The 144179-nt window shown below is 49.3% G+C and overlaps 1 protein-coding gene across 2 annotated transcripts; it reads left to right on the top strand.

Moving 5' to 3' along the window:
- Positions 1 to 26222: 26222 nt before the first annotated feature.
- LOC149350518 (T-cell leukemia homeobox protein 3-like) lies at positions 26223 to 105256 on the top strand. Of its 2 annotated transcripts, XM_089579561.1 has the most exons (4): positions 26223 to 26630; positions 63848 to 64100; positions 88223 to 88267; positions 102584 to 105256. In XM_089579561.1, the coding sequence occupies exons 1-4, from the start codon at positions 26264 to 26266 to the stop codon at positions 102852 to 102854; spliced, it is 936 nt and encodes a 311-aa protein (XP_089435687.1). In that variant the 5' UTR covers positions 26223 to 26263; the 3' UTR covers positions 102855 to 105256. The 2 variants fall into 2 exon arrangements, with proteins under 2 accessions (XP_089435687.1, XP_089435689.1); XM_089579563.1 differs by lacking the exon at positions 88223 to 88267.
- Positions 105257 to 144179: the final 38923 nt, after the last annotated feature.

Raw genomic sequence — 144179 nt, 5'->3', positions numbered from 1 at the left:
CATGACCTTATTTATCCAAGACGATAACTGCACTAGCTCTCAGCAGACCGCAAATGGCAGCGTCGCATGAAATTTATGCACGTAATACTGAAGCCGACCATTGTCATTATAGATGACATGATATTAAACACTAAAATGCATCAAGACTTTGAATCGAAGGTGATATACGTTGCTATTTCCAAGCGATTACCAAATATCAACCTTTTCGCCATTCTTGCTTTCCCTGAATGGCACGCTGCATAAGTGGTGACATAATGAAATTGAAGTACTGGTCTAATGATATATTGTCAGGCTTCTAAACTCTCTACGGATATGTTGCTAAGTATATATAGAGATGGCTACTGTGCCCGTGTACAGACTACTGCATTCTGAATAGTTTGAAGCGCCAGATATAAAAATCAATTTCCGTGTCGCGTACAAAGCTGGAGCCTGCACTGCAGACTTGCATCATTCTATTTCGTTGCTGTTCCTAACAGCCTTGCAATCCTTTTTTCACATAGAGGTAGTTACTACCAGTAACTACCTCTATGGTAGTAACTACCTCTAGAGGTAGTTACTACTAGTGGCTTTGACGTTTCAGATTTTCCGCAAAAAGTAACCTACAAAAGCAAGTATTTTCTGTTTTATTTGAGCAAGAAATGCATGTATGCTGCTCGCCGCAGTGCTCTTCTTTGGACAAAGTACGGCTGTACTATATAAACCATAAACTATAATAAACTATAAACCATAAACCAATTAGGAGCTACCACAGTAAACTATGCATTTCTACAGAACAAATCCGAGGTCTTTGTAATTTATAATGAAAGACAAGTTGTCGTAGCACTGCACAAAGGTCGTCAGTGCGTGACACAACGCTAGTAGTCGTTATGTGCGCAGTTTATGAGTGCATGACAATGAGTAATGATGTTATTGCTGATCTTATACTGATTCGATTACTGCAACGACTACCTTAAGTAGCTCGAGCATATGAGCGTTGCTTGTTATCTTGATAACTTCTATCTTAATATTCAATAATACTGTTACGACAGCGACATGCGAGAGATGACGTTGCAACTCCTACCATAACCCTTGCTGACTGTTTGGGGCCATCGCATCATCGTGTTTAATTAAGGGCTGGATGCCGCACGATACTAAACTTTAGAGGTTGTAACTAATAATTTCTCGCAACTGTAGATACGCTGCGCTGCCACTCATCTTCAGTTATGGAGACAGCGTTTGCAGACACGTGGCAACATCATGAGAACTGCATCAACGACCCCCGACAAATGTACTGCGGCGAGCACGCTATACAATCGCCGGGCGTGCCTTCACGGGCTCGTTTCCGGAGCACAGTTTCGGGCGACAAGCGGGAGCCCAATTGGCCCGCGGTCGGGAGAGAAACAGTGCAGCGGCGCCGGTCCCCCCCCCCCGGGCGTTGCGGCGACGGCGCCGACTGACCGCCAGACGAGCCCGCATCAGAGACGAGTGCCGAGAGTGGCGTGCAGCCGGGCAGCCTGGCGGCGGTGAAGGAAGGCGTACGCGAGGGGGAGCAGCCGGCTCTCCGCAGAATGAAACCGATCTCGTCCTCACGAACCGGGCACTACACTGCTGTAAATAAATAAGCACAGTTTCCCCGGCGGGCCTAAGCGGCGTTTTATGGCCGCCCCATTTCACCGTGAAAAAGACCCCAACTGCTTTGTAAAGTGTGGCAATCCGGCACTTTTAAACGACGCCGGGGCGATCGAACCGGGGCTGCCTGTGAGCGGAAGCCGTTTTACGGGCTCCGACGCCACTAACTCCTTGTTCCTGGGCCCGCAGAGGAGAGCTAGCTTCCGCCCTGGCCGGGAAACAAAGAGGACCCAGAGCAACCCCCCCCCCCTCCCCACCCCTCGGGCATGCTGATATGCCAGCGTGGGCTGCGGCTCGCTTCACACGGGCCCGGGCGCAAATCCGCCGCCATAAAAGAAATATCGCAACGCCGACGCGTGCTTTTACGCAAGAGAAACGCGCGTGTTTGATGGATGGAACGTTCACGGGTCTTTTCGGGAACGCATCCGAAGCGCCAGGGAACGAAAGGTGGTATTCAGCGTGACAGGGAGCAGGTCTCGAATTGATTAAGCCATAAGATACACGACAATGCCTTTCAAAAAGCGTCTTGAAAATATTCTGACGGCAAAATACTTAGCCAGAAATATCTAACGTTCGTCGGTATATGTAGTCTTGAGAAAAGGGGTCGTTCTTTATCGAAGAGGTATAACGATGATTGCGAGTAGCAATGTTACATGGTTACAGCGCCTACTGCTGCCATCGGATTTCGTATCTCCATCTCATGACGCTCTTTTGTGGGTAAGCATAACTACTCCCCGACAAAGTTACTAAACGACCTTACTCAATGTAGCATCGACGTTCTCACTTGTTCTGTAATAAGCTGTGTACGGCGTTTTTGTTCTTTTTGTTGTCTTTTGCTTTCTCGTTTTACTGTTTGAATCGTATCTTTTTAAATTTTTTTTTGTTTTTTGCTTCAACTTTTAGTCTATTTCATAATCCTTCTCACCGCCCTGCTGCAGCCATTGTAACGGTACTTGGGGCCAGTCAAGCTGCCCCTGAGCAGCTTTCTCCCCCTGTATATTCCCCACAACCATTGTAGCTCCTTGTTTGTGGAAATAAACTCAAACTCCCCGTCGAGTTAAACTGCATGTCCATTGGCTTAGTGGCGACAGAATTAAGGCAAATACTTTTCGTTGTCAAATGACAAGAGACAACTACAGCGGTGATAGCAACTTGCGAAAACATAACGCCCATTTTCTAGGAAGTAAACCAGCAACATTTTGATTGAGGTGCTCAATCTGATGCGCAAACATTTCAATAAGTGACATGCAAAATCACTGAAGCTCTATAGATATGTATGACAGCAACAAAACATTTATTACAATGCTAAGTATGACATCCCACAAGTAATCCGTGGAAACAGAAGATTTAATGTACTTTTCATGCGAAAGGCTTGTGCCAGATATAGGTTTTGTGATATTTACGGTCAGGAAAAAAGATTCTAATCAGTGTGCCAAGGGAAACATGAGCTCCGCCCGCACTAAACGCTCAGTAAAGACCACCTCTGTGGAGTGAGTTTCAACACAACGGAAGTATAGAAATGAGCGTAGAAGATATCATATATCATATCATATCATATATCGTATCATATATCATATCATATATCACATCATATACCATATCATATATCATATCATATATGTATAAAGATTCTAAACCCTAGTTGAAATTATGATTCCATAGCACCCACCATTCCCTGGAACCTGATCCATTAAGCATTGAGCTATGTTCCTTTCTCAAAGCGATGGGCAAACGACCGGGTGTGTTGCCGTGCGTTTCGGCGAGGGATGAAAAAAGGCAATACTTCATGGCAGAGAGCTCGCCTCAGGCAAGCAATCATTCAGGCGTCGCTGAAGAAGTGCGGCTTTTGTACTTTCGCGGTAAGATCGGAATTAAAAAAGTCACCCCACATATAGTAAATCTTTTCTCTCTTAAGAAGAACGGCATTAAATCCCAGTTCTAGTGATAAAATCAGATACAGAGACCATGGCTGGTCTATTATGCGCGAGGAATGACCATGAGTCGGGAAGTTCTCACCAAAGTCAAAGAAAATGTAAGGTATGCCGGTACTTCCTCAAAAAAAAAGTGCGCATTTAACACTCTTATTTACCCAACAATTCTAGACAAAATCATTTTTGAGTTCGAAACCATTTATGAACGCAATTTTTTTCATATACTGTAAAATTTCACTATAACAATAAACATATCCGCAGATCACCCGACATCAGTCTCGTATTTTTTTTTTTTCTATTAACGTTTTTGCTATCATCAAAAGCGTTCCCCATTGGTTTTCTATGGCACTCTTGGATGCGATTGATGAAAACACTTTAAAAGACTTTGCTACATATCCGAAGAATGGACCATCACCTTCAATATTTTCATAACAGTGTCTTACAGTTTTCCAATGTACAAAATTTTTGTGCGGATATAATGGACATAATACTCAAAAGAGAAGATTTTAAGACACAAAAATGTCACAGGCGCATGCAGCAGAGCATATTATCGCAGCGATAAACTAACTTAAACCATATTGCCAAATAAAAGCTCGTTGAAGTCATAGTGAATATACATAATTTAAAAGCATACACAGCTTGTCAGGAATTAAAAAGAGAAAGTAGTATGCATTTGCCGCACATGATAATGTATTCATCGCCAGGCACTTTTCCTAAATTTTTGTATTTGGTCTCAGCTACAGAACAGAACCCATACACACCCGCCATGGTGGCTTAGTGGTTTTGGCGTTCGGCTACTGATCCCAAGGTCGAGGGATCGAATCATGGCCGCGGTGGTCGCATTTCGATTGACATGAAATACAAAAACGCCCGTGGGCTACAACAGTGTACGACCCCTAAGTTGGCACTTATTTCCTGACGACAGTATTGGAAAAGTTACCTATGTAGTCCACGCTAATTAACTAACTTTGCAGAAAGAAAGAATACTACAGGCTAGACCACTAGACCTCAACAGCATTCATTTGGTTTCACTCGCTTAGGACGTGCACTCCACACCTTTATTAAAAAATTTGCTATATTTAGCTGGGATGTCAGGTATATACTGGGTGTTTGAGCGAACACTTTCAGAATTCCTAAAAATAAAGTGGTCGAAAAACCGAAAACATCTTAATAACAAGCTGTCAGCCGCGGCGGGCGTCAGTAATTTTTAAAACAATGCTAATTCGCTTACCAATCGTCCAGAAGTTACCAAAAGTATTAATTAGCGCGGTCCGGTATTTACGGCCCCTGCCGAATTTGTAGCGAAAAAAAACGATGTCATATGTGTTTTTAAAACGGAAGAAGTCGTTCTGTGAAGCCCTGCAGTCCGAGAAAATATGGCGAATTAATTGATTGATTGATTGATTGAAACACGTCTTTTATAACAATCCCTTCACGCGCTCACTGCTAGAGATATCTGTGAGGGCGTGTGGCCCCTCTGTTGGTACAGCGGCAGAGGCGGGTGCTGATTCGGTCACCGCCGACTGCCGTAAAGCTTGTTGCTCAGGCTTTCTACCCCAAGTTCCTCGAGCTTTGTCGAGACTATGTATTGCTGGAAGAATCCAGTAGATGTACGTGGCAGGGCAGATAGGTAGCAGTATGAAGTTCTGTGAGCTTCCTTCCTGAAATGATGTGGATAGTGGCAGCTGTTAAAGCGAAGCTTCCCTGGGAAGCATGTCAGTGCTCGTGTTCGCAGTCACCTCGTGCCCGCGTATCACGCGACCGCCCTTGGCTCGCCCTAACTTCGTTATCATGTGGGGCGCGGGGCCGAAAAAACACGCCATGTAACGTCTTGAAGCGCGATCACAGGACCACCTCGTGCACATAGCGTCTGCCTCGTGCTAATTACGTTGTCTGATGTGGTCATGGCGAAGTTAAGGCGGGGTGAGCGATGTCCGCATGGCGCGAAGAGCCCGAAGCAACGCAGTGCCCTACCCACCCACCGAAGCGTTCTGAAGCCGGTCTGAGACGCCAGTATCCCGAGGTGCGGGCCCGAGAGGGCCGAAGCCGCTCATGAAAGACACCCAAGGTATTCACATGCAGGTTCGCCAAGCAAATGCCGCCCATTAAAGACGTCATAAGTTTGCGTTTTCCCAGCTAGCGGCGATCTTCCCCATTATCACGAATGCGTAATCACACAAAACCGAAGAAGTGCAGCGCATGAGGGGAGCAGGAAGTTCAATGCAGACGCAACGTCCACTGATGAGGTATTGAAGTGCCTGTGGCGCCCATTTCGAAACGTCTGCGAGATTGGGCCGCGGCATAACCTTTCTTTCGCTTCGTCGCCGGGCGCAAGAACAAGGATATCGCCAACGACGTGGCCGTCTACTTTGATAGCGACGAAGCAAAAAAAAAAAAAGCATGCGGAGTCAAAAAGGACGTCTATTACAGCGACAGATGTATGGGGGTTGTTCTGCGAGTTCCCGCCGTCGCCCGCGCGCGTCGCATCACTACACCTAGAATCCAACAATTAAACTCTCCGACTGGCATCAGCATTTTGCGCCGCCCCAGCTGTCGCTGAAATGAGCGTTACCACAAAATATACAGTACCTTTTTTGTTGCGAAAGCAACACTACGCGAGTCGCCGAGCCATTTCGCGGAGCCGAGGAAAGGCCATACTGCGCGTGCGCGAGGAGCAGTGGCTGGGGCGCCGCCGCCGTCGCTGCGCGCAACGTTGGCTGCGCGGGTGACTCAGAGGTGCCGTCGCCGCGCTCGCCAGTTGCGCATGCGCAGTAGCGGCGCATAGCTAGCGTGCCGGGGCCACCGCCGCTGCCGCGCGCTCTCCATCGCCTCTCTCTCTCTCCTCGTTGCTTTCGCAATCCTCCAGGTTTAACCAGAGCTTAACCACTGCCAAATTTTTTTTTCATGTCATTCCTCATTAATGCCGATTTGGTATATCACGCTTACAGTTAGCGGGGTAGAAAGTATGCGCAGCTTTGCGGCAGAATGCGGAAGTGCAGAGACATCTTCGCGCAGGTCGTTCAGTGAAACTTTAAGCCAGCACGGTTTTGCGTTCTCCCACTAGCGACACATAGCAGAGCACCTTCTGTCATTCCACGTCGATCGCTTTCCGAACACTGCGTATGCGTTTGTGAAGGTTTGTGGGAGTTCACGTTTCCCTCAGGTATCCACGAGACGAGCGTACGTTGACCCCACACACTTGGACCAAAGTTTAACTCTCCGAAGCGACGGGCGTCATGTGCCCAATAATTCCGATCCCGCAATGCGCGCACAAAAGCCTCCTTTCTTGGCCTCACCCGGGCTAACTGTAAGGAGTTCGCGCTAATGCATGCGTAGTGATGGACGCGTTGCGCGGCCTGATGACGCTCGGCGGCCTGCGTTGCTGCCCGCGCATGCATGCATGCATGCACGAGGAAGAGGAAGAAGAGCGGCGAAGCGCGTGTGAAGTGCCGCGTCCAAGATGGAGCGCCAGGCGCGCACCTTAAGGCGGGGCGGGAGCCGCGGGGAGGCTCCCTGCGCCGGGAGTCCATTAACGCGCTCTGGCAGCGCTCCTTCTCCTGTGATCCGTCCAGAACGGCGTAATGGATGTTGATGATCCCAAATCAGATTAAAGCTTTTCGGGTCTTTCCATCATGTTTCAATTACGGAGCAAGTATCGGAACACCGGCGCCCATTTATTCGTTTCACGGGGCCTCGGATTAGACCAAATTGAGGGCCTTTGGAGAACGATCGCCCATCAAATATTTACGCCGGAAATAATGTTTCCGAGAGCTCCTCTCGCTCTTTTCGGGATCTCTTCACCGGCGCCGCGCACTGGGCCGCTCATCCCGCGTGCACTTAATTTGTTTCGCTTTCACGCCGGCAAACGCGCCGATAGATGCGGTGCGGTAGTGAGCCCCGCCGCGGCCGCGATCGAGCGCCGCCGCGTCCCGACGAGACAGGCGGCGGCGGCGCGCACTTAGGCCCAGCCGAGGCACGGCGCGCATACCGACGCGGCTCGGACCCTGGTGCGCTGCCGAGGGCTGGAAAAAAGGCAGGAGGGCTTGGCACGGGCCGTGCTCGGAATCACCGGCCACTAGCACGTTGCACGCTCTCTTCGCGGAGGAGAGCAGAGTGCGAGACGTCGTGGAGTTGGATTCCGTTGGGTGGTTGGCGCCTCATACAATGGTCTCGCTGAGCCATCATACGTTGCATCATTATGTGCTAGAACTTCTTCGAGTTGCCTAGAACGGAGAGATGGGCATACGGACATTCCTTGTCTAGTCACTTTATACTTTGCTGAAATTACTCGCACGTCTGGTTATCGTGAGTAAATGACGCTGGTGGGCAAAGATGAACTTTGATGGGAAAGGGGAAGCAGGCAAGCAGCCATAAATAGTATTTGGAGAGAGCGGCTGATCGCGCCCGCGGTTTCCCTATACGCCCAGCAGCCACACACCGCTTGAGAGTCGGCAGTAAGAAGCCGTGTGCGTGACGGTCGAGTCCGAGTCACGTGCTTGTGCCAGAAACGAAACGCAGCTGTCCCACGCAATTGACGCGCTTCTCCCATAGGCAGCGGCAATAATTCCCCGCGGGGAAAGGATAGAGCGACACCGTTCGCGGCAGTTTTACACAAGGCAGCCCCGGCGGTCACAACAGCTCGATATGTCTTGATGAACGTCAAGCTGCGGCTGCCGCGGCGGGGAAGAGAGCAAGCCCTCCCCGCCGATGCCTCGATAACCGAGCAAGCTCGTCACGGGCGCACGTGGCGCCTTCTCCGGGACCCGCGCAGCCCCGGAGCCGGGGTTGGCGTGTAAACCAATTAGTGTATTTCCAAAATTGTCCCGTCTCGCTCGTGCAGACCGCTCCTAGCGCGGCAGAAGGGTCGCCGCGTGTCTGCGGCCCCACGGCGATTCTTGCGCCCGAGATAGGCGCACAGACCCTGCGCTGGTGCCGCACCATTGTGGACGACTCCCCACCCCCACCTCAACATGGTGTGCGGGTCGGAGCGCGCGTACTTCACCCAGCGGGGTGGGGACGCGGGGTCGGGAGAAGCAGCGATGGGGGTTCCGCTTTTTGATGGGGAGGCGTGTTGTCGTTGTTACAAGACCATTGAAACGAGCGCGCGGGAGTGCTCCTCCTGAATGATCCTTTAATTTGGTTGTCGAGCACCCGAACCACCTGTTTAACGCTGTCCCGACAACGAGCCGCGCTCTCCTCGGGGACGCATTTGGGCGCCGTTCGAAGGCACGCCATGTCTTCATTCCTGCTGACTCACGTAACTCGACGCGCTCTGGTCCCGCGCGCGCGACTGCGGGGCCATAATTTATTAAGACGTGGGAAAAAATAGCAGGCCAAGCTAGAAACGCGGCTCGCCCTGCTCCGCGGAGGTGCGCGCCGCCGGTCCCCAGGAGACGGCTCGTCCGTGCAGCGCGCGTGCCTGACCGCGCGGATGGGCCGCTTTCACGGACGTGGGAAATTTGCTCGGGATGACGACTTTATTACGCCGCGATCCAGGCTGCCGCCGGCGCAGTTTGTGTTACTTGCTCCGCTGGGAGTTGCTCAACATGGCAGCGGCACCGCGCGCCGAACACACCGAGCGCCTGGTGCAGTTTCGCCACGAGGCACATAAGCACCCGAAGGAAACAGGCGCAAAAACGCTTGGGCGTGGCTCGGTAAAGGGGTGCTTGTCAGGAAGAAAGAAAAAAGATCTCTGAGAACCTGGGAAAAGCAACCACGTGAGTGGCACACGACAGTATACACATGCTGTATAAAAGAAGCGTTGAGAGGGATTTACGCGGGGAATACATGTAGCTACATGCGTACGTCTTCATTTGTGTTCTATTTTTCTGTTTTCAATAACCTTGTCCACTCTTAAGCTGGAGGCCTGATAACGCCGAGAGCTATCTTGGCTGTTTCGTGACGTGAGCCTATACATACCGTACGACTTCCTCCGACTCTCAAGGTGCCACATTCACTTTTCATATTTTACTGGCTTGTTTCTAGCACTGACGAGCTCTGCTTAGACAAAAAATTAGAATGGCCTACGGTACGCCGTATACCGTCTGCATTTTCACGATGTACGAACGTGGGGCGCCGATACGAAATTGCGTGTCCGACGGTCCTCTTTAGTGCTGATTACCGAAACTTGTCCAGATCACTTTGTTCAGCAGGGCTTTAATGGGAGCACCAAAGCGCGCCTGTGCACTCTTGGACGCCATTGAGTGTTTCCAAGCAGGGCTCTCCTGGACGAAATGTCAGCCACACAACATTAGCACATTGAAAACTGTGCTCTGATGTGTAATATACTATGAAATACACGACAACAATACGCTATGAGGCGGTGAGTTGACGCAAGGTACTCTGCAACATTTTTATTTTGTTACTCACGCAGAGTGCAGTATTGTACAATAGGCGGATGGTGGGGGGCGGCTAGTGCGCTCTGCCATGTACTGCATGCACAAAGCATAGGCGGAGGCTGATTTTCCTAATAATTGCTTGCATCGACTCACCGCATGACGTGACGCATATACAACATCATCGTTTTAACGAGTAGCAAACAAATTTCGATATCTAAAGGCATATTTTCGCCTGCCTTCCGAAATCACAAGTATAGGTGCACCGGTCGGCACGATGACCACGTACAGAGCTTATAAACTCATTAAAAACAGCCTCCTCCTAACGAAGTACGAACGTTTTGCATGCGCATGCCGTTGCCGTTAAGCACTCGTCCCTAAGGGGCCGGCAGCGGACTTGCACCATACGTATGCGTAGTCAATTTCCCGTGCGGTGAAGGTAAGCTAAAATGATACTCTAAGTGTTCATGCGCGAGAAATATGCGACAAGCTAACGCCCGACAATGTCGGAATAAAAAGGAAAACTGCGCTTGCGCAGTCAGTGGATTATTTTAGGTCATGCGATTGCTGAAAAGTTAGTTTTCTTTTTTTTGTTCTTGACTATGCGCCCTCACACGAGTGACATTATTAGTAAATGAATGAGAGGGGGCTGAGAAAAAAAAGACTGCGCATTTCTCCAGAGCCGGCACAGTGAGAAATTTCATGCCCTTTCGTAGTAAGCAAACTTCGACTTCGTAGTGCGCTACGCACAGCTGCGCTACAGAGGAATGGAAGGATGCGTGAAAAAAAAGTTGGCCCCGCTTTACCTAGTTAAGCTAAATGGGACTTAGATGCGCTAGCATGTCTGCCCTTTTTTAGCTTTGTTTAACTCTGTTTAACTGTTTATAAGCTTGAACTTTCGAGTTTCACAAAAATGTTCTTGCAGTCGTTCCTCGGCTTTGCGCTTGCTATTAGCCACCTGAGCTGCTTGTTGCGATTGGAGTCGTCGTTCCCTCTGTTCTGTGATCTGAAGCCGCTTGTATTCTCCTCAGGGTGCCTTGATGTCTGCGCGCCTCCGCTGGCCATCGAGACACCCTGATTCTCCTCTGTACTGCACGTTCCTCCGGCGACTTCCCCATTCGCCTCTTCTTCCTTGCTCTTCATCTGTTTCCGCATCCCGTTTATCAAGGTTATGCTATCTTCGCCAGTCTGCTTCGGCTTGCCGCCTCGCTATATCCACTGGATCTGTTCACTCTCGTCGGCAATCTCTTGCGTTGCTGTTCAGCTCGCTGTGCACGTCGCCCGGAGTCGGAATCTGTCAAAGGACCTACACCACCCATGATCTGCCGTTCGCTGCACTGCACCTTCCTCCGGCGCCTCCATCCTTCGCCTCTTCTTTATGGCATCTGCATGTGCACGCAACCGCGTTTCTTGCTCTCCACACCCTCTCTCCACTCGGCTGCAGCTGACGCGACGCTCCTCCGAGCTTACCCGAGTTACTCCGAGCTTACCCGAGTTACTCCGAGCTTATCCGAGTTACTCGGAGCTTCACCTGGATATAACTGCTTTTAGCCAGTGACCCACCTGGTGCTAGCGCACTAAAATAAGCGCGTTTTGGCCCCGTCAGGGTTATCGAAAGCGTTGCGCGACTTGAACCAAACTGCTCGTTTCCTTCTATGCGTCCTTCTGTGCGGTCATATTCGTCCGTAGGAATAAGGTACGCTGGCTAGTAACATTAGTGTTATGCTGTAGTCCCGACTAAATGCTTATGTCTTGATGACTGAGCAGGGCTAGCATGCATTGCCGACGTGTACCTACTGGAATACATCACGTTTATCAAAGAGAAGAGAAAAGCAGTAAAATAGTCCCGTTTTTCCTGTTTGCACTATAGCTGTGAGGAGAAACGTGCTCTGCAGGGAGCTGGCAATAATTAAGGAAGCTGAGGAAGGGGCGAAAAAGAAAAAGCGCTGCCTTGGAAGGGCATGCAGGGCAGGTTATTACACGAGCGGCCTCCCATGTATAGCCGCGTCATGTTCTCTCGCGCACGGTGCACGCTGCTGGAAGCCACCCGTCAAGAAAAAAAGGAGGCCCATTCTGATCCGCACTTGTCCCAAAGTGACTTAACATGACAAACGAGATTCCTTTTTTTGCCAACGCATGTTCCGGCACCGCACCATGTTGACTGTGCAAGGCTGAGTGCCTGTGCGCGTGTAATGCGAGTTTGCCTTCTTTCTTTCCCTTTCTTTCTTTTACAAGCAGGCTATTGGCTTCCCCCGTATCGCCGGGGGTCACACTCGTTAACATTCAGGCTGAGCACAGGTGAGTTCCGTCGAGCAGAAAGTTGTGTGCATCGCAAACGACCTGCGCGATCCGGCAGAGGGCGCCTGGTCCTGTCCGCAGGGGCGGAGGGGAAAGGAGCTCGGACGCGTGCTGATGGGCGATAGCCGGAGCCTAAACGAGCCAACAATCGCTCTCTGCGCGCGCGCGCTACACGTAACTGCTCGCGTATTGATAGCGCGCGGCTGGTTTTTAAGCCGCGCGAATTCTGCGGGCTCTCTCCCCGCTGCAGAGGCAGCAGGGGGGTCACGGGCGACCGGTCAACCTTGAAAGAGGCCTCCGCACGGTGCGGCCGGGACAACGGCCGCTCAAGCGTGCAGTCGCTCGTAATGGCTCCATTTCCTCGGCTCCGGAGCTCGGCGGAGACAAGTCGCCGCTCGGCACTGTTGTCGCGCTCGTACAAGCGCGCCTTGCGCATCGCGCGGGGGGTCCCGCCGTTGCGCGGCGGCGGCGGGAGACAGTTTTGGCGCCGCCCTCCCCTCCTCTTCGGCTTGTCTTACAATCGGGGCTCGATAAGGCGCCGCCGTGTAATGGACACCGCGCGCTCGGCTATCCCGCTCGAATCTCGTGCGCGCTGCGCCTTCTGTAAGCGGAGGACGTAACACTCAGCGACATGTCGCGCGCGGCGGGACGCCCGTCTTTGAGAGAGCCAAGACCGACGGCTGCGGCCGGTCCGAAATCGCCCGATGGCGAGGGGAAATGTACTGCCCCTGCTCACCCTAACCCTTTCGGCCTCATGTCGGCAGCTTTGCCGAGCTCCCGTGCGCTCACTGTATCCGAGCGCGCATATTTATAGCCGGCGGTTGCTGCACGGCTTCCTTTTTATCGCTTGCCCTGTAAAAGCAATTTTCTCATCTCGAGGAATGGTTGTTTGGCGGGAAGCGGCAACTGTAAGGTGCGCTGCATGTCCCCAAGTTTCTTCTCGAATGCAATTAGACCGGTTCTTTGTTGCTGTCCTTTGCATTAGAGCCGCCTGTTTGCCAATTCTTCCTTCCGTTATTTGTTTTCGAAAAAATTGTAAAGGTAAAAATAAAACACATGCACGTAATAACTCCTATCTTGAACATGTATTTAAAAGCCCACTAACTGGGCTCTTCTCTGAAAACAGGTCTTTTTATGGCGCTTGGTAGTTATAATGTTCTTTTAGGGCCTTCATAACTTTTGCGCTATGTTTTTCTTTCACCTTTAGCTACAGCCTTCCCTTGTTTTATCTCTCACGTCACAAGGTCTTGCGGCGACATTTTGTTGACGTCCTTTCATTTCTTTAATGTAATACATGTCCTTGTCCCGTGCGATTATTAAATCGCATACATCATCTTCGTTGCGAAGACGCGAGCTACAGCGGTTGTTAACAATCCGCTATTCCAACTTCTTCAAATGAATCCGCAACAGAAATTAAACATAGTGGTACACACAGCGGCTCCATCAAAGCCATTGTTCTGAAGCACAATTCTTACTACTGTAAACCTCGGCACTAGCCCTGCAGTACCCCCAGCACTACCCCTGGTATATTTTCATGTTTTCTTTCGTAGTTCGCTGCACCACTTTTTTCCTCCCACATTTTAATTATATGAGAATATTGTACAGGAAAAATATTCCATAATAAATCATTCCAAACCATCTTCCAATAGCTCCTTTTTCTGAACGCCGAAAGCAATCACGTTCATTCCACACCTTCCTGCATGGATCATAACAAGCAGCAGAAAAAGGGTCTCTGAGGAAGCATTACTCTTTTGGAGACAAGCGAAGCAAATCCGTTTAAATCGAAAAAAAAAAAACGATGTAAGGTACTTCTTCCTGTTAACAAGTTGCCCTGCATAACATGGATAGCATATCCTCGCATACCTACGCTCGGCCATATGTGAAGCGTACTCTACGTGGCCATGTGTGTATTGCGGGCTCTTTATTGTGTTCCAGGTGAGCATCGCTCATGAGTTCTGCAGTGTGGGCACGAAAAGCTTTGCTCGCGAAACTCCGCCATGCAAGCGCTATGCAAATCTGCATTAAAAACTGGAGAATATATATGCTAATATAACGGCAGGATTACCAAGCCCTAAACCTAGTGGTGGACAACAGAGCGCAATAGTTGGTCAGCCAGAGCATTCTGCTCGCCGTGGTCTATTTTCTTAATCGTAAAAAAAGGATGGAAAGCAATCTGAAAAAAAAAAAAAAAAGTCGGAAAGAAGAAAGGCGGCCTACCCGGGGCCACAATCTTCGCACAGGAAAATCATGGAAGTGCGCAGGGTTCAATTAGTACGATTTTCAGTTCCTGTTTATTACTCGCGCAATTAATTAATAGCGTGCGTCTCGGGCGAGGTGATGCCGCGCGGCGAGGCGCCAAAGCAGCGCGCTCCGCGCCGGCCGCTCGAAACGGAAAATAAGATAACAGTGTGCCGATCGGTTTTTCGCCGTTTCAGGCTGTTTCAGCCGCCTTATCGAGTTAGCCGGGAAATACGTTACGCCTCCGGAATTCTTTATTAAATAAGGGACTCGGGCCAGCGCGCCGCCGAACGCGACACGGCGCGGAGAGCCCGCTCGGGGCTGCGAGCCGTGCGGCGAAGCGCGCCGCGCGCGGCACTGAAAAACAAGCAGAGCCGCCCTAATTAACTCATTACTCGCGCGAGAGGATGAAAGAGCTTTGGCCCGGATGAAAAATAAGACGAGTGCAGTTGTTAACACAGACCAAACCGAGGCCATTAATCATTTCCGTAATAGAAGTGTCCCGAAATTTTTTTGCGCGCTAGATCTGCGTGGATACGGCCTTTGTTGCGGCTATTGCCTTTATGGGTTCCGCATGTATAGCAGGGTGTACGTATGTCCTCAAAGGCTACCAACGCCACGTTGCAGCCCCCGGCGAACTTTCCGCCTGCCGCCCTATAGCTTCGTTGTTTTTTTTTTTTTTCGTGCGCGCGTATGAAAGACTGCGTTGACTTCGTATTTACCTTTTTTTTTGTCACTGTTTACGGGCCAGGCGTATACGCGCTCCTTTATACAGAGATAGATTCCGCATGAGTTAGGGTTTGCTTAAACGATTCTGCCAGACGCCTGTTATGGTTCGTTCTTGGATTACCTTTTAACAATGTGTGGCTGTAAGAAAAGTCACCTCGCGTTGCTAAGTGCGCCCCCATAGATTAGTAGTCGCTGCTCAAGTTTTCATAAACCAGATATGCAGCGCGTATAAAAATGCGATAAAAGCGACAAAGAAAGTTGGTTCGCTCTTTGTGTACCGAACGAAAGGAACCAATCTTTCTTGTCGCGGTGTCGACGAAATTTCCCACATGATCCCTTGCGCCACGTCTGTGGACACCACTTTTGAAAATTCTTCTTGGGGCGCCCGTCTAGCGTTGTTTTCAAGCAGTCAGTGATTCCGGCTATATTTGAAATTCCTACTGAACAGCGTGGCAGGGCCATTTAGTGACTGGGAATAAGAAGCGCTTTTCTAAACCAGAAAATTACGAGGAACTTTAGCGGCTAAAGTGGTGAAAGGCGAAAGCCTGAGTGCTGCATTCTGCTACGCGATTGTTCACTTTACATTCTGTTGGTGCATAAATTAACTGCCAATTAATGACGCTTAATCTTTGCCTTTAGGAGTGAAACGCGACAGCGTGCTGTAGCGCTGCCAGGCAGTCCACGGAACGCTACCACCCGTTCGGCGCGATGCGTTGCCCTTTGAATGCAACGCTTTTTGAGGAAAAGTTCTACGCCTTGCTCGTCGGTAAATTGGTTTTTGAGGAAAGGAAATGTATCTGTCTCTCATATCTCGGTGGACACCTAAACCTCGTCGTAACGGGAAGGGAGGAATATGGGAGTGAACGAAGACACCGTATTCATTAGACGCGCCTTTGTTCATTCTAAACCATCGAGCTGGCATGGCGGAGTGGTAGCGTGCTCGTCTCTCACTCCGGAGACCGGGGTTCGATTCCCGAGCTCGGCCAATTTCCTACTCAGTTTTATTTATTTATCTGGTCTTACTAGAAAGGTTAATTAGGCTAATTGGTTAAGTAAGTCCCACTAACTTAAAGCATCACTATACGATCCCTTTAATTGGTTGCTTGGTTAGTAGCCAAAGTACAATTGGCCCCGTTTGAAATTCGCGCACTGTGACGTCATGACCGTTTCGACCAATTGAAAAGCGTGACATTTCTATCGACAACTTCTGCTTACAACGATGAGGCATTAAAGGCTTCCGCCTTAAAATAGAAATGGACGTGGCCAGGTTGCACGGCGCGCCTATAGGACGTGCTTCCAGGCTCTGTCGCTTCTGTCTTCTCTTACGAGGTGGAGTGTTTTAGTAAAAGGCGCTGCAGTTTACTTTTGGTTGCGGAAACAGCTTAGAATGATAAGCAAAATAATTATTTGGGCAAATAATGTGTATGTCTTAAAAATAAGGCTGTAATTTCGTGAGCGTGGAAGTGTGCGCCGGGCATGAATTACTGAAGTTTTTGAGCCACTGATGTTATTTTTATCAATAACGGGTTCTAAGTGTGCACACACATTTCCAGATTTCTCACGATAGTAGAACGTAATGCTTGTCTGAAGGGGAGAAGTGATGGCAGAATGAAACCATGGGGCCAGCTTTACGGCTGCGGCACTCTCTCTCTCTCTCTCTCTCTCTATATATATATATATATATATATATATATATATATACATATATTAGAGAAACCAACAGCCTCAGAAACCAAGGAACGCAGGGGAATTTTTTACATTTATTTATTTTGTGGTGTTGATCAAAGAAGAATATTACTGATTACGTTTTTTGCTTAAAGATAATTGATTAGAATGATATATATTCAAGCACACACACACTCACTGGCACAAGTGTTAGCTGCACATAACGGCACAATTTTTGGCGCTTAGAAACAGTATAGGAAGCGAGAACCACCACTACCATCATCATATATATTGGATCCTTAAAGGGCCACTGACCAGGGTCCGGAAATTTTTGAAAACAAGCACACTGCATAGATGAGGCATCGAAGATAACCTCTGCAAAATACTAGAGCCATGCGCGCCCCGAAAAGCTGCGAAAATTCAAATCAAAGCCCGCTCGTTCTTTCCGTCAACAAAAACGTCCCCACAACACTACTCGAACCCCCTTGACGTCATGGGGGTTACTTTCGCTAAAGGCACTCAATTGGTGCATCGTTCTGACTGACGGGAGAAGGTTGGGCGTAGCCTTGGCGTCGCGTCGTCTGCACAACGCTTTCCGCAGCGCCTTCTGTTCTGGCACATGCCTACAAACCCGCATGAAGGAACAACAACAACAAAAAAATACTGCGGAGGGAGCGTACGGCGACAGCCTTGAACCCTAGCCATAAAAAGTAAAAAACAGTAAAACTGAGTGAGTGATCACGTCACGAGACGCTCTGCGTGCGCGCTCCCTTCTCACTTTTTTTTTCTTTTATGCAAGCCCCCCAAAACAAGGTTTTAATTACTAGTGCAGCAGAGCCTTTCCCTCGCCCGCCCACTTGACCGCTCCGCACACACACCGCTTATCCTTCGTGCATCTTGCGTACGCCTTGACTCCAATGAACGACATGGGCTTCGGAGCGGAGAAAAGACACAAACACACAGAACACAAACACACATGAAGAAAAGCAAACGGGCGGTTGCCGGGTCCGCACTTCGCCGTGTGTTTCGAACACAACCGACTTGCGCCCCTCCGCTTGTGAAGCGGTGGGGAGGCCTAAAAAAATGAAAAGGTGGCTCGCTAACTGGGAAGGACAAACAGATGTATGAAAGGATGCGCTCGCTAACAAGTCTAGGTGGTGGAGCCGATAGCGCCTCTCGATCGTTCAGTGTGCGGAGGAAATACGACGACGCTGTTTCGTCGTTGAATGCGCACGCAGCGACTGGAGTAGCAAAAACCAAGAAAAGAATTCTATTGAAGGCAGGGCCATGACGTAGACATGCGACGGACTCCACAGATACCACGCCTCCGGCTTACATCGGAGACCGAAGGGGTGATTTTGCCTTGCCGAGCCTACTCGACGAGGAGCGGGAGAGAAAAATCTCGAGGAGGGAACGGAAGGAGACGAGGCTCGCTCAAAGAGAGGTAGAGAGTGTTTGCGACCAGAGGGTGGTCACAGGCCCTTTAAAGGCCCCTGGTGGGGCATTACAAAAAGGGAGGGGAGAAACACGAAAAAATAACACAGTTACAGGTGGCCAAACAAGCAATCAATAAAAAACACACAATCAAATAATATTAGTGTGGATAAAATGGGTGCCGTCATGAAACGGAAGGGGTTTCAAAATTTTGCAGCAAGATGAGGTATTATGCGTTCTAAGTTTTGCGAGGCCACGTTCAATAGGAACAGAGTGCTGATTCCACTCTTGTATAGAAAAGATCTGTTAAAGGGGTTAGTCGATACATGTAAACGTTGGATTTTTGTGCTGATTGAATAAACAGGATGACGTGCATACAGTTGAGGCTAGAAGTGACTTGCGTGGATTAGGAAAGTTGTAGTTTAATTTGTAGAATAGACAGAGCAGAGGAAGTTTGTGTCTAAGGGCTGGGCTGATTCCGACATATGACTTAATACTGCTGATGCTGCAGGGAAAATCTCAATATAAAGTAATAAGACGTGCCGCATGATTGTTGATGGATTCAATGGCATTAATTAAGTCAGATAAGGGGACCAAACTGCCGATGCGTACTCGAGATTGGTAAGAATGAAAGTTTCATACGACAGTTTATAAGATGGAAGGCGGAGACGAGCAAAACGACCTTCTGATGAAGCCTGTCGTGCTCCTGAGGTGTCAGCGGAGGCTCCAGTAATAAGATCATCCCACGTCAGTGCGCTGCTGATTAAGACGCTTAGGTCCTTATATGACAACCTGTGATACGATACTTGACTTCAGAGGGCATGGATAAGTACAGTCTTGGCCAAAAGTCTTAAGGCCAAAGACTTTTCGGTTCAGCCGCATAACGGAGCCATTACGACACTATTAAAGACAGAATAACTTTGAAATGCTAGCAGCTTTCTTCTTGCGGTAGAGAAGCTTCCTGCTTGTCTTCTGAATGACATCCGCTACACGGAGCATTCTAGGAACATTCATTTCGCTGCAGCTGAACGTTGCGACCTTATGACTTTTGACCAAGACTGTACGTACCAGGTGTTTCAAGGAACCCGCAACTAATATTTAAAAATAGGCCTTCTGAGTTACGAAGACTGGTTCTGTGGCATAATAATACCAGCTTCGGCGGAGATCAGAAAACAGGTGAATGAAGGTGACTAGTTAGTCGGTTAGCTAATTTCTTATAATTAAAGTTTTAACTGTAATAATTAAACACGCGATTGAAATTAGAGATTAGTAGCCAATCATTAGTAATAGCCATATCAGACATTAGAGTTTCGAAAACGCAATTACCGTCGGCGCTGTGGCCGAACAAATTTTCAGTACATCGCAGCAAAATACAGGCGCTTTAGAGAAGCTTGCAGGCAAAGCAACCTCTCCAGTGCACGCAACTAGCGAAAATAGTCAAAATTTGTGGGGCCATAGCGCCAAGGGCAGTCGCGTTTTCGAAATACTAAAAACTGATATCGACATAAGTAACTACCGGCTACAAATCTCTAAATGAAACTAGGTGTCTACCTGTAATGGTCAAAAAGTTAATTATCGAAAATTAGTTAAGCGGATAACTATAGTTAACATTAATCATCTGTTTTCTGATGCCTGCTAAAGCAGGTATTATTGTGCCGCAGAAGCTGCCTTCATACCTCAGAAAGCCTATTTTTTTTTTTAAATTAGTGCCGGTCTTCCCTGAATCGAAGTCTTGGTGGTACTTGCAGAAACAATCGACGGCGGAGACGAATGGGCGATGATATGTCAGAGGGAGATCATTGATAAATATGAGGAAAAGGACAAAGCCTTGGGGCACGCTCGAGTAGCGCAATGATGCCCTGCGTTGACTTTTCTTTGAAAGCGGTTCGTGAGAAAATAGGTAATGCAGGATAAGGTCAGTGTATCCATACTCAGACATGAAATTTCGGTGCATTTCCTTCCATTTTGTTCTGTGTTTTAGCGCTATGCTTATGTACCGCGTTTTCCAACAGTAACGAGGATGCCCTTGGTGCTTCTCATGCTATCACGAAATTTATTATCATCCTCAGGAGGATGACGATGGCGCAGGTGATTCTCCAAGCCGACGAGGGTTGTCGGCCACAGTGTCACCACTCGCTTTAGCCAAAGGCTGTACCTATATAACGAAAACCGACTAAACTAACTATGTGGGCATTATTCTTGGAATAGGCTGCGAAATAAGTTGCAACGCTCGAAGACAGTTAGGTGAAACCCGAAGTGGTCGCTTCAGGTTCAATCTAACACCACACCAGGAACACTTCAATCATAGCGTATTTATGTTTCATAACTATACCCTACTGCTCCTGCCAATAACTTGACAAAATTGTACTTATTTACTGTGTAACAACAACAGTGTTACAGTTCATGGCGTAACTGCGACATTTTAAACTGAATTGCCCCTGGTGGAGAATAAATTTAACTGGCCTGTGTTACAAAGTGCTCGAAATGATTACATCACGAGAATTATGTGTTCGTGATTCAGGAACAACGGTTATGGAGTACTGGCTGTTTTAGAAAGTGAATACAATAGTGTATTTTTCCGCTGAATCATGTGCAGCACGTACTCTAGTTTGGCGTATGTTTTGACTAAGAAAAGAGCAAAAGCGCCTGCCATAATAAATGGCTCTATAACGTGTATTCCCTGTGAGCTCGAAAGTCTCGATATAGTGGCTCGTTTGTTAGCAAGAGCTGTTTGCATACAAGTAATTTATGCCTAAATTTTGGGTTTAAGTGGTAGCTACAATATGAAATACTATCGGCGTAAAATTAAGTAGCAGGTGAAAGGATCGAGCTGGAAGAAAAACATAAATAGAAGATTATTTCTGAAAACCGGATTGCGCGAGAACAGAAATTTCAACCCAACAGTTAGTATGCAGAGCTGCAGCGCACGGCTGCCGTGCTATGTGAATATGCGATAAAACACAACACGCGAAAGCAACAATGGAGCAACACACATAATGCAGACTCTTCGCAAGCGGAACCAAGCTTTCAGGTCTTGTCACCTTCATTTCGGAATAACTGCATATCATTGTGATAAATCCAAGTGTATTTGTTACTTTCTACACTCTGATCGCACCTTCAGTCACGGAAAAAACTGTGAAGGCAGCAGTCGGCGTTTCACAAGGACAAAGTTTAGGATTGGAAAGAAAGAAAAAAATGGCAGTGGCCGAAATTCGGAGGGATCCAGAAGGCCTCCGATCACGCAGTCCGCATGATGACAGCAGCGATGGAAGCGGTGCTGAACCGTCGCGGAAACCGCGAGAAATTTCGTAATGCTGCGCATGGTTTCGAGTTGACAGTGGCTTGGTACAGTTACTAGCGTTGTCAGCGTCACTGTGTGCCGTGTGAAAATCGTTAAACACGTAACGGCTCTGGTCAGGGGATGACAATCTGCGAGCTGCAGGCGCTACGCTAGTAGATGAAGCTTGAAAAGCTACTGGAGCCTCTGTGTCTGCGCCCGGTGTTCATCTCAAGTCGCGAAGCACTGTTTCAAAACGTACAACTGTAACTGTACACTTAACCCAATGTTCCCGCTCTCTCACCGCGCTGCCAGCTTCTGTTAATTCCCTCTTGTGACCGACTGTAATTCTTTTTCAATAGCCAGGAAGCTATGGCGTAAACCTGAAAGGTAAAAAGACCTTCCTCGGTTAAAACTGAATTTTAAAAGATTGATTTTTTCTAAAGTTCAAGCCGAAAACTCCAACTCTTTAGCTATGTCCCACCTACATAGTCGCTCCTATATCTCTTTTGTTGTAGCGCGGAATATCACTTCAGAAATATCATTTCACCAGTCCAGAGGCAATGCACCCGCGAAGGTTACGCTAAATCCCGTCATTTGCCGGTCATTTTATATATCGCTGAATTGTCTGTTCGGTTTTCCTGATGAAAACTGCACTGTACTACTGCGTTAGCAGTATAGCCTTCTTTTCGCGAAAAGCCGTGGTCTGTGTGTATATGTGCGTATAAAGCCTCCACCCCAGCGCCCCTAGCGGATCGGGGCACATTCCGGGCACTCTTGGGGCACCCACCAAGCCCAGAAAACGCCTCCTCCGAAGCACTTTCAGTGGGTGGACCTCCGAGCACCCACCAGTATAAATTCATTTCCCTCCTACAAGCGTCCACCCAACTCTGCCCTGTGCTTTCACTGACATTGCATGAATACGCGTTTCGTCCTGCTTGATCTCTTCCTGCGTTCCCGATGCATTTCGGCGCTGACCATGCGTAAACCGCCTCTCATTGACTATAGACAAAAAGTAGCATTTTTTTATGGGCAGCGTCCATTATCTGACTACGTCGTTCTTCGCTCTGCGGCCCGGTGCCTTGCGGGCACATGGCGAATTACGCAGCCCGTTTTATGCAGTCCCCAATAATAATTTCAGGAAAATTGCTCTAAAGACAGAAGGGTCTCAGGACAAAGGTCACCTGGTCCAGTTTCTTTTCATAATAGAAAAATCGCTTGTGCTAGCCCATCGTCTAAAATAATGACTGATATATATATATATATATATATATATAGAAAGAGAGTGATTGGCATCGAAATATTGCCACATTTTGTTATGCAATTCACTCTTCATTCTTGTTATTTTCTATCCGTTTCCTGCAGCCATGTCGCTGGCATTTGTAGGTCTGTTTGGTATTACAATCACTGATTACTATATTTATTGTACTGTGTACCTGGAAAAGTGACCCAATGTCGTGTGACGTACAGAAATCATCGTTCATAGTTCACCATTTTAAGTATACCTGTGTTAGCGCTTGACTGCCGTTAGGGCAACGTTTTCGTGAAGTCAATTTTTTGGGAGATATTAAAAAAAAAACTGTGTGGTATAGAGAAGCCTGAGACTATTGGTGATAACATCTTGATTATACATATCCAATGAACTCATTTGTATTCACCCTCTGCTAGAACGCGTCACCAACAAGTCAAATGAGACGAACCCATCTTGCCAAAATTAAGCCTCTGGCGGCCAAAGTATAGGCTGCAGCGCTGGAAGATGATACACGATCAGTTCTTTGAGTTCGTTCTAAAGTTCTCGCTGTATATAGTATCGCTGTGTAACTTTCACTTTTCAGTCCTTTCATTTTCTCCTTTCTCCATTTACTGTGGAGGCTTTCACTTCCTTTCTCTTCGTGTTATTTTGCAGGGCGTAAACCCAGACATCTGGGGAAAAAAATGAATTTTGTTATTAGTTCCTCGTATGCATATTTCGGTGCTTTGAAAGCCTATCAACGGCTTGAAACAGACGGGCAAATAAATAGACGAAGAGGCACCATGTCATCCCATCTTGCGCTTATACACAGCGCCATTTTGTGGACAAAAATGAAAAAAAAACTCATCAGTGAAAAGAGTAGGCAACTCTAGATATTCTTCCCAGAAGAATGCATGTGAGAGGCGCTAGAGAGTTGACCTCTATCGATATCTTCAGTAAAAGCTTTTTTTTTTCAAATCTGCTCACTAGCTGCTACAGCAAGGGCTGCAATTGAGCAGCAATTGAAAGTGAGTTTAAGATGTACAGAGTTGTCGGTATAGTTCATTCCGGTTTTAAAAACTTATATCCGCCGGATGGGTTCAGTAAGGCGGGTTCCCTGGGTACTTCAGCTTTTTCTTAGAGAAGATATTTTACTTTCTCATATTCGATTTTTGTTTCTCCCTCACAGGACAGAGAGAACGTTAAAAAAAAGTGTGTGTGTGTGTGTGTGGGGGGGGGGGGGGGGGGGGGGGAGTCCATTCATTCTAACCGTTCATTGGCTGCGGTTGACGTTCGCCAACATCCGCATTGGGGATACATGGCTCGATTCCACCACTTGCCTTTTATACGATAGCGGAAACTTCCATTGTTCAATTCATCAAAAAATCTAATTTACTATTCCGTCTGATTTCCCCGAGGACTATCGATGCCAGCAGTCCGACAAGCACATCACTAAAGATGCGTCTGCAAAAAGGTAAGTCCGTGTTCCTCTATGTCAGCATTCTTATGACTGAAACGTAACGCGGACCCATTATGGGTCTAAGACTCTTAGGGCTCCTGCCCTTATCACGAGACGCCCCGCAGCGGACTCTCACTACGGATAACGCCGTGAGCGGAACTACGCATGGAAGAGGAGCCGCCGATCTTCGGGCTGCCTAACTCAAAGTATTCCATAACTACAGCACGACGAACAGGACATAGAAGAAAAGAATACGCAGGTACGGAACACAGCCTTTCTTCTATGTCGAGTTCGTCGCGCTGTATACTTATGGGATACCGTCACCAATTCTCCTAACAACTTACGTTGTCTAAATCCAGGGTTCCAAGGTTCGAGCTACACCGACTGGGGAGACGCGTCAGTAATGTCCTCCCACGCTCTGCATGCAGATGTGCCGAAAATTGTTAAGCTTTTATAAATCAGTTTGTTTTAATCGAGCGTCCGGCTCTTCATGCTGTCATCTATAAAGATTATCTGGTGGTGCCAAAATCGCACATGCCAAAAGCGTGGCATAGCGAAGTCTCTACACATTCTATCATATACAATTTATGAGGCAGATATGGGAAGGCATTTCAGAAAACGGTCTGAAATCTCAGCGGAAAAGAAGGAAGGGCTAGCGAGATTATAGCAAAAACCAAACTGTAGCAAATTTAACAATTTGTCATTTCTCGTCGGCTTCTGTCATTGTTTTTGTTGTCTTCTTCAGCATTGCCTGCCCTGCTGTTTCTTCTTGCTCAAACCGCACAGCTAAGCAGAAATGCTATAGAAGAGTGATGTCGACAGCAACAGAGATCCAGGGGGTACTAAGACAGTAAAACTCTGCAGTTTTTCCATTTGTTACTAAGGTGCTAGCGGAACAATTTTGTTGTGGGGCAAAATGACGACAAGAAGAGCCGAAACGGTTAGACTTTCATCAAAGAATGTTAACAGGTATTCAGAATAAGCTCTCTCGGTGCGCTACATTCTCGTCAACTTTGACATCGAGAATAGATAATGAGGTTTCTGCCAGGTTAGTCAAAATATTTTTTTTTTTTGATAGTGTGATGTTTTCATTCCTTGAATGACAAGGTTCTTACTTGAGCCTCGAATTTCGCTGTGTTTCTGTCCACATAACGAGGTCCATATCCGAGAAAGTGTCTTCAGGAGCTCAATTATTCTGACATTTCGCTTACAATGTACATAACAAACTGGTCATGTGAGATAGAATAGCTGCCACATTTCTTGAGCCCCGGCTTCCTTTCGGCTTTTTAAGCAGCTCCAAGATAGGTATCCAACGTCACCAAACCACGGAGTTTAGTATGCATAAAGCTCGGAGTAGGACAACAGAGCGAAAAAAGGGAATATTATGAGCCCAGACATGGCGATAATTGTTAGCAAAGTTGAAAATACAAGATAAACAATCTTCATTGTAGCACATAGGGGCGATTTAGAACCCTGTGTGGAACTGATGCGTTAATTCCCGGGAACCCTTTATCCTTGTTCGCATTTTGTCAGAACAGTATAATAGCAAGGCGGAGGAGGATGGGTGCCGCGAAGGTGTCAAGAGTGGGCCAGCAGCTCGTCGCTCTCGGCCAGGTGCTCGGCGCGGGCAGAATTCCGACGCGAGGGCGAAGGGGCGACGCCTGGCCGAGTAATGAATTGGCCGCTCCCAAGGACTGTCACAAGCGGCCATGCGTGAGCCAGGCCAGAGCATTGGGGCAGCTGAGAGGCGACGCTTCGCGCGCCCATGAGGAGCCGTCCGCGCCGACCGCAGATATTGCGTCCAAAATGATAGACGCCCCAAGGAATAGCTCAAGAAGTCTGACCTCGTTATTAAATCTCCGCCGGGCGAGCGGCGAAGAAAGCGCGGCTCCATTGGAGGCCGCCGACGGGCGCGGGCGGAGCGACCGAGAGGCGGGGCGGCCGGCGGGGCGGCGCGGCCCCCGCGATCCCACCCCGGCATGCTAATGGCGCCCGGGCAGGCGGCTCGCCATTTGGCGCTGTGCTCCGGTCGCCGGCGGATATCATGAGCCGTGCCCGATGAGCGCCAGGATGACGAGCCCCGAGCCGACGGACGGCAGCCGCTCGGGCTCGCCCGCGTCGCCCGTGCCCTCGGCCGAGGGCGCCGACCACAAGCCTCGCCTCTCGTTCAGCATCAGCCGGCTGCTGGGCGACGACAACGAGCGGCGGCCCGACGCGCTGCTCGGCGGGGGCCCCTCGCCGCCGCTCGTGTCCGCGGCCGAGATGCCGGCGCTGGTCGCCGCGGCACAGCTCAGCCCGCTGCACCTGGGCGCCAACGGCACCGTGATCCGCGTGCCCGCGCACCGGCCGGCGCCCCTGGGAGCAGCTTTCCCGTCCTTCCCGTGGATTGGGCCCGCGCACCCAGCCGTCAAAGACCGCCTCCAAGGTACGCCGCTGCCGCCGGCCCGGACGTGAATGCCAGCTGCCGGACGGCTGCCATTCACGGCCCCGCTCGGCACGTGCTCCTCGCTTCCCCGCGGCACACTCGTGCGCTGCGACGAAAGGCGCGCTCGAAACCGCACCTGTGCAGCCCTCCGCGTGTCGCATGCTAGACAGGCATCTGCGGATTGACAAGTGTAAACAACTCATTTTACACTTGTGAGCAGCGTTACAAGGAGAAATGAATTTTGGCCGCGGAGTGCAAGAGCCGTTTCTGTGACAGCACTTGCTATGATTAGAGTTGTCCCTGAAATGTCTCTGATTCAACCTTATTGAACTTGAGTTGTCTCTGAAGGATGTCACGGGTCAAAAAAAGCTAACGCGCCTTCTCGGAACGGAGCACCACGAAAGAAAAAATCAAATCGGGAAGACCAGTAACGCTAAAACTAAGTTAAAGGCTAGCAAATAAATGTGAATGTTCGTATATTACGTGGTTCCCTTACGAAGTTCATTAAAGTGGATTTTACTTGATCGGCTGAAAATAATAAGACGTGCGCAGGTGATCATTGTCACGTTAGCTGACCTCGACTGTGGTATCAAAAAATGCCAGCAATACGTTGTGGCGCGTTTTACTCCGAGAACTAAGCAGAAATACCGCATTCCCCATGTACATAGGTTTGGCATTGTAATTTCAGGATTGTATTGATGCAATCCCAGAAACACACAGTAACTCCTGTAAAGGATGTGCAATTCCCCCCCCCCCCCCCCCCCCCCGCTCACTTCTTGACATCAGACATTGGACATAGGTGATAACCAAAAGTACTGCAAACGAATCAGTAAAAATATCGCATAATAAATTTTTGAACTTGTGAGAGAGGCCTTCAGATAACAAAAAGGAAAAGAATACTTCGCGAGCGGTTGCGGAGACAGTACTAATGAGTAATATGTACTGTCTGTGTATATCCCGTTTACATCGAGTGGAGATCCTCACGTTTATACAAGTGAGCAGTTGTCAGACGAAAATGAGTCAAGAAAATATTTTCCTTTTGTGCACATAGGTTAGCATACTGAACTGGTAACTATATGTCATGTCTGCTGAAAGTTTGGTTTCACCTATTCGTATTGTGTTTCTTGCATAATAGCGTAGCTGTCCCGTTTACCTTCTTCAAGTTTATTGGTGCACGAAATTTATGTTGAGCCAGGTTGTCACTCTATTGTTGCAAAGAGGTGGTTTTCGTTGTTATACTGTTGTCGCACGAGTCATCATGCCTTTCAGAGCAAGGTACCTTTGGAGGTGGCTAAAGCGCGCACGCCAATCAGCATGTGAGGTTTCAGTGCAGTCAACATCCGATGTTACTGAAGTCAAGCTGCATGCAGTACACGTGTTCTTCTGACTGCGTTTGTTAGAGACCAATCGCAGTTAAAAGAAATAAGAAAACTGCAACTTGATTGCAAAATAGTTCTTCAACGAATTCATTGCAGATCCGAAAGATCACATAGAGAGAGAATTGGTAAATGTTTACGCAATCGTTGCAAATGGGCGACTGAAGACAGCTTTCAAGGAATGGCACTTATGTGTAGTCATTGAAAAAAATGACAGCGTCATTTGTGTTTTCCAACACAGAGCAAAAGTTTCCAAGGTCCCCACTCCTTCTTGTGCACTGCAGGTTCGTTAAATTCAGGATAGTTTATGTACTTTGCGTATACACTGTTTCAACGTATGCCCATACCTAACCTGCAGACCCTAAGTAGACTGATACATGTCGCGGCTTTATTAGGTGTTCATACCATCGTGGTGCTCACACTCGCTTGCACTCATATGCTGTCTCGTGCTCTTTCCACATCATCTTCCCTTTTTATTCCTCATTTCCCTTTAACCAACACAGAGTGGGAAGCCAGAATCCTCATCTGGTTAACCTGTTTGCATTTCCTTCCCCTGTCTTGTGCTCATGTTCATGGTGCTCATACTCTCTTGCACTCATTCCCTCTCATATTTTCTTCCCGTCTCATTCCTTCCCTTGCTATCCCCGTGATGGGTAGTGCGCGGAATGCTCATCAGATTATCCTGCCTGCCTTTCCTTTTCCTCCACTTTCTTCCTTCCATATAACGGTGAGGTCACATATCTTGGCTAATTAAGCATTAGCTAAAATAGTTGCGAGGTGAACAATACGAGAGAATGAAGTTTGGCAATCTCCCTATTATGGCATATATGCGTCGTATAGTGTATTATAGGGATACGTCCACACTCTTCTGCATCCATGATTGCATCACACTTCACACGCTCGTGTGCACATATATACGCAGGCAATCATCGTGAAGCGGGCGTGTGTCAAGGTTAAATATCCATAACGCTACTCGTTACAAACTGTACATCACAGTCAGCATAGCATTCTTGCGGCGTCCTTCTCAGCAAAAGACAGTTTGCCACCAATCCACCTATTTTCTTTCTAATGCATCGCATAATATGCTAAAGCCGCTGTAGTCATCAGATAAATGCATTCAGAATTTGTTTTTACTTGTCCGCAACACGTACAGGCTTTGTCAAAAGTTTGGAGCCCAGGCGATTTGCTTCTGAAGCACACTGTCTGGTTCGTGATGCATATCCAGCGCTCCAAATTCGCTGAAGGTGAGCATATTTCTGGTCCTGCCTCCTCCAATGGGTGGGACTACCACGAATGTTACAGGAGTCCCACTGCGAGGCTTAGGAGCAAACCCCCTGGGCTCTAAACTTTTGACAAAGACTGTACGTACACTCCAAAGCGAGACCCAAGAGAAAGATTCGGAAATATGCAGGACCTGCGTGACAATGCACTGCGATGCAATGTAAACTTGTTACCCTACAGCCGGCTGGGAAGGATATGTCGGTTGTGCGAAAAACAGACGCGAGAGGAAAGGCTCCTAATGGAAAATAACTAGCGACACCAGCAGGGAACGACAAGTGAACCCCGCAGCTGCGTGCGTGTCCCTCTCCTTTTTCGCCCTCTGCGTAAGCGCAGGTTGCCGGGCGCTAGTGCACGTCTTCTGCGTTGACACTGTCATTACTGGCCAAAGATGTGATCAGAGGCGCCGTGCAAGATGCACTTAAAGGGGCTGTGTCAGCTGAACGTCGCCAGCTTGCAGCAGTCGCTCGTTGTGAGAATGCCCCTTTATACGACGCCGCTTTGACTGCGCGCGCATGAAGGAGATGCTATGGTATTATCAGCAAAGATGGTGCGTCTGTGTGCGCGGCCAGGCTGTTAGGCTGCAGTATCAACGGGCTGAAGCAAAAGCTAAGAATAATGTATCGCCGTGCGCTGGGCAGACTTTTTCATATGTGAAACGTTTCCTGTTGTAACAATCGCATGATTAAGATTAATTAAACTTTATTTGCCATAGGAGAGTGGCGAGAATGTTATATGGTGTACGTTCTCCGGTGTGGATGGAGAGTCGTAAAATACAGAGAGAGAGAGAGAGAAAGTAACTATTTTTGTGCGATATTAACCGCTGATGATGTCAGTATAGCTTGTATCAGCGCCGGCCCAACGGGTCGAATAAAACACAGTGAAGACGTTTTTACACAAATGTATGCAGGCATGAGGAGTACGGGCAGTCCCTTATCACAGATTGCGATGGTAACATCCCTTTGTAAGACTAACATCACCACCACCTCAGAAAGGATGGACCTTCTCTGTTCTGGAAAGAACGCTACACTAAAACGAGAAAAGCAAATAGATACGGCGTCAAAACTTAGGTACGAAGCAGAAAAACACACAAAAGGGCATATGGTGCAGTTGGTTCGGTTTAAGGGGTTTTAACGTCCCAAAGCGACTCAGGCTATGAGGGACGCTGTAGTGGAGAGCTCCTGGCAATTTCGACCACCTGGGGTTCTTTAACGTGCACTGACATCGCACAGCACACGGGCCTCTAGAATTTCACCTCCATCGAAATGCGACCGCCGCTGGCAGGATCGAACCCGCGTCTTTCGAGTCAGCAGCCGAGCACTACAACAACGGTGCCACCGCGGTGGCTCATATATGGTGCAATTGAAATGGTGCACTACTACTCTCCCGAAAGCAAAATAAAAATAAAGGGGCTAGGAGAGTATTGCTGTTTTTGCTCATGTATCGTGCCCACCTAAAGGCAAAATTGGTTAGGTGGACGAGGGGCAAATTTTAGCAGCCTTGATTCAATTCCTGAAAAGTAAACAATTGCATATTTGCTAAACTAAGTACCCAACGAAAATATCAACTATGGCTTCCTCTGATCCCCCTCTTCCCCCTTGATTGGTACCAGGTATCAAACCACGCCGCCTAACTCTACAAGTGCGTGTCAATATATGCATCTCATTCACTTGTGCTTTTTCTACTTCCCAGAGAAGAAGAAAGCAAAAAGGCAGGACTAATTTCATACACAAAAAAATAATAAGCACCATGATTACATTAAAAACGCGCCATTTCTTAGATACGAATTCTTCTATGTTTAAATACCGTATTTTTATCCCCAATGCTGCTTTTTATCTTCCACTAAAACTGCTACGCTGTGATATGATCCTTGATGTAGCCACATGATAGGCCTTGAAAAATGAAATGAAAAGAGCCAGGTGTTCTCGCCAAACATTGGCGGTAAGTCTTGGCGTTGCTTCCACTCGACGTAAACAAGCGCGGTGGCTTGAATCTCTTAAGTAGCAACTTGCATGTTGCAGAACTTTCGACGTACATGGCTCAACTAAAGCTATTTCGTCCTCTTTTCTTAACGCGCTCACATATGATGCAAGAAGGAGGAGACTAGAAAGGCTTGCCTGTAAACACGCATCTCGCTTACAATGTTCCTTAAAGCGAACTCCTGAGGGACAAGATTTCTTGAGGCAACGAACACCATGACTCGTGATAAAGGCCTGCTTATTACAGCATACAAATAAAAGAGCGCTTATATGACCAAGTGCTCGCAGAGATCAGGAAATGGCCGTATATTAAAAAGATATTAAAAAGTCACATACTCGGGTTCATTTGAAAACGTTTCAGAATGAATGAAAACACTTATTCTGTTCCATTATATTCTATTACTCTTATAAACAATTTCATTGCCTGTTGTTGCGGATCTGTTGAAACGACGCAATGGCAACTATTTTTTTGTTGTTGATGCACCACAGAACGGGTATTGAGGCGCATTAAGGGTGTATTGTGCTTTGTGGAAAATCGGCCGTTGCGTTTTTATGGACAGCCTAATAAATACTCGTTGCATTGCCAATCCGTTGTAAAACGCATTAAAAACAATAATACATCCGATATGCGCTCCACTTTGTGCCGCGCGATTGGATAGAAAAAAAATACCAATGCGGGAAAAACCCGTTTTGCAACATGTCCCTAGGTCATAGGAGTTTTAATCTAAAAGTAGCTCCCATTGCTAGGAATAAACGCCGTGGGTCTTCCATGTCCGAGAAACGAACAACGTATGCGCAAGTTCACTTGAGCGTTCAAACACCTCATTACCGAACCGCCAAGTCAGAAAGAAAACGCCCTCACAATCAGTATACTCTGCAGTCCGAACAGAAAGGAGTAAACAGGGAGTGAAGGTGTCCTCTAACGCACACCCTTTAAGAAATAGTGTACGTTAGCGCCCACCCTTTAAAAAAGTTAAGCTAACGCTAACGTTAAGTTAACCCTTTAAGAAAGTTAACGCACCCCCTTTGATAAAAGAGAGTGCGCTAGAGGACAACTTACTCCATTTTTACACCCATATAGGTGTATTCGTGTTTGGAGTGTGGAAGAAGGAACAAAGTATTGAAGAGGGCATTACAATATAGCATAAACACACGTCGCAGTGACAGGCTTACATAACTCAAACTTCGGCTTTATGTTCATATACTCGTTATTAAGATGGTACCAAGAAGTCTCCGTGATGATCAGCCAATCGGCACGAATATTTCGAAGAATTTTGGCACCATGTACGCAATTTGTGATTCGTACAAATGTAGACGCTTAACTGCAAGTTTCTGTTCGCGGATGTACATTTTTGCTTGCACGAGCAATGGAAAAAAAAATAAATGGAGGCTTTGCAGTCGGCGCTAAAAGTGGACTTCCGCTTGTCGAAATTTTTTTTGCGCCGCAGCAATATTTTAATTCTTTTAGGCAATAACTCCATAAGTTTGCTTAAACATTCGACCTTCGACACTAATAATCAGCTTTGACTTGGTGTCCTAGTGGCAAATACAATGCCATCCACTGAACTGACAATGTATTGAGCATGCAATAATATATATTCTCTTGAATTAGTACTGTATGCTTTCAATATCTTCACGGTTCTATTGAATTTCCATTTATTCAACGAGAAACCAACGTAGCGCTAATGGAAAGACAAAACCGATTTTTACCAGGGAAGTATTTCCTTTAGTCATACAGCTAAGGCCCCGTTTTCGGGAGCCGTAAGCTATATATTTTTCATTGTTTCTGCAAGTAAATATTTTTATGTCAAGCCGATTTCACCTTGTACCGAAAGAAGTACTTGTTAATACAATATGCGCCATGTTTTTAGTTCAGAGTTTGCCACCCCTGATGCATGATTTGGTTATCTAATTAGGTGCGATGTTCGAAGCGGTTAATAGGCTTTCTGATGCATCGACAGCTGCTTCGCCCGATCGACTCGTCGAATCTTGCTGGTAAAAGCAACGACCTCCTTGCACGCATGCGCAGAGGTGTTGCGCCTGATCTGTCTTTCCTTCTGCTCCCTCGCTTAGAGAAAAATAAACTATCAAGGACACGAACGTCATCCACAATTTGTGCATGGGGAAGTTGTGAAGAGTAACGCAAGAAGGGGGACATATGTGGGTATAGAAAGAAGCACTGACCGTCTGTTCGTCTCAGTTTTCCAAGCATCAAGGCCCATGCTAATCGCCCCGAGTCAGATCTCTCGCGTTCCTGAAGCACCCACTGGTAGGTTTTGTTGGGCTAGTATTAGCTTGGGTAGCTCACTTTGCAAAATAATGCTGAGGAAAAATTTCATGCTTCACTATATCTTGAAATGGCACTAAAAAAAAAGCATGCGCGCAAATAAAGCTATGCTTTTTTATGCTAAAGTTCGTTCAGTTGTCCACAAAGCAGAGAGCAGCACATAAGTAAGTGTTTCATGGAGAAATTGCCGCGCTATATTCGCCGTTTTGGGCTACTTACAACACACACACACACACACAGGCACACACACATGAAAATATGAAAAGTGATTTCTTAGCAGCTGATTGAGCAATATAAGATAAAGTCACCAGAAATTTAACAAAAATATATTACAGGATTTAATCCACGGCGTTTCGGTTGGAGCACCAGCGAATTTATATATATATATATATATATATATATATATATATATATATATATATATATGAGCGAAGCTAACAGCCACAGAAACCAAGGAAAACGGGATTTTTTAGCATTTATTTATTTTGTGGCGCTCATCAATGGAGAATATTACTGAATATGTTACCGCTTAAAGATAAATGATTAGAAAAGCAGAACAAAAAACAACCGGATGCCGCCGGTGGGAACCGAACCCACTCTGGATCATGCATCCGGTGCTCTCGGTGTGTATAGATATATATATACACTGATTTGTCAAAGAAAACAGGCACTCGCCAATGATGCAAAGAAAACGAAATCCTTTTATTTTCTTTGCATCATTGGCGAGTGTATGTTTTCTTTGACAAATCAGTTTTATATATATATATATATATATATATATATATATATATATATATATATATATATATATATATATATATCCATTTTATCCCTCTTGGCGTCTCCATAGCCTAAGTCGCTTTGGGACGTTAAACCGCATAAACTAAACTAACTTTTATCCCTTCTATAAATGCGAGGCCGCTATACCATAAATCAGGCAAAACATTTAGGCTATGCGTTGATGGCGGAGCAAGAGGCTTTTCCACACCAGCACATGTAGAAAGTATGGATTGTTGCAGAGGGGTTTTATGAGAATATAAAGGGGCAGAAATGCGGCAAATGTGCTGCTAACAGTGTGCTGAACTATATGGTAAAATCAAATATATATGTTACGAACTTCGCTGATCGATAGTCTTCTGAGACATTGTCCAATTCAGAAACTTGTTAAATACAATACTCGTCTGCACAGTAAGATTACAAAAACAAACTAAATTAGCTGTTTCTGTACTTTCGGCGGCTTGAGCACAATTAGTTTCGAATCGACACGAATTACGAGCATCACGAGAGCCACAGCTCTCGCAGAGCTAAAACCGCCTGAAGTTCTCTATCTGTAGTCTGCGCATTTAGCTCGCTTGAACGTGGTAACTACTGTTGCTAGTATGCGAGCAAAATTGTGCAAATTTGTGCAAGAAAGCTTTTACTGATTTTCCAACTGTTGGGAAAACTGTATGAAATGAAATGTACTTGCCAATCAGAACAAGAAAATAACTTTCACTTGTCTAATACTTTTTGCGAGAAATTAATTAAAGGCAATTTACTAATCTGCGTTAATCCAAATATGGCTGAGACGACAGCCCTGTGATGTAACATGTAAGCTAGCCACTAAGGTCTTCAGCCATTTCGACGTAGTGCTTCACTCACCTTGATAAGTTACGTGGAGCACAATCCAACGACAGTATGCAAAACACTTGTACATTACTCGCGCGGTCGTCAGCGTTCGCATTTTGGATCATGTCAGCGAGGGGATAAGGTTAGACAGCATCACCACGACAGTTTGTCGTCAAACAAGCGCAGTGTCTTTCCTCTTGGGCACTCGGGTGAAATTTTTTAAAAGAACACACACACAGTGTAATTATATCCATTGCGCGCATAGAGTAACTCTCATTCACAAAGCAGGTCAGACGCACCTGGCGCCAGAGTCCTTTTCAGAGAAAAAATGTGCACAGCTGGCACCCCGTACGCTAACTTGCATCAGCCGCTGCTCGCATCGCCCCCTGGCAGCGGTGCGTGGAAGCGCGACCGTGCTCTACTGCACACCTGCTGTTGCCGGGACGAGCGCGTGCTTGTCAGCGACCCAGAGTGCGCGCACCACTCCTCCAGTGACTTGAATGTGTTGCATGCGTAAACCGCCCGTCGTGCCCTGCGTGTCGCGCCTGCACAAGCAGGCGTACATGACAGGCAGCATTCCTGTGCACCAGACAAGCTCCATGGCGGCATGTATGGCTATGCGTGCACTCAGCGGCACATAAAACGCGCGCGGCGGCGCCGATGTATTCTCTTAATACGTGTCGCTGCATGTGTACACCAATGGACCTTTCCAATAAGCGCTCCATGGGCGTCGCCATATTGCTCGGCTGGACTGTTGCGTGCAGCTCGCACCAGCAAGGCGGAAACTTAAGCGACAGGGCTCTGCTGCGTGTACCCGATGGAAAATCCTGTAGACCTTTGCATCAAATACGTCGAAACACCTGCTCTTTCGACTGTAGACCTTTCTATCGGGTACCCGCAGATGTCAAAACACCTGCTGTTTGGAGTGTTGCGAACAGGTGAAAAGGGCTCGCGCTGCCGCTTCCACGTTGCTTGCGCCAGGTGCACATAACAGTCCAGCGCGGAACATGGCGACGCCCGGGGAGCATTTATTGCTATAGCGGCACGGGGCCATTTGACGCTTGAACTTTGTCGTACAGAAAGGGTCAAGGTCTTCTTATTGTTCGTTGACTGGAGCTGCGGCATTAAAGCAGGCTGTCATAGAGGGTTTCGCACATGCGTTCGCGCATGTGTGTGATTAGAGGTGACCACACGAGCAAATTCTCATTTATGACGGGTCTTCTCGCTTTCATTCCATAAGTAGGGTTTATCCACGTGGAGGCAAAAACAAAGAACTCCGTGAAAATGCGGTGGTCTATGTCAATTTTTTCTGCACAATAAACGGTGCCCCCCAAATTTAAATGAGCAAATACCAACGCACCCAGCTATCCAAGCTGTTGAACTTCTCAAATGTAGGGCAAAAGCAGGATTACATCTACTCTTTTACCTTAAAAGACAACTTTTATCCCTTTTACTTACATATCTTTGTTGCTTCAATGACTTAGACAGTTACGTAGCGAGCGAATGACATACCTACATTCACCTTCTCTGAGACAACTGTAGTTCTTTCTGTGAATCATGGCTTTCTTGTCCACAAGACTTGACGCAAGCAGTGATTAATGCAGTGTTTCGGCGGCCTTGTGCCGCGGTGACGCCGCACGATGACATTCTCGTTGCACCCGCTCCTTGAGCGTGACATTAACGCGACCTCCTTTGTGAGGAAACCGCGTGGTAATAGGTGTCGCAAGCAGTCGCGAGGACAAAGCATACAGCGTGTCAGTTTCCATCGCGGGGTCTTGAGTCAACCTGCTCAGCTACGCCGCCTCGTGAACCGCTGAAGCGCATGCGCGCGGGACGTAAAGACATGACAGTAGCAGTGGCTTTCTGAGATATGTTTAAGTCTGAAGCAAAGAAAAGCATCGGTGTCTTGGAGAATTAGGTGACAAAGAAGACTAAACTCTTTCTAAGCTGAACGAAGCCCTAACGATGCGTTGCCCATGTTAGAGTGGCGCAGCTTAGGTCATGATTGGGTTTTATCTTCCGTGTAGCACCTAAACGTCGTTGTGGATACAGTCATCTTGTCTGTGGCGCAATATCACCGTGACTGATATATCGTTACAAGTATTATTAAGGCGGAAGCCTTTAATGCCTCATCGTTGTAAGCAGGAGCTGTCGACAAGAAATGTCGCGCTTTTCAGTTGGTCGAAGCGGTCGGAACGTCACAGTGCGCGAATTTCAAACGGGGCCAATTGTACTTTGGCTACTAACCATGCAACCAATTAAAGGGATCGTATAGTGATGCTCCAAGTAAGTTTGAGTTTAGTTAATTGCTTACTTAACCAATTAGTCCAATTAACCTTTCTAGTCAGACCAGATAAATAAATAAAACCGAGTAAGAAATTGGCCGAGCTTGGGAATCGAACCCCGGTCTCCGGAGTGCGAGTCGAGCACACTACCACTCCGCTATGCCAGCTCGATGGTTTGGAATGAACAAAGGTGCGTCTAGTGAATACGGTGTCTTCGTTCACTCCCATCTTCCTCCCTTCCCGTTACGGCGAGGTTCAGGTGTGCACCGAGATATGCGAGACAGATACATTTCCTTTCCTCAAAAAACAATTTACTGACGAGCAAGGCGTATTTGTCCGCGTTTCAGATTGGTCCAAATTGTCGTGATGTCACCACGCGCGAATTTTGACGGGTGTCCACCGAAATATGTGAGACAGTTACTGCGCAACTTTCTTTCGTCAAATACAATTTTCAACTAGTGTCTACTGAGATATGTGAGACAGTTCATGCGTGATTTCCTTTCCTCAAATACAATTTTCATTTTCTTCATTACGGCCCCTCTTTCTTCTTTCACTCCACTTCCTCCCTTCCTGTACAGTGCGGCTCAGGTGTCCACCGAGACGACAGAGAATTACTTTCCTCAAAAAGCGTTGCGTTCAAAGGGCAAGGCATCGCGCCGAACGGGTGGTGGGGTTCAATGGACTCCGTGGCAGCGCTACAACACGCTGTTGAGTTCCACTCCTAAAGGCGAAGCTTAAGCGTCATTAATTAGCAGTTAATTAATGCACCAACAAAATGTGAAGTGAACAATCGTGTAGCAGAATGCAGCACTCAGGCTTTCGCCTTTCACCACTTTAGCCGCTAAAGTTCCTCGTAATTTTTCGCTCATGGCGCTTCCCAGGTAGCACCAAAACATTACAACAATGTTACTTTTTTGTCTTGGTCAAACATTATTACATTGGTCTTAATGTTTTTTTCTTTCTAGCGTTTGTTATATGTTGCGAGTAAAATTTGGAATGAACTTTTCCGAACCTTAATTAAACATTTAAACAACATATATGCATCTTTCGCTAAAATAGTAAAGTAACCCTGCAAGGCCTTGTGTCCGCCAGTTGTAAGGGCAGACAACTTCAATCAACACTTTTCAAGGAGCAACGAAGGCGGCATTTGAGCTCTACAATACAGCATTACTGATGCATGCTACTCATACGCTCACCTTCTAACAGGTACCGTGGCTTCAAGCTTATATATCCACCCGAGAACGGTGTCCGACAACTGATAGGGACGAATGGATAATGTGCAAAGTTTTCTATGAAAGTTTCGGGCTGTGCACGCACTCCATGGCAGGCATCATCTCATATGTGTGACTGCAAAGTTTCGCTTGTTGAATAACATAATCACTATATGAACAGTAGAAAAGTCAAGAGATGAGAATTACGTTATGTTGTTTGATAGTTTTGATTTCAACATTAAAATAACATTTGGAACGCAGCTTTTTCATAATGTTTAATATGAGTGTTAAACTAACAGTTACTGCATAACATACAACGTTATTTGTTAACTTTTAACAAGTTGTCTTAATGTCCCGTGCTACCTGGGTTATCACGCTCACTGACATAGACAGTCATCATCATGGCCTGCCAGCCGCTCGGTGTTAATAGAGGAGAGCACAGTTGAACGCTGACCCTCTGCAGTATAAGCCCAAGTGTGTACAGCCTATAGATGGCGCACTCCTCCCTCTGCAGGGGTAGACTTGTTCCGCTTGAAGGGGGCGGCGGTCCCACTTGAACGATGCATTTCTTCGATTTTTTTCTTCGAAAGAAGTGGGGTTCAGGATGGTTTTCCTAAGTGAAATTCTCGTTCAAGGGGAAGGGGGGGGGGGGGGATGGTATCCGCTTCTTCCACTCCTCTCTTTAAATCCGCCCCTGTTCTTTTGTCTCAAAAAAAAAGTTTTGAGTTGGCCCAAAATACTTCTCGCGAGAATGTTTGGTTGTAAAAAGCGCGATTACATCGACACATAAACAAATGTCGCCAAAATTAAGAAAAATATGCTTCTGAGACCAAAGTGCCCCGGCTGTGCCACCTTGCAGGATGTAGCGAAGGCATTGTGCCTATTCTTCAGCTTTTCAGTTTTACAAGAAAAACGATGGCCCGATATCCGCTGCTCCTAGGCGGACGATCGCTACCATATGTACGATCTCAGCGATTCCTGGGTGTTGTAATCGACTATAATCTGTCATGGACACCTCAGATAAAAAAACTCCGCGAGAGGATCACTGCAGCATCGCAAGTGTTTAGGTTCATGGCGGGAACAAGGTGGGGTAGCAACTGCCGATCAATGCTTCTGCTTGAAAAAGCCTACGTTGAAGGAACCTTGCGCTACTGTCTACCAGTGCTTCAAAGATTATCTACATCAAGCAATAAGTCTCTCGTTGCCGCACGGAACAACTGCCTGCGAATATGCCTTGGCCTCCCAAAGGGTTCCTCTGCATCAGGAACAGTAGCGGAGGCAGGATGTCTCCCACTAGAGGTGATTGCCGCCCAGGAAACTATGCGTACCCATCCCCGCCATGTTCTTCAAGGGAAGAAGCACTTCCTGCACCGTGTCCACCTAACTCACAGCAACTCTAGCTTTGGCCAGGCAGTGCAGCTCCTGCCCATCCCTACTATTAATCAGCCACAGAAACTACTACCTCTGGCCTTTCCTCCATGGACACTCTCTCCTCTAAAGGTGAAGAAGTTTGTTCCAGGTGTGAATGCAAAGAGCCGCATGCCACAAGCAGCGCTTTTGCAAACTACTCTCGCCTACTTAACGGAGGAATATAGGCAGCACACCCATATCTTCACCGATGGTTCAACTACTAAAGAAACCTCTTCATGTGGCCTTTATGTGCCCTCAACAGACCATGCCCTTTCTTACCGGCTGCAGCGGAGGACATCCTCTACGACAGCTGAGCTTCACGGCATTAAGGAAGCTGTTTCTTACATCCTGCGCCGAACCGCCGACCGTTGGGTTATCTTCACCGATTCGAAAGCATCTCTCCAGATCCTGGCCAACCTGCTGAAGAAAACGAATCACCAGCCAGTTTCCCTGGACATCGGATATCTACATCATTTAGCTATTGCCGCAGGCCACTGCATAACATTTCAGTGGGTACCTGCTCACTGTGGCATTCAGGCTAATGAAAAAGCAGATGAAGCGGCCCGCAAGGGCCACCAACATCGGAGATACATTAGTACTTTTTTTACGAAATCTGATTCGTCCCAGGTGGCCAAAAGTTTTGCTTCCGAAGAAATGTATCGGCTTTGGAGTTTGCCGACATATCAGTACCAATTTCTTCACTCAATCGACCCACATCTTAGATCAAGACTCTCACCCAGAATTCCTCGACATCTGGAAACACTTTATCATCGACTTCGTCTTAATGCTGCATATAAAAACGGCTTACGATACCGTTTTAGACAAATGGACAGTCCGCACTGTGACAACTGTGCCGCGATAGAAACTGTGAAGCATATCTTGCTTGAGTGCCCTGCATATGCTAACGAGCGTGCGTACTATGAAAATTGCATGCAGAAGCTCTGCTCAGTGCCCCTTACAATGGACAAAGTTTTAGGTCCCTTAGCCTGCCTTAGGCAACAGAGACTTGCAATGACTTTTCTATTCACATATTTAAAAGACATTGGACATCTCGATAAGCTTTAAATTCACTTGCACGTCACCTTCATGCATTCTTCATGCAGTGAACTTTGTCAGCCCATTTGACGGACTATGCACTCCATCACTCCATAGGTTACATCAATACTCGCCATTGCATCCTTAGTACCCATTTCATGGCCGCATTTTATCTTCGTTTTTTTTTTTACCTCTTCCACTCTGCTCTCCTTCTGTCTTTATCTCCCAAATTCCCCTCCCTACGCAGAGTAGCATGCCAGCGATTTTTAAACGCCGGCTAAATTCTCTGCTCTTCACTAAAGAGTCTCTCTCTCTCTCTCAGTGTGCAGCTGGGCGCAAACATATGCTAACGTGACAAACCTGGCAGTTATAGGGGACAACGCCGTGTTGTGTTCACCTTTGACCCGAACTGTATTATCCAACTGACTCTGCCCATGTCTCTTAATCTGAGGAAAATTATGCAGCTTCTTGCGCTGTGGCAGTGCACTCTAAATTCCAGTGAATGAGGAGTTTGCAGATTACTTGCAAATGAAAGGCTGCAACCGCCATCCCTCTCCTGTTGCCACGATAAACAAATCTCCACTATTTCAGTCTACCGTACGCAATATATAGGACGCAAATAATCCTTAACATCGTATAAAATTTGATCACTTCCTTTGTGTTTCCTGATATAGATTTTGCTTTCACCACGTTGTGTATTCTGAAACTCGCTGCCCTATAAACTACGACATATATTGTGTTATGACGTTTCTATTATGAATACCTTTATGTATCAGGGGAGGATTTGTGGCGCTGATCTGATCATCACACATCAAAATAACACGTCTCGAGCTAGTTGGTTGTTCATCACGAAGCAAAACAGCGCAAACCTCACAAAGGACCCAGAAAGGGAAGACGAGACACTGTCGCTGTGTCATTTGTGAAGTTTGCGCTGTGTTGCTTCGTGGCTCACCAAAAACCATTAAAGAATGTATCGAGCGGTACCTGCTAAGAAAATAACATTCAACGGCGACAAATTTGAACGCAAAGCTTATTTTTCATATTGACAGGTGCTATTCGTATACGGCTGTAGCATGACCATAGACTGGCACCTGCAAGAAAACAACGTTCAACGGCGACAAATTTGAACGCAAACTTAGTTTCCATGCTGTCAGATGCTATTTGTATATAGCTGTAACGTGGCCATAGACAGGCACCTGCTAAAAAAAGTTCAACGGCGACAAATTTGGCCGCAAAAGTTATTTGCGGTATCAGAAAGTGCCATTTGTATATAGCTGTAACGCGACTATGAAGAGGTTGACAATGTCCTTCAAAAGACAGCTCTACTACATTGACTATTCATGAGCGCGTTATAAGTTTCTTCTGCACTTCGAATATAGTAGTAACATTTATGTGCCATGGAACAAAAGTAAGTGTCAGTCAAGGTGGCATGGAGACAGAATGTTTTCTTTATTCTAGAAGCTGCGAGTTGAAAGCTGTTACGTAGCCTAATCTTATGAAGAAATGGTCAAATTTTGCTGTTTCAGATCACAAGGAATGCATAACTTTTCCTTAATTCTTCACCTGAATGAAGTTTTTTTGCTGTGACTGCATACATGTGTGAATGAAAACGCTCATCATACTTTTACGCTTGAAACTGGCATTCGCCGTTTCACTACGTGGTAAAAATTCGGCCTCAGCTCATTGCAAAAAAATTACAAAACGCTTCACCACAGCATCGGCATTTGGAATAGCTACAAGTAACTATTTGCCCGACATCTCCTATGTGAGCCTGAGAGAACGTGGCAGGACGGCGGTCTCGCGTGCCAAGATTTATATAGTGTCAACAGCAAGCTGCACATGCTTGAAATGCTTGAATGCAAAACGCGTTGTATGACCATGCACAGGTGTGGACAGGAAGCACGCTGTGGTCTTCCAATCGAGTTTATTGCAGTTGCCTCTTTACATTTAGGAGGAATGGGATGCGCATGCTGGTAGTGGTCGCTGGTACATTTTCTCGTGGACTAACAATATCCCTTGATTCCTGTTACAAAACAGAGGTGATTGCACTTAGAACAGAATAGCATGCTCCTTTTACTTGTGTCCTCACCTGTTCCGTGTAATCGACTCCTTTACGGCGCGCTCTATTCTTCGCTGTCACCCTTTCATAAAATTTCGGAATATCGTGACAGTAAACCTCACTATACGCGGCGCCAGCTTCTGCTGAAACCGGCTTACAACATATACATGTATTACAAGACAGCCATGATGAACCGTTTCCTTCGCTGGTGTGCGGCATGTGTGCAAGAAAGCATGGCGAAGCCACACAACGTGGTCGGTGTCGAAGTGGACTTAAAGAGGCATTAGGGTCAAGCCCATGCACGCATAAATTTCTTTGTGATGTTTCTGAGCAGGCTATTCGCTTTGACGGGCTTCGTATGGATATGTCAACTTAGCCCTTAATAGGTTAGCAGGTCATAGTTTAAGAACTATTTTAGGCATGCTAATGACTACAGATTGCGCTGCCATAAAGTGAGGACTTCAAGGTGCGTCGTCTTTCGGGAAATTTAGGCTTAAGTTAAGGAAGCTGGGACTGTAGCACTTCAGCCTTCAGATATCTATGGTGTAACAAACAATGCCACTTGTTGGCGAAACCAGACTCTTGTGAATAGAATAAAAGACAGTTCGCAGAGGTCACGCAATATGAAGTGTGTTTACAATAATGCAACGTCTCGCTGCGAAACGTTTGCAAAGACATATTTGCAATCTGCGAAAACCTAGCCTACCGTGATTAAAGTTTAATAACGCATGGCCATGCCTCACAAATTAACGTCTTAAGTGCGTACATGTTGCAACTCTGCATGTTTCAGTGCACCAATGACTGTTTGAAAGCTGCAACAGATTCCACCATGCAATCAGGCAAGATGTCGTCACGATTATGCGAACAAGATACTGTTAATCACCTCAAACATCATGCAGTTTGTTCATTTATTTCTCTCAATGTGTCAAACTGCACCCAGATTTTCTAGTAACTTTCTATTGACAGGAGTGCATACAAAGAAGTAACTTCTACTAACGTTGTATGAACAATTGTTGATAGAATGTAAAATTTACTACAAGGTTACTAGAGTAAATAGAATGTTAATACAAATTCTAAAAAAAGTTGATAACCATTTTTGTAAGGGCAGGGCTTTCCATAGAGTCCAGCTTTGGACACGGTTTTGGCACAGATGCTGCTTGAGGCAGCTCACGTGCATGAATCTACAATTTCGAAAGTCTGGAAGAAGTGTTCCTTCAAGTTGGACTTTTTTGAATTTTTTTGGTGTAAAGTCTTCGCATTCTCATTTTAAAAAAATGAAAAATGCACTCGCATCTCCTGTCCCCAATTCCTCCTTAAACGTTCAAACGCGTTTAGACGGCATTCGGAAGTATTTCTTGAGGTGCGTCTGCAGCATGCACAATATACAGACGTCAGTAAGTACAAATAGAGAAAAAGGCCGCGGGTTCTATCCCGGACGCGGCGGCTGTATTTCGATGGAGGCCAAACCAAAAACGCCCGTGTGCTGTGCAATGTCAGCACACGTTTAAGGCCTGCAGGTGGTTTAAAATTCTAAATTATTCCGCAGCGCTCCACTACGCCGTCCCTCATAAACCTTGTGTCGCTTCGGGAAAGTCGGATAAAGGAAGATTCCTGTAAATATTTACGAGCTTACCTATATCCGTTTTCTGCATAGAATCGCTGTTCTTGATCATTTTTATTATCTTTATAGCGTTGTTTTGTCATTCGCTTATCTCTTCCCCTGCTTTTTGTTATGTTTAATAATTTAATATCTAACTATGTTTTCCCTGGCTGAAACGGTACTCACTCTCTTCAACGCCGATTTTTGCCCTTTCACTCGCGCAGCTTGCGTGCTGTTTACGTTCAAAACAATGTCTTGTTTTTTGAACCAGTGCTTGCAGCCTTTCATGCGGCCAGCCTGAACTGTTTCCTTGTTCCGTAACGACCCATCTCAGCAAAATAACGTCTTAGCCGCTTGACTTATGATTGAGACGCGACCGTATATGATGGTGAAAAGCACCTCACAGCGCGTGGTGGTGCTGATGTGATGATGCAAGTGAGGTCAGCCTCACGTAGGAGGCGATTGCTCCACCTGTGCCTCATATCATAATAGGTTGTAGGCCTTACCACTGCACGGTAAGAGCCAGCGTCCTCAAAAAGCGTCACCATCAGCTGAGCTAGTGCACACTTGAGATTTCGTAAGCCGTCGGGGGGACACAGCCAAGCAATGTTTCATACTGTACTGAAGAAGGCGTTGCATTTGGGGTTTAACGTCCCTATGTGACACATGGGACTATGGGGACCCCGTATGTGGGGAGCTGCGGATTAATTTATACCACCTGGGGTCATTTAACATGTGCTGACATTGGGCAGCATGCCCGCGTTTTCGCATCCAGCTTCCATCGAAATGAGGCCGCCGCGGTCGGGTTTCAGTCACGTGACCTGGGGATAGGCAACCGAACGCCAAAACCATGAGCCACCGCGGCGGAAGCAGCAGGAAGTGATCGTGCTCGGACAAAATACGAAAGTCTGAAAGAACTGCACCATTCAGAAGATACTTGCAAGAAGAAGAAGCAGAAAAATATCGAGGACGCTGACGTGGTAAATTTTGGTTAGTTGCACCAGGTAACCGGCTCGACCTGGCCATGCACCATATTAGGAGGGGCATGTACTGGGAGCTGCAACGGCCGGGCGGGTTTTGATTCGATGGGCACTTCAGCAGAGAATTCGACGCAGGTTTCACGGAAAATCGCAACTGAGCTTATTCCAGTTTGGACTAGAGAAACATGCTTTTACGCGAAGTTCCCGCCTCCTCCCCAAGCAATCCTCTCTTCTCCTCATGACAAGAACAAAAAGAATAGTCACATGACATAAAAAGAAAAAAAAAACCACAGCTAATGGTTGCGAATGGGCTCGCATGTTCAAGAAAAAGTATTACTTCTTAGGCTGATGCTTTAAACTTTGCATTTGGAAACTTGCCCGGACAGATATATAAAATCAGGTTGGATATCTCGATTGCGCAACCAAGCAAGCGAAACGATGTATACTCTGAAAGAGTCAAAAGAAACTGTTCGTTAATATATTTATATATTTACATACTTCAACAACAGAGTTGAAGTATTCGGCGGAGGAGGGGGAGGGGGGATGACAGAGTTATCAGCAGAAGCGCTTATGCAAACTGAAAAACAGATGACGGCAATTAATACTAGTAATGATTATAGCATCAAAAAAGAGCAGCTGAATTGCTGCCAATGTGCCATTTACATAATCTGAGACAGCAGTATTGTAACGTAGTGAATGGTAAGAAAGAGCAGTAACAGGCAGTAGCGACCAGGACACGTAAATACAAACGAGATCATTCATTTCTAAGCTTGGCAAGGTCAGCAACGCTTGCCACATCCGGAAGATCAATCCCTAGCTATTTGGCAGGTGACAGGGCTAATGAACTGAAAGCCCAAGGAGACGCTTTCAAGGGCGTAGATGCGCTTAAAAAACACCATGATATTCTGGACGTGAAAGATGGAGAGCATAATTGGAGGGAGAGAGAGTGGCTTTGGTATACAAGAAATAAGCAGCAGCAGAAGACAATTCGGCGCGATTCTTAGTAAGGCACTACAGTAAAACACGCCTACACCGTATTCCTCGGTTGTACAGCATGGTTTTTCTTTGTAACCAGTGTATGAATATGTAGTTCATTGGAGTCTTCACGTAGCAACATTAATCGCGCTATACTACAGCTGTACGAAGAAGGCGAAATATTGAGTTTGCTCACAGTCACCTTTCGCGTTTCAGTCTGTCCTGATAATGCACGACTGTTGCGATTCTGAAGCGCGTGAAAGTAAAATAAATTCGTAAAGTAAAAGTAAGCGAAAAATAAAAGAAAAATTAAGCAAACGCGCATGAAAGCAGCGCGTGAAAGTACCCTTGCAGGTTAGGTCAGAGAACTCAGCGAGGGGCAACATGAGAGGCAATACTGAGAGCATCGGTGTGATTAAAGTGCTGCGCTCATCAGTTATTGTTCGTACGTCTGGGTAATTTAGCCGTCGTTGAAAGGATCGCTCTGTGATCGGTGAAGTGGTTGCTAGTGTGCGCAGCGCCGTTGGAGAGTTGTTCTCTCTAGAAGTGACGAGGTCGATGCAGGTGCTGTGCTTAGTGGCCGATGCGCTCTTTTTGGCTGCGCGACACAATCCAAACCACCACGCTCCCGCTACAGACGTGCGCTAATGCACAAAGCCTCCTCGGCATTCATATGTGGAGCGCAGAAATAATGAGCTTTGTCACAGAGTTGCTTACGTCACCGCGCAAAGACAACTGGCTGTGTACCAGTTTAACAAGGCAACCTGGCGGCTAAGCATTGCATATAAAGCGTCCTCTCGTGTGAACAATGTGTGCTTACATTTAATATACTGACTGCGCACTCACCCTCCACTATTTTGCTGACCGTTTTGGCATATTATGGTAACACCTTCTGGTAGCCAACCGCTACTGTCGAATCAAATATAGGGCGTACTAATCTGTCAACAGCCATCTGTTCCTCCGAACATGTGATTTTAACCGGTACCATGGTGGTCGCTATAAAACAGCTTTTCTCTAAGATGAGAGCGCTGTGAAGTACGAAAATATTCTCTTTAAACAGGTAAGACAGAGGTGTTGATTTTGTATCTTCAAGCATTCTTGGCTGTACCATGATGGCGTCGCGTGAGGTTGGCACAACCTCCTCACCGTGGTTTCGCCCTCACACAGAAAGTGGCAGCATCATCTGTGGTCAAGCTAAAGGCAAGCAGACTTGCAGCGCCATCTCGAGCACAGCGGCCTAAACCGGATGGAGCGACGCTGCCCTTGTGCTGAAATGTCCATATACAAGGTGTTCTGCAATTTCTAGAAATAGGCTTCTTGAGTTTCTAGAAGAGCTCTTTTTTCGGCATAGCATTGACAGTGGTGTAGCCTATCAGAATACAGCTAAGACGGCAGAGCATGTAATGCGAAGGCAAGATAGCGGATCATCCCTAAGGGTAGCAGACTAGATTCCAAGGGAAGGGAACCGTAGCTGGGGGCGGCAGAAAGTTAGGTGGGCGGATGAGATTAAGAAGTTTTCGGGGATACTGTGGCCACAGCTGGCGCTGGACAGGGTTAATTGTAGAGATATGAGAGGCCTTTCTCCTGCAGTGGGCGTACTCAGGCTAATGATGATGATGATGATGACGTGCTAACTAGCAGGCTGGTTAACTAATATTGAATAGTTAACTTTTTAACCATTACTGCTAGTCTCCTTATTTACTGAAAGGCGTGTAGCCCGCTGTCAGTAATATATCAGTTTTTAGATCTTCGAAAACGCACTTACCCTTGGCACTGGGGCCCAGCAAATAAATCTTGACTGTTTCGATGAGTTGCGTCCAGTGGAGAGGTTGATGTGCCTGAAAGCTTCCCGAAAGCGCATGCATTTTGGCGTGATGTAGGCAAAATTTGTTGGGCCACAGAGAAGTGCGTTTTCGAAATTCTAAAAACATGTTAGGTACGGTGAGCTACACGCTTCTCAGTAAACAAGGAGACTAACACTACTAGGTAAAAAGTTAACTATTCAATATCAGTTAACCATCCTACTAGTGAGCACGTCTTAGCTTTATTCTGATGCGCTACACCGCTGACATCGCTATGCCGAGAAGAGCGCTCTTCTAACTAAGAACGCTTATTTTTAAAAATTGTAGAACATCTTAGGGGAAACACCCGGTATTCGTTGCGCACGCAGGCTTCGCATGAGCGCTAAAACAACTATATCGAGGTAATTGTTCGTAAATATTTGCACGTATGACCACACAGTGTGTTTGTCTTGGGGACTATCACGTACACGTTGAATGTCTTTTTTCCATGAACGCTAACACTATAATTATCAGATAATTTTAGGCTTTGTGTACTATAAGCGCTTCAGCGAATTGGTGCATCCTGGGTTAGCTACACTGCACTTTCTTATAGCGAATAACTGCGTTATTCATCCGAAGCGAACTTCACGGGACAGTGAGCAAAATCAAAAAGATGGCCCTGAATATATATACATGTATATATATATATATGTGATGCAATCTCCATTTCTTCGGCGATGGTTTCGGTTACACTTGTCAGACTGTCATCCAAAATGCCTAGATTATAACCTGAGCAGTGCTAGCTTTATATCTTTCTCTTCTTTTTTCAATATTCAAGTTTACATGGAGTTCAAAACGATCTTGAAGAAAGTCATTCGTGATTTCTCTTGTAAGCAGTCGAGGCTAACATGAACGAAAGCCGCCGTGGCGGATGGGTTGTTACGGTGCTCGGCTGCTGACCCGAAGGACGCGGGTTCGATCCCGACCGCGGCGGTCGCATTTCAGTAGGGGCGAAACTGTAGAGCTCCGTTTATTGTGCGATGTCAGTGCACGTTGAAGAACCGTGGGTGGTCGAAATTTCCGGAGGCCTCCACTCCCGCGTCCCTCATAGCCTGAGTCGCTTTACGACGTTAAGTCCCGTAAACCAAACCAAACATGAACGAGCCAGCATACGTCTATAAGACGCGTGCAGTCTTCGCTCCGTTTCCCTAAGTATTCTTCTAAAGATGAACGATGAGCGGCCCTAATGCAGTGTTGAGGAGAAATGCAGCGCATTATGCGATGGAAAAGTTTCGTAAACAAACCTCAGGCGACGGAGTGCCAGCCCTGTCAGCGTGAGGCAGCACATAAAAAGGCGCCGGCAGGGCAAGAAATTCTGGATTGCTCAGGTTTTGTTCTTGTAGCCATGAAATGACTCCTTTCAGCTTCTTTTTGAACTGTGTAAGCTAGAGCGCTGAACAAAACCTAGGAGAATGACAGAAAAATTACGTTACAGAGGTTCCAACATATTTCTGCTGAGTGACAGCCGGTGATTAAAACGCGATGCGAAAAAAACACGCGCTTCCCGAACGAATGTAACGACCCCAGCTAAGTAATCGCACTACTGCAAAAATATATATATATATATATATATATTTGGAGGCTAATTTACTTGCATTCTGCTTGAACATCGCGATTTATAGGCCTTGCTGTCGCTCGAAGTTTTCGTTGAAACAACTTTTTGCTAAAGAAGCACTTTGCTTGTGGCAGCGGAAACGGAGGGGGGTCTCGGACATACCTGTGTGAGACAAGGCAGTACACGCGTGGGCGCCGTGAGGGGCTACTTTAGCAGCGGCGTAACCATTTCGGCGCACCGGAAAAAAGCTTAAATCCTCAGCCGCTTACTGAAAACTGCTGCGCCACAAACCATCTCTCTGCGGGCTCGTTCATTCACTGCAAAGGCAGCTATCGTACACTGAAATATGCCCTGCGAACTTAATGAAAGGTTCATGACAAATGCGGACGTGCAGATTTTCCGGCCCACCCGATTGTACATAACACGAACTGCAGCTGATGGTACAAGTTAATGCTCTTGTTGGCGTATGGACATGCGCAAACAGAAGTGTGAATATGAAGAGGGAGAAAAGAAATACGCAAGGCGGAAACAGTGTAAAGAGATATCTGAAAGCGGAAAGGATGGAACCTGTGCCCAATGTGACACTAAACGGCATATCGAAGCTTAGATGGGCCCAGAATTGCTCAGTCTAGGTCATTTCCCACTTAGGTGCGTGCGCACGTAGTTGTTGAAACGCCGTTTCGGTCAACGATAAGAGCCATTCCGTGTCACAAGCGTATATAGGAACCTTTTAATGTCCACGGCGATGACGTTGCGGGGGGATCTATCCGGGATGCCGTCGCATCGAGACTGCTAGAAGCGTCCATTACAGGGCCTCGTGCTGCGGGTAAGCGAAAACGTGAGGTGGAAAGGAAAACAAGTGTACAACGAGAGGCAGTTAGGCTGCCGTCTGGTAAACAATAAAAAAATATATAAAAGGGGGGGGGGGGGGGTTGTCTCTAAATGACTCGGCGGCGCAAAAGGGCGACGTGTAGCGATCGCTCGGCGTTTCGTGTTGGCAGACAATTAGCGACCATTTGAACCCCCTCTTGTTGCCGCGAGCGCGCCCTTGTCAAGGAAAGTGGTCATGCGGAGGAAGATTAAATAAACAGGCAAATGTTGCTAGTCGGGAAAACGAGAAAGCCTTTAGGAGGAGAACGCCAAGGACGGCGTTGGCGGCGCATGCAGTGCGAGCGCGCGCGCGGCGTATCGATATCTGCGGCGGGGAGTTAAAGCCTCGTTTTCTTTCCGCGCTCAAACGTGGAGAGCACGAAACAAGAGACAAAGATCGGAGGCAGCGCTTGCGCGGCGGCGACTAATGTTTCGTCGAGGACGTGAATGCCTTTTTACGACCTGACAATAATCGATGCCGAGTGTTTCTCGGCGCATGCGCAGAGGCTGTCGGCCGGCTACTTCGCGAACCGCGCGCGGGCCGCCTATGGCGTATGCACGAGCGTGCGGCCCCTTTCGGGCATTGAGCGTCAACGCTCGTGTCTTGATCGCGTACATGCGCGCGCCCGCGCGCGAGAAAGCCTTCGCGGCCGGGCCGGTCATCACGGGACGCAATTTCGCGGGCTGCCCGGGAGGCGTGAGCGGGAATGAACGCGCCGCGCAAAAACACAAAGCGGATACATTTGTCCACCCTTCTTTCCTGGTGTTCCGCGATTTTATTGTTATTATTATTTACGCATGACGCTACTATACTTGCGTGCTCTCACGCCTTCTGTTGTGTAGAACCTACTGGGGCCGTCGTACGCGACGCGTTCCAACAAACTTTTCTACGCTCCGTGGATTGTTTAAGCAGTGAGGATTAAACCGCTGTTGTATATGGGCAGCTCGGGCCAACGCCGTAGCTGTGGATCAGACAGCCGCGCCGATTTTATCATAGCTTTAGTTCCTCCATTGGCATGTTCGCCGAATGAGCGGCGGAGTAATCGCGGAACGGTGGCTGGCTTTAACAGGTACAGCAAACGGTGACAGCGAGGACTACGTCTCTAGAATCTCAATAAGTGCAGAATTTAGCACCTTGCATGCTCTTGCTTTTTCCTTATTCAAGTGAGGCATACGAAATGCGCATGAAATGCTGCGTTTTAAGCGTTGATTCTCCCTCTGGACGTAACTTGAAAGTTTGCTAGTGAAATTGCCTGCAAACTTGGAACAGTCCAGTGGAAAAACTGCAAGATGTGATCTGCAGCGACAGAGAGTATACCGCGCGCCCGCACAAGTTGCTGCTTCGTCTCCTGAAGCTTATCTAGCTACCTATAACGACGCCTTTCTATAGGGTGCCTTTGCGCTTTACCGTAAGTTTTGCATCACCGGCTCAGATACGACACGTGTGCGGTTGTTCTTAATGCCGATACATGGTTCAGGTAAAATTGCGCCTGATGACATGTCTCCTGCTGCCCAGAGGGAAACAGTGGCATTGCCGAAGAGAAGGCATGCAATAAATAGATGCGACCGTATATACGTGCAGGAAAGGCGGCGTCGTATTTCTCAACAGCGCCATCGCGGTCCACGCAACACGCACATTCGGCACGCAACGCACAGGTGTCGATGGGATCTCAAAGAAGGGGGGATGGAGGAAGTCATAGCCGTCAGTCATTTGGGCGGCGTGCTTCAGTGGCAGGGTGCTCATTGCTGACGTATGCAGATGGTGTGTCTGAAAGCGAGGCATTCTCTCCCGCTTTCTCAGCACTGCAGGCCATCCTCCCATGCATTTGCGCACTTAATTCAAACCTACTAGCCAGAACGTGTCGCGGTACTCAAGGTAGGACGAGCAACTCTGGGAGTTAAAAATGAAACGCAAACACGTCGCGTGCCAACTAGACTCCTCCGCATGCATTATGCAAAGCGTTAATAACGAAAAGAGGAAACACACTGAACACGTCTTTTGAATTTATTGTGTTGCGTTCCATGAGGGATTATTTGAATGAACATCACATGTTGGCAAATGCCTGAAAACGATATGTACGAGTGTGCAGGGAAACACGTAATAAATTCAGTAAGTCCCGTTATTTCTGCCGCCTTCCATTCGCCCTTTAGCGTTTGTTTCGTGCGAGGTATAAGTCGTTAACCGTCCTTATCACGAGTTTTTATCACGGATGAATAAATGCCCTCTGTAGAGTCGAAACCAGTCCATGCAATTTATATACACCTCCAGATAACAAATTGTGGGCTATGTAACGCTCGGTCTGCGTGTTCAAACACATAACGTCGACGCTAGTGCGTTTTGTAATCGAGTAACGACGTAAGGACAGCGATTTTTTCTCGTGATTTTTTGATACGCTTTAAAATTATAGGCGCCGTCGGGTAACCTGGAGAAAACATGCACCTCAACGGATAAAGCAACTAACAGAGCAATCTTGAACTTCAAAAATCGCTCGCTATTTTTTATGACCCCAGCGCTTGCCTTATCAAAAGCGTTCACGCAAACTGAGCATAGAAGTATTCCAGGCGCCTATCGTCGCCCTTGCTTTAGAATGAGCGTCACGTTCGGCTGTCTGTGTGCTTTCCGACGACGCAGTGACAAGCGCTGCTTCCGATAACGAGAGCCGCCCAAGATGCCAATCCCAGCCAACGAGACGGCGGCGGCCGTCAGAAGCCGCGCGAGGTGTCGTCCGGCGCGGTCGTTTGTGCGCGGGAGGGGACGCGGCCGACCGTGACCGGCGCTGCGGCCGGGGCCGCCAGGGGCGGGGGTCAGGCCCGGCGTCAGCGGCCGCGCAGAAGCCCGCTGGCGGCGTCGGCGTCGGCAGCAAGAGATAGGCCGCGCGCACAAATTGGCCCATTCGTGCTCGCCGAGGCGGAGTAAACGCGCCTGTCACTTGAGCAGCTCGGAGGCGACAAGAGAGCGCGCGCGCCCCCGCCGGGGTCTCGCAGATAAATCGTCACTGCGTGGCATGAATAAGCAACGAAGACCTCAGTTTCCGATCTCGCCCCTCGAGAGAGAACGCCCTTCTGCCTCTCTTTCTCCCGGCGCTTCTTTCTCGCCTCGGCGTTTCCTTCTGTCCAAATAAACAGGCGCGCGCATTCGTCTACGCACGTATTACGCTCGGCGCGCACGCGGCGCCGTTTGCCCGTTCGGGGAAGCGCCGCCCCGGACGTCGGAATCCATCTGCCGCCGGCGGAGAGCCCCGCGCGCTCCTCGAGAGGAGATGCCACCTCGGCTACGTCGGCGGCGGCGGCGCCGACGGCGGAGAGCGCGCCAGCACACGTGTGTCGCGCAGTTTGGGGCGGATATTACATCTCCGCCGATTGATTCCTCACGCGTATACTAATGAGCCCCGAATGCCCATTTGCATAGATATACGCCGGCGCTCCTCGCCATATTGCGCCTTCTCGGTAGGTGCTCCTCGGGCGCCCCCTTTTTACAGGTCTTCATTTATGCTTCTTCTTCGTACTTTTTTTTTTTTTTTTACGGAGCTGCGCTTCTGCCCATTTTTGCTTTTCAGCCTCTTGAGGCGGCGGGGAGAAGCCGCGAATGTCACCAGCCCAGAGCGCGCTCTCAGCGGCGACCCCTCATAAATGAGCAATGATGCGCACCACCGCGGAGATGTCTGGGTGCGTTCGCGAGCGCAAAATGCGGCGCCGCCATGTGTGTGCGAGCACATCACCAGAGCTGAGTAACAGGGCGTGGCGGGCGTCACTCATTCCGCGCTCGAAGGTGTTGTGTCGATCGGGGACAAAATAAAACGGCTGATACACCAACAAATTGCGGGGTGCAACGAGCGTGGAACACAACTGTGGCAACGACTGCGACCAATGTTGTTCGAACGTGTGAGGTGCAGACTCCTGCGACGTCGAGAAAAAAAAAATTAAATCGAAGAGACGTGTCTCATGCAGGCGGGCACTACATTCCGTTGGGAATTTGAAAGAGCGGCGTCGATACTGCGTTACTTTTTGGGAAAGTTCAAATGTAGCAGCAGTGGCGGAATACGATTTTCACGAATTTCGCGATAAGGGTGTGTACGTCCGTTTAAGTGTTCAGCCGACGTCGGTACGCCGGGTCTCATTGCCGTAAGAAAAGATAACGTTGATATTTAATCGCCTTTCTAAACGTTACAATTGTTCATATTCCTGTGTAGGTATAATCACGAAAAGCCGCCGCGGTGGCTCAGCGGTTATGGTGCTCGGCTGCTGACCCGAAAGACGCGGGTTCGATCCCGGCCGGGGCGGCTGGAATTTCTTTGGAGGAGAAATTCTAGAGGCTCGTGTACTGTGCGATGTCAGTGCACGTTAAAGAACCCCAGGTGGTCGAAATTTCCGGAGCCCTCCACTACGGCGTCTCTCATAGCCTCAGTCGCTTTGGGACGTGAAACCCCATAAACCAAACCAAACCAAACCATAATCACGAAAACTTCGGACTTTTTTTTTTCACTTTGCTCATGACTCTGCCAACGGAATGATCCACGGATACAAAACTGTCTCTGACGGAAACTCAGCGTACCTGGAGTGAGAAACTAAGAAAATGCGCCACGTCACAGTACTTTGCTTAATGCATCAAAATAAGCGAGAAAGTAGAAACGAAAATAGGATATAGGAAGCTGCTGAAAATGTGTGTGTGCGGCAGGGGGGGGGGGGGGGGGGGGGGGCAGGTTCATTGAGACCTACTTCTATGGCTATAGGCACGTTTGAAGCCATGCTCAGGCCTATCAGTAATCTACAGATTAAATTGCTCAGTTTACGCACCACGCACACACAAAGTAAGCATAGCGTGGAGCTTGGAGTGTGAGAAAGCAATCAACCCTGGCAAGGTGAACAATGGAAAGAAAAATGCGTTCGTAAAACTATACATGCTTATCATCAGAAAGTTCAGCCACCTGAACGCCACTCAAGAAATTTGAGCACTTCATCCCAGTAAACCTATATATAGTTGAAGCGATATTCAACTAAGACATTTTTTTGTTTGTTACCAAGCCTGTTCGTATGTTGTCCTAACCGGTTTCGTCGTATTTAAAAGTACGGAAGAATAAGTCCTGTATATGTGAACGCTCCCTGCCAAGTCCAGGACTGCTCCCTGTAGGCTTGCCTTGTCCGAGCATTTCAAAGAATTCACACAGAAAAGAGAAAAATTGAGGAGGCTTTCAGGGCTGAACAAAAAAGAGAGAAAAGACTCGGCGCCGTGGTGTTTTACAAAAATGTCGTTTGAGGCTTCGCTTCCAGGTAACAAGTGCATATCATGCGAATAACCTCTTAGCAGAGCCTCCCGGAGGCTTTAATAATAGAGCCCATTGTACAGCTGCGGTTGCAGAAAAAGAACGCCAAGTGCTCCCCAACAAACGCTGGGCATGCAGATATACGCCTCCAGGGGCACGACACATGTACCGCGTCCCAGCTAATGATCACATACGGTTCCCTACGTTTGCTTGCTCTTTCAGCGTGCGTAGGGAAGAAAAAGTCAAGCCAGAAAGAAGGAAGGCAAGAAAAAAAAAAGGGGAGTACTTTTCTCCAAGCGCGCCGCGCTGAGGAACACGAACGACGCCAATTCAAAACGACTTAAGCAACCTTCGACAAAGAATCGGCCACATCCGTTCAGCAACCGTCTCATTTCCGCGCCGAAACCAGCCATTGAGGCACGGGCAAGGCAAACGTTTGCGGGGCAAACTTTCTAACAAGGCGGGCTCACGCACGCTTTGCCATCCCGCCAGTGGCTTCGGACGGCCGCGCACCTCTTTTTTTTTTCGTTTCTTCTTTTGTGTGTGCGTGAGGGGCCGAGACCGCCTCGCATAAAAACAATGACTCCGCGACGTCGCTGCCGAGACGCGCGCCACCGCAGGGGCGCCTCCGAGTTTCGGCCAAAGAAAGAAGCAAGAAAAGGATGCCGAAACAAAGAACAAGCGGCCGGCCGCTCGCTGCTGCGGCTTTTATTGCGTTACTCGACTCGGGTCGGCTCAGCGCGGACATTAGAACACGAAAAGTTGATGGCCAGTGAAGAAACGCTCTAATCTCAAGCGGCTGTCCAACGTTTTGTTTGCTCTGTTTTCTCTTTTTTTTTCTTTCTCTCCTGAAGCTCCTCCCGCTTTGATTTTGGACGAATGTTCGTTCCCATTTCGCTGGCTTGGAAAAAGCCACCTTTGACGCAGTCTTTTTTTCTTTTCCTTGAGCGAAGCAAGCGAATGCGCTGCAGACGTTTATAAATACACTCGGGACAAGATTTCCCAGTACAAGGCTCACGCATATATGTTGAAATAATTAAGGCCAGTTAAATAGTCAAGCCCTTCATGACCTGCAGCGAGGTTTTTTCAGGTCTTACTCCGCCTTGAATGAGAAGGAAGGGCGATTTTCCTTTGCGTCAGCTTTTGCTTTGAGCTCGCCTCACACCTGGGCGCGCTAACATATATAATTATACATCGAATTTTTCTTCAAAGAAAATTATTCGGGTCATAATCGCTCGACAGGGTATTCAGAACTGAACTTCGCATTCTCTGCGATGAATGCTTTCCAGTTATGTGCGGTTGGCAGCCTTTTTTAACCTTTTCTTCACCAGATTTCCTTGTATGTCAAAAAGCACAGAAAAACTACCTGAATAATGTTCACTGCATATAAATGTTTTTATTATTTTCTTCTTTTTTGCCCCGTCTCTTGAAGTGCTGCACGTGCTTAGAAGAGCACGAGCGCGATCGTCCTCTTTTTATATTCTTAAAGAACCAGAAGCAGAGAGAGTATGTGCTGCACGTTCTGCGAGTGGCGTGAAGGCGATTATTTCGAAATGCACCAAGCTCGCTACCTGGAGACCGCTTAATCCAGCTATCGTTCGTACAGCACGTTGGGGGCCTGTGTCGTCGTAGAGCCAGGATCCTCGCGCAGAACCTGTATAGACGCCAACAGCATCGTTTCATTTCTGATGATATCTATGCTACGCAAAATGCCTGCACGCATAAACGGCGTGCCATGCCGTGCCAGCGCTAATGTTGTTCAGAAAGGATACAGGCAGAGCAGGTAAAGATTGGTATGACACCGCGTCTCGAAACGGGTGCCCCTGGCAATGAAATGTATATTCCGTTTCATGGGCCGTCACCTTTGCATATCTTTATTGCTGGTTTGTCCTATTGTTTTGTTTTCATTTCGATAGAATGAACTAATTATCCTATCGACAAGCGCGACGATAATCTCTTTAAGCAATAAGGCCAAATCCTTGCATTACACTTGGCTACAACAAGTAGTTTTAGTACATACTTGTTTTGCGTGGGCGAAAATTCGCAAGTCTCCCGTTAGCAACGAGGACAGTCGTATTGCGAGGTACTAAAGGGGAAATAAAACCTCAGAATTTGGCGCTTTCGAAACATGCTCGCACTGGACATATTTCTACTACGTGTAGGCAGATAAACCTTGAGTATAAAACCTTAAAATCGTGCATAAAAACAGTGCGCTAGACAATATTTTGACGTCGTAAGTCATTAGCTATTCCCCATGAAAAAAAAAAAAGAAATAAGAAGACAGGTACACTAAAATCTAGAAGCGTCCTTCTTTTTAAAAAAAAATAAATTGAACAAGACGATGGAATCAAGGGACGCCGTCCTCTAATGTGTTTTTCCAAATAGGAGTGCTTGGGAAATGGTCTTCGCGCCGCGGCCTATAGCTGTCTCATTTCCGCGCCATTCTTTTCTTGCACTGGTTTAAGATCTATCAGCGCAGCCGACCAGATGCACAAGCAGAAAATGCTCACGTGCTCCCGCAGGTATGGCAGAGGCCGGTGGTTACGCCCGAAAGAACGCTCATTCGCATATTACAAGGGCTCCTCGGTTCTTGCCGCGTGCCCAATGTTTAAAGGAATCGCCGAGAAGGCAGACAAGAAAGAGCTCGCTCCTTTCGGTGATCATTCCGTTAAGCGTCGAGAATAAAGGAGGAATCGCACGCGGCAAAGGGGCCTCTTTACTTGAGCGCAATCAGCCACGTGCAAGCTCTGGCGCCTGCCAGAGACAGGAGCCGTTACACTGGCTGGCCGCACGAAGCGGCGATCCTTTCTGCCGCGCTTTGCGGTTCACTGCCTAAGTGTTTTTCTCCGCCATTTTCGTCTATCTCGGGGGCAGAACAGAAACGGAAGCGTATGCAGAGTGTATATAGCGCTCTTTTATTGGTCAAAGCGGACAACCGCGCACTATAGTATAGTCCACCAAGGGCGCGCGAGCGCTTGCCTTCACAGCTATCCGACGGGGGAAAAAATATATATCTCTATATATAAAAGCAAAAGAGAGAAAGAGAGACAACCCCTGCGATATGCAAATTGCGCGGCTGCGTAACGTACCTCCTCTTTTTTTCTCTTTGTTTGCCCGCGTCCTCCACCCCCACTGCCTTTTAGATCTCCCGCCACTCTTAGCGCACGCGGGGCTGTGGCACTCGTAGCGGCACGCAAGGCTTCCTGCCTCGCTTTGCCGATTTACTGCCGCTTTCCGAAATCGTGCGCGAGCCAGGTCGAGAAAAATATCGAGAGGAACGCTATTTAATTTCAAGAGCTGTCCGTATCCATTACCATTGTGGATCCATTTAGGGAGGGCGCCTGTTTTGCGCAGGCAGAGAGCCTGGCAGCGCGCGCTGCCCGTGTGCGTGGCACAGCGCGCGCCCGAGGTGGGAGGGGGAAACTCGGAGCCGAGAAAGAAGAAACAGAAAGGAAGGAAGAAAATGGGGAGGCGTGCGCGGCGAGGGTTGCGAAATCGCGCCACGCAGGGAGCAAGGCTTCCCTATTTGCATGCCCAGGCGTAGTTTGTATGCGGTCTGGGGCCGCCTTGTAAATGCAGCCGCGCCACCACGCGAATTGGAGGCGGAGGGGGAGAAAGAAAGGGGCGATGGAGGGGTGAGGGGAAAAGGTGGCGGCGAGGAAACAAAGGCAAGCGCAGCCACTCCTCCCCCAGCTGTGTGCGCGCGCTTTGTTTCTCTCATCACCGGCCTTTTATTCGTCTTCCTTTTCCGTGCCGTCCCCTCGTTTATTTCCTTTGCCTCTTCTCCCTCGCCCGCCGTCCTCGGCTGAATGTGGATGCCCACTTCGCGAGCTCTTCTTTTGGGGCCGAAAGAGCGGTAAGCACTCCAAGTAATCAGAGTTTTTACTCGCCGGTGCACTCTGGCGGCAAGCGGCTAGCGCACGTCCAAAGTGCGCGCACTGAGTGCCGTGTTCAGTGTGACGCGCCCATACACATACGCGTGTGGCGGCGTCTCCTCGCGCTCGCCGCCGCTCGAATCGCTGAGCCGTGCATGCTAAGCGGCCCGGCGAGCGGGGCCTGGGTGCGGCCCGCGGTCAGGTCCGAGAGCGCCCTATTCTGCGCGTACACCTTTGCGCCTTGCCGCAAGTGGCCGCTACTCGCGCCGATTCCCTTGCCGCGCACGTACGACGAGCGTGGACTTTTTCAAAACGCGAATAGCTCCGTTAACTTCGAGCCTGCGCCAATGATGTTTCCCGTTAAGTGGTGTGCCAGCGCCGCACCTTTTTGTGTGTGCGTGCGTGCGTGAGTGAGTGCATGCGTGAGTGTGAGTATGCGCGTGCGTGCGTGCGTGCGCGCATTAGTCCTAGCTCACGTTTATCTGTCTTCGGTGTTTTTGTTTTTATTTTCTTCTTCTGCCTAACTCATATAAACAGGAATAAGGAAATCAACCAAAATAAATGTCAGCAGTGCCTACTATACTACACTACTATACTACTACTATATACTACTATATATATACTACTATACTCTTGATGCTATGTAGCTCTGACTACAACTACACTACAATTATCCGTGATAAATGAATATTTCACGAATATTATTTAATGCCCAAGGCAACAGGAGGGATGACAAAATACGAGCGATTCCAATAGTTCAGTCTTCGTGCGCATTTTTTCAATCGAACGTCAGCGGAGTTCCGTCATATACATATACCTTTACGGCCGCTGCTGCACGGAGCTTGAAACACTAGCTTCAGTGATCAAACTCTTTTCATGTGTTACCAACAGAGCGTTAGAAAGTACTTCGTACATATGATAGCAAATTCAGTCGGTGCTCTCGCATAACCACCAAAGAAACCTTCGTATTTTCGCTACAGAGCATGTAAAGGAATTTCAAATGCTGAAGCGTGCGCCGTGCTCTATACATGTGCGGCGACTTCAGGGTAAGGGCACATGTATAGCTCAGTAAGAACGTCTGATTGTAGCGTTCGCCGTTATGTTTAAAATACACACTGCCAGCCGGACCTCGATGAGTATGCACACAGATCAGGCGCCGTAAATGCTGCGTGTAAAGAGCATGTGCCAGCAGCGGTGGTCAGTAAGCCAGCTTGCCGCATCGTGCATTGGAGATGCCAAGCAGTGACCTTCGGACACGCAACTACTGACGTGCTCGAAAGCTAGCACGAAACGATGCGGGCAGCGTCTTGAGAGGGGCAGGTGCTTTTGAAGAGAACATCCATTCTTTTTGAAGCGAGCGGAGCACTTTTCGAATTGCCTTCCTTTGCATATGGACTGTCATTTCTTTTTTTTTTCAGTCAGTAGGATCCTGATTTTCCCCAAGCATGCTGCGTTTGTAGATACATGAGAAGCGTCAGCACGCAACTTATGAATAAAAAGAAATATATAATCAGGAAAACTGCCACTGCTGCTCAGGCATATTCAAGAAATGGTTGACGGTCTTTAAACTCCGAAGTCCTGCGAACGCACTTGGCACAGGCCATCATTAACCGCCGAGTGGCCGTGTACAAGTGCTTGAAACCAGCAACCGGTTCTTCTCTGGATCAATCGCGACGGCAGTGTCACTTTCTGAAGATAAGCTGGGGAAGCAGACGCCCTGAAGGCGAGCATTGCGTGCTCAGTAACGTAGTACCTCAGAATAGAAACGTCTGGGCTGTCCTACAGCCGCTGGCGACCGTATTTGGTTGGGCTGTGCTCCCTACGTTTCACGCTAATAGCTTTCCGACGCCACAGAGCGAGCAGCTAACTAAGCCGTGCACGTATACCTGTCGCACCCTCTTGCGTTCCTTCTTGCATTTACACGGACTTCTCCTCTCGCAGCCAAAGTGTTGCTGGGACTCTGCCTTTGTACGTAGACTGTGACGTGGTGTCTCGGTGGTCGCTCAGATCGACAGCAGGGCATAGAGGCACCCTCATGCGCCTGGCGTGTAGTCCAGCAAGTTGTGTTCCTTACTGTTTTGTGTTCCATTTTTTTTTTTTTTACCACGGTCGTTTCATAGATTTTATTCATATATTTCTTCCTATTTCCAAGGAGAGGCGCTCGAGCTCCTGACCCGCACAAGCATTACGAAGCGTCTTCTCTCGGCGATGAAGTTAATCCTTATCGTGCAGTAGAGTTTTCGCGCAACATATTGGTCCTTTATTCACTGTAGGCAATGATATGCGCACGGTGACCTTATAGTGAGGCAGCCCAATGGTAACTAACATATCGCTTCGTGCGATACAGCCAGATCATTTTCAGCAGCTCAGGCTCTCTATAGAAAAGGCGCACACTCTAGCTCAGGCGGATGTGAGGACGCTGGTGAAAGTTTGGAAACGAGTGACAGCATTTCAGAAAAGCCATCGATAATGCCCGCAGAGTCGTCGCCAGTACTTTCGACGGGGAGAGGTATACTTCATTGCAAAGATTGAAGAGAACAACGCGAAAACACGTAAAGATGACTTTTACCTCTTTCTTCTTCGTTCCGCAGTTTTTGTGCTATTTACTTATATTCTTGTTACGGTAATGAAAAATGTTCAAAAATGGCAATATTTAAAGAAAATATTCGAAGAAAAATACATAAAGGCAAAAATAAAATTGATGGCACTCGCCACCGCCTCGGTCAAGAGGGGTGTTCCTACCATCCATATATCCATGTATAGGAAGGACCACATTTTTTTACATGCAGTCTTCACGAAGAATTAAGGGCAACTCCGGCGTTTTTTTTTTTCTCTTGCCTCGTCTGATTACTTAAACGTTCAGGGCACATTCCCCGAAGTTGTTTGGTCCTTTGGGCCAAGTTTTTGCAGTGGGGTGACGTTTTATTGCATCGTAAATAAATTAAAAAATTTCCCATTCCGTGAACTCAATGGAGTAAATTTCTTGGGCAACATTGCGTGCGTGACATCGCTAGACGCACGGCCGTCGATATTCACTCTGTATTTGCTCGATCAGAAAATTTTAAGCCGGCTTTCGGTCACTTGCTGCAAATAATGACCCAAGCTCTCACTTGCAGTCGCCAGTTCACCCACTCGACGCGCACACGATACGTTTTGTTACAATATTCGTGACGTCATCGTTTGGTCGAAGCTCAACCTAGGTTTCCTGGTTTTTGATATTTTTAAATCCTTCTACTCAGCCGCCGCGGTGGCTCAGTGGCTATGGTGCTCGGCTGCTGGCCCGAAAGACGCGGGTTCGATCCCGGCCGCGGCGGCTGAATTTCTTTGGAGGAGAAATTCGAGGCCCGTGTACTGTGCGATGTCAGTGCACGTTAAAGAACCCCAGGTGGTCGAAATTTCCAGAGCCCTCCACTACGGCGTCTCTCATAGCCTTAGTCGCTTTGGGACGTTAAACCCCATAAACCAAACCAAACCAAACCTTCTACTCAGCATTTTGAAAAACGGTTTTTTGTACCGAAGTGAGGGGACTCTAAGGAACGTGCTCTCATTATCAACTCAAAATGTTCAAAAAGCACGCCTTTAAGATTAGGCGACGCGGAAGCTTGGGCGCAAAATGTCCAACTTATTTCGATTCCCGGGACCCGCGCTTTGTGCGTCCTCGCATAACATGCCGTGTTACACGGCATCCTGCGTACTCGCCTTTCAAAGTTTTCTCTCCGCTTCTGCCCGCAGTGCCATTCGGGCTGCCGAGCGCCATGCCTCCCGTGCCGCCCCGGAGGATCGGCCATCCGTACCAGAACCGGACGCCACCCAAGCGGAAAAAGCCGCGCACATCGTTCACGCGCATGCAAATATGCGAGCTCGAGAAGCGCTTCCACAAGCAGAAGTACCTCGCAAGCGCCGAAAGGGCGGCTCTCGCCAAACAGCTCAAGATGACCGACGCCCAAGTCAAAACGTGGTTCCAGAACCGAAGGACCAAGTGGAGGTGAGCAACATTTTGTCTGCCATGCCGCTACCTTTGTACGGAGTGCGTATACAAAAACGACTGAAATCAAAAGGAGGAAAAAAAAAATGATAAACTGCATTTTTAATATTTTTCGGGAGTTGATCGCTGCCTTTGACATTCTGATCTTTAGGGTTATTCTCGTTCTCACATTATCTTCTTTTTTTTTATCCGCAGTTAGACATTCAGTTTCAGGCGGTGCAGCATATCTCTTCTCGTTAAACACGTTTGGATTCGACAAGCAACCAGGGCGCAGCTAATAAGGTTGATATCAGACACACACGCACACATACAAAAACTCAGAAATATTGTCTACAATGAGCTGTAATATGAAAAGAATTCCTTACACTGATGGCGCCTTATACAACTACGCAGCAGTTCCTTGCTTTGCAGATGTTTCAACAGGCCACAGCATACTTGTCATTTTTTATTTGCTCCGTTATTTTATTCATCGACTCGCGGCTACGTTTGCATAAGAATAGCTTTCGGGGCGTGAATGCAAATTAAATCCCTTCTTTCAGTGGTGGGGCCCTGTCACAACTGAGCAGCGCATTCGTTATTGCGCTGTCAAGGAAATTATAAGACGCTGCACGATCGCGCATAACTGGTTAACTGTCACAAGAGTTGTACGTTTTGCACCCAGCCTTCCGCTGTAAACCTTTCAGCATGCTAGCAGTGCCAAAATACGCCGCAGAGGCTCATAAAGAAAAAGACATCAAGAAACGTTGACGAAGCGTGGATTAGGACTTCTTTTATACTGATAACGGGGCAGTGACTGGTGTGGATCTGTCCAGTTTTTGCACGTTAGCTACACTGGAACGAAAGAAAGGCCGACCAGGTTTGGCACTAGCAAGGGAACCATACGAGAACTATCTTTACGGCATTCTGTCGCTTCGACAACATCGGCCGCATATACATTACGCATGCGTTCAGGCCGACGACGTACTTAGTTTCTCCGGTGGCGGCTGGGCTCTGCCTGAGGCCCGAGCGCCCGACGCAGCGGCCGATGCTGCGGGCGATTGCGAGCGTGGTAGGCTGCATGCTTTGAAGCGGAGACGAACATCACGGTCCCTCAAAGAACACCGCCAGGTAGAACCGCAGTCTGGGAGGATACTGTTTGAAACTTTTTAGTTCAAGACAGCTGGGTCGGTCCCAAGAAAGCCTTTATCGGGCGTACCCATTGACTTCCCGGCTGTACATGTGTGCGACACACGCGCAGGCGGCGACCGCGGGAACCTCCTCATGAGATGAAACGAAAATACGGAGCGCCAAGCGGCAACAGTATTGAGTATTGAAAGGAGCTCCGCGCAGATACAAGGCGAAAGTAACGAGCGAAGCTAGCGGTCCTTCTTCTGACTCAGCCGGCTTTTTTGCCTCTCTTTTCTCTCGAGTTTATTTTCCCTTTTTCATTCCTTGACGCTTCTCCCTGCTGCGAAAGTGTCTCTCAGCGGCTGTGTCCAGAAAACCTGTTCTGTAACACGACTTTGGTGGAAACCAGAGAGACGAGCGAAAAAACGGGGGGGAAGAAAGAAAAGAGGAATTGTGGGTGAGGGGGCCAGCGCCAGGGAACAGCTTCTTATCTTAATTATCTGCCGCTTTTGTCCGGACCGTTGAGCATACAAACGACCGCATTTCTGGGACCGCGGCAGGTCCTTAAGCGATTAGAGAGCCCTAAACTATACCCGCTTGCTGCGATGCGCCGACTGATTTCTCATGCCTTCGCTTTCCGCGCTCGGCTTCGCCGAATGCACGAACGGGCTACCGTGTCGGCTTCTTCTGTGCCATCAATAATGCTCTAGGAAGCCGGCGCTGAATAGTGGGAATGAGTGCGCGGACGAAGTACATGGCGGTCCGGGAAAGCCTGTATGGCCTGTCGCCCGGGAACGGTGTGCGTCCCGGGACGACTTCAGGAGCAAGACAGGTATTGGAAAGTTGCAATTTGCATGACGCGCACGTGGTCTAGAAAACATGTTCGTCGCTGAGCGCTGGTACCGTTCCTCGGTTACAAGTCAGTTAATCTATTCGATAAAGAAGTGATTGCCTTTAAACCAGCCCGGTACCCCGTTTCTGTATGCCGGTCGAGAACGATGATTATCCTTGATGGACAGCGACGCGACTCATCTAGATTTGTGTGTGTGGGACCTGCGTAAAAAAAAAGAAGAAAAAAACAACAACATCATCGGCGTGTCTTCGTCTTGTCAGCCTCGTAAACAGGCATGAGTGATTTATTTGCTCGAGCTTCTCGTATTTTAGAAGTTTACCTCCCACGAAGGCAAATTAGCGGCAGCACGTAGGGAATGGCTGTTCGTTTCGCTCGCTTGTAGTTACACTTTGTTCGAGGCCATAAGAAGCATTAGGAAACATGTGCTCTCAAAAGGCGAAGTGCGCTTCATTCCTCCTACGAGCTCGTTAAAATATTTTTGCTGCTTAAATATTTGTGTTGAAAGCTCGGAACTAGACAGGCCCAGTGACATGGAATTACAAAGCAGTTGTGCACAAAAATTAAGCGGGTTGGCAGTGCCACATGTATAATATTGCTGCACTGCTTTTATCAGTCATTAGGGCGCACAAAAGACACTCTACACTATTCAGACATCACTTGGATAGATCTATTAGCAGTTATCGCTATTCTAACAGTCTCCTACTCTACGAAAGACGTCTGCGTTTGCTCGGTACGCCTAGTGCAAACACGTTTGCTCATTAATGCTGCCGTGAATTCGAGGACACAGCCAAACTCCTTGCCCTCTGCGGAGGCAATAAGAACAACCGCTTGTCTGAAACCGTTCTGTGAGAACACACTGACGTTCATCAGATAGCCATGTGCCGAGAGCGGCCAATTATACACGGCGCAGGGCGCGATCATATCTCGTCCAGTATACGAAGAGGGCAATTTTGGCGCCACACTCTGGCAGCACTTATCGACAAAAAATCGTTTCTTTCGACTCGCCGGTGGCCGCGATAAAGACGACACAGCTGAGACTTCAAGCCGTCAATACTTGCGTCTTGCAGCCGAAGTTAGTGATGCTTTGCAATGTACCGGACGCTTGAGAAGTCTATGGCAGCGCCTGGAATGCGTGCGCCACTCTCAGGGCGCGGATCGCTGACGCAGGCAGAGTAAGGGGGTGAAAGAGGGGCGCATGGTCTTAGCAGCTGGAAAAAAGAAGACAGGCGGCAATTAGAGGAAATACGAAACAAGTCACTGCGTTCAACATACTCTTCGACATTTTTGATGCCCTCCCTACCCGAATCGCCCGACAAGCAACCGTATCGCTAGCTTCAATATGCTGCTGTCACAAAATAAAACAGGCTAAGCAGCTTGCGGGGAGGCCTCATCCGCAAGATGCTTCGCCGACGCGCTAAGCCCAGCATTCCATGCAGGATACCTGATTTTGCGCAAACTAATGTCGTCGCAACCTATCGTCATACCCTCAGCGACCGATGGTCGCACAGTAAGAAACAGCACTTGTTTTCATTCTACTGCTCGTCGCATCCGCATGCCGGAAATTTGGAATAGCTCTTCTGTGCTCCCAACTTTCACAGAACGTCATTTAAGAAGGCTTTTAAAGAAGTTGAGTCTGAATTCAGGCTGCAGCGCCGCGTCGATAAGCAAAACTTGAACGCAATGGAAACAAGAGCACCATTTAGTCAGCTTCGATACAGGCGACAATGCAGGAAGGCTAGCTGCCAGCGTGGTATGAAGCATTTTACAACCATCAAGAGGGGCCTTATTCTGAGCTGTGGGCTCGGCGGCCGACCGGATGCACGTCCGTATATGCACCGAGCACCGTCGCCACGGAGGCGCCCGCGCGGCGCGCGACGACCCGTCCCGGCGAAAGGCCGGGCATTAGCGCCTTCGACTGGCTGCAGCCAATGGCCGGCAGCCGGAGGACCGCGAATTACGCGGTCGGCCGGCCATTATCGGCGCGGCTTCCGAATTGCGAGCTGTCGTGCGCTGGCGCGGAGACGCCCCGGGCCCATCCGTGGCCCGGCTCCAATGGAGCCGAAAAGGGGGCCGCCGCGCCCGAGGCGCCACGGCCGGGCAGCCGGCCGCGACGGCCAATGCAGCGCCGACCGGGGCGCCTCTAATTGCGGCAATTTGCTCTGATGACAAATGGCCGATGCGCGTCCCCTGCGTCGCCGTCCACCGCGGAGGACCTGCGCAGATCCGAGCCCCGCAGGAGACCGCGCACGCTAGGCCACGCTGCTGCTGCTGTTTCAGGTCGGCGTCGTGCGAGCTCGTGTGCATGCGTGCACGTTGCGCGTTACTCGCCGGCGTATGCTGCTTTTTTTTTTTTTTTGTTTAGTCCTAACGCACTTGTATGGTAACGAGGTGAAAGAGGCGGCTGAAGTGAATTACAGCCCTTAATGAATCACGTAGCTTCCCGCGAACCTCGCCGGTTTCTTTTTCCCTGCGTGCGCGTCCTGCTCTTTAAACAATTATCCTTGTTCAAGGCCAACAGCCATTGTTTGCCCCTCGAACGATTTTGTTGTATTTCATTCGAATGATAAAAAGAGGGGGTTGCGGCACAGAAGACGAGTCATTGAGCGCAAACGCGGCGCACCGTTTTAAGCCCTCTTAACGCAATGAGAGACATGCCTCATTTAGACCTCTTACACGCTACGTAATAGGGAACGTACGCTTTGGATGGTAGCTCGGGGTGAAGGAGCCGCGCACTCCAAACGTTGAAGCGGACTTAAGTGACCCCCCCCCCCCCCTGCTCCCCCGAAAGTCATCCAGTATTCTTGGCGGCTTAAGGACAAGTTTGTTTTGCGTGCCTGGGTATATACACAGCCGCTGTTATTTTTGTGCTATTACCCAGAACACAATATTTCAGTCGTCGATGCCCAGAGTACTCCTAGTTGCAAGTGCTTCCAAGATTCACATAAGTCAGCAAGGAAGCACAGCTTTTATCCCTGGTATTATGGCGCTTCCTGAATGAATCGTTTTCTTCAAATGTTTGCAGTCACGAAGCAGATCTTAGTAATCATAACGATGAAAGAATTTTTACATCGCTGATTAGAAGCGATGTAGTGGAAAGTTTCGGTTTTATTCATACCACTGGGACTTTTTAACAGCACCGAAATCTCCGTACGCGAGTGTTTTGGTACATAGCTTCTGTGGAATCAACGCTACCGTGGTCTGGTTCCAATTAATACGCGACATCCCTCTCTGTGGTGGATTGCAATATGGCCACTGAGCCACCGCGGCGGGTAAGCAACAGTTATGATGTCATGAGCTAGATGGTGCGGTTGACGTGTTCTTGTATCAACCTCAACCTCTAATCTGCCACAAAAGCCAGAATTCTATGCTTATTTAGAACATGTGTTCCTAATGTAACACCTGATGATGTTGCTTGAGACTTGGATATCAGCTCTATTCAGTTTAAATGTAGATCCGTCTTATTTAGCTTTCTCTTTTCCCTATGAAAAACAGTGTCAAGTATAGTGAGCCGGGTGGTACAGGCTTGAAAAAGTGGTATGGCGCCCATCTGACAGCGATCGAGCCTAGGTTTGTTCGTCATGAAGTGACAGGTTGCATTTAAGGAGGAGTGCAACCGTCTTAGGGCTATATAAATGAATAAAAAGGGGGGGTTCTAACAGAGACGGAAGAGTGCTCTAGCAGAAATTGTTTGCAAAAGCAATAAATCACCTGTGTGAACGCGACGTGGTGCATGGCGCAATGCTCGAATGTTCCGTTACTTATTGAGCGACATTTTAAATGTGCAAATTATTTCAGGTTTCAAACGACCATCGCAAATAATAGGTCTGTCGGCATTCTTGAACTGAAAGCGCGAGAGAAGAGAGCGCTTTTCCGTAGTAGTCTTCTATTGCTACAAGTATTGCATGTAGTAAGTCTCCTGATTAGCAAATGCTGACAACAAATTTCTCTAAAAACTGCACGCTTCTATCATTCCATGAAAAGTGTCGAGTACCGACAGCACGAAACAGCTTCGGCCGACCATTTTGTATTGGGATATATCTGGCATCTCCTCCGATTACGATTATGCTGTATCAGGCTTCATGGTCGGGGTCAAGTCCTCCTCTAGATTCCAACGCTACATTAGTAAAGTCGGATGTTTATTCCTTTCCTTGCACTTATAACTAAAATGTTTTGTACTAACAACCTAAACATTTGTTCGTTAGTATTCAAGGATGCGTAAAGTTGTGTTGTGTTCTGTTATGTTTTATGGTGCGTAAGCAACTAACATGTTGAAGAATAAATCCCTGGTAGCAGGAAAAAAGCTTTATTTAACGATATTTTGTGAGAACGAGAAAGCACTGAGCAAGAGAGAGGAGAACTAGGACCACGGACTACTTCAACGGCCGGACGAATGAGTGAAATTTCTGAGCACCTGGTTTTGCGTATGCTGTGCCTTTTTCTAACGTGACAAAATAGAAAGAAAAGGAGGAAAAAGAACAGTATCGTTCGGGGAAAACGCGCAGATGCACCCTCTCTCTGTCTTTCACGCGGGCTTCTCTTTTCAATGATCCAGCCGTATACGCAGACTGTTCACGGCGTGCATCGCACAGATCTACACCCTTCGCCTAAAGAGCGCGATAAGGCGCGAAGAAGAAAAGCAACCGTGGCAGAACTTGCCTGGCCGGCACGGCGTTCCGCTGGCAGCAGCGTAGCAGCCATCAGCAATCGTTCTATACCGCTTATTAAAAACGTCGTTAGGGATAACAAATACCTGTCGGAACCACAAGTGCGTACGAGCGCTCGAGAACGCACAGGATTCGATAGCAGCCGTGGCTTTCTCGAGCTGCACCCACATGTTGCCGCGGACGAAGCGCCGATTACGCGGATTGCACGCAAGGCGCACGCATAGTGGCACTATACTATAGGGCCAGGAGCGTACAGGACCGTCGGTGGCAATGGCGAGCATCGGGCCGGGCCGAGTCGGCGCGCATATGCGAATGCGCGGTAGACCGGCGCCCACTTTGTTAAAAGTTGACAGGCCAGCGACGGAGTTGGCGGAGCACATAAATCACGCACGCACACACACACACGCACGCACTCGCCAGCGGCGCCGATCTGGGCTCCTCTTCTTCTTCGCAATGCCGGTGCGCATAGCGAGCCGCCGTCGAGCACAGGTGTTATTAAGTGCGCCGGTCCCGCAGCGCGCATGCAGCAGTTACGTGCGGGGCGCGTTCGCAGAGACAACTGCTTACCACCACATCACGGGGCTTGATAAAATGGGCACTGTGTAACTGCAGGCACCATTTTGCGCGCGGCCATGCATCCGCCGAGTGTCGTCGTGGCGCGCCTCGGGGCGCGCAGACGGGGGCCCATTTAGGCCCCCCTTCCCGCCGGGGCCCCGCCAGGGACGTGACGCGAGCTGTTTTATGCCCGCGCGCGCCCGCGCACTCGCCTCTTTGTTCTGGAGCACCGAAGCGCCCGGCTACCGAGTTCATTCGGGAGGTTGGGCTCGGTAATGGCCGCTTATCAACGCTCATTTAAAATGCTTGTTCCAGCGAGCGGCGCGCGGCTTATTCCGCTGAGCGCTGCTGCTTGCGCTTCTTCTTCATGCCTGTTATACGCGAAATGTGAACGCCCCTGAGAAAAATGCTAGGAGGTGTTCAACGACACGCTTCGCAGCGTTATACAATGTCCGCGCGCGCGCTCGCCGGCAGCAGGACGAAGAACAGGCCCGCCTTGATGGCGCCCAATTTGCTAGCATGCGATGATCCCATTGGAGCACGCTTGGGAGCGGGCATAACCGACGCTTGTTTGCGCCTGAGCGTCTCGGACGCGCTCCTTCAGCCTCCTTTGTCAACGTGCCGTGTGTGAAAAGTTAACAGCCCTGGTTACAAGTGTTAATAAAGTTATCAAGGCAATAAGCGTGTGACCAATGCGTCCGCGTCCATAAACGGTCTACGTACAGCCCTTAACTAGCACATATGCATAACCTAGCACACTTTGTGACCATGCAAAGTCTTTTTGTTGACCAATTGGACCGCACCTACTCGTACCCTAATATGTTCGTAGCACGATCACTGACATTTCCTCTTCCGCGTGACTAAATAAGGTAGCCTTGTTTAGAACCGGGGTAGCCATCCGGCATATCTTCTGATTAACCTCCCGGCCCTCCCTCTTCCGCCCCGCTCTTCTCTTCTCCTCTCTAACTGTTTGTCGTGCCAGCTTTCACCATGCAGTCTCAGTTGCTTACTCTTCGTGATCGCATGCAAAACAGCTGACTGATTATTATTCGGTTTTGCTTTGTTGGGAATGATGAATTGCTTATGGTTCATGGTTTATTGGGATCTAACGTCCCAAAGCGACTGAGGCTATGAGGGACGCCGTAGTGAAGGGCTGCGGAAATTTCCACCACCTGTGGTTCTTTAACGTGCGCTGACATCGCACAGTACACGGGCCTCTAGAATGTCGCCTCCATCGAAATTCGACTACCGCGGCCGGGATCGAACCCGCGAGTTTTGGGTCAGCAGCCCAGCTCCATAACCACTCAGTCACCGCGGCGGATAATGATGAATTGCGACCACTCGTTTCTGGAAGCTCTAGATACACATGGAAAAGAGCCATTACTTAATTCCTTATAATTTATACACGATCTATTTAACAGTGTGGAGGTCTGTGAGGATTACTTGCAATGTGCTTCCAATCTTCGATTGATGAGACCTAAGAAGAGGGAGGAAACAAACCCATTAATGTCCTTCTTTTGCCGCCACTACGCTACCAGAATTACCTTCTAAATATTTAGCAGGTGCACCTGCTGAGCGCACCTCCGTGAGCTTCGAATGTGATGACAGGGAGGCATCAAGAGGCATTATTGAGAGAAGTATTTAACTGTGGTGAGCTGCACTGCGGAAGAGCTTACTTTTATTAGCCGAAGTAATAAGGGTAAGATGGGTTTGGTTATTGGTCACAAGTGAAGACGTTGTTAATGAAAACTGCGTCATACACGAGAGGATAATGTCAGTGTCTGGACAGGCTACGTATACTCGCCATTTTATGGGGTATGGAGGCCCTTCATAATATGCGCACCAGCTCAGTTCTCGCTGGCGGAAGTAATGAATGTGGAGCGAAAAAAATTAGTGAATGTTTTCGCAAAGCTCTTGCGCGAGTTTTGTTCCTGATCAGCGGTGTCCCTGCGCTGCGAATTATGACAGAGAAGGGGACGATGACGAAGCCTTCAGCCAGCCACGAGCCCGTGTTTCGCGCGCGAAAATCTTTGTGAATGTGGCCTCCGAGTGTTAATCCGATGCTCGCCAACCTAAGCTTTGTGGCTCCAGCAGAGCATCGATCGAGGCCAGGGCTTGAACTGAAGACAAACGGAATTTATAAAGAAAGCAAGATCCCACAAAGAGTCGAGTCAAACACACTTGACAAGGTCTGACGCTTACACAGCCTCCCACACTTGTAGTTTACTGCTTTCCTCCCTTCGTCACTGATTGCGAAAACTATTAAGCTGCGAGCGAAGTTTTGTGTCACGCCTCTGCACGGGATCGAAGATAATTTTCATGATCGGTACTGAGACGGTCCCAAGAGACCTTCTCAATAATACGTATACGGAGTGAGTCGCGTGAGAATCTTGAACGGTTTCCATTCAGTTTGGAAACTATATATGGCATACGGGTTTCGTGGAACCTTTACAAGAGTTCTGACACTGGCCGCTTCCTTCGAATCGCATCCCCGCTGGATCATCTCTATTGGATGATGTCTGGCGAACGTGGCAGAGCGGAGGCGATGACGCAATGCGAGGCTGGCTTGGCATGCCGGCACAGCTACAGCACTGGATCTCGACGGTGCGCTTGTTGGTGGAGCGCGAATGAACTGCGACTGCGAACCAAGTGACTTTCGGCGGCGGCCAGGGGCGTTAGGCGAACGAGGGAAGGGGGGGGGGGGGGGGGGGGGGGGGGGGGCACGTCCTGACCCGCGACATATCTCTGCAGTTGACTCACGTTCGCGGCCGGCGCCGAGCCGGCGCGCAGGTCGATCGGGCGTGTGCTGCAGTGTGCCGAAACCAGCGCAGCAGCCGACGGCAGCCTGCAGCATACGCTCCAGGCGCAATCAATAATTAATTCGTTCCGCGCGGGGGTCTCGGCGCGCCGATTCAAAGCTAATATTAATGCCCGATTAAAGAGCACGCAGACAGAGAACGTTTTCGCCAGTCAGACCGACGACGAGAAGTGGCCCCGCGTACGAAAGTGATTAGCCACTCCCGGGGGTGTCCGCGCGCGCGGCGTCCGAGGGAGGGGCCACTTGTGGGCCTCGTTCTCGCTCACGGGACGTGACCATCGGCCGAAATTAAAGCGCGCTTGACTCTAATAAATCTGGATTAAAGGCGCGTCGCTCGCCGCATGCGCCGCCGGCAGCGCGTCGCGGGTCGCGGAAAACGAAGCAGGTGACCAGTCCCGGGACGCGTTATTATACAATGTGCGCGGGAATATGGCGCTGATGATTCTGCATGCGTGCTGGCACGTAAGGCGCTTTCTGAAATGAACGTCCGCTCGGTGACTCTGATGAGTTCTCGGCGTAAAAGATCGTCCGTTGTACAGGTGCATATATTTTCGTCCAACGTGCGTTAGGTGCACGTCGGCTTATTCGAACAGAAACTGCCGTTACCTTCGTCGGAGGGCTCCTCATTTAAGTAATATGATGTCGATAAATTATTAGAGGAACAGCATCAAACATCCTATTCTCGACAAAACAGTGGCACGCTGTGCAGTGGCTTATTTCGTTTAGTGCAAAAAATCATACGGTTATACTGCAGTCACATGCTCCCTGCTTGCCGTGAGCCGAAAGCCTCGAATGAGATGATGTTTAGGGCTAAACTTGGTCACTGCTTCGCGCGAAAGCACGCGCTATTTCTCTTTACAGCTCTAGAGAGTAGAGAACAAGGGGGCGCAATCACGTAACACCTTACCGCACATTTCCAAGCCGCTGAGCGCGCGATAAAGCCGCCACTTGGGCACTATAAAGATTACGGACTTTGTCCCCCTCTCTGTTTTCTCGGTCTTATAACCACCATTATCAGCCATAACAGTGACGACAAGCTGTGCGCGCTCTCCGGCCACTGGAGAGGCGCAGGAAGTACGAGATTAAATTCGCGTCGCGACGAAATGCGCGCACTCAATAACGACGCGCCCACTGCAGCGCAAAACAGGCTCCGGCGGAAACTTTACGAGGCGGACGTTATAAAGCGGCGAGCGCGCCGAGTGGCCGCGCGCGGTCACCCCTGGGGAGGACGGACTCCCCTCGACGGCGGCGGGGCGGAGATGCCGGCGCCATGAATGATACATTCGAGAAAACTCGCGTTTACACGGCGAGGGTCACCTGAGCGGAATTTTAAGCGCAGCGTCGGGGGAGGGGGCACCAATCATTGCAATGGCCGCGGCCGATTCGGGATAATCGGGCCCCTTTATTTTCCCCGGGTCGCGCCGTCCCCTCCCCTCAGCGCCTCTTTCGCGCGCCAATTAAAAGAAGCTCCAAAGGAGGGCTGGCGGTCTGCCCCTTGCGAGACGCTCATCGTTCATCGGGGCCGTCCCAGGAGCAACCAAGAACCGGGCCTCGGCCGCCGTGGTTGGGGAGGGGGTGCACGGGCTCCCCCAGCGCCTGCTATATACTTCGGCGCTGTCGCAGGGAGAGAGCCGGGGCCTAATGAGTGCGCCCAGAACTCCACCCCATCGGCGCGCTTATCGCGGCGTGCGCGCACTCACGAAGGCGCCAGATTTCGCGCCCCCCCTCCTCGAAACGCTTGGCCGCGCGCGCACGGCTCTGCTTCTGCTGCTGCCGCCAGAGCGCAATACAACAACGCGCGCCAGGTGCGCGGCGCGAACAATGGCCGCGCGTGTCCCGGGCCGTGCGCTCGGTGCCCGTGGGGCGAGGACGAACGCCGGACCCCGCCACACGATTCTGCGCAACAAACGGGCTCCTATCAGCGCGCGGATCGTTGTAACTGCAGTGGTGAACAGGTGTGCGCGAGCGACTTGCATATACATGGGCTATGCGCGGCGCTGTCCTCGAGGCGGCGACGGCTGTGGGTGCTCCTCTTACCTGCTCCGCGTACGTTTTCCACCAAGATTTCAGGCTGCGATCCTTCCTTCTCGTCACTATACAACCCCCCCCCCCCCCCCCCCACCCCCCTTTACCTCTCTTGATTTTCTTTTTCTACTATTGCGACGACAAAGAAACTGCGTTTCTGCGAGGAAAAGGTTCCCCCCCGTGCCTTTCTCTTTTTCTCGTGAAGTACCTCGTCACGAACTCGTTGCGCATACATATGCGCGCCAGCAGCCTGCTGTGTTCCCCGGGAAGCCGCAAAGGTGGGGTGTGCGAGATGCGTGCTGCTCCTTCGGGGTTCCTTATCTGATTATCCTGTCCAGGAAAATTGTGGAAAGTAGTCCCTGAGTGTTCTTCAGCTGCTGAGGAAGGAAAATGCGCTGCGCGTATCGTCCACCAGGCGCAAGAAACCACGCAGAGACATCGAGACGTGTATCAAAAGGGGCGTAGGCCGATATCCAGCATGGTGCTGACCGGGTTCAGGATGTGCAGAAGGGTTTAACATCTCGGAGATCTGTACTTAAGACCAAAACTTCAAGTATGTGCTAATGGGCTTCTGGAAGATCCCCAACAGCAGGGCATATTTCGTGGAAATGAAGCCAGTGGTTAGGGGCTGGTGCGTACCGGGTTTGAGTGCCGGACAGGGCGAATATTACATAGATAGTAAGAATATATACGACCAAGATTAGCACTTCCAACGCAATAGTGTCAGGCGTCCCGCGTCTCAGAAAAGCCGCTGTCATTGTCGGCGTCACTGACCGTGTGCGAAAAATAGCGATGGAAGCGATGGGTTAATAAAATTGAGCTGGAAAGTAAATTGTCTTAACTTTGGTTTCGCTGTAAATCGAACCCATGACCTTCGGATAGCCTATGGGTAGCTCATAGGCCACGAAGGCTCGTTGGTTTAGGTTGAATAATGGGGGACCTAGTGAATGTCTTGGGTCTTTGAGTTGGTAAAATGCCTTGGGCATGTAATGATGCGTACATGAGTAATTATGAGTATGCTAATTAGGAATGAGGTAACTGAGTAGGTTATACAAGCGGCACCCGGTAACGCCATCGCGTTCTACTCTTAAATGCAAAACTTTTGTGATGTCCATTGCAGTCTTGATAAAATACAATCTGATAAAATACAATCTAAAAGAAAGATGAATAAGATGGCCTCGGTCGAATATGAGATCTTTTGTGGGAACTTTTTCTCGGTATTCTTGCATGCTCAGCGTACACTTTTCTTTTGCAATTTGATGCGCATCCTACGGTTTCCTTTATACATAGGCGAGCTACCGGATGTCCTGTAAATACTTATCATCGCGTTTAAAACATGCTGCTATTTCTCTTTCTTTCTTTCTTTCTTTCTTTCTTTCTTTCTTTCTTTCTTCCTTTCTTTCTTTCTTTCTTTCTTTCTTTCTTTCTTTCTTTCTTTCTTTCTTTCTTTCTTTCTTTCTTTCTTTCTTTCTTTCTTTCTTTCTTTCTTTCTTTCTTTCTTTCTTCCTTCCTTTCTTTCTTTCTTTCTCTTGCTTTCCTTCTTTCTCTTTCTTTCTCTATTTCCTTCTTTCTTTTTTCTTTCTTTTTTCTTCCTTCCTTCCTTCCTTCCTTTCGTTCTTTTTTCTTTCTTTCCCTCTTTCTTTCTTACTTTCTTTCTTTTCGTCCCTGTGTCTTTAACAGTGCACGGTAGCTAACAAAATTTATCTAGTTAACCTAACTTCCTGCCTTTATAAAATTACCTTTGAAAATATAACTAATTCGTTCCTAATTACTCTCCTGAAATTGAGGAAATTAAATTACATTATCAACTACTGGTCAAGAAAATTACCGACACTGCATGATGATTACTTCCGAAAAGTATATGAGATTACTTTTAAATTACTATCTAGTTTTCATGCGCACATAGAAGCAGCACAGGTCTTGCAAGCATTTCAGATCTCTTAGTCTATTTCAGCGCAGGAGCACCTGAGCTTCGAAGTAGCCGCCGAAAATGTTGTCGCGCTTTAAAGAAGGTGCCCTCGGCCATGCTGGATAGCCGCTGGGCTGAAGCAGACGCCCTCGTCTTGCCTTGCAAGCCTAGGGCACCATTAAAGAATCGTAAAATCGCTGACTCGACTCTCGTCGTTTGTCGTTCGCGCCACTTGTGATTGCTGGAGCGATTTCTCATTCACAGTGACGTCTCTAGAGCCAGCGGCACCCAATACTGTTGCCTCGCACGTAACTATTCAGTAGCAGCAAAATCCAAAAATTGTTGCTGCGCCGAACTGCGCGCCACGCCATGTAACTAAAGCAGTCTCAACAACTCTCTCCCCTGAAAATGTAATGAAAGAAATATCAATGTCTTTCTGAATACACGATGCGCACATTCTTAGGTTTTCCTGCCAAACTCCGTCCCAGTTAACTATTCCTCCCCCCCCACCCCCCCCACCCCCCCTTTTTTCCCCTCTCGGTCCGTTACAAAGCTATACCAAAGCGAACAGAGCAAAGAAAGCATAACCACGTCCACACAGCCATCGCTTTCACTGCACTCAAGACCGAAGCGAGTGGCGAACCTAACGCCTTGCTGCCCAGAGCTGTCTGCAATGCCTTCGGCCGACTTAACCACCAGAGCCGAACTGCGCCGCACGGTCACGGAAGCTCAGCATTACACATCGCTGCTTGGAGTATGTTCCTGCCCCTTGCACTCCTGCCTACACCTCGTACACCCGAAATAAGCGACCGGAGAAGGCACTGGCGGTCTGAGACTAGCGATCTTACCCTATTCTGCCTTTCCCTTAGATTGCTTGTCGAGCGTCGTTGCTGCTTTCGCGGGACCTACACCCGGCATACGAGAGCGCAAAGTGTTGCTGACACAAAGGGCAGTTTTCGAAAATAATCCATTTAATTTTGCTGCCAAATTGCTGCCCCGAAGGAATTATTCCAGTAATAAACGACTAGATCAGAAAAGGAATTCATTACTTTACAAATTACCGAAAAGTAATTAAATTACTCAAATTTCAGTAAGAGTTTCAATACTGCCATGTTTGCTTTCAAACACCAGTCTTTTCTTCCTCTTTTCAACTATGAAGGCGAGAAAAAGGCAGCTGCTTAACTTTCTTTTGTCCCCGCACTTCACCTCTCAATATGGATATTTAGTTACTTCCTATAATTTAATGCAAACAGTCATCTAAAATAAGCCCTCATTTTAATATGAATTTGTTTGATTTAGTTCCATGGGGTGTAACGTCCCAAAGCGACTCAGGCGATGAGAAACGCCGCAATGGAGGGATGCGGATATTTTCGATCACCTGGGGTGTTCAACGTGCACTGACTTCGCGCAGTACACCACCTTCTAGCATTTCACTTTCATCGAAATGCGACCGCCGGTGCCGGGATCGAACTCGCGTGTTTCGGGTCAGCAGCCGAGCACGTGCTCGGCTGTTTGTGGTACTATAACCACTACGCCACGGCGGTGGCTGATATGAATTTGTATCACGCACCATAGCGAATATCTTCTCGCCGTAACCAAACAATAACGTTGCCCGCTGCCACAGCACTTCTCTGCTCCGTGTATGCTTGGTCCTATCACGGCTATAAGGAATTTGTCGAGAACGCCGTGCCACCCACACGTTATTTATTACAGACCTGAGATTCCACCTCCTCCCTCTTTTTTTTTATGTGGCTGAGCCAAAAATAATGCGTAGCTCCACGTGGTACATCATGTCTGTTCACATCAGATCTCAATACCACGTATGGTGACTGATGGTATTTACTGGCGAATTTAAGGCCGATGAGCTCCAGAAAGTGACAGTTGTGCGCCTTTGCTGAACTAAATAAACCTGGTGTCGGACTGGATGTGCGTCGCATGCAAAAGGCAGAACATATGCATACTTTCAACAAAACTGTCGAAATACCGAAATCTTCTCACGTCGTAATTAGAAGAGACAGCAACACCGATGCGAGTCCGTGCAGTACGCACCCGTGAGCGGCAACGCATCTCAGGCAGCGCCCCGCATCTCCGCTGACCCGGTGCACCTGTTATAACCCAGCGTTTAAACGTTCGCGCTCAGGCATCCACACCCCCTCCCTTCTTCATCTCTCCATCCGCGCCCCACGCAGTGCGGCCGCTGCTGCCAGCTTCAGGGGGTGTGTATGTATGTACCATCGGTATGAGCGTCTCGGCAGAGGCGCCCCAAAAGCGAGAGCGGAAGCGCGCGGGCCGCCGCCGAGCAGCGGAGTCGCCGGCGGCCATTTGCATAAAGGGAGCGGCCCCGCGAGGGACCGGGCCTCTGGCCCGCTGATTGTAGTGGCCGGCGGCCTCTCTAATCTGGCGCAGCCCCCGGCGCCTGGACCGCAGACGCGGGGGCGCCCGTGGCGGCGCCGGGGCCCATATCCCTCCTCTGCCGGCGTGTGTCATTGCGGCAGCCGCACTGTCAGTGCGCCGCCGGCCAGCCGCGCGCTAATGGCCGCGGGGGGCAGCCGATGGCCGGCAGCGTGTTCACGGAATTGCCGCTGGTGATGATACCCATTTCAGCCGCAAAAGGTGCGCTCCGTTTCTTGTCCGATTTGAATACAACCTGCCCGGGCCGCCGTTCAAGGGGCTTTTCCCCGACCCCGGTCGAAAGCGTTTCATTACGGCAGCCTTGAGAAGCGCGCGTAGCGCCTATGAATGGGCGTGTTCAGCCTGCAGGCCTCCCCCTCGACTTCTGCGGTTTCCCTTTGAGGTGGCCCGGGGGCAGCGGGGGCGCGTCGTCGAGCCTGTCGGCAAGCCAGGATTTCTCTCGGAGCTCGCCGACGCTCTCCCGGAGAATTACAGAGTTTACCGTTTCCCCGTCGCTTTCGCGGTCCGCGAAGCAGGCAAGAGGCCGGCGAGCGCGAGGCGCCCCGCTTGGACGAGGCTACCGACTGGTAAACCGCGGACAGATGGGGCTTGTTTAGCAGAAAGACTGGGATGCGGGGCGCATGTCACTGCCCTCCCACCGGCGCCTGCTCGGTAATCTGAGTGGACGTCCCTTTTATCGGTCGTCAGTCAGTGTAAAGACCGGTTTTGAATGCCTGTCCTGGCCCGGACAAAGTGGCGACTTTGCCATAACATGCGCTCATACCGACTCGTGTTCACATGGGCAAAGATAAACCCTGTAATATGCCGGAGGTGGAAGCAAGCGGGGAATGTGTAGTACTGCTTTTTTCTATGCACCAAATGCAAACCTCTGTTTATCTGGATTGGCACCTTGACTGCAGCTCTTTTCTGGCACGAACGCACGGCTGGATTATTCGGATGGCCGCGTCTCTCCAAGTAAGGGGAGCAAGTGAGGGGAGGGGTGGCGTGCAAAGGTATACTTTCTTTAGTGAACAGCATTTTCCAATCAAGCAATATGGCTTTTTCATGAAAAAGCCCCCTCCTCTGGCACTGAAAGTAGGAATATAACAAAAATAACGAGCCCCAAGAAGCGCTCATTTGTTTCCTTACCGCATTTCCTTCGAGAAAGCGAAGAATGGAGTGGCTTGCAGCCGGAACAGCTATGAAAAACTAAGTAACGGAACACCGCATATACACTTAACCGCCAAAGGCCTTTTTTCAAGGGGAGATGTTTATCTGCACCGAGCGTTTATTTATTTTGCTCGCATAGGAATGTAGCAGTAAAGGCCAAAAGCCGAAGCGTTCATGGTGTAAGGACATATGTACACATTTATGCACATCCTCTTTGCGAATCCTATTACAGGCGATTGCAGCAGTCCTCTCCTGAAGCATCAAGAGAAGATGCCATCATTTTGCATGCGTAAGGCGATTCGCTTTGATACGAGACAAGTATTATTGAGGATTATAGCCAACTTTTGTCACCTACGGCTTTTGCATCAAACGCTATTTGTAATTTTCCCGGTTTCACACGCGCCTTCGTTCTTCAAGGAAGTATACCCTTATCGAAGGAGGAAACGCCCGCCCGCAAACCCTTCCGTAGGTCTTGTGGAAGGCGCGAAGAATACTGGCATACCAAGAACACAGAAAAATGTGTGATCTTTAAAAACAAATAATTTGTACGCGGAGAACAGTTATGCACGAAAGTCCGTCTGGCTAAGTGAACTCGCAAGGACGAGAGCTAAGTTCTTCAAAAAAATAAAAGGGGGGGGGGGGGGGGGGGGTAAAGAACGAGGACAGCTTGCGTGCGAAGCAAACCGCAGGATTTTTTTACAGGATCGCATACCGCAATGTGAGGGCCGTTTCACATGCTGCGACTAGGACGAAAATAGTCGGCCTAGTCGGTGACGCCGCAGTGCGATTTTCGCTCACTGCCTTCACATGCAACGCGTACCCAGCGAATTCGGTCGGAGGGACACGCGAGGTTGCTCGATGTTCTCATCGGCAACCCACGATTAAACGCGACAGAAACGCTGCACGAAATGTATTGATGATGTTATGACCAGCGTGTTTTTAGATGCAAGGCAATATTTCGAATGTTTTGATGAGAATAAACAGTTTTTTTATGCCGCGGCAACAGCTCCCACGTGACGTCACGTCACACGCCGTCTCGGCGCTCCCCATTGGTCAGTCGCAGAGCGAACACACCGACGCTGCGACTGAATTCCTACCGGACGGAACTCGGTCGCAGGCTGTCTGCGGCTAGACCGACGGCCCTCCCCAGTCGCAGACCGACAGAATTCGCAGCGTCGCAGGAGAAAATCTCATGCATGTGAAACGGCCCTGAGTCACGGGGGCAGGCACGCATCCAAGTGGGGCGAGGGGCTGCCTTTGTTCTCTTGACAGTGCTCAGCCAGCGGCCAGCATACCCCCCCTCCTTTCCCCCTTTCCTACCGATGCGCGTCCAAAGCTACTTAAGTCTTGTGTCTTTCACAGCAGCGTTGGTCTATAGTGGATTGAGCATCCGCCTCTCATGCGGGAGGTGCGCGGTTCGATCCCCAGTGCCATCAGGTGATACAAATGGGTACAAGCTTTCCCCTGGCCTGGTGCTCGCCTTCTTCGGGGTGAAATGCTTGGGAAATGGGTTTTTGACCTCGTTTTGAGTAGACTAAAGGCACCATGTGTCATAACGCTCTTTGGCCGCTGATGTCCTTGCGCCATAAAATTCATAATCATAATCAAATCTTGTAAATTTCAAGCACGGGTCCAGACGTCGCTTCCATATGTTATCCCGTTCTTCCAGAACTTGCGATGTGGTCACGTATACTTCTTTCCCCCAGAGGTGTATCGACATATTTGACTCACTGGTCGAGACTTGTTTGCTCCGCCCGGATATATCCATGAATCCATAAATACTGGTTGTCGTCGCTTGCGAAAATTACAGTTCAATCCTGAGCGAAAACCATAACTCTGCAAAGATTTACAGTTCACATCAGTATATTCGGGGACACTGAGAGCCGGAAAACCATCAAAAATGGTGGTTACATAGCTACACTCATGCACTCGCAGTTTCCCCTGAAAACTGTGTCGCCAAACGTCGCGGCGTGTGGGTTGTTAACGCCTCGGGCTGGTATTTAGGTCCCAGCAGCCGCTCCAAGAAGTGCCTTACACACGCGGAATATCATCTTCGATGCTAGTGGTGTTTACAAAAAAGGGATTTCTGGGTTTGACTGTTTCTGATATTTAATTTTTCTGCAGTAGAAATGATATGAATATTTGGGAGAGGTGCTGCAAACCCCTATATGTAACCTGATTTATTTCTCTGTGCGGAGTTATGACAGGAATATACGAGTATACCGTGTTGTAATGAAAACTAGTTGAGAATGAAAGCAAAAAATCAAAGCTCCATGCAGGAGCAGATTTACGGGCTGTGTTTGGAGAGGGTATAGTTTCGAGCGGAGGGGAGATGGGGGGACAATTCTCATTTACATAGTGCATTTCTCGAACTTCTCTGGTGGAAAAAAAAAAGGGGGGGGGGGGGGGGGATGAGGTTTTCCAGTAGAAAATGTCTTGCTACGTGGGAGGAAAAGGAGGTATTGCATAGGCCCCTTCCCTAACTTCTCCCGAGCCTCTATGCAAACGCGCGTACATGCACGCTAACAACACACACATTTCACATCAACGCAGGCGCAAATAAAGAACGAACAGCTCGACACTTCAAAGATTCCACTCACAATCTTATGCGGAGCTGTCATTCTATATTCGCCTGTAGCAGCTACAACACCCTGGCCACCTCAGTTCAGTATTAATATTCCCGTCTGACAACGCAGCACTCAGTCCTCGAATAGTCGGGAATGCGCTCGAGATACGGTCGAGAATACTGAGAAGTAGACTCTCGACAGCTTGGGTCACCCAAATTTTCTTCAGTCTGTCTAGTTTCCCGGTCTTTGACCGGCTACTGGGTTGTGTCAGTTGTAGGTCATTCTCCAGGGCTGTTTTGAAACATACAGCAAATAATTTTGCATAGTATTGACGCCACGGAGGCGAACTGTCAGCGGGCTAACACAGACATTACAAGGAAATCTACCGACAGCCTGAGTGTTATAGTTTTTCAGTCGTGGTAACTTACAAGGCAGCGTAGCTAAAAAGAGGGCTCTTAACGTGGCCATGCATATTTGCGTCACTACTTCATTTCGGCTTCTACATGGGTTAACTAATTTTCGTTGCCGGGCGTCACACCAGACATATCGAAGCTATACGACGGCGCAGCACGAACTGTCCAGAAGATGACGCCTGGAAAGATGCTATCGGCTTCACTTCTATCGAGGAAAACCGCAATCGTCAAAATCAGCGCCCAAAACGCGCACACCCTACGGTGGAAAAATTGCCGACGACGTTCGTCGATGACGACGGCGACGACCGAAGCACGCAAGCGGTGGCATTCGCACCAGGCAGCGTCAGATCGCCGCCCTGACGCACGCACTCGCCGACGGGCCCCGTGCGCTCGTCGGTCATCGAGCCGAGTCTGCAGACACGCAGCATCTAATCAGGCCGAGGAGCGCACCGGTCGTCTCGCCGGGTTGCGCTCGGCGGCGCGGGGAGCCCGTGGGAGGGGAAGGCTTCCCCTGCGAGGAACCAGCCCCGCATCGCGCCACAGGCCAGAGACGGCTTCATTGAGTTAGAGCCTGCAGGTGCGGCTGCGAACAGCGTAACGCTCGCAGCTGTAAACGCATCCAGCGCGGCCCAGATCAGAGAAGCAAGTTAAGCGGACACTTACGGCGTTAATTAAGGCTGGCGGGGCGCGCGAGAGGCGCATGCGTGCCATCGATTGGCGCCATCGACCCGAGGCATCCGCGCGCCGGTGTCTGCGGTGGGCCGCAGCTTCGTCGCGCTGCCGCCTCATTTCCTCCTTCTCCTCTTCGTGTTCTTCCTCGTCGTCCTGGTGTGCGCGCACTTTCGGCTCTTTCCTTCTTTTCTTCCTAGTGTTTGCTCTCTCTCTGTTTCGCTCGCGATGGAGCGCATTAATTATCGTTTTCGGAGGTTCTCAGAATGCAAATTAATTACGCGAGTCGAGCGTGCGTTGAAACGTAATCAGGAGTTGGCGAAGCCCGTGCAATAAGCGAGGATGCTCGAAGCTGCGCGCGGTGCGGGCTGCGCGTTCGCTTCTATGCGTGTACCGTGCGCACGCACGCACACACCATCGGAGCCGAGGTGCGCGGCGAAAGAAAGGCCCCATGCTGCGCGGAAGCGCGAGGCAACGCCGCCTCTGTTTGTTCCTCGTCGGCTCTGCTGCAGGCTGCGCCGCCGAGCGACGCTGCGAGCGTTCTCGCGGGAGCCCGCCATTAATCACGATCCCGTTTCAGCGCGCTGCGACCACGACGCACCTGTCATCTGCGTTTTCCTGCGAGCGGGCCCTCTTCATTTCGCGAGCGGGAAGTACGGAGAGCGCGGCGTTCGGGTATATAAAGAGCTGCGCGACGTGCTCGCAGCCCGCAGCACGCTCACACAAGCTGCGACAAAGCACGCTCCCGTCCCATCGCCCCGGTCTGCGCGTGGTGCCATTAAGCTGCTCTCAATTTGCCCGCAACGCCCGAACATATATAACAAGATACCACATGATCTCTAAAAGCGTGTAGAGAGGGCAGTCACATCGGCGTTTAGGCGACCGAGACAAGGAAAAGATACGAAGAAAACAGGTTTAAAATAAGCAACTCATGGCTGTCTTCACTATGCGCCTGCAAAACCACCAGCGAACCAGGGATGCAAACACGCTCGTCTAAATACATGTGCAAGAGAAACAATGCTTTTTTTCGTCGGTGGTCGTAACTTACACGATAATTTCCTTCGATTGATTTCTTCGCTCGCAATAACGCTTTGAGGCACTCGCCCGTAAAGACTATGTATGTGCAGCTTCAGTGAAAAGTCTCCGGGTCATTGGTTTGGCTTTTGAGTCGAGCACTCACGGCAGCCCTGAAGGTCGAAATCACCAGAAGAGTGCATTCAAAAGCCTTCTTTCCTCTGCAGAGATTTGTGCACTTGTATCTTCTGCAGTGTCCTAACTTTCCAACTACACGGCTCACAAGGAAACCTTCCGGGGCGAAGACTATTGATCAGATATGCATATATAACCTCAGCGTCTTCATACGTAATATTGTAATGTTCAATGCAATTCTAACTTTAGTCCAATGTTCAGGGGAATCCCTGAAGGTACTCCCAAGCGCAGCCATACGGCTAAAAAAAAAAAAAAAGCTATCCAGCTTTCACAGAAAATTCGTAGTTGAAGAAAAATTCGTTCCGTCCTCAACTCTTTCTAACTTCTAAAAATGCTAAACTTATAACTTTATGTCGCCTAAGCAACTGAAATTGTCATATCACTATACATTCTCCATTGAGTCTATACGAGGCGCGGTAAATGACGCAATGCTGTAAGGCCATTCCTACCCAAAACTTTAACATGCGCTTGTTTGGCCTTTTTACGTGTTTGTATACTGCCATCGTTTGAACCATTACTGTCGAATTAAATTAAGGTATTCTCATCATATCGAAACTTGCAGGTATTGGACGTGAAAGCACTATAACCACAAACTTGATAGTATCTCTGAGGAGTCTGAGGTGTTCAGCGAAAATTATCACAGCGAGCAGGCACAAATATGCGCGATCATAACTAGTTAGTCTTCTCCTTGTCTGTAGAGACGGAAACTTTCCTTCCGGTAGCTGTTATGCGTCAAAACTAGCAGGCAGAATGAACAGCCTGAAAATATCTAATGATGACGTCAGGAACATATAGCTATGAAAGAGAAAACATCTGGCAAGACAACTGCAACGAATGAAAGCCAGTTCGTGTTCCTTACTGTTCATTAAGTATCCAGTCTGCAGGTGCTTCGCGGCGGAGGCTCAGGGGTTAGGACGTTAGGCTGCTGAGTCCGTGGAGGTGGGTTAAAATCGAGGCCGCGGCGGACGAGGTTCGATGGAAGCGATATACAAAAGACTCGCGTGGGCTGTGCGATGTCACTGCTCGTTAAAGAACATCAGGCGGTAGGAATTATTCCAGAGCCCTCCACTACGGCGCCTCTTTCTCTCTTCCTTCTTTCACTCTCTCCTTCATCTCTCCCTTCACGGCGCAGTTGAGGTGTCTACCAAGAAGTTAGACAGTTACTTCGCCTTGCCTTTCTTCGTAACCAAGTATTATTATTACTGTTCTTTAAAAATATAGAATACCTTGTTTGTTTGTTTGTTTGTTTGTTTGTTTTTTTTTTGCTAAGCAAAAAAACTCTCTAGTGACATTCATTGCTTCCAGATGGCAGCGTGCATAATCGAGGTGCTGCCGCCATTAGTTATTCGCGGATCTATGGTGACAACTTCGATAAATCTCGGATTGGCTGTTCTTTTGATTTGTTCAGCGTAGGAAAATACATTAGTGCGCCGTCTTAATAGTAAGACACAATGAGCGCTCAAACAACCTAATGCGAATTGTAGGAAATCCTCTGCGTGTGTCACTTTTATATACGCTTATGTATAGGCACATGTCTCGTGTGATTTGAGAGCGCTTCTTCTCAGAGCTTATAGAACATTATTTATGGTTAAGCGATATAGCTTTATCTTTAGTAATCTCAATAACATATTTATCCTCGCACGAGCCTCTAAAGTAATAAAATATCACTTTCGGACTGTAACATTTTTGTCGCGCTTGCAATGTGAGCGAACGTTGAACTCGCAATTACTGGGACACAGCAAGCGTTCTGAGACGTGTGCCTTTTATTTCAGAAAGATCAGCCCTCTTTCATCCTACGCGGCATTCCCTGATGATATGTAAGTGAACAGTTATCCAACCCGACGTAGCGGGATTCTCTTAGCGCAAATTTTGCCCTAATCGCTCAAAGCAGATATAAATTTTCTTTTGTGTGTGACATATAGGCAGCTGTCTCCGCATATGTATGCAGCCTTAACCATAGCAGCAGTCACAGATGTACCATCGTATATGTTTTTCTATTGGCGGGCGATCTTGCGAAAGGGCAGTTTTGTCGAAAGGCCCAGTTCTTGTTTTTCAGCGATCAGTGATCGAAATGCAACCATTTTCCACGTACGGAAGCTAGAGCATATAGCCAGCTATAGTGAGCGAGTAGAAAATAAAATTAATTTCTATGAGACAAACATTTTTTATTTGTTTTGCCGCTTTCGAGGATCAGTTTTAAATGAATCGGAAACATTATGGGCCAGTTCAGTCTATGTAACCCTACGAACAAATAATTCGTCGCGCAAAGAAGCAACGTATACATATTTGATAGAAAGGCAACTTTAAAGTGATCACGCACAGCCCGTAGTGGCGTCTTTTTTCTTAGCAAAAACTGGCTTTTGGAGAAAATTCATTAAGTTAGAAACTCATTCTACCGATCGACCATCTATAGCTCGACCGATCAATCAATCAATCAATCAATCAATCAATCAATCAATCAATCAATCAATCAATCAATCAATCAATCAATCAATCAATCAATGACCTTCGTGCAATTCCTAGTTTAATTTCTCCATATGATCGAACTATTTGACCAGGAAAGAGCAGTGCCGCTACCGCGAAATTTCTCAGTCTATACCAGAGCGTTGCAACTTACTGCCGTGACTGAAGTTGTGCAGTACAAATCGTATCGCGCTCGTGTTAGGACACCAACTCTTGCGCTTTTCATGCGCTTTCTCGTCGTTAAGTGGCAGTCGGATTCAAAACGCGGCTCGTTGGGACTCCCACATCGTGGCACTTGGGGACACGCTCAGCCCTGTACATAAGCGAACCCGGCGGCGCAGGCGGTGCCGCCGTGTGGCGCCCACGTTCAGTCAGTGGGGCGTTGGCGCGCGATCGAAGCGGCGTGCCTGACGGGTCTGCCGGAGGTGCCGCTGCACCTTCGCGGGCGACACGTCACGTCCGCAGCCCTCGGCCGCCCTTTTAAAAAACGCAGTCAATCTATCAATCAGTCGGCCACCGAGGCGACCAGTTCCGAGGAACACATGGCGCCGCGTAGCCGAGCTCGCCGTCTCGCCGGCCGCTCTAAAAGACTGCCACGTTAAGTGACCATTACAGCTGTCGTTTACCCGAAATTATTTCGACAATGCGACCGAGCCCCTTGTTTTTTTGTCTGCGGGTCGCTCAGGGCAGCGGCGGCGGCAGACAATCACACGAGTTTCCCCGACTGAGGACTGACATGCGATCATTATCTCTTTCCCCCCTGCCACCCCGCGCCTTCTCGTAAACAGCCCCTCGTCAGGATACGCAATCAAAGAGTATATGGCGTGTAAAACCTAGGAGCCAAATTACGGCTCTGTCTTCGAGCAGTCTCTCCGTCCCCCTCTCTTCGGGGCCCTCCTGCTCCCAGGCCCCCCTCGCCGCTGGCCGCAATCGAGCTTGTATGCAAGCTGGGCGACTGTTGCATAAATTCATGGCCGCGCTTGCCGCTCGGGGCGAAACATGGCGCCACAGCGGCTCCAGATCGCCGTGGCGATGGCGCCCCCCTTCCGCCGGCAGCCAACCGGCGGCCTTGGAGGTGTCTCGCGCCCTCTTCTGCGCGGCTCATCTGCCTCAAAAGGAGAAGGAGCTCCCATGGACGGCACGCACCGGTGCGCGCCGCCATCTCGCTGCTTGGCGCCGCTTCGCGCTCTCGTCAATGCGCCCCTTGTTCCCCCGGCCCGGACCCGACGCCGGGCGCCGGTGGTTCCCCACCTTGGACGCCCGCGGTTCGCACGGTCCGGTCAGCGCCACGCCGCGACGGTCTCCGGTGCCGTGGCGCCGCGACGTCCGCCCTGTGTCGGTCTCCGCTCTTCCGCGAAGCGAGGGACCGCGTACTGCGCCCAAGATCGAACAGTCGCGTCGTGCCAGGTAACCGAGTGCAGTGGCTGTGCTTAAACATTTGAGGCCTGTGGGATTTGGGGCGTTTCGCTTTTCTCGGTTTACACACCGCACGCGATGATAAAAAAAATCTATACCTAAAGCAAGCCGTGTTTCTGATCCCAGTGTGAAGCGTCATAGTACAGAAAAAAACAGTAGCATTGCCCATTCCTGGGCTGCTAAAATGCATTCCGCCTAAATCAGCTTGCCGCATGGGCACTGTCAAGTTTTCATGTGCTCCAACAGAAAGTATAGCAAAAATTCTAAATGCCTCTAAATAAAAACTTTAAGCACCTTCTTTATGCAGCATGTTCCCGCTAGGTAACCGTGCAACTCTTAGTGTAAGCATCATGGATGGTAGAATACTGCGATTTTGTCCTTCTATTCAATTTCATTCCCTTACAAAAATGCTTCTTGAGACAGTGTTGAAGTTCTCATGAGCAGACTCAACATGCTATGTTGAATTTTTGTTGTGACCAGGATTGGCTAGTGTTGGTGAATTGTTGAGGCAGAGTTGAAACTCATTGGAAAAGTGGCCACTGTGCTAGAGTTGAGCATTCTCAATGAAATTTCTGCTTTGCGTTCATGTTGAATTCATGTTGGAATTACGGGAGTGAATCAACACGCCATTCTGAATCTTGGCTGGGGTAAAACAGCAAAAAATCCTGGGAATGCATTCGTATTGCGCCAGGTGGACCGACTACCAATGCAATTTTCGGCGGTATATTCATATTGCTGCGATTTCTCGTTAACGTGAAGCCATCACCCCCTGTGACGTAGCGCTCCACACATACGCACAAACACTTATGTATATAAATATATATATACATACCACCGTGATACATACACATCCATACATATACATACACATCCATCAGATAAAGAGCATGAGACAGTACTGCACACGAGGCTATAGGAAGAACTGACAGCTGGAGTTCATCTTGATCTTTAGTGCAACCTCGGCTTCGCCCTTATATAGTCCTACTCAGGGGTGTCCGGACCTGCGCAGGTTATGGCCTGCCGATCAGCAAAGTTATGTCAGTTATTACTCTTAATATTTATTTATTTTATGTGTAGTAGAAGTAATGAAGTTCATATGCAACGGTCTATTATTTGACGACCTTGATTTATTCGTAAATAACTTAATTAAAGCATTAATTAAGCGCCCTTTTTATGAGAGCACATACGAATCCTCCAAAGTAGGTATGCCTGAATGAGCATAGTGCACTTTTTTCTATGCAAGAAAATGACTTTGAGCGGTTTATGAGAGTTTTAACGGGTGCTGCATGCGTTCTTAATGTGTGTAATGTGATCAGGTTCTGTTTACACGATGGATGTCGAAATGATTTCATTTAGTTAGGCTTAGAAACGGCTGCCTTGAGATGATTCAACTTAAATCCAACAGAAATTGCTCAACAGTAAATCTCTTGACTGCGCTCAACAAAAATTCCGTGTAGCAGGTGTTGAGTAGGCTCAACATACATTGAGTTCATGTTGGTTTCCAGTTGATTCAACAGGAGCTCAACAAGGCGTCAACTGAAGCTCAAAAGTCATTTTTGTAAGGGTTGCCGGCCGCCTCACCCATTGGGAAGCCAATGGCGACAATGGGCAGCACGGAGGCGGTGCAGCAGATCAGAAAAGGTGAAGCGAATCAGGCTGAAGCATAGCTGTAATAAAGCTGTGTTACTCTTCCAGTTTTGTTAAGTTTGTTAAGACATACATTTTTGCTGAGGGCGGACACTCTGCAGGTTGTTACGACTCATCTTGAGACCCGAGATGAAACGGAGGGAGATTCTACGTAGCGGCAATTTTGACGGGTCGTTTAACTTCAACTTGACCCCTCGATGACCTCGCAGAAAAGGGCGACTTTCTGGGAAGTGGCCGACGAGGCTCTTCCCACACTCGGCTCGGCGAAAACGACCTCCCCTTCGAGAAGCAACCGACGACAGGAGAAGAAAGGGTGTCCCTCGTCTTGAAAAGAAAACCCGGAACGAATCCGAGGAAGCCTGCGCAGCTGCGGCTGTGACGTCAACACGACACGATGCTATAGGAATGCGGACTGCGGACTTAGGAATGCGGACTTGCCAGTTCCCACGTGCGGGCTCTAAACAGGTGTCTTGGCCAGCTGCGTCTGTGACGTGTGGTGGCGATCTTTTGGTGCCCCATGAGTTACCTCCTAGTGAGGGGACTCAACAGGTCTTCGATGGCGGTGCTGGTGCCGATCTTTTGTGTCGCGATGGAATGTCGCCTGGTGCAGGGGCGGAGTCTTGGGCTATATAACCTGCGACCAAAGTGGGCACGAACGCTCTGGACCTTCGGTAATAGGTTCATCCAGTGGCTCTGAGCCTTGAGTATCAGGCTCATCCAGACGCTCGACGCTTTGAACTCTTAACGTTTGATTCCTTGCTCTTCTTTTTGTAAATTTTTGTAAATAAGTGTCTCAGTTTCTTGTCAGTAAATCTGCTTGTTTTTGTAATCTAACCAACTCGGAAGTTCAGACCATTCCCTCATCCCGGACGAGCCCCCTTGGTGACGCAACAACTGGCCACGCTACCTTGCGTCCCAACAACTGGTGGCAGCGGTGGGATCTGCTACCTTGCGTCCTAACAACTGGGGGCAGCGGTGGGATCCGAAGCCGTGGGATCCGAAGCCGTGGGATCCGAAGCCATGGGATACGAAGACCCAACTGGGATCCGAAGCCTTGGGATTCGAGGCCTGGAAGTCCCGACATCTGTGGAACAAAGACTGGTGAGATGCGAAGACCCAACAACTGTGGATCAGCGATGAGAATCTGAAGCCACAAGCGACAACAACGGTCGGCCAGCGAGAGTGCAGCTGTCTTGGACATGATCACGTGTGTGGGTGAGTGCTTGGCTTTTCCTTTGATGTGGACCAGGTTCTAAAAGAGGGTTAAAATTTAGAACTGGTAGACACCTGTGCTTAAATCTTACAGGTTTGGTATTTTTGCATAGTTGTTTTGGAAATAGCTCAGACTCAGAACTATCATGGACCTACAGAAACTGCAGAAGTCAGACCTGTTGCTGTTGTGTGAGGAATTGGGGATTGAGACAAGGGGTTTGGCACGAAAACCCGCGATCATTCAGGCCATTACTGATTTGGGGGCAGATGATGAGGAGCTCATTGAAGAGTTGAGTCTCATCGAACAAAAAAAGAAAGAGCAGGAAAAAGAGCAGCTCAGACAGCAGGAAGAGCGAGAAAGAGAGGAAAAATGGCGTCAGCGCGAACGTGAGAGGGAAGCAAAATTACTGAAGAAAAGGGCTGAGCTCAGTAAATTAGAAGAAGAGTTGAGCGAGAGGTTGGGCTGTTGTCCCCAACAATTGGAACCTCTTCTCAACAAGATGGCAGATGAGAGGGCTGAAACGATTCTGCAGCGGGCGATTGAGCTCCGTAACTTAAAAGAGTTGAGCGAGAGGTCGGGCAGTTGTCCCCAGCAGGTGGCACCTCTTCTCAACAAGGAGGCAGGCGAGAAGTGTAAAACTATTCCGCAGAAAAGCCTCCGCGTGGAGAAAGAACAGGAAGAGCGAAACCTTTGCGAGGAAAAAGAAAGGTGTGACGCGCGTACTGTTAGCCCTGAGACAGATAGCGCGTTGGCAGATAAGACAGATGTCCCGCGCCAGAAAGAATGCAGCGAGGTTCGGTGTGAAGGAAATGACAGAGCCAGAGAGGGGACACCGCTGGTGCAGCTGGCGAGCACTAGCAGTCAGGAAGTTGAGGCGCCGGTACTAAGCAACACAAAGAGTGAACGGGAATCGCCCGACGGCAGCCGCGAAGCGCCAGGGAAGAGCGCAACGTTCGCCGTAAAGTGCCGTACAGACGAGGTTGTTTCTTTTGCCCAGAATGAGGAGGAAGCTGCTCCGATAGTAAAACAGCAGGAAAGTGAGCTTTGCAGCTCAGACGAAACCACCGGAGCAGACGATTCGTCAGTTAATCCGCCGCCTAGCACTCAGAGTAAAGCACGAGTAGAGTCGCTGCCCAAGAAACATCGCGAGCAATTGAGAAAGGCTAGGGCAGAGATTAATGCTGATGCGAGGGCCGGCAAATTAACGCGGGACAGCACCGCGAGAACTGTTGAGGGAAAGGGAAAACCCACAGTGTCATTTTCCCGAAGGCGGATGGGCACGATGAAAGCCCAGGTGACTGCCCTTGCGGGCCGAAAGAGCGACAGACGGCGTGGTCGTTGGACACGAGACGCATGCTTTGCGTTAGGAAGAATAGGGCTCGACAGCCACACAAAAGGGCGCCACAGAGAGCGCGTGAGTCAGAGGGGGTCGCTGCAGGCAGGGACAAAGAAATGGTGGAGGCACCCTTTCCTCGGTAGGTCGAGCGGAGGCGGAACCAATCAAGCACGCAGTTTTCTTGAAGCACCTGCTTGTGGACCGGCCATCCGACCACGACCGCGCAGGGCGCGGCTAAAGAAGGTCCAATTCGGGGAATAAGTGTTTGCCTTTTTTTTTTTGTGCATTGACTCACTGTAAAAAAACGAGACAGGGATGAAGGCAAACACAGTTTCAGTTTTAGTGGTAGTGGTTTTTGTAAACTTGATGATTTTCGATCAGTTTGCTGCTTTTAAAGATGTTTGATTTTAAAGAGTACATTGCATGAAAATGCGGACGCGCTTAGCTGATCTTTTTAAGCAGTCTGGAATGCTCTCCATGAACCAAAATTGCTACTAATAGTTTTATTCGTGCGTTTTTAAAAGTGAGGGTGTACAGTAGCAGGTTCGGGTTTTCTCAGCTTGCGTGGGTCCAGGGAGTTTTCAGTGTGAGCTATTCACAATGGCTATACTGACCGGATTATAGCACCCCCTCTTTTGGAACTGGTTTGCTCGGAGGGAAGTTGAGTGCTTGCTTGCGCATGTGGTTGAAGTTTCAGAGGCGCCTCAAAGAATTTGGCCGGCGTAATGGAAGACCACGTTGCGAGCGGCAGAAGGCTTCTGGCATACTTCTGGCATGCTTCTGCAAGTCGTCTCTTCGTGCAGCAGCGATGACTGCTACTCGCCGAGACTCGTCTGGCGGGGGAGGTAGCTGTTACGACTCATCTTGAGACCCGAGATGAAACGGAGGGAGATTCTACGTAGCGGCAATTTTGACGGGTCGTTTAACTTCAACTTGACCCCTCGATGACCTCGCAGAAAAGGGCGACTTTCTGGGAAGTGGCCGACGAGGCTCTTCCCACACTCGGCTCGGCGAAAACGACCTCCCCTTCGAGAAGCAACCGACGACAGGAGAAGAAAGGGTGTCCCTCGTCTTGAAAAGAAAACCCGGAACGAATCCGAGGAAGCCTGCGCAGCTGCGGCTGTGACGTCAACACGACACGATGCTATAGGAATGCGGACTGCGGACTTAGGAATGCGGACTTGCCAGTTCCCACGTGCGGGCTCTAAACAGGTGTCTTGGCCAGCTGCGTCTGTGACGTGTGGTGGCGATCTTTTGGTGCCCCATGAGTTACCTCCTAGTGAGGGGACTCAACAGGTCTTCGATGGCGGTGCTGGTGCCGATCTTTTGTGTCGCGATGGAATGTCGCCTGGTGCAGGGGCGGAGTCTTGGGCTATATAACCTGCGACCAAAGTGGGCACGAACGCTCTGGACCTTCGGTAATAGGTTCATCCAGTGGCTCTGAGCCTTGAGTATCAGGCTCATCCAGACGCTCGACGCTTTGAACTCTTAACGTTTGATTCCTTGCTCTTCTTTTTGTAAATTTTTGTAAATAAGTGTCTCAGTTTCTTGTCAGTAAATCTGCTTGTTTTTGTAATCTAACCAACTCGGAAGTTCAGACCATTCCCTCATCCCGGACGAGCCCCCTTGGTGACGCAACAACTGGCCACGCTACCTCGAGCCGCAACAACTGGTGGCAGCGGTGGGGTCTGCTACCTTGCGTCTCAACAAGGTCTTTTTCTGGGTCGGGTGCGATGAGCTGCGATTTCGTACATGCGAAAGTTCATATTCCAACTGAGGATATTGATACACAATAGCGACGACCTCTACTGATTCTGAGTAAGTTGCATGAAAATCGAGCACTGCGAAGTGTTAGGCCCTCGTATCAGCCGTATACCTTAAATGGCATGCCTTGTTAGCCGTCGCCATTAGACAGCTTTCAACAGCTTTAGTAAACACCTGTTCTTGCTAAAGATTCGTTTCAAGCCTCCTTGTAATCAATACGTTATCTGGTTCTTTCAATTAAATAGTGTACGTTAAGCGCAAAAAAGGAAATGAGCTATTAGTGACAATAAACCCGCATTATTCAATAAAAAATTCATGATCGTGTCTAAAGCGGAGCAACAGCAAAAACTTTTCGCCGACATTCATGCAGAACAAAGCAGCCCATCTAAAACACTTCGTGCCTGCCGCATTGTTCTTTCTCTTCTGAAATGCGAGAAGCGATAAAATTTCTCCTTCTAGGTCCATTGTCGGTGAGATACCGTAAGCTGAAGAAAAGAGTAAAGGAAAATACGTACTCATGGCGCGCAGTGTATTGGGTTCCACTTACCCATCTGTTTCACGGCGTTAAGTGACGCCTATGGGAAAGAAAGTCTGCTGTGCAAAAGTAAATATAAATAATAATAGCTTGGTCGTCAATATAGCGAGGATATACGCACTAATGAAACCACAGACAATGAAACCAAGGTGCTCAGTAAAGACGAAGAAAAGTGGGGTAGGGATTAAAGAATAAAGGAGGCGGCAAAACTTGGCGGTATGGGCCTTCCACTAGTGCGCGTATATAAGGAAGGTATCGTTTTGCCGTTTCCTTCGGTCCGTAAAGCGGCGCGCACACCGGGAGGGGGGAATCGGTATACTTCGCGCGATGCTCGGGGGCCGCGTTTCGTCGGGCACCACTTCCGACAGCGGCGCACTCTGCTGACGATGGAGGGAGGACGTCCCCTCGTCGACATCGCTCGCCGTGATCAGCGCCGGACGCGGCAGCGTTTCCGCTCGCCTTCAATGAAGCGTTCTCGGAACGCTCTTACACCGGGAGCCCCACGCGTCCATCGGCGGCCAGAAGGCTGCGCTGAAAGCGAATCGCCGCGATGGCCGCCGATAAACGGGCGCGCGTGGTGCCTTATCGACGGCCACGGACCGCGGCGCCAACTCCCCGCCGCCGATGCTGCGCGCTGACACCCTCGTAAAGAACCGAGGAAAAAGTACCCGGATTTCGACTCCGCGCCGCGGCGGGGCCCACGCCGCCGCCGCCGTAGCGGCCCCTGGGAGCGAATGGCCAACTTGATGGAATCTCGCGATTTAAGAGTCGACCGCTTGACTCTGGACGACGACGCCGACTCATTTCTATATGCGAACGCTCCGGCCACCATCTCGTTCGGGGTCCCTTTTGTGCGGCCGCGTTTCTTTGCTGCTTTTCGGGCCGACACTCCGGCGCGCTCGTTTCTTCTCCCTCCGTGGGCGTTATCGTCGGGTGTGTGCTGCGCGCGCACGCGCACGCGCGCCGCCTGCCCCGGGGAATGGGTACTTTATGTGGGCGACACCGCTCCGTTGTATTTTTCACTTCCTCTCTCTCGGCGTTGTTTAGTATACACCGTTGGCTTTTGAAAGTGCAGTATGTCTGTCAAGGCTCTGGATTGCCAAAGCTGAGGCCTTTCTCTTCGCGGTGCCAGGGGAACTAAGCCGGCGTTGTCTGCCGCCGTTGGCCCGGCCTTATGACACACAAGTAGCCAAGCACCGCAGCGCGTCCGGGAACTCACTGCTCACAGGCGTGCTTGGGCTTGCCTCCCAAACGCTGTAAATGCATCGTTGTTAAGTAACAAGATGACTGGTCAATGTGGGGCTGCAAGAAGTCCCTAAGGTGACGCAAGCACCATCGCCTCGCCACATTTTCGGCGCACACGCACGAACAGAAAGGCAGGTTGGGGGCAGGGGGTGCAGGACATTTTCAAATGCATTAAGACCGAGAGCGCAATCCCAGTTCTTTAATCGCGTTGACTCTTTATATTGGATCTCAGTGTTCCAAGTGCCTACAGGCGAAAACTAGGACACTGCATTCCGTCATATAAAAGAGTGGAGTTTCTCAACGCTCGCACATCGCAAGGGGTACATTAAAGCTTTTTTGTTGTCGTTGTTGCATAGATACAAGGAAACGAGGACAATATGGGCCAATATCACGAAAACTAACACTAACACCTCATTCTTTACTCCCTGCGAGGCAAGGAATTCATGCTTCTAATCCGACGGAATCAAAACTAGCGGGTTGTCGTAAATGCTGCTCTCTTACAATATACTCTGCTTTCATTTCTGTAGTTCTTTGCGCACTTATTTATTGCTTTAAATTTCAAATCTACGCGCGGCGCACGCTTTACTGTGGCAGTCAGACGTAAACAAAGGATTGTAAGAGACGCAAGGAAAAAACCAGACGCTGACGCCTGCGCCGAGTTGTGATTGAAGTGAACATTCCCTGCAGTGAAAAAAGGGAGACAGAAAATGAACAGTGTTCTCTTCTCATCATTGTTCGCCACTGGAAGACAGGTGCGCCAGCAGTGCGAGAGTTCCTCCGTGCTCATGTGCACACGCTCTCCACGGAATCGGACAGCACCGCGGGCGTTTACTAAACTCGCTCGACCTTCACACTTCCTCGGCGCGCCCACCTTCCACTCTGATGGCGGCACTTAGCGATAACGAGACACGAACGACGCTTGCTTTTGAGTCCAAACGCGCTCGGTCTTCTCGTTTCCCTCCCTCCGGCTCATTTCTTTCATATTTTCATGAGCCGCGCTTGTCGAAGGCAGCTTCCAGCCGGTCGCGCATGTTTCATCTCTTTTTATTTCTCTTGCCTTCCCCCTTTCCCTCGGCGTGGCACTCACAAAGACACGTTACATATCTGAGACCCGAAGAACGCCCCGAGAAGGTCTCTCTTCCATCTGGCCTCGTAATGAGCACTCTGATGCGCATTCTGCCCCCTCTTTGTTTATTTTCGGCGCTCGCGACGGGCTAATGCACACGTGGAGGAGCGCCCGCGCTGCTCCCAGCCTGACAGGCGAGCCGGTGCCGCTACCGAGCCGAAAAAGAAAACCGGTCCGACGCCTGCGCCGTCCTAACCTGCGCGGGCGCGAGAGCTGCGTTTGCACCACCGGCGGCCGTTAGACGCACGTGGTCCGTGCTTGGTGCGTTCGCAGCCGCGTCCGAGGCGCCGACTGCCGCCGAGACGGTGGCGTTACAATATAGCGTTCGAGGAATGCACCGGCGGCCCGCGAGGTGACCGTCGGACGGCGCCAGTGCGACGACCGGCACGTGACCGGGGCTGGCCTCCCATGCAGAGGAACGGACGGGCGCCGCCAGTAATGACAGCGCCGGCTAAGAGAGATTGAAGGCTCGTGCTCGTCTGGTGATCACCCGCCGGTGACGCCGCCCGCGACCTTTCCGCCACTTTCCAGGGGGCGAGCACTCGTTGTTCCGTCAACGCCGGCTCTATATAGAGAAATGCTCGGAGAGACAAAGTGAACCGGTGGTTAACAATAGGCGCGCATCACCCGCGTGTGTGGTCGAAAGTCGCCTCAAGTTGGCGTGCAAAGCGTTTCGTATTCAAGAACACAGAGAAAACATCTAGAAAGGTCGTTGTTCTGAAATTGTGAATGGTTATAAGGTAAAAACTGGCGAAAGTTGGCACTTTTAACTGTATACTAATGAATGTATACTAAATCTGCTTCAGGATTTGATCGCACCAGCATCCACGGCTGGACGGAAGATCGGACAAAATGCTAGGAAAAATGGTTGCTTTTAGACGAGCGAACTGACTGCATTATATAATTTCCTTTTGAATGACCGAAAAGAAGCGGGGATGTACATTATGGACTTAGTGGTTTACTATGCACCTGTAACCGTGTCCTACGTACCTCACTGGGTGATTAACAGATGTAGGGGGACAAACTCGTTTGTGATGACAGACTTAACTTTGTACACTGTGCTATACTGTTGCCGCAGAAATGCTTCTCGAGCACTACGCTTCCTGCCTTTCGAGCACTAGTTGCCCGTTTAAACATTCGGTTTATGAGAGACGCAATGTATTTGGGACGTCGTTAAGTGATAAAGAAATGATGCGCGCTTAAAAAGTGTTCTCATTTATGAACTCTATTCAAAAAATGATCCCTATGAATGGGGTTAACGTTCCCTTCTAAAAGCTATTAAATTCTTCTGCCAAACCTCGAAATTTTTGCGCAGGGCAGCTAGAGAGAGAGAGAGAATAAACTTTATTTGAGTCTTTGAAGAGGAAGGCTCCCTTCTGGCGCTGGCGGGCTACTGTCACTTGGTGGCCTTGATCTCTTGGATCTCGGCGACCTGGTGAGCTCTCTCTGTGAGCAACTTTTGTAGCCACAGGTCCGAGCTGCGCAGCGCGGTCTCCCACTGCTCCTCTGTGGTTAATCCGCTGAAAGGGTTCTTACTGCAGGCTCACATGATGTGGTTGAGGTTAGCACACTCTCCGCAACTTTTGAATTCTGCAGAGTATATATCTGGATGAATTTTGGCTAGTATTACGGGGCATGGGAATGTGTGTGTTTGGAGCTGCCTGAAAGTGGTTGCTTGCTCTTGCGTGAGCGTGGGGTTGGGAGGGGGATATTCCAATCTGCTCCTTTGATTAAAGTCGTGATAGAAAGCCAAAAGACGCGGATGACAGAGACGGAACTCTGTCAATCTATTCCGCACACTTATCTTAGCGCTGCCATAAACCGCAAGAAATATTTACATTTCAAACCGCTAGGCGCATACGTTCTGTGAAAGGGTTCAAGGCAATTTTTTCTTGTACATTTTCAAGAGCCACCTCGGTGCATGCACACATGCTAATTGGGATGAGGTGAACGTCCTCTGAACCGAAAAAAGGGAAAAGAGTTACCGAGAAAGACTGAAGACAACACGTGTTCAGGAAACGTGCCGCGTTCATGACCAAGGTCACAGTACGTGTATTACTGGCACTAATATTTATAAAGTGGATGTTTGCTACTCCACATAGACACTTCTACGAGCTCTGAATTGATTTAGGACGTCTGTGGCGCTTTCCTCTTCCTTGGACTGTTAAAATTATAGAAAGAGACAAGAAATGTGGCAGGATTAAGCTTTCATTTAATTGACTTTATTTCGCTCAGAAAATGAGCGTTTTAAAGGTTTAGGAAGGCCATCTAAAGGAGAGCAGTTTTATAACGACAGAAGTGATGGGCAGGAAGGATAATCCTCCCATGTCGTGGTAAACAACAACGCACAGCGCTAAGGGAGTGAAGCCATGGTTAGGGGAACACACACTGGCAAAAGTGGCAAATTTTCACCATTACTGCACTCCTTGCACATTTATTTAGCTCCAGAAGCCAGCGGGATGCATATGCTTCAGCAGGGGTCTCAAACCTGGCCGTATTGACAAGCATTTGTATCACCCGTGCCAGTAGCCGTGACAATTTATAAGTAACACTTTTTTTACTAGTTAGGTGGTTCATGATCTTTGAAAAACAACTCTGCGCTTAACAGACTAATACAGAGGGAGAACATACACGCCTGGTGTGTCGTGTATGTTCTCCCTCTGTCTTCGCCTGTTAAGCGCACAGTTGGTTTTCGAAAAATTTATGGAAGTAGAGCGGAGGGGAGAGAGGATGCCGCATTATGAACACTTGAATTATTCTGCCGCGATGGACGCATGGTAAGCGGTGTCTCATAGATGTAGGTGGTGCGATGGTAGGGGATCACTTCCCCTCCACACAGTATATATGTTTAGCTGCTGATTCGCTTATTACATGTGGGACGCAGTGACTAACCTGCCGGTGCAAAACCCTGAACAGGTATCAAGAAATACAATGAGGATGAAAAGGGAACGAAGGTGTTACTGGCACGCCGCTTTTAGAGCATAGGCTGATAGTATTTGGGCACTTATAGAGGGTATGCACTCGAGCCCCAGTGGCCGCCATTTTCGCATCCATGCAGCACAGCGAAATCCGGCGCATGTCTAGTCGGTTTATCGCCCTCCTCTGGCCTACACCGCTGAAGCTGCGCGTTGGACACCAAAATGGGTCCTATGACGTCAAGTGAATACCCCCGTACTATTAACTGACCGCAGTAATCGCCCTATGGCTTTCGATTCTCCGTTTGCCTGGGATGCATAGGACGGAATAGAGTACAACGGTATAGATGCTGGGGGGACTGCGGACCACCAGGTGTTGACGGGGCAGTGCGCAGTCCCCTTTTGTTGCTGTGCTCGCGCTGTCTCTTTGAACCCGCAAGGCTGACACAGAGGTTGTCCCTTCTTATTCGCAGGCGCCAGACGGCCGAGGAGCGCGAGGCGGAGCGGCACGCGGCCAACCGGCTCATGATGTCGCTGCAGGCCGAGGTGGTGAGCAAGTCCATCTACGAGGGCGCCCGGGACTCGCTGTGCATGAGCAACGCGTCGCTGCACGCCCTCCAGTCGCTGCAGCCTTGGGCCTCGGAGGCGGCCAACGCTCTGCACGCGGGCGCCGCCGGCGACCGGGGCCCGGCCGCTGCCGCCTACCTGGCGCCGCCGCCGTCGCTCACCTCGCCGCTCTGCTGATGGGCCGCCGGCGGACAGGCTCTGATCTCGGACTACGGGCATTACGCGCCGACGCCACCACGACCACGCGCCTCTGAGACGAGCGTGGGGCCCGCTACAAGCTCCGCCGCCGGTGGCTCGGCGTACGCATTTGCAGTGGACTCTGAAGTGAACTGCCCCGAGGCTTCGACGTGACTGTGACTTTGCGTGTGCGTAGGCGGGGAGAGGTCGCTGCTGTGCCGGCCGCGGGCCCGCAACCCGCGATGTGGAGCCACAACGGTTCTCCGCAGGTGGCTGTGCTTCAGTGCGCCTGCTATACTTGCTCGCCGCCGCTTCACGCGAGTGTACAGGTGGCATGCAGTGAGCATGCGCGCGCTGTGCATCACGCCTCGGAAAGGCGCGCCTTCGAAATAGCGGGGAGCAGAGCTAGGTCTCCTGGTCTGCACAAAATACATTTTGTAACGACTTCACTGCTTGACAACTATCTACGCGGGAGGGACAGGACAGGTGCGCTATACCTCTCGCTTTCTCCGAACTGTGAGTTAATGGCATGTAAACAGTGCCATACGAAAACCATCACAACCTACATTTTCGCATGAATCGGCTTAGTTAAAACTCGGGGAGCGCTTTTAGTTAGTTTGCTTAAACTCGATGCCTTTAGATGCGATTTCATTATTCGTTGTGGTAGATGTGCCTTCCCTTTAGAATATGGGCATTCTGAGGCACCAGTATTTCGAAGCGCATAGTTTAAAGAACTCAACAACTAACTTCTTATTAAACAATGCAGTGACTACAGCTAAATTTCTTGCTTTCGATTACTCGCGTCTCCGAGAAGTTCCGGTCTTCAAAAACCCGGTTGTGGACCGCGGCATTTCCGTTAAAAGCGAACACGGTGCACCGAAGCGGCGAGGCTCGCCAGGTGTCGACATATAGGAGCCGGAATGTCGTGCACGCGTAATAAGCACGACAACTTAGCGAAATTGCGTGGGGTAGGAACAGCAAGGTGCTGTAAAATTCGGCAACGCCCATGGACTACAGCGCGCAATGTGTTCACGGAAGCTGGCGGTACCTCCGCCCCGGCGGCGCACAGCGCGACCTCTCCCCAGCAGCATCCGGCGTGCCTGTCGCCATAGCAGCCGTGCAGAGCGACAGCGTGAGCGCTGTACTCTTTGAAAAGTGCCATGACAGCGACGCGAGGTGTGCAAGAACTGTGTACTAGTCCTCCACGAACACTCTTTCCGGGCCTGAAATCATACAGCATCCGACGTCGCGAACCCCTTGCAACTGAAACCAGTGTCTTCCGCGTCATGGGACTCTCCGTGGTGACGACGACCGTGTTGCCACGCACTCAACTCGTGTAAAGCGTTTTCTTGTTTCTTTTATCTGCATTATCATTGTTCCTGTATCTCCGCGCGGCTTTCAGTTCCCTTTCGTGGACTGCGGACGTGACCCTCGTGGCTCTCTCCTTCAAAGAAACACACCGACTCCCCTTCCCATCGTTTTCTGCTGAGCCTTGTTTGTTTGCTGCCCCCCCCCCCCCCCCCCCCCCCTTTCTTTTTTGACCGGCAGCCAGCCGCAGGCCGCCACCGCTGCCGTGCGCGTCGGAGCCAAAGAAATGCCATAGATGACGCTGGAGCGGCGCAAGGCGATATAGACCCTGGAGTACGTCCCGCTAAAAGCCGTGTTTTTGTTATCAGCTCCCGCTGCTGTCTAAAGAGAAACCCATATTGACTTGGACGGCGAGCGCTGGCCGCGTCGAAGAAAATTGCAGGCAGCGCAGCAAGCGTTCGCCCAATGGCTCCGGCGATGCGGGGGCATGTGCGTCATTCCTTGTTGGTACACTATTTTGCTCGCTTGGGTCTGCCTCGAGTGCCGCTCTCCCAGACGATTTTGTAGGCGGGAAAAGCCGTCGGTACGAAGCCAATGAGTCTTGTAGAATGCACTGTTGACAGATTCGCTGCAAGCGGTCGTAGCTTGTTATGTACATTAAGGGCCTCAGTGGGCCGTGCTTTAGCTGTAAAAGTGGGACGAACACGCCAGTAAATGAGTGAGCCAGTTATGTTTATTTTTTTTCTTGTATTTAATTTTTTTTTTTTTGCACGGAGTACCTAAAAATCAAAAACATACTCAGAGGATAAGCTATAAAAACATGCCGAAGCTCTTTAAGTTGCACTAGGGATATACCCGTGCAGGGCAAGTCTCGAATCAAAGAAGTATGCTGATAACGGATAAATAAGTTCAATGTGGCTAAATAATAACGCGTGCAAAGAATTAATTAGGATTCGAGCAACGAATTCTTCCCAGGGCATTTATTTGCTCTCAGTAGAATATTCACACTTAAAGGAAGCTATAATGCACGGCTCTCAGAAGGTTTAGAATGTTGTCATGTATTATATTTGTAATATTTGCATCATAATAAACTCATTCCGTACACATTAAAAAGAACATTTGCTTCTTTCGTCTCATCACTTTGTAGTAGCAGCAGGGGCACGGCTGCTGCAGGAAAATGAAGAGCACAACCGTGTTGACTGGCACGGTTCCTTTGTGGATGAGGCGTGGTGCTCACAATCTATTCTGCCGGCCGTGTGTGTGTGTGTGTGTGTGTGTGTGTGCGTGTGTGCGTGTGTGCGTGTGTGTGTGTGTGTGTGTGTGTGTGTGTGTGTGTGTGTGTGTGTGTGTGTGTGTGTGTGTGTGTGTGTGTGTGTGTGTGTGTGTGTGTGTGTGTGTGTGTGTGTGTGTGTGTGTGTGGGTGGGTGGGTGTGTGTGTGGGTGGGTGGGTGGAGTTAAACGCTACTGGAGGAGCAGGTAGCGAAGTTTAAAAGCGCTACATGCGCAGCCCATTTGTCGTTTAATCAGAAGGGCGCGTTGACGGACCTACAGCCAAGAACTTGTCTACCTGAAATTGCTGCGGTGGAAAGTGCCTCCTTACAAGGTCGGTATTGTAAAGGCAGAGACAGCACATGCCTTGAGCTGATGTAACGGTGGCTGTGTAGGCCATCGTTTATCCAAGTGCATTGCCAAATAATGAAGAAAGAAGACACTGTCATCTGCTTTGCCTTGAAGACGATAATGCAGCACAGAACGGCCATGAATCGAGCGAGATTCGCAGCGCCCCTTTATATTCTCCCCATCCAAACAAGCTTCGCTGTTGTGACTGGGTCTATTTTTTTGATGTTGCGTATAGTCACCGTCCCATCGTTTGTCTCTGTACAGTGAACTGTGCACATTGTCCAATGATGACCAGGCCTAAAACTCGAATTTAACACATTACAATGCCGCCGTAGCCAAAAAGAAGAAAAATTATCCGCCAACACTGCCTCACTGTTCGACCTAAGAGTGTTAGCTACGGGAGCTTCAAGTGTTTACATCGGTGTGCTCAGCAAACGTGGAGAAGACCAAATCCAAACATCCGGGTATGTTTCCTTTCCGAAAACATCCCGCATAACAGTAATAGTTAGGTAGTTAATTGTCAGAAATTAATTAACCAGCTTACTAGTTGACAGCATTCACCAGTTTTCTGATGTCCGCAAACACTGGTATTAGTGCCGCTGAAGCCTCCTTCATAACTAAAAAACCCTACTTTTAAAAATTAGTGGCGGACTTCCCTGAAACACCTGGCATAAGCGACAAAAGGCTTCATTGGGCTTGCTTGCCGACATAAACGAAATAAAATCAGACGAGTCAGTGAACGATGTAATTTCATGTTGAGCGCGGTATAAGTGCCTTCGTCAGAAAACCTGACGATGCGTCGCCCAGCGACCGAAACGCGAATGCCTCGTTCTTTCCGCCACTGAACATAATTTGACTGCTGCCGTTCGGTTTGACCCTTCTTTCTATTTTTTTTTTTTGCGAAGAACATAAAATACTTTTTTCCCCTAGTCATAGAGATTTCTAGGGCAGAAAAAAAATGAAAACAGTTTTTATATCTGAAAGGTGCTGGAAGTAGTAAGAGAATATGTCTACTTAGGGCAGGTAGTGACCGCAGAACCGGATCATGAGAGGGAAATAACTAGAAGAATAAGAATGGGGTTGAGCGCATATGGCAGGTTCTCTCAGATCATGAATGGTAGTTTACCAATATCCCTCAAGATAAAAGTATACAACAGCTGTATCTTACCGGTACTCACCTATGCGGCAGAAACATGGAGGCTAACAAAGAGGGTTCAGCTTAAGTTAAGAACAACGCAGCGAGCTATGGAAAGAAAAATGATAGGTGTAACGTTAAGAGATCGGAAGAGGGCGGAGTGGGTGAGGGAACAAACGCGGGTTAATGATATCCTAGTTGAAATCAAGAGGAAGAAATGGGCTTGGGCAGGGCATGTAATGCGAAGGCAAGATAACCGCTGGTCCTTAAGGGTAACGGAGTGGATTCCAAGAGAAGGCAAACGTAGCAGGGGGCGGCAGAAAATTAGGTGGGCGGATGAGATTAAGAAATTTGCGGGAATATGGTGGCCGCAACTGGCAAAGGACAGGGTTAATTGGAGAGACATGGGAGAGGCCTTTGCCCTGCAGTGGGCGTAGTCAGGCTGATGATGATGATGATGATGATGATATCTGAGCAAGTTCTTACCAGCTTAGCGTGGGCCCCGAATAGAGGTCGCAAAAGAAGCTCGTGCAAATCCAGTGTATGAACTCGATAAAATAACAAGCTTTGTGTAAACTATGGTGCCAGGAGCTACCACCAGAGCGCTGGTGAATGGCCCACCATCTCATGTTAAAAATGCTACCTAGGCCTGGGTTCTTTAGAAGTATTAAGGCTGCAGGAACAGCACTTTGTTAAAACCCAAATAGTTCAGGTTTATTGGGGTTTGATGTCCCAAAGCGACTCAGGCTATGAGGGACTAAAAAAAAACTCAAATAGAATGCGAGATGAGTAGCTTTGCTCGTGAATAGAATACGAATGGAATAGCAAAACAGCCAAATTGAGTACATGCATGTCGAATAGTGAAAATAATAAACGAATTAGACGCGAAAAGAATATTTCGCAACTGGGATAATGCTTGCTTCCAACCTGTGAACGTTTCTATAATGAACAGCGAAACATATGAACGGGACTTTCTTTCAGAGGATTTATTTATGAGCGCCCTACAAGTTGGTTCTGTTGCCTGCCACTTGATTAGATATGAGACCGGTCGAAAAGAAAAAAAAAATATTAGCAAGATAATTTATAACTCTGGCTTCACAAGACGCCAATGCAAAGTGAAGTTTGAGTAGAATTTACAAGGGCTATCAATATTAGTCGTTGAAGAGGAGCCCGTTTTGTAACGATTACTATTCAAAACTTCCTCTTTAGCTCTGTCGTAACGCTAGCAGCAAAGCAAGCTGGCGACGTTCCCTGCTTGCTAGCTAACAGCGATGCCGTCACAGCGGCTGCGGCGGAGCAGCAAAATAATGAGTCTGAAAAAGAATCGTTGGGAGATATGACCGCATGCGTGTCCGTAGATTAGCAGTTTGGAGCTACTCATATAGTGAAGGAAAAAATATAAAGACCTGCTTAGCTAAGCTCATGACTTAGCGTAGTTTAAGTTCACCGATAGCAGACACTCCCAACCGGGAAGTCACCTGTGAGATGCTCAAATGGGCCTGTGAGACGGCACTGCCGTCCCGACAAGCGATGCGCTAGTTCTGCACAGCAGCTGAGGAGCCGCTTTATCCCCACGCCATTCAACATAACTGTATACTCACAAGTTTTACGCGCAAATCGCATTTAACTACTGAGCCCATTTCGATTAGAAGAGCGGCAAAACAGGTTCTAGTAAGATAACTTCACAAGTAGTCGGAAGTCCTTTATTCGCATTTTTAGGCGTTAGCAACGTGAAGAGAAAACCACCGCCTGCGCGCTGCGGCCGCCGGAGCTGGCTCTCAAGCTGAGCGTTACGTTCCGGTGAAGCCTCAGGCAAAGCTTCAAATCAAATCAGATTTATTTTGCAGCAACTGGATGGTCACCTTGGCTAAAAGCTGTACAAATAGCTTGACATAGGCCCAGAAGACCATTACATAGCATGGCAGAAGCAAACAGTCTATGACCCTGGCTACACTCTAATGTCAAGCCCATAGCCGAACCCTCAGTTTCTCATTAGAGCGTAACTCTTGCTGTGAAATTAAACACGGTAATGTCTGGGCCATCCGACGGCCTGTTATTACTTAAAGTTATGTCCGACCCTAAAAGGCGATCCACACGACGGACGAAATCACTGATACCGACTGCGGACAGAGCACACGTCAACCGACGTCACTGACTCCGCCTCGTCCGCTGGCGGCAGCGGCTCACGTGCGCATGGTGGACGGCGAGAGCGGACGATGGCGCGGACGAACGGGAAAACCAGTTGTGGTAAGCCTCTCCCTCTCGCGCCGTCGCCCTCTCGTTGCTTTCTGCTGTCCTCCTTGCCCTCCTCATACTTCCCTTTCAAGAGCGAGGCAAGTAGTGCACCCCACAAATAGTTCACTTTACCACAACTGCGCCAGCATGGATGGATGGATGGATGGATGGATGGATGGATGGATGGATGGATGGATGGACGGACGGACGGACGGACGGACGGACGGACGGACGGACGGACGGACGGACGGATGGATGGATGGATGGATGGATGGATGGATGGATGGATGGATGGATGGATGGATGGATGGATGGATGGGATGTGATGGATGGAATGGATGGATGGATGGATGGATGGATGGATGGATGGATGGATGCATGCATGGATGGATGGATGGATGGATGGATGGATGGATGGATGGATGGATGGATGGATGGATGGATGGATGGATGGATGGATGGATAAGGCCCTTCATGGATGGCCCATGCATGGATGGATGGAACCCTTTAAATCGGTCGCCGGATCATGCCGCCTAACTGTGACAGAGAAAATTTCGGTCTTGTCTTGATTTTAGCCCCCGATCATAGCCTTCGCTTGGTTATTTCTACCCGTTTAAAATATATTTTTCGACCACTTTCCTTAAACCCCAATGCTTTGACTAAATCAGTCCCATTGATTTTCATTGTAGGGTCAAGCTGTTTACCGAAAACTATCAAGCCATTCCCTCCTCCTCACCGCACGCACCGCTATCTCGTGATACTTGACTCGGTATGCCCGCAATACTCTCATTCTGGCCTCGGTTTATTCGCACAAAAGCTCCCCCATTTCAGTAAAAGGGAAAATAAGCGAAAATGCCAGTAACTGAGGTTGTTCACGGAGCTCGCTCGGAGGGGCGAATTATCAGGAGTTGTACTTCTGAAAGTGAAGCAGACTGCCGCTCGGGCGGCAGTGTGCAACCCGCGTGCCTGTTTTTAGATTGCGAAGCCTGCGCCGTCCGCGGACGAGGCGGAGCGAGTGAGGTCGGGTCACGTGGTGCTGTCTCCGCGCCCGAACGAAAAAGACTGTCCGTCGTGTGGATGGGCCTTTACCAGCAGTAGTTCTGTGTCTGTTCATCTGATCGTATGCACCATTCCACCAGGATATTTTTTCGCTGTCACGCCACGCTATTGATATGAAAACAAAGAAAATCTGCATTCCCTTATAAAAATGGTCAATAGACAGTCTATAGACTTCTTATTGACTCTATTGGCTTCCTATAGATATTGCTTTTTGTCTATTCATAGTCTATAGACTGTCTATAGACAAAAGTCTACTAAAAGTGTATGGCCATAAATCTATAGATTTGTAATAAGGGAGTAATTACTCTGTAGCGAACCACGACGGCCGCGCCTGATACCGCCTAGGCCGATCGCTGCCAGAGCGCCGACGACGACGAAGCGTCGCTAAAAGACGAAGTGCCGCCGCGCTGCACGAGCTCGCTTGGGTTGGACTGGCCGTCTTCTGCGCTGCCCCGCCGTTCTGCTCGCCGCTTTGTGTCGCCTGCCGTGAACACCACGCCCTGTACCATTTGTGCAGAAACCCCCTTTCACTTGGTGGAGGTGCGGATTTACTGCCTTCTTGGCACTTCAAGGCCGTCCGCTTCCGAATTTCACCATGCCTCAAGATTCCGAACAGCCGCCGATCCTTCTGCCACACACTCCTGCCCCACAGCCGCCGACAGTCGTCTGCGCTGGAGCTTTGCGCCAGCGCGACCCCGCTGTCTTCAGCGGTACCGGAGACAACGACGTCGAGGACTGGCTAGCCTCGTACGAGCGGGTCAGTACCCACAACAAATGGGACGATACCCTAAAACTGAACAATGTGATTTTCTACCTGACGGATGTTGCCAATCTGTGGTACCGCAACCATGAGCCTGACATCACATCGTGGTCCGCCTTTAAGCACAATTTCGCTGGCGTCTTCGGCCGGCCTGCGGTGCGCAAGCTGCGTGCTGAGCAACGCCTGCGTGCTCGGGCGCAGCTGCCTGGTGAAAATTTCACCAGTTATATAGAGGACGTGGTGGATCTGTGCAAACGTGTGGATGCTTCGATGCCCGAGCGCGCCAAGATCGACCACATTCTGAAGGGCATTGACGATGACGCATTCCAGATGCTTCTCGCCAAAAATCCAGCCACCGTCGTCGACGTCATCGCACAATGCCAGAGCTACGACGAACTCCGTAAGCGCCGTCTTCTCACTCGCTCTCCACTCTCTCCACCGGAGCCTCTGGGCGCTTTGACATCTGGCTCCGACCAGTCGCTACTGCTGCCCCAGATTCAGCAGTACATTCGCGAAGAAGTCGCTCGACAGCTGTCTCTCGTCCACCCGAGTACTGCCGCTTCCTCTTCTCTTGTGCCTTCGCTGCAGCGCGTCATCCGCGAACAAGTGGCCGAGGCTCTTCCTCCTCCCCCTGAAGTTCCTTCCGTCCCTCCTTTGACGTACGCCGGCGCCGCAGCACATTATAGCCAATCCACCCCTGTGACAGCGCCCTTGACGTACGCCGCCGTGGCTGCACGGCCTGCGGTGTTGCCACCTCGTCAGCCTGTTCTGCGCCCGGCACCAGCCCCACCAGCGGCTCCGCTTCATCCTTCCCCTTCGCCATATTACAACCCTTGGCGCACACCTGACAATCGTCCGATATGCTTTTCATGTGGCTTCCCCGGACATGTGGCCCGCCACTGTCGTCGCCGAATGGCCGCCCCTAGAGCGGTTGCGCCTCCTGCCTGCTCGCCTCAGCAGCTCCGTTCTGTTCCACCTCCGGAGCCCTACGCCACTGACGATCGTCCGTATACGACCCGTCGATCCCCGTCCCCACGTCGCCGTTCACTTTCACCTATGCGCCGTCGCCCTACATCTGCTGACGAGGGAAACTAAATTCCGCAGTTCCCGAGGCAAGAACTGCGTGCTCTTCAAACAGCTCAAGGCCTCAAATTTCTCCCGCGAACATTCTATTGGTTTCCGTCGATGGTTTTTCTGTGTACGCGCTTGTGGATACGGGTGCTGCTGTGTCTGTCATTCATGAGAGACTGTGCCGTCGGTTACGAAAAGTGACGACATCATTTTCTGGTTTGTCGCTTCGGACTGCTACCGAAGAGAGGATCGCACCTTTGGCCGCATGCACAGCGCGGGTTGTCATTGCCGACATTTTGTACAGTGTTGAGTTCGTGGTCCTGCCGTCTTGTTCCCACGACGTAATTCTCGGCTGGGACTTCCTATCAAAAAATAACGCCGTGATCGATTGCGCCCGCGCAGAGGTCGAATTTTCTGTATTGTCTGACGAACCGGCCGACGACCCCCATTCCCTGTGTCCGCAGAAGATCACAGTAACTGAAGACGTCTACATCGCTTCGGAGGCTTCAGCGCTTGTATCCCTCTCGTGCCCTGCCACACCCGCCGTCGCAGTTTTCTTTACGCCCTCGTCTTCCTTCGTACATCGCAAAAACCTGCCGCTGCCGTACGCTGTTCTCGATGTTCACGGAGGTCTCGCGAGGATGCTAGTTTATAATCCGTCTCCATGCCCGCTTACCCTGCTACGTGGTGAGACTCTTGGCTCAGTTCAACCTGCGCACCTTCTCTATGACCTGGATGCCCCTGTGACCTCCCGGCGTTCCTCCATCAATGCTCTTCATCCTGATTCGGCACCCGATCCGTTGCCCGACGCCTTCTTCCAAGCCGCCATCGACGCCGCTCTTCCTTCCGCCTACCAGAAGCAGCTCTCAGCTCTACTAAACACGTTTCGCTCCGCTTTCGACGCCGCCCACACTCCTCTAGGCCGGACTTCCACCGTCGCTCATCGCATTGAGACCGGCTCTCACCCGTCTTTTCGCCAGCGGCCATATCGTGTGTCGGCGGCAGAACGCCGCGTGATTAGCGAACAAGTTGAGGACATGCTGCATCGTGGTGTCATCCGTCCGTCTCACAGTCCTTGGTCGTCGCCGGTGGTACTTGTCAAGAAGAAAGATGGTTCAATCCGATTTTGTGTCGATTACCGCCGCCTCAACAAAATTACCCACAAGGACAATTACCCTCTTCCCCGCATCGACGACGCTCTTGACAGCCTCCAAGGCGCTGAGTACTTTTCGTCCCTTGACCTACGTTCCGGCTACTGGCAAGTACCGATGGCTGCACCTGACAGAGAAAAGACAGCATTTGTTACACCCGACGGCCTCTACGAGTTCATTGTGATGCCGTTCGGTCTGTGCAACGCTCCCGCCACATTCGAAAGGATGATGGATAACATCTTGCGGAAGTTGAAATGGCAGACCTGTCTCTGCTACCTGGATGACATTGTTGTCTTTTCCGCCGATTTCACCACACACCTTGCACGCTTAAAGCAGGTTTTGACTTGCCTGACAGACGCCGGACTGCAGCTGAATCTCAAGAAGTGCCACTTTGGAGCTCGGCAGTTGCCAATATTGGGGCACATCGTCTCCAAGGAAGGCATTCTCCCTGACCCGGCCAAGCTCCGTGCTGTGGCGCAATTTCCTAAGCCGGTTTCGCTCAAGCAACTTCGAAGCTTCATAGGTTTGTGTTCTTATTTCCGGCGCTTCGTACGCAATTTTGCGTCCATCATTGCGCCGCTGACGAAGCTACTTGGCGGGACCAATGACATATCTGGCTGGTCGGCCGAGTGCGACGAAGCGTTCGCTACCCTGCGCCATCTTTTGACTTCGCCGCCAATACTCAGACACTATGACCCCACAGCACCTACCGAGGTCCATACGGATGCGAGTGGCGTTGGCCTCGGAGCTGTCTTGGCCCAGCGACAAGATGGTTTTGAAGAATACGTAGTTGCGTATGCGAGTCGCGTGCTTACCAAAGCTGAATCCAACTATTCCGTTACGGAGAAGGAATGCTTAGCTATTGTATGGGCGCTAACGAAATTCCGGCCCTATCTATACGGCCGCCGGTTCGACGTCGTCACGGGCCACCATGCGCTCTGCTGGTTATCGTCGCTTAAAGATCCATCCGGTCGCCTCGCTCGGTGAGCTCTTCGCCTTCAAGAGTTTGACATCCGCGTCGTCTACCGTTCGGGCCGTAAGCACATGGACGCCGATGCTTTGTCGCGGTCTCCCCTTCCCGCTGCCTGCTCCTCGGCGCCCGATCCCGTGCTTTCGTCTCTTACCATCGCTGATATGCCGGCGGAGCAGCGAAAAGACCCGTGGCTTGCGTCCCTCATAGACGCCGTGTCTTCATCACAAAACGTTGCGCCTTCTAGAACTTTACGGCGTCAAGCTCCGCACTTTGCCCTCCGGGACGGCCTTCTATACCGCCGCAACTACATGCCTGATGGTCGGCGGTGGCTTCTCGCGATCCCCTGCCATTTACGATCTGAAATTTGCGCATCTTACCACGCTGACCCTCAGTGTGCGCACGCTGGTGTGCTGAAAACAAACGAATTTCTCAGCGCTACTATTGGCGCGGCATGTACGCCTATATTCGAAAATACGTCCGATCCTGCATCGCCTGTCAGCGGCGGAAGACTTCCACTCCCCGAGTGCCCGGCCCCTTACAACCACTCCCATGCCCAGCACGTCCTTTCGATCGCGTTGGCGTTGACCTTTACGGACCGCTTCCCTGTACGGTCTCTGGGAACCGTTGGATTATCGTCGGCGTCGACCACCTCACCCGGTATGCCGAGACAGCCGCCCTTCCTGCTGCAACTAGCCGCGAAGTTGCTCCGTTCCTGCTGCACCATTTTGTTCTTCGTCACGGCGCGCCGCGCGAGCTGCTCAGTGACAGAGGCCGCGCCTTCCTTTCCCAAGTCGTTGAAGCACTGCTTGCAGAATGTCGCATCGTCCATCGCACCACCACTGCCTACCATCCTCAAACTAACGGCCTGACCGAGCGCTTCAACCGTACTCTCGGAGACATGCTCACGATGTACGTCGCAACAGATCAGACCAACTGGGATGCCGTCCTCCCTTTCGTGACATACGCGTACAACACCGCCACGCAGTCCACCACCGGCTTTAACCCTTTCTTCCTTCTGTATGGGCGTGAGCCGTCGTCCACGATGGACACCATATTACCTTATAATCCTGACGCCTGCGAGTGGACGCCTCTCTCCGAAGTCGCCAAGCATGCAGAAGACTGCCGCCAGTTGGCGCGCTCTTTTACCTCCGAATCGCAAGGCCGCCAAAAGCATCGCCACGATAACGTTAGCAGGCAACACGTTTTTCCGGTTGGATCCCTAGTTTGGCTATGGGTTCCCGGCACACCACCCGGATTGTCATCTAAATTTCGCACAGAATACCACAGGCTTTATCGCGTCGTCCAGCAAACGTCGCCAGTCAACTACATCGTGGAGCCGCTCAACCCCTCTTCGGACCTGCGCCATCGCGGTCGGGAAACCGTCCACGTCAGCCGCCTGAAGACTTACTACGACCCGCTCCTTTTGCCCTCGCCATAAGTCGCCAGGGTGGCTCCTCTTCGTTCCCGGGGCAATTGTAGCGAACCACGACGGCCGCGCCTGATACCGCCTAGGCCGATCGCTGCCAGAGCGCCGACGACGACGAAGCGTCGCTAAAAGACGAAGTGCCGCCGCGCTGCACGAACTCGCTTGGGTTGGACTGGCCGTCTTCTGCGCTGCCCCGCCGTTCTGCTCGCCGCTTTGTGTCGCCTGCCGTGAACACCACGCCCTGTACCATTTGTGCAGAAACCCCCTTTCAACTCATTGGTATCCACCCAAGCGCAGCTTGGGTGGATGCCAATGAGTAATTGGGGGATTCCCCTAAACATTTTACCAAATCTATAGATAGCCTATGGACTGTCTATTGCATTGCCTATAGACTTTAGTCTATAAACTGTCTATAGACTTTATAGACAGAAGTCTATAGACACTCTATAGACTGTCTAAAACTTTTTTTTTGTAAGGGTTGATTACCCTGTCACAGTCCAGAGCTTGTATTCATTTCTTACGCTCCTGCAAAGGCCGTGGTAAATATAGCTCAACGGGAGTCTACAAGGGAAGTGAGTTGAGGCTCTCAGCGGCTAATAACCCTCTGAAAGAGATACGCCGCTGTAATGATACAAGATCTTGGATGTATTACGTCGTTATGCGTAAGCAATACATTATCCCGCCTCGTACAAACATTTTCGATTTCTATACGCTGAGTATCCACTGTCCCGACAGTCGAAAAAAGGGTGACTGAGCGGCTAATGTTTATAATTTTTTTCATTGAAATAAGCGTAAAAGGGGTTGTCGGTACCTGACAGCAGCGTATGCTGCTTCTTTTTGCACAAGCAAAGGAACTACATTTGAAACTAGCGACATAAAGCTCAGCAAAGCGCAGCTAGAACACACAATTCCATGTATAATGTCGAGCGATAGACGCAAAGCACCCACATTATGAGAAATGCGAAAAGGTTGAAATCACACATCTCAAAGGACAGTCCCTGCTCACGGTCGTTATTTTCTCACTTTGAAGTTGCGTTGCACCGCGTTTGCTTAGTTTGCGGAAATCTTATTGACACAGATCTACAAATCCCAATTGTTCTTTGTTATCCTTGATTACAATAAATACAATATTACATTTTGTAAAAGCACATCGAAGAATTTGAATATCATAACTGGTCATGAAAATGTGAAGTAGAATACAGAAGGTGGCAGATGGACTTCAAACTCTTGACGAAGTCACCCGAGAAGCCATAAAGTCCAGTGGGCTATGGAAGCGGCATTTGATCAGTGGCATCTTCTATATTTCTCCTAAACTTGCTGCGGTGGCTCAGTGACTTCGGCGTTTGGCTACTGATCCCAAGGACGCGGGATCGGATCCCGGTCGCGGCCGCTGCATTTCGATGGAGGTGAAATGCAGAAACGCCCGTGTGCTGTGCGATGACAGCACAAGTTAAAGAATGGGGAGTCAAACAACGCTCATTTTGGAAATAATTTAAACTCACTAATGTCGACGATGAAGACAGTTGGACATCGGGTGAGTGAACACCTGGAAGCACAGTTTTGTGCGTTTAGTCCAGGTAGGCAAGACCCACCGACTGTCATGCCGCTTGCGCAGGAAACATCCAAACTAAAGAAATTGGTTAGTCACTGTTACTTGATCATTAACCTGTAAAGCTATGTCCTTGGGTGTTAACTTGTTTTCTGCATTTGTTTTTTTTTTGTTTTGAGAACATTTTATTTTAAGTTTCTTTTTTCTCTGCGAAACACTGACAACCGCGTACGAATGTGCCCGTGAACCACTCATGCTGCGGAGCAAATGACGCGGTTTCGATCGCGTCCATCCTCCGTGGAAGCTCGCGGCGCATGCAGTGCGGCGTCGATTTCGTGAAAATAGCCGGTAGAGGGGGTTTTTAAAACATTACATGCTTTTAGCTCCCGTTCTCGCTTCACTCAGGCGAAAATCGTCCGGGTACCGAGGCGAACATAACGCTGAACCAGACGGCGAACCCGAAGCTACCATTCCGAAACTTTACGTCTCAATGGTACGCAGCTTGGCACACGCTAAAAGAACCGCGGTGCGCTGCGAGCGGAAGTGTACCGTGCGGGCTTTCGAAGGCGCTGAGTGATATCCATGATCGGCTTACCGGTGGCACCATGTAGTATCTGCGTGTGCTATACCGATTCCATTTCTAAATCGTTCGGAAGCCGCGGTGAGAGCCGGTGTGGGAGTGACTAAAATATCAAGTTTGTACGCCCTGCACCTTTGGTCTAAAAACGAACAGACACGGCTAGTGTGTAAAAAAGAGTGCTTAGCGTCACTAAAAGCGAGACGGGGAATTGAGGGATATCTGCTTCTGACACAGCCATTGTCGTTGCTTCGGCGGGCATCCTATGCGCGTCTTTCTTTTCCATCATTCCTTTCGCATCTTTTTATTTCAACAACATTCTGTACACGCGTCAGTGATAGTGGCCCTTCTGGTGCCAGTCGATAGTCCCGTGCATTTTCCCATAATTTCTTGCGGTCAGAGAAGCAGACGCGTAGATCCATCGCTGTGTGCACTATGCATTCGTACGAAGGATATATGCCCTGACTCCCGGGACAACGCCACCACTGCCGCTCAGTGAATATAACCCCCCTCCTCCCAACCTCCTCCAGTGCGAATGAACGCGTGCCACCCCGGAAGTCGAAGTTTTTGGGGAACAGCCGTCCTAGAATGCGCTATGCCTTCCCCGAAATGCATTTCATGTTACGCCTACTCTCGACGACTGGATAGGTTATATAAATATATACTTTTTTTTTAAGGAAAGAAGAGTACTAGCCGAAAAGCTTACAGATGCGATACGAAGGCATTTAGAGTGTTAAAATGACATCAAGGCCGTTTCTTTCGTGCCACATCAATTTCTCAGCCTCCTTTATAGTGACAAAGGCTATCCGACTACCCGAAAACAACCAGCGGTATTTTGTCTGGTTCTGCCAGAGCCCACAAGAATTCAGGCTTGCTATAATCTGTTGGTGATCATTCGCCGTGGTGGTCCACCGGCGATGAAATCAGGCGTCCATCACGTCAGGCAAAGAACCAGAGGACGAAGCCTCCTTTGAGACAACAGACTTCCAGCGTGGTGTCGAGCCCTCGACATGTCTGGGAACGATGGTCACCGACAGAAGACGAGCTAGCATACGCGCACAGTTTCACGCTGCACCCGATCGTTCGCCCGCGCACCCACAACCAGCGCGAGCATGCTATAGTGCACAGCGCGGGCGGCGGCAGGAGTTCATTGTTCGTCGCGGGTCTTTCGCTCGATCGCTCTTGATCCAAAACCAAACCGAAATAAAGCGTTCCGCACGGTTCGCTGCCTCCAGCCCTGAGGTCGCAATTGACTCTATAGAAGAGGACGCCATCAGCCTGCCACGCGTCGCTCGCCTCCGACGCCAGTACGTGACAAAGTGGCGGACAGCGGCGACCCATCGCGCACGTGCAAGCGAAGAGCGCTTGCGCGTGCGCACTAGCCGGTCCGCGCCGCGCCATCTGGCGCGCCACGTGCCTGGACTGCGGGCCCACGCCCCGACCTCGCCGGCGGCACAATCCGCGCAGCAGACGCCTCCTCCCCCTGCGCCCCGCCCGAGTCACCTGGCACCTGCCGATCGAGTCAGCCATCGAGCGGACGGCGCAGTGACCGCTGGTCGCGCATCGCGAGCACACACGAGCGCGCGCAGCTCCCGAATTACAAGGATTTTTGCACGCGCCACTGGCGCGTTTAATTGTCGCCAGCAGGAGGGCGCGCGGCACTGACGCGACGGCGCGCGACGCATGTCAGCTTTGCAGTGTGTGGTGCCAGACTCCAGCGGTTCGATTCATTGTGCTTAAACTGGCGAGCACGCTTGCAACCGGTGTGCGACACAGTTAGTCATGCCGCGCCTTTTAATCGCTTCTCCTCGGCCGAGGTGCCCTTTGTGTCCTCACCTCTCAGCATCCCCCCCTCCCCCTCCATCACCCCCTTACCACCTTTCTTTTCTCTTGTTCTGCTTTCCCGCCCATTCGATGGCGCGCGCCGCAGTGATGCGAAACCAAATTTTGTTGCGCAGCTGGGCGTAAAGCTCCGAAGCGTTTCATGGTCATTTGGCCCGAAGTGGAAAAGCTTTTCAGTCCATCATGAACAATGCTCTTTCAGTATCTATTTTTTGCTCAATGTTTGTGCGATTAGATTGTAGTTATTAAAAATAAAGCGGAGGCATTCCATAATCAGTCGAACCCGGAAATATCGAGCTCGAAGGGGGTCTCGATATAGCTCGATATATCTATAATTCGATGCGTAAGAAATGACAATAGATAAGCGTATCTGTAACTTGGAAGCAAGAATACTTTGCGCCCACGCTAGTGATCTGCATTTTTCAGTGACGCATACCATACGCCTGCAAGCGTGCTAGCAACACACCGCTCCCCAGGCATTGCTATAGGCAACCGGCTTTGCACCGAAGCCGCAAAGGACGATGCTTTGGGTCTAGCCGCTGCCTATAAACGGATGTCTAATCCTATCCTGTCACCAGTGCGGTATAAACATAATAACCGCCTTAAAATTAAGGAACATTCGATTTCCGCAACAGTCCAGGCGAGGGCAGCTGCTGGGCTTTAGTTAGGGTAGCTTGACTAAACGTTAGTTTAGTCACCGTAGTCACCGTAGTCGTGCCACGTAAACCCACAACGTCACAATAAGCCTACAACGTCCAAGATTACTGCATATGAGGCAAAAAGCATTGAATGTCATTCGGATGATTAGGAAGCCGCGCTCATCCAAACGCCGCAGGCAAAAAAGAAAGAAAAAAAAAGTCACCTTCGACAAACAGAGGACGCGTCGCCACGGCAGAATAAAACAATGCATCGAAAAGCAGCGAGACAGGAAGGAAACAGATCATCGCGAGGCATGCGCGGAAAAGTAATAACGCCTGGTGCCCCCGACGCTGGTCCAATTATAAAGCAGCCGTTCCTTCATATTGAATGTTCACTTTCTCTAGGAAAAACAGCGATTGAATTATGCGAGACAGAGCCACCGCGACCTGTTCGCGACGGGAGAAGACGGGCCTGCTTAAACCCTGCTCTGCCGGGGCTTTGTTTCGAGCGCGCGTGCATGCACGCGCCCAGCGACGCAGTAGGAGGAATAAAAAACGGAAGAGGCTGCGTGGGGGGGAGGCGGCAGCGTCGTCCCTTATCGCCGAGCAGCCAAGGGCAACTTGGCGTCCCAATATCGTTTTGAGCGGGGCGCAATGAAGTGATCGGCGCGGCCGCCCGGGAGCGCGAGCGGCGTCGGCGCGGGGCACAGACGCCTAGGGGAGGTCCTTAAGGGAATAATGGCCCTTCCCGGTTGTGCGTAATCGCGTGCCGGATTTTCTACGGGGCTGATTAAAATCAGGAGGAAGCCGCGTTTCGCGCCGAACGCGGCGCTGCGCGCGCTCCCCGCCCGCGACGTTTCCTCCCCGGGGATATTAGGGGCCGGAAGTTGGTTGGATGACAAATTCACGCCTAATGCGGGTGGACAGTTTGGATCCAGCCGTGAGAATCGATAATCAAGCAGTGAGCCCGGGTCCCCTTCCCGGACGAACTCTTCGCCCCGTTTCGGAACTCCCCAAATCCAGCGTTGTCAATTTCAGCGTGCGCGATCTTCGAGCGCCGTCCTTCTCCTGCGTGGCGCTCGTGATCCGACCCGCCGCCGTCGCTGCGGCGAACTGCACGCCCTGCCAGACTCAAAGGATTGCCTGCCGCGCCCGGTGCCCGATACAGCTCGGGCACTCAGGTAATGCCGAGTCATTAGAGAGTGATGCCTCGCGAAACGAGTGCCCTATCCTGCGACGACCCTCACCAAGGGGCGCCGGTGTCTCCGCCGTGAGAGTTTCGCGAGTTGGGTCGTTCCGGGGTGGCATCTAAATCATTGCTTACCGACTAGTTCTCGAAACTCCGTGTTTGTGACAAAGTGACCTGCCGCGGAGTTGCACATCGTTCCCTGTGGGAGTGAGCATCGCCGTTAGCAACCCCGTGCGACCATTTAGCCCAAGGAAATGACTAAGCCAAATCGAAATGGAGAGTATACAAGTCTTCGTGGGTTGCGCTATCATGGTGTAAACTTAAATCGCACAGGTCATCCCGTTGCATACGTAGCTGATAGCTAAACAGAGGCGACAGCTTTATCTAAGCAATCCTCAAAGTGCTGCGTGAAACTTGAAGCTTGCAACAGCAGTGCATAGAAATAAGTTATCTTAAAAAGAAAGAATGATGACACCGGAGCCCATTCACACATATATTACGTAAATGCGTGCGCAGTGAACAGTACGTGCAGCCTCTGACCTTAGGAAAGCGAGAATTCATTGCTTCGTCGTCAGCAAATTCTAACCATTTTGCATTTGCTCCCGCTGCATTTTCTCGTGATGACCACTAGGGAAAAAAGAAATTGCTGGGGTTTAGCTTTGGTTAAACCTGGTAGATTGCGTAGGCATCCATAGCGTTCCATTCGGGGTCATCACCGGTTGTAGACGATTCGGTTTCGATAGAGCCGCGGTGCGCCCGTCTAGCACCGTCTAGAGCGCGCCGCTTAAAGGGCCACGGACCAGGGTCCGGACATTTTTGAAAAACAAGCCCACTGCATAGATGAGGCATCGAAGATAACCTCTGCAAAATATTAGAGCCATGCGCGCCCCGAAAAGCTGCGAAAATTCAAATCAAAGCCCGTTCGTTCTTTCCTTCCTTCAAAAACGGGCCCGGCCCACTACTCTGCACCCCGCTGACGTCAAGGGGGGCTACTTTCGCTAAAGGCACTCCATTGGTGCATCGTTCTGACTGACGGGAGAAGGTTGGGCGTAGCCTTGGCGTCGCGTCGTCTGCACAAGGCTTTCCGCAGCGCCTTCTGTTCTGGCTCATGCCTACAAACCCGCATGAAGGAACAAAAAAAAAAAAAAAACTGCGGAGGGAGCGTGCGGCGACAGCCTTGAACCCTAGCCATAAAAAGTAAAAAAATAGTAAAACTGAGGGAGTTGGTTCGCACCCCCCCCCCCCCCCGCCGTGATCACGTCACGAGACGCTCTGCGTGCGCGCTCCCTTCTCAGTTTCTTTTCTTCTGTGCGAGCCCCCCAAAACAAGGTTTTAATTAGTAGTGCAGCAGAGCCTTTCCCTCGCTCGCCCACATGACCGCTCCGCACACACACCCCTTATCTTTCGTGCATCTTGCGTACGCCTTGACTCCAATGAATGACATATGCTTTGGAGCGGAGAAAAGACACAAACACACAGAACACAAACACGCATGGAGAAAAGCAAACAGGCGGTTGCCGGGTCCGCGCTTCGCCGTGTGTTTCGAACACAACCGACTTCCGCCCCTCCGCTCGTGAAACGGTGGGGAGGCCTAAAAGAAAATGAAAGGGTGGCTCGTTAACTGGGAATGACAAACAGATGTATGAAAGGATGCGCTCGCTAACAAGTCTAGGTGGTCGAGCCGATCGCGCCTCTCGATCGTTCAGTGTGCGGAGAAAATGCAAAAACCAAGAAAAGAATTCTATTGAAGGCGGGGCCATGACGTCGCCCTGTGACGCACTCCACAGACACCACGCCTCCGGCTTACACCGGAGAAGGAAGGGGTGATTTTGCCTTGCCGAGCCTACTCGACGAGGAGCGGGAGAGAAGAATTTCGAGGAGGGAATGGAAGGAGAGGAGGCTCGCTCAAAGAGAGGTAGAGAGTGTCTGCTGCGCTCGGGTGGGCACGGGCCCTTTAAGGTGGGTTCAGACGAGCGGACCGGATCGCGGATGGTCCGGGCGCGTCAGCGCTCTCCGCGCGCCACGTGACGGCAACGTCACGGCTCTGAGTGACCTTGAGCAGGCGGCGCAGACTTTTCCGGGCCCGGATCGCGGACCGAGTGAAAAAGGCGAGCGCCTATTTCAGTCCGCGCAGACCGAGCCTCCGCCGCGGACCGGGATTGTTTTTGCTCTTTTTTGCTTCTAGGCGCGCTCGTCTGGCTAGCTATCCTGAATGAAGTCGGCTTTGCTCCGTGCTGGCGCCTTTCGTTTTGGCGCTCTTTTCGCCGAATTTGCAGCTCGAGTGCGGCATTGTGTGTCCTGCTTTTCGTGTTTCGCTCACTGCGCTGTTCACTCCGCGTATGCTGCACTGCGACGTACTGTGTATTTGAGCGTGTGCGTAAGTGCCCCGCTTTGCTTTCTTGTTTCTTCTAATTGGAGTGAATTTGGAAAGAAGGCGCTCAGTGAGCCAGTATCTGGTAAAACTGCTCTGGACTCAGCCGAAGCAAGCGTTTGTACTCTCCGGGTCGCATTCAAGTAGGTCCTCGTACAGCAGGTCCTGCATGCCCAAGCACTTTTTTTCCAACCATGACTTTGCCCAACATAACAGTTTTTAGCCACGAAAGCTTCCTCCTCGTCCTCAGACGCTTCAATGGCTACAGCCAGTGCGGCGAGACGACGTTTTCTCTCGGCGGTCATGTTGAAACTCTCGGCAGCTGAGTTTTCGAAGCCACGCAAACAGCGCAAGCACGCCGTGGGCGAGAGGACGCGCGGATTGTCAGCTGCGTTCGTGTGAATGCTCGACGTCCGGACCGTCTCCCGGAGCTTGGTCACGCGTCACGATAACCGCGCTGACGCGCGCGGACCATCCGCGATGCGGTCCGCTCGTCTGAACGTTCGCGTTCTTCATCTGTCACCGTTGTCGTTTCCTGGCTTCGTCAAGCCGACGTAGACTCCCTTTCTGTTTATCAAGCGGCATAACGACGGAGCCGGCAAGCGAGCGAACGCATTTTATACCCACCCCCCTCCCCGTTCTCCAGCCTCCTCTCCACACTCCGCAGCTGGCGAAAGCGCGGCGAGGACAGCGCCTCCACTCGGCAGCGGCGCGGCTACAGCTGTAGTGCGCCGCGCCTCGCGCTGCCCTTCAAGGTCAAACGTGCCTCGCGGCCGCCCCGACGCGAAGGGCTGAAACCTGTCATAATATTGAATAAAAAATAATAATAACAATAGGGACGCTTCAATCATCTTAACAGCAGAATGTCATGGCATTCGATTTAACATTTGTCGCAGCTTCCTTTGTAGTTTCTGTGTGCTCGGACTACTAGTTGCAGTAGTAGGCATCCGCTATGCTGTGACGGTGCCGACGTTTGCATATATATTACATTTTTCCTGGTGTTTTCATTGAAGATTGCTCACAAGCCGGCTGGCACTTTGTGATGGCGCCACAAGGTCACGTGGTCTCTCTCGACCAATCAGCGAATTTCGTGACACCGGACATTGCCGGGTTTTGGGTGTGACGACAACTCTTGAGCTCTCGCATTGAAACATTTATGGGACGCTTAATTACGTTACGTGTTGAAAATGCCTTAGCATTAAACTCTCCTCTGTCATTTCTGCTCGCCGCATACGTCAAGCCTGCGCCGCCACCGATACTCCATCTAAGGCGACATATTTCCTTGGTCGCCCTCTCCGCTTGCGGGGATTTTCGCCTACTGTGGACATTCTTTCAAGGCGAAAGCATTTAGCCTCATACTGTCGTGACCAAGACTTGTTAGCAAATGTGTCCGCGTTTCGGATGCATGCCTTATATGGGTATATGCCAATCGATAGCAAATCGATACTTAATCGGGAGCAATCGAAAGACATCGGAACATGATATAAAGGGATTTCATGATTATATAATTGTAGGTAATGACTAAATGACTAATTGGTAATTAGTAGTAGTTAAGAAGTAGCATGTTTGGACTGTGCACTGCGCCTGTACCTTAACTAACATTAATTAGTCACTGTACTAGTTAAGGTCACGTTAACTATCACTAACCATACATTAACTAGTATCACGAAGTGTGCAAGTCATGCTTAACTATCATTAACCATCATTAATAGTTAGACATTTCTAGACGTTTCATAGACATTGTTTCGAACATTCTAGAGTTCCATCACTTGACAGGTGAGTGACAGGACATGATGCATGGCATTAGAACAATAGTAAAGACCAATTAGCCTAACTAACCTTTCTAATCAGACCACATAAATAACACCGAGTAGGCAATTGGTCGAGTTGGGGAATCGAACCAGGATCGAGCACGCTAACCACTCCGTCATGCCAGCTCGATGGCGTCTCTCATAGCCTTAGTCGCTTTGGGACGTTAAACCCCATAAACCAAACCAAACCATGCCAGCTCGATGGTTTGGAATGAACAAAGGCGCGTCTAGCTAATACGACATCTTCGTTCACTCCCATTTTCCTCCCTTCCCTTACGGCGAAGTTCAGCTGTCCACCGAGACATGCTAGAGAGATACATTTCCTTTCCTTAAATACCAATTTACCATCGAGCAAGGCGTAGAGCCGAATGGGCGATGACGTTCTGTGGACTCCCTGGCAGCGTTGCAAGACGCTGTTGCGTTCCACACTTAGAGGCGAAGCTTAACGTCTTAACCACACATCAGTGACGCAAGCAGCAACACTGTGCTTAAGGCTTTCGCCTCACCGCACTTTAGGCCAGCAAAGTGCCACCCTGAATTTTTTTTATGTGGGCAATGCATTTCTTCCACTTTTCTCATTGAAAAAAGTTTTTTTTTTCATAACTTTTCAATAGAAATCTTTTGCGCTCAGGGAGAGGAGAGTCCTCGCCCGCTCTGCCCTTAAACCCTCCGTTCCTGACCTCTCGTTGGGTACACCCAGGGGCCCTTCGTTTTCCAGTTTTTTGTTTTTGAAAATTCACGGTGACAAATCCGCCTCTGTTCTTTTACTTCAAATTCGAGTGTAACTCACGTTTTTCAGGAAAAAAAAAATGCTATAATTGGCATTATTTCGGGTGACCCTTTCCACACATATAATTGATTCTGTGTTCTTGTTTTCCTAGTTTCGTTTTCCTTTTTTTTTGCAGGATATAATATAGTCGATTTTTTTTCTCGATTATATTAATGGCAAGTTGCACCGTAAAAGTATGTTCCGAATCAGGCTCTTTGTTTTCTCTTGGACTTGGTGCTCTTATTCAGCCGCGTACACTACCATTATCATATATGATACATTTATACGCTTGTTGGTGATAGGCAGCAGTGCCTTTGTACACTGCGAGAAAATTACTCAGCAACACAGCGGATTTTCTAAATATGGAAAATGTGGAGTAGGATCTAAAGCAATAGCGTAGGTAGCACTGGACGCAAAGATGCCACTATGACTTTCGGTCGGCACCTGTGGTCAGGTCTCTATACCTTGCAAGGCGTAATTTTCGAACTTCTTAGGTTATACGCGTTAAAAGAGGTCGAGAATAATCAGTGATGAACTAAAATACTGCTTTAGAATAAGTACATACAAGGCATCGGCTAGTTTCCTTATGGTGCCATCAGCTTCGTGCGCTGGTAAACTAAATTCACTTCAAGCTGAATTTTCGGGTAGAAATCAGGTTTAACCCGATTTTTTAGTAGTAGTAGAAGACCTTTATTCGGCCAAAATTTACAGGCCGAGCATGTCGACCGCCTTGGCGACCAGAAGTCGCTGTTCTTCCTCCCCTTCAGCGCCAAGGCAATGGGCCAGGTCCGCATAGATACAGGGGCAGCTGGGACAGGAAGGGTCCGATCGATAGTGGTAGAGAAAGAGGCGAGACGGGGGGATGACTGCATTCATTTCAATGTGCCGAAGGAGGCGAGACTCCGGCACCGTGAGTGATGGATGAGGGGGAGGGTAAAGGCGTTTGTCGGAGCTCCCTCGCCTCACCTGAGTACACCGGGTAGGAGGGTGCCAGAGGGGGTGGGAGATAGAGAGAGGCGAGCTGATCAAAAACATCGGAGGGAGTCCCTTGAGTGAGGGCTTTAGCTAGAGTGGGAGCAAGGGCAGGCTTAGTGCCAAGGAGGGATTTGAAGAGAGACCATGTGGATCGCGAGTGCAATGCAGAGTCAAGACCGTCACAAAGAGCACTCCAACGAGAGTGCTCGAGTGAGGCGCAGTGGGCGACGATCTCGGCCAGAAGAGCAGTGGTCCGGGAGGAAAGTTGGGCATTGTGGGGTTGGGAGCGGAAGGAGCGTTGAAGACGTTTACGGCGACGCCATAAACGGAGAAGGTGAGGATCTGGGTCTGGGACTGGGTGACAAGAGCGAACACGACGGCTACTGGACGAGAGCGCTGCAGTGATGCGCGACCTCCAGTCGTCGTAGGATTGAAAGGCGTCGGAGGCGAGATTAGCGCGGAAGTCGTGCCAGTCAGTATGAGTGACCGGATGACATCGAGGGATGTGGGAAAGAGAGGTGGAAATATGGACAAGAAAGTGGTCACTGAGAAGAGTTTCGGCTGGCACTTGCCAGTGAAAGGAAAGTGAACCCCGAGAGAAAGTGAGATCGGGTGTCGTGGGGCGTGTGAGGCAGTAGCCGCTCGAGTAGGGGAGCCAGGAGTATTGAGAAGGGTGAGGTGGCGTTCCTGGACTAGACAGTGGAGGAGGCGGCCGGGTTTGAGGGTAGCCCCAGAGTGTGTGAGGGGCATTAAAGTCACCACCAAAGAGGAGATGGGAGTTAGAAGGAAGAGAGTGAAGGAACTTGCCCAGGGCGGAAAATAAAGAGCAGGTGACAGGGGGTTGTAGAAAGACAAAAGGGCCAGTGAGACGCTGGAAGAAGGGTGGTAATAGACCACACCAACTAAATATTTAAGGAGGACGGAGGGGATATCAAGTGACTCCACGAGCACGTCGCTACGTACATAAATAGACGCAAGTGGTGTGGCCGTAGAGGCATGGTAGGCGCGGTAGCCTGGGACAGTGCGGGCCGTCTGAATCTCCTGGAGAAGGAGAAAATGGGGCAAGGAGGGGCGGGCGAGTAGATACTGGTGGAGGGGGGTCTTATTATGGCACAGATTTTGGCAGTTCCACTGCACAATCTCGAGGTCCTCGCCAAACGCCATTATGATAGTGCAGAGGTAGAAGGTCGTGAGGGTACGCGTTCCTTCTTTTTAGCCGGGGGCAGTGACTCATGCAAGGATTGGAGCGTAGAATTGAAGGATTCCAATTGTTTGGATTGTGCTTGGAGGGTGGTAAGAATCTGCAGAACCGATGTCTCTAGCTGAACCAAGCGAGTGTGGTGTGCCTGTGTGGGGGTTTCAGGAAGATCAGCCAAAGGGGCGACCTGGGCGGTGGAGGAGGGAGTAGTGAGTGTGGCAAGCTTAGTGCTCATTTAGCTTGGTAAGCTGGGAGGTAAGAGAGGAAGAAAAATTCTAGGCGTGCAAAAATCAAGTAAAACTGAGTTTCACCCGCAAACTGAGAGATTTATGTACATAGTGAGTGCGCAGGCTACTAAGAATTACAGCACTTCTGTTTTTCCGCTTTGGGAGTTCCTTGCCTAACAACATTTTCATTTCTTTTCTTAGCTATTTTCATGTGCGTGTGTGTGGCTACTGACACCCTCTTCCTTTCTTTTCGTGTATATCTTCTCTTCCTCTCGCTGCAAATGCTAGGCAGCAAAGCGGATGCTACTTTCGATTTCTTACTTCCTCTCTATACTTCACACTTCTGGATTAAAGACGATCGATGTCGACGTTTTTCATCGCCATTGAATTTTCATACCACCCATTCAACGTCGTGCTCAGAAGAGTGTCACCGGGTTTACTTAAAATGAGAAGGTGATAATCACAAGTGCCAGAATAAGACATCAAACGTCGCCAAAAGTGCTGTGTAAGACATTTAACGGTTCCATCGCGGACTAAAGGTTCGTCGTTGCGTGCACCTAAGTAGGGCTCAGTGTGAGAAAGGAGGGTGTGGAGGGGTTTCCAGCTCTTGCCGGGCATTCAGCCCTAGCAATCTTGGACTGCAAGTGCACACTAGAAATGGTGTAGCGTATTGTTCCAATATTCTGCCTAGTTTAGGCCTCAAAAACAGGGGTCACTAAGGACATGCATCTAAGAACTTTAAACTTGCTACATTTGTACAATCTAAGAATTGAAGAAGTGCTGGTATGCCTTTCGATGGAATATACGCTTGTCCCATATCCCTATCCTTTTCGAGAATCGCCGCACCCCTTCAAAGCACATACCCTCTGCAGGAGTGGATATACCCTCTGTTACAAAACTACTGAAAAAAAAAAAAAACGCGCTGGAACGAGAAATCGAACTGCGCAACTCTACGTCAGTGCTTTTCAACACACACATATATATGCTTTCATTTTGAATTGCGAGGCGGCTTCCTGCGGACGTTTCGTAAACTTCCATTGTTCAACTTCACATATCGCTGCCGCGTTATACAGTTGGAACAGCTCAGTAAACTATGAAACTATGGCACAGCTCAGTAGACAACAGCTGCACGCCACGCATAATCTTCTCTCGCAAGCAATTTCAAGGCAAGAGCCCTTGCCCTCACCTTTCGAGAATTCTTGGTCTTTAGGGGTGCCGTAAGGGCTCCAATATACGGCTGAGAAGGAAACCCAGTTGCCTGGTTACTTTAGGCAAAGTTGCCGACAGCTCTGTATACTTTGCACCCTTTAAAAGCCTGATGGAATGGTATAATGGTATTAATTTAACTTATTGCTCTGGTATCTCCAGCGAATATTTCAAAGTGCCACATGCTTAAAGAAACTTAGCGTCGGTGTATACTTCGTGTGAGGGTCTGTTCACATTTTTGCGACATTGCAGTTGATTTTGTGAGGTTGCGGGCGTTGGCATTAACAGATATGTTGGTTCAGCTCCCGCGAGCCTTGACGGCTCTGGCGCGAGCAAGCGCTAGGGCGCATCGCCTCCAATTTCGTTAAACGCCAACACTTGACCCGCTCAGTAACCTCGAGCGTGAATCGTAGCACTCATCATCATGGACAGCGTATGTGCTCGCTGGAACGCGCGTTTACCTAGCACGCGCTACACGTGGCTATCTTGCTCCCGTCGAACGCCCCCGCTTCTTCTCTGCCCTGGGTTACCGGTCGCATCTGGCGTCGCTGAGCTACCTGGACCGTAGTGGCACCGAAGCCGGCAACTGCAGACAACGCGGACTGCGCCGTCGTCGATCGAGCCCTGAGCCTCACGGGACAACTGTGCCACCTCCAATTTGGAACGCGCCCGCTCAAGGTTCGAAGAGAGTCCAGTGTCGCCCATTCGTTGAAACTTCTGCGCCACCTTTTGCCCCTGCTGCTGCCTGACACGTCAGGGTTTCCAGGCAAGTTCAGTTTTCATGGAGCCTCATGACTTTGGTGGCCCTCGTCCGGGGGACCGTCGGCAGCGTTTTGAACCCCTAGAACGCTTGCTGAGTGGCTTGTTCATAGTTCTGTACAGGGCTTTGTCTGAACACATAAGCAATGTTTTCGGTCCATCAGCAGTTGAAGAACTCACGGCCTCCCTGATTAGACAACCCCTGTCAACGGCACCGAACCGCTTCCCTCGGGTGCGGCGCGCGCTCCGCTTCGAAAGCAATTCTGACCGCTCTGCTCAAGTGCTGTCCTCGGCCACGTCTCAAGAGGTCAGCCAGCAAGACCTGCTCGCGCTCGTCAACGCTGAAGTTCAATCCCGCCTGCAGGCTGTACTTCGGAACCAAGGCGACAACCGCCGTCTTCAAGTTCAAGTCTCTCCACAGGACTCCTCTGCCCCGCCTCCTCGAGAGCCACAGCATGATAATTCGACACAGGAGCTGGCTTCATCGGCAAACAACAATGTACCCCGGGTTCTTCGTGCGGAGTCTTCATGGTATCGCTTTCCCCCAATTCCGCGTCGTTTCTTGCGCTTGTGGCTGCGCGGACGCGCAGTGATGGTCATCTACGTTTTCATTCACATTCGGCGCCAGTAACGGAACTACTCCTGGAGATAGACCAGTCCTCATGACAGAAAATTAGGTCGTCTGATGGTATCAACAGCAAGGAACCGTACCTCTGGAGCCTTCACGTCACACCGACTTCTTTTTTTTTTCCACCAGAAAATAAAAGTCACATGCTTCTTTTGGTCACAGCTTAAACGCGCAGTCCTTTGTGCCAAACGGCGCGAATAATCGCCTCTGCGTGAGCACGCATACAAACATTTTCAGACACAACTGTAGTCGCAGTACAAAATTTTTTGGGGTGCATGAGTAAGTCGCTTATGCGCCATTAAAAGAAACGCAACAGAAGTTCATAATTGCGGAGATAAATCCGACACCTTCCTAAAAGTTCATTGCTTTCGAATTACCCATTACGCAGTTTGCGGCGAATTTTAACTAGTAATTTTACAGATTTTATGCTCGCCCAAATGAACTTAATGGTTCAAATTCGTTGTTGAACGCAACATTATTTCCCCCTCGCGTGGGTATATGCCATTTTCATATGAACAAACACCACATGAACGTTCCGACGTAGAGTGGGACCGTGCGGTGGTCCAGGGACCCAAGGGGGGTCTAAACACACTTGCCATAATAAAGTTTTTCTCTCTCTCATATGGTGAAGAAGAAGAAGAAGGAGAAGCCAAGGAGGAGTAGAGGAGGAGGAAGAAGAGAACTTTTATTATAATGTTATACTGCGCTTGTCTTCTTTAGTGGAGCCCTCAGTCCAGGGTTCCATGTGCCGCCGCGATCCTGGAGGCCCATCAGAGCAGCTGTCGGTGGTCTTGCGGGTTCCTGCTGGTCAGAGCGGTCTCAAGAAGGGCTCTCAGCCCATGACCCCGATGCCACCGCTATTTTCTCTGCGCGCTTGGTGAGCCGGCGCTGCTCGGTCGGCTCCGTGCTTGACAGGGCATCGTCCCAAGAGGAAGGGGTGGGGTGGGTTATGGGTGGGACGCCGCCGGGTGGTGTTGTGCAGGCACAAACGGAATGATACAGTGTAGGTCAGTATTCTTGGCAGCTCGGGCATTTGTCCGGTAGAGGGCGGGGAAAAACAAGGTTTTGGGATATAGATTAGGATACGTGGTAGTCTGAAGTTGACGCCGTGCCACAGCAATTCGGCCTTGGTCAGTATTGGGTGCGGAGGTGGCAGTAATATTCTTTGAAGAAGATAGAAAACAAGAAGAGAGAAAAGAAGAAGCCATGAAAGTGTAGAGGAAGAGAAAAAAGAAGAGAGGAAATAAGAGAAAAGAAGAAGCCAAGAGTAGGGTAGGAGATGGCTTACCCATCTACGCACCTCCTACCCAGGTGTACCCATACTAGTTGGAAGAGATTTTAATGGGCCACATACAGCCTGGGGATACACTCATAACTCTAAACGTGGAGATCAGATTTATGACACGTTTTTAGACCAGTCCTTTAGACTTCTGAACAACTCCTCTAATTATACCCGACCGCGTGCTCCTCCATCAACTCCGGACCGTGGCTGGGTCCCGGCAATCCTCACTGGTCTTGCGAAGCAGACACCTGGGGCAGTGATCACTCCCCCATTTTAATTGACTTTGTCTCGAGTACATTACGTAAAATTCGCCGCAAGGTCCATATCACTTCTTGGGACACTCTTCGTATGGATGGTCGCCTCCTCTCAATAACTCCTGCCTCGGCCCTTTCTACATTCAAGCTTGTCTTAACTCAGAACACAATTTCTTCTACTATCAACGAAGACCAACCAAATCCTGACTTCCACCTGCTTAATCTGTGGGCAAGGCGCAAGCAGCTGGACGTATACGTCACTCACCATCCGTCAGATCAACACGCACGAACGGAACTTCATAGAGTCACAGCTAAAGCCCGTCGGTATTCTAAACGCCTTCTGCACAAGCGCTGGACAGAGTGGTGTTCTCAACTCAACACCCCTGTCGGCAACCGCCACTTGTGGCGTGTATTTCATTCTATGGAACGCAAACCGTCCGTCAAAGACTATGCCGAAAGTATTCGCCTTGCCCTTCGTCTTTCTCCAGATGAATTCGCTTCGCAAGCTGTACTTCAGTTCTTTCCAAATTATGATTGCTCACTTGCGCCTGTTCCAGTCAGTCCTAAACATGAGGCAGAGGATAAGATCACCTGCCCATTCACCATGGCTGAGCTTATAGCTGCCATTGAAGACATCCGCCCTAACTCTGCACCTGGTCATGACGGTGTACCTTATGCCTTATACCGGAATCTGGAAGGTGAAGCATTGACTTCACTTATCAGAATTTTTGACGAAATCTGGACATCCAGTGAAATGCCATCCGATTGGAAACATTCAGTGGTTGTTCTGATACCAAAGCCCGGAAAACCACCCACAACTCTTGGAGCCCTACGACCGATTTCTCTTACCCCAACTATTTGTAAACTCTATGAAAAACTGCTTGCCACTGGAATCTCTTGGTGGCTCGACCATCATCAGAAATATTCGTCTGCTCAAATTGGTTTCCGACCAGGATACGGAGCTGAGGATGGTCTTGACCGTTTTGCCAACGACGTGATACGTCGCTCACCTCACAGCCGTCTCGTTCGCGCAGTCCTGGCAACAGACATCACGAAAGCCAACGACAACATTCTCCGCGCAGCCATTCTCAACACTATGGCATCACTTGGCATGCCCTTGCAGCTTTGTCGAGCAATTCATGCCTTTCTTTCGCAACGAACATTTGCTATCCGCGTCAATGGTAAACCCACAGGCCGCTTCATTTCTAATCGGGGTGTACCGCAGGGCTCAGTTTTAGCCCCAGTTCTATTTAACATCGCATTCATTCCTCTGATACACAGTCTCTCCACCCTTCGTAATGTTCAGGTTCTAGCATATGCAGACGATATCATTCTCTGGTCCACAAATCGCTCAGCTCAGGTGCAGCAAGACTCCCTGCAAAATGCTCTCAGTATTCTCCACAACTTGCTTGCCGACACTGGCCTCTCTCTCAACCTCTCCAAATCCTGCTATGTCCATGTGGGCAATAAAGCTGGCCGCCGTACTTTCAAAGCCACACCGTTCGTGCTCACTATTGACAATGCCCCACTGCCTGAGGTGGAACATACCAATGTTTTAGGCCTGCACGTTCATGCTTCAGGCGAGGACACGGCTTGGTTGTCAGCTATGCGCAAAAGTGCTATAAACACACTTGGCCTCATCCGCAGGATAGCCAATCGCTCTGGAGGTGCCCGTTCTGATACAGCTCGTCAACTTGTTCGTACTGTCTTTCAACCTCGGCTCCTATACCAGGCTCAGTTCCAACAATTTACTAAACGACAGTGGTGCACACTTGAAGCATTCAACCACGAAGCCATGCGAGTCATTACTGGCCTACCCCGAGCAACTCCTATTTGTCTGCTGCAGGAGCATGCGCAGCTTCACACACTGCAAGATTTAATACCCAGAGACAAACCAATAGAGCACGGAAAGTTTCTCTTCGTCCGATGTTCGCGCCTCAACCACCTCCATGGGACTACTGTCACATTACATCAAACAAGCCTGCTCGTCATAAGAAGTCGGAGTTCCTCTCGCCGCCGCTACCACAAACTTTTTCTACGCAACATGACAGCTGCACTCTTTACACAGATGTTGCCATAACCCCAACAGGAGGATCAACTACTTTTATAAGCCCGACACACCCTCAATTCTACGGCCGACAAACCTACTCTACTGACACTTCATCATCTCTTTCCTTGGAGCTGCAAGCGATATTAAATGCCATCGCAGCCTTACCTGACGATCATCCTGTGACGTTCCGTGCGTGAAATACCAGGGCCCATATCTTCGTCGGAATTTTCTCTGTGCTCAACCGTCCTACTCCCTTGTCTCCCCTTAAACGGTCCGCGTTCGGCGGCGCCGCCTAGACGGAGCCCCCAGCGGCGGCAAGCCACTGAAGGGGTGCAATGGTACAAAGGCGCCCGCGGGAGGGAAAGCCAGCCCAATTAGGCATGCCTGGCCGTACAAGGACAAGAGAAGAAAGCTGCCGGCGGGAGTCAAACGACATTCCAACGAGGGATGTCGGGGATGCCGCAGGGCGCCGCCGTGGAAAGGAGGAAGAAAGAAACATTCCAGTGGGGAAGACAGGAGATCGGGCGTGGCCGGCGGAGCAGATATAGCTGGCGAGTGCGGACGAAAGGCACGCAGAGGACGAGATCGTTCACGAAAAAGGGTCCTTCAGCGCCGAAGCCGGACGGCGCGCAGCTTCTGCCAGCCACCGACGGATCGCAACTCCGGAGACCATCCATCGCCCCCATGACGGCGTCGCCACGTAAGCTCGGACACCCCAGCCTCTGATGTACCATGTATAATTATTGATTACATCATTTTGTTTAAACTGAGCCATACGGTGTCTTCTTGCCTCTCCGTCCCGTGTGGACCTGCGCATTATGTGGGGTCGTCACAATCCTTATAACCAGGTGCACCTATGTACCCATTCATAAGAAGCCGTGAAGCATCTAAAGAAAGTCCGCGGTACCCTTCGGGTTTCCCAGGCCATACATGCTGCTTGCAAATCTTACCCCGTGCCTATACTCATTCACTGGGCACAAGCTCGCACAGATGTCCACAGCATCGCACCTGACATGACATCTCGTGCCACTGACATTCCACAAACTCCACCTGCCTCTTTGCCACCAGATCCACTTCTGTCACATCTAACATATTCAGCCCCCCTCAGGCAGCGTACACGTGCTCTTATTCCCCCGTGTACCTACCCCCTTCCCCCCAAGCTATCACGGGTGGAGGAGGTCTCTCTGAGGCGGCTGCGTGCCGGAGTGCCCCTTACGCCTGCAGTTCGCAACCAGTGGCAAAGTGCCAAGATTCCTGCGCCGCAAAAATGCCCTCACTGCGAAGCACCCGCTTCCGACACCAATGTCCACCACCTTCTGTGGACATGTCCAGGAACTTCACTGGTGCGCGCTCGAGTTCTTCAAGAGGCAGGCCTGTCTGCCAACAATGACTCTAATTTGCACGTGTGGATAACGAAAAACATTTACGCCCGAAGCTTATGCGACTTTTTACACGCAACCGGGCTTCATGCGTTTTTGTAACATATTCTACCGTTAATCACTAACACCACGTTTTATGCCGCGCGGCACACTCAGCGTCACAAATAAATAAATCAATAGAAGCCAAGAGTGGAGTAGAGGAAGAGAAAGAAGAAGGTAGAAAACAGAGATTAAGCCTGAGGACATCATCATCATCATCAAGAGAGAAAAGAAGACGCCAAGCGAGGAGTCGAGGAAGAGAAAGAAGAAGAGAGGAAATCAGAGAAAAGAAGTCAAGAGTGGAGTAGAGGAAGAGAAAAAAATAAGATAGAAAACAAGAAAAGAGAAAAGGACAAGCCGAGAGAGGAGTTGAGGAAGAGAAAGAAGAAGAGAGGAAATAAGAGAAAAGAAGAAGCCAAGAGTGGAGTAGAGGAAGAGAAAGAAGATAGATAGAAAACAAGAAGAGAGAAAAGAAAAAGCCGAGAGAGGAGTAGAGGATAAAGGAGAGAGGAAATAAGAGAAAAAAAGAATCCAAGAGAGGAGTAGAGGAGGAGAAAGAAGCGAGGAAATAAGAGAAAAGAACAAGCCAAGAGTGGAGTAGAGGAAGAAAAAGGAGATAGAAAACAAGAAGAGAGAAAAGAAACCGAGAGTGGAGTAGAGGAAGAGCAAAAATAAGAGAGGAAATAAGAGAAAAAGAAAAAGACAAGAGCGGAGAAGAGGAAGAAAAGGGAGATAGAAAACAAGAAGAGAGAAAAGAAGCCGAGACAGGAGTAGAGGAAGAGAAAGAAGAAGAGAGGAAATAAGAGAAAAGAAGTCAAGAGTGGAGTAGAGGAAGAAAAAGAAGGTAGAAAACAAGAAAAGACAAAACAACAAGCCGAGAGAGGAGTAGAGGAAGAAAAAGAAGAGATGAAATAAGAGAAAAGAAGAAGCCAAGAGTGGAGTAGAGGAAGAAAAATAGGATAGAAAACAAGAAGAGAAACAAGAAGCCCAGAGAGGAGTAGAGGAAGAGAAAAAAGAAGAGAGGAAATAAGAGGAAAGAAGAGGTCAAGAGTGCAGGAGACGAAAAGAAAGAAGAAGGTAGAAAACAAGAAGAGAAAAGAAAAAGCCGAGAGAGGAGTAGAGGAAGAGAAAGAAGAAGAGAGGAAATAAGAAGAGAAAAGAAGTCGAGAGAGAAGTAGACGAAGAGAAAGAAGAAGAGAGGAAATAAGAGAAAAGAAGAAGCCGAGAGAGGAGTAGAGGAAGGGAAAGAAGAAGAGAGGAAATAAGAGAAAAGAAGAATCCAAGAGTGGAGTAGAGGAAGAGAAGCATTAGAGAAGCATTCCTAATCCACAAATTTAGAACTGCAACCAACAGGGATTAACATGTCTAGAGGAAACCTGGAATCTCTCAGGTACATTCCAGGGTTAGCATAATTTTAAATTAACAAATGTCTTGCACGTGCTCAGACCATTTCCTAGAACCTCGCATAAGTATATTATCTTTTCAGGAGGACACAGGGGCGGGATGGGTGGCACGGGCGTGGAGGTAGACAGGGACAAGGGCTTGTCCCTGTCTGCTTCTATGTCCGGGTCTTTTGTTGCGCCCCTGTGTCCTCCTGAAAAGTTATGAACCAACACGGCCAAATACAAGTACTGCTGAGTATACTATCGCTCTTTGCACCCTTCCCACGCCATATCTTCCACCACATTTCCGGCCTTCTCACCGTCTCCCTGTGACTCACCCCCTTTTTTTTTCTCCTAATCCCCTACTATCATTTCTCGGAAACCATGACATTCCTGTTACCCCCTCCGCCCCACCTTTTTGGCTTTCTCTGAACTCGAGCCATTCCCCCCCCCCCCCTGCCTTGTCCTTCCTTGGAAATGCCCCTCCTTCCAGTGCCAGCCTATGTTGTTTGCCTTCTTCTCATTTCCCTGTACCACGCTGACTAATCCTCTTATCTGAGTTTTTCAGGTCCTACAGCGCCTCCCCCCGTCGCAGCCCCTTCAAAGCCTTTGTTCATTACACCCCCCCCCCCCCCGGATATAAGTTTTTCCACTATTGCAGCTTAACGAATCAAGGTTCACCTCCCTCCCCTTCCTGACACGCATCCCCTCTCACACCACTTTCCTTCCCCACCCCCGGGGCCTTCCTCCTCGGAGCGAAGGCCCTATTTAATCCCTGCCAATGATGAACGCTTTGCCCAGACGAAGACAAGTACCCTTGTCGAAACGTTGGCTCAAGAAACCTGAGGTTTTCCCCTCCCTTGTTCATTTTTGTGATCGCAAAGGACCATCAACCACACCCTCTCTCTACCAAGAAGAGAGAAAAGAAGAAGTCGATAGAGGAGTAGTGCAAGAGAAAGACGAAGAGAGGAAATAAGAGAAAAGAATCCAAGAGAGGAGTAGAGGAAGAGAAAGAAGAAGATAGAAAACAAGAAGACAGAAAAGAAGAAGCCGAGAGAGGAGCAGAGGAAGAGAAAGAACAAGAGAGGAAATAAGAGAAAAGAAGAAACCAAGAGAGGAGTAGAGGAGGAGAAAGAAGATAGAAAAGAAGAAGAGAGAAAAGAAGAAGCCGAGAGAGTAGTAGAGGAAGAGAAAGAAGAAGATAGAAAACAAGAAGACAGAAAAGAAGAAGCCGAGAGAGTAGAGGAAGAGAAAGAACAAGAGAGGAAATAAGAGAAAAGAAGAAACCAAGAGAGGAGTAGAGGAGGAGAAAGAAGATAGAAAACAAGAAGAGAGAAAAGAAGCCGAGAGAGGACTAGAGGAAGAGAAAGAAGAGCGGAAATAAGAGAAAAGAAGCCAAGGGTGGAGTAGAGGAAGAAAAAGAAGATAGAAAAGAAAAAAAGAGAAAAGAAGCCGAGAGAGGAGTAAAGGAAGAGAAAGAAGAGCGGAAATAAGAGAAGAGAAGAAGCCAAGAGTGGAGTATAGGAAGAAAAAGAAGATAGAAAAGAAAAAAAGAGAAAAGAAGCCGAGAGAGGAGTAGAGGAAGAGAAAGAAGACGATAGAAAACAAGAAGACAGAAAAGAAGAGGCCGAGAGAGTAGAGGAAGAGAAACAACAAGAGAGGAAATAAGAGAAAAGAAGAAACCAAGAGAGGAGTAGAGGAGGAGAAAGATGATAGAAAAGAAGAAGAGAGAAAAGAAGAAGCCGAGAGAGGAGTTGAGGAAGAGAAAGAAGATAGAAAACAAGAAGACAGAAAAGAAGAAGCCGAGTTAGTAGAGGAAGAGAAAGAACAAGAGAGGAAATAAGAGAAAAGAAGAAACCCAGAGAGAAGTAGAGGAGGAGAAAGAAGATAGAAAAGAAGAAGAGAGAAAAGAAGAAGCCGAGAGAGGAGTAGAGAAAGAGAAAGAAGAAGAGAGGAAATAGGAAGAGCGAAAAGAAGCCGAGAGAGGAGTAGAAGAAGAGAAAGAAGAAGAGAGGAAATAAGAGAAAAGAAGAAGCCAAGAGTGGAGTAGAGGAAGAGGAAGAAGAAGATAGAAAACAAGAAGAGAGAAAAGAAGTCGATAGAGGAGTAGTGCAAGAGAAAGACGAAGAGAGGAAATAAGAGAAAAGAATCCAAGAGAAGAGTAGAGGAAGAGAAAGAAGATAGAAACCAAGAAGAGAGAAAAGAAGAAGCCGAGAGAGGAGCAGAGGAAGAGAAAGAAGAGAGGAAATAAGAGAAAAGAAGAAGCCAAGAGAGGAGTATACGAAGAGAAAGAATAAGAGAGGAAATAAGAATAGAGAAAAGAAGCCAAGAGAGGAATAGGGGAAGAGAAAGAAGAGCAAGCAGAAGAACGAAGCGTCGAAGAAACCCGAAACCAAGCCATGAGAAAAGGAACCGAATAAAAACGAACAAGGAAACCAAGCCAAGATTGAGAAGAAGAAGAAGAAACAGGAGAACAATACCCGCAATGCACCCTGGCCAATCCCCCGCCGTGGGTATGTGCCATTAAGCCTGAGGGTAATATCATCATCATTATCATAGGAACCTCGTCTACTTGTCTTCCCTTCGATGCAACTGCAGATAATATTCAACCAACCGCCTCTACTGCCTCCACGCCTGTGGGTGTAAATGACTCGGACCCAGTCTCCCTCTCTATCGCTTGTCAGTCATATATTGAAATGACATCTTCATCTCAGAAGCGTCGTGCTTCCTCTTCTCCTTCTAATTCGGACCATCCGCATGTCAAGACTAAGAAATGTTCACTGGAATTACAAAGAAATCAGATGTGTTGAAAGAGGCTGCCGGTGCCTCATTGTTAAAAGCAATAATTATGTCGGGAATATCTGTACTACATTGGAATTGTTGCTCTATCTCATCTTGTTTCCACGACTTGCAGGAGCTTACCCTTAAACTCTCTCCAGACATTATTTTACTACATGAATCGTGGCTACCTCCTAATCGTCCTTTCACAATTAAAAATTGCTGTATTTTAAGAGCTGGTCGGCCAAACTGCAGGGATGAGGGCGTGCTAAAGTGTCTCATGAATTTATGCGAGCTGACTCTGAAATACTTGCAGTTCAAATCCTTGTTCCGCTGTGTGCCCCTGTTATAGGGCAAATATTTACGTCCCCGAAGTTGTCCGCAGGACGGATGGGCTCGATGCTTTACTGAGCAACAACAAAATAGTAGTTCTGGCTGGGGCTTCAGTTAGCATCATGTTATATGGCGTTTCAGAGCAGATTATAGCGGGCATTTGCTTTGGTCTTGGATGTCAGCAAATGATGTCTGCTGTACAACAGTCGCGCCATAACTTACATGAGGGCAAATTCTCATTCAGCTATTGATTTAACGTTAGCTTTTAATGATGTTAGGGTATTTTTTTGGTCTACAAGTCTACAATTGACTACGGTATGTCAAGTGGCCACTACCCAATCACTTTCACCATTGCGTGCAGTCAGCTTAGGGCGACCTGTTCCGCACAAATATTTGTCAATGACACACTGTTCAAGAAAGTTCTAGGTGAGGCCTTGTCGTCTGTTGTTCCCTTGGATAAATCTGACCGGGTTTCTCTGGTATTAAAGGTGCACTGAAGAGGAATCTGAACTCGTCTTTTTGCCGCGGGAACTCAATCTACACGTTCCGAGCATTCTTAGAAACTGCGATTTATTGGCCTGTGTGGCCGATTTCCCTAATTAAATCGAATTAATGTCCGGCTCCCGCTTTTTTTTTTTTTAATTCTCCCTCGTACGGTGGGCGGAGTCGACCAACGCGCGGAATGCCTTTCACCCAGTCCCGTGGCGGCTTGCCGCTCTGCCATCGGCGGAGTAATACGTAGTAATCCGCAGAAGCAAATAGTCCGCGCGTATTTTATTTCTGCTGACTTATTTTGCGGCTATATTGTCTGCGAATGAAACTATTTATGCACAGAAACCTAAAAACAACATAAAGCGAAAGCAAAGCCTCCACGGAGCTGGCTGAAAGGCACTCCACGCGTTGGTCGACTCCGCCCACCGTACGAGGGAGAATTAAAAAATAAATGCGGGAGCCGGACGTTAATTCGATTTAATTAGAGAAATCGGCCACACAGGGCAATAAGTCGAAGTTTCTAAGAATGCTCGGAACGTGTAGATCGAGTTCCCGCAGCAAAAAGGCGAGTTCAGATTCCTCTTCAGTGCACCTTTAACTTCGGTATTAGACGCCATCCGGCGATCAGTCTTTACAGTTCAGTCAGCCGTTAAAAATAAGGCTGCTTCTAGCTGGTGGAATGAAGAATGTGAAAAAGCCTATCGCCAGAGTAAAGCCGCATGGAAGAGCCCAGCGCATAACCAGTGCCCAAAGAACTGGAGAAATTAGAAATTTTTGCAGATTCTTTTAAAAGAACGATGTCTAAGGTCAAGGATGGATACAATGCAAATCTGAACACCTATTTGTCTAACCCAGTCAACCGGAAGTCTCGCTGTAGATACATGGAACGCACAAACGTGCTGTCTTCCTCTCATATCGGTCAGTCCAGAGTATTGCTCCCTCGGGAAGAAAAAGATCAACTGGAGTCCATAGCTTAAGGCCTTGCTGCGCGTTTTCATGCTCGCACTACATTTCCTTCAACCCCATTCCGTTTGGGTGTAGACTTCAATGAGGTCTATATATCTGATTTAGTGTCTGTAGTTAACTGCGTGAAGTCTGCTGCCCCTAGGGTCGACGGAGTAACAGTTGGCATGCTGAAAATAATAATGCAAAACTATGCCCCGAACCTCTCGCGGACCGTGAATTGGTCTATGGGAAAAGCCTGGATTCCGCAAAATTGGAGAACAGCAAAAATTATTTTATTGATAAAAGGCAAGGGAAGGGTTTTGATCTCGACAATGTTTAGGCGATTGCTCTCACATAAAATTAGGTTAAGCTTGTTGAACGCAAAGTCTTCTGCCGCCTCACGAATCATGTTCTGACTATTGAAGGCTTTGCCCCGCCACGGTGGCTCAGTAGTTACGGCGCTCGGCTGCTGACCCGAAAGACGCGGGTTCGATCCCGGCCGCGGCGGCTGAATTTCGATGAAGGCAAAATTCTAGAGGCCCCTGTACTGTGCGAGGTCAGTGCACGTTAAAGAACCCCAGGTGGTCGAAATTTCCGGAGCCATTCAATACGGCGTCCCTCATAGCCTGAGTGGCTTTGGGACGTTAAGCCCCAATAAACCAATAAACTAATCTTCAAGGCTTTAACGAGGCTCAGATTAGTTTCCGCCGTGGTGTTCGATTTGGACTGCGCACACAGACTTGGAGAGCCGTATTAGGGTTTCACTGAGGCAAAACGAGGTATCGGCTCTGGTTACTTTGGATATTGCAAAGGAGTATGACAGAGTTCAACATAGAATTTTGCTTCATAAACTAGCTGATGTACAACCTCCTTTGTACCTCTTCGCGCTGATAAGGGAGTTTTTAAGGAATAGATAATTCTTTAACACTAAGGGTACTCTAAATTATATCACATACGCCCGGTCTAGAGGTGTTCCACAAGGCTCCGTCCTTTCGTAGTTATTATTTAATGTACTTAGGCGTGATATCCCTATTCACCCGGTCGTCAAAGTTTATGTGTGTGCGGATGATATTGCTTTTTTCGCTTCTGCCAAAAATATGCATATACTGTATTAATTGCTGCAAGAGTATTTAAATGCTCTCGAAGTTTGGCTGGACAGCCTGAAGTTAACTTTCAATTTCAGTAAGTGTGCGGTCCTTGTTTTCCCACAGGCATTCCCTTTCTACATTTCTTTGTCCTATCACTCTATCCTAATTGTGCAAGTTGATTCTATTAAATACTTTGGTATAATATATGACCCGCAATTAGACTGGCGGCTCCGAATTAAAAGCATTGTGTTTAAAGATGAGTGTGCCCTTGGCTGGTTGGTGAGGATCAGCAACAAAAAATTCGGTATGTGTAGGGACGCTCTGCTCTTTCTTTACAATACCTATGTACGGCCACTACTTGAATTCGGCGCCGTTCTCTTTTCTGGGTGCCCAAGGTACGAGCTTGAACCCCTGTCTGTTATGGAGTGACGCGCTCTGCGCCTTTGCTTAGGTCTGGCTAAAACAGTGGCTAATGCTGTGCTGTACTTAGAGGCGCGGATACCTGATCTAAATTCGCAATTTAAACTTCTCACTGTGCGGACGACTTTAAGATCTATGGAGCCTGTTCCTGGATTGGCTAACCCCATATTTACAACTAACCCAACTCTCTTCTTTGGTACTATTTGACCTAGGTATAAGCTGCATCAGGCTGTGTTCACGAATTTCCTGCTGTCGAAAATTTCTGTATAAATAAATTCTTTAGCACAAGTTAACCACTGGCAGTCTGATACGGTAGTCTCTTTTGAAGACACCCTCCCATGAATGCTAAGAATCCGTTAGCCAATGTGTTAAATGAGCTTATAGAGTAGTATCCAGATACGAGGTC

This window comes from Amblyomma mixtum, chromosome 3 (genome assembly GCF_055824585.1).
Source record: "Amblyomma mixtum isolate Tamu chromosome 3, ASM5582458v1, whole genome shotgun sequence".
In the NCBI taxonomy this organism is placed as follows: domain Eukaryota; kingdom Metazoa; phylum Arthropoda; class Arachnida; order Ixodida; family Ixodidae; genus Amblyomma; species Amblyomma mixtum.
Note: the sequence above shows the minus strand (reverse complement) of the source record. Positions and strands in the feature narration are given on the sequence as shown.

What these genes read in the sequence shown, in the direction of transcription:
- LOC149350518 (XM_089579561.1), top strand. Translation starts at nt 26,264, where the DNA reads ATGAGCGCCAGGATGACGAGCCCCGAGCCGACGGACGGCAGCCGCTCG. An exon ending in CGTCAAAGACCGCCTCCAAG is followed by an intron (nt 26,631 to 63,847) that starts GTACGCCGCTGC and finishes TTCTGCCCGCAG; the next exon opens with TGCCATTCGGGCTGCCGAGC. An exon ending in AACCGAAGGACCAAGTGGAG is followed by an intron (nt 64,101 to 88,222) that starts GTGAGCAACATT and finishes CTTTTATTTCAG; the next exon opens with AAAGATCAGCCCTCTTTCAT.